The sequence below is a fragment of the Acanthochromis polyacanthus genome, chromosome 20, assembly GCF_021347895.1.
Source record: "Acanthochromis polyacanthus isolate Apoly-LR-REF ecotype Palm Island chromosome 20, KAUST_Apoly_ChrSc, whole genome shotgun sequence".
In the NCBI taxonomy this organism is placed as follows: domain Eukaryota; kingdom Metazoa; phylum Chordata; class Actinopteri; family Pomacentridae; genus Acanthochromis; species Acanthochromis polyacanthus.
In genome coordinates, this window is record NC_067132.1 from 7,706,580 (window position 1) to 7,831,619 (window position 125,040).

General features: G+C 40.8%; 1 protein-coding gene across 1 annotated transcript; it reads left to right on the plus strand.

Moving 5' to 3' along the window:
- The first annotated feature begins 49,566 nt into the window (after positions 1–49,566).
- On the plus strand, positions 49,567–120,270 carry svila (supervillin a). The gene is given in 42 exon segments (XM_051940797.1): positions 49,567–50,109; positions 55,656–55,719; positions 58,355–58,446; positions 60,557–60,620; positions 60,729–60,871; positions 60,956–61,685; positions 71,708–71,791; positions 74,165–75,055; positions 76,428–76,462; positions 78,239–78,303; positions 78,891–79,027; positions 80,275–80,581; positions 81,423–81,488; positions 82,297–82,555; positions 82,558–82,809; positions 86,238–86,418; positions 88,449–88,581; positions 90,868–90,921; positions 92,711–92,791; positions 93,277–93,333; positions 94,467–94,632; positions 96,306–96,389; positions 96,745–96,771; positions 97,146–97,232; positions 97,587–97,764; positions 97,868–98,040; positions 99,018–99,173; positions 102,881–103,017; positions 103,589–103,736; positions 103,816–103,961; positions 104,228–104,403; positions 104,894–105,047; positions 105,182–105,461; positions 106,592–106,746; positions 106,878–106,983; positions 107,452–107,659; positions 107,748–107,881; positions 112,223–112,378; positions 117,217–117,360; positions 117,547–117,668; positions 117,884–118,039; positions 119,355–120,270. Coding segments are annotated over 42 exon segments (6,933 nt in total). The 5' UTR covers positions 49,567–50,051; the 3' UTR covers positions 119,442–120,270.
- The last annotated feature ends 4,770 nt before the right edge of the window (positions 120,271–125,040 follow it).

The following is a 125,040-nucleotide window of genomic DNA, read 5'->3' on the forward strand; positions in this document are numbered from 1 at the left end:
GGAGAAGAGACATCCTGTCTGTGTTCAAATAGGTTCTTTTGATTCAGATTTAAATAACTTTCTTAATCAGTCTCTGTTCAGTTGTCCACTGACTTCTGGTTGATGGCTGTGACTCCTCCCCAGCTGATGCTGTGAGGGATTTTGTTCTGATTTTGTCTGACATACATTCCAGTCTAGTTATGGAAACTCAATGGGATGTTCTTCATGGTATTGTTGAGTTAGTCCTGTCTATCCTGGTGATAACTTGGGGCAGAATACCTTTCATCCTCTCCAGCTATTGGCCTAGGTTGACCAGGTGATGCAGCTGGTAACATCTAAACCAGTTGCATTCACTCAGTAATGACCATGAAATGCAATTGAGACTTCTGAAAGCCAGTTAATGGACCAATTGAGTTTGGATATGCTGTTTACATCTTCATAAATATCAAGCATGATCCTCCATGTTAAAATAGATTACTGTAGTCATTTCTAGAATGAAAAACAACATTCTTCATCAAATCATGATTAGAAATGGCTGCAGATGAAAAAAATAAATAAAACGTCACAGTTCTGAAGTCTTTGAAGTGTCTGAGTAGGTCTGAGGTTACTGTAAGTGTAAATTCCCCCAGTGAGAGATCAGTGAAGTATAATTTATCTTATCTTAATTACTTAGATCTCTTTCCTCTGCTAGCTGTGGAGTTGAAGCACTTCTTTCCACAGCAAGACTTGATCATTAAAAACCATATTGGCAAAGGAAAATACGGATGAGTAGCAAATTGCAGGAAAACTTGAGAACAAAAAACACCCTAAGATAATGTACTGACTGTATGACATTCATTGACTATATTTATATGCTCCTTAGAAAATTAACCCCTTCTGCTTTGGACAACCGATATGCTTTCAGCGTCTGTATTTCAACGCCTTAAAGACAAAGGAAATGATCATACCGCTCTTCAGCCAGTTGTATAAATAGATATGGGTAGATGTAAATGTATAATTGTATATTTATATTATTCCAATGCACAGAATGATGTAGTATCCGAGAAAAGACATATTGCATGCAGCTTGTAAATATTGGTGTAAAGGGGTGGGAGCTTAATAAGTTTTACTTCTCCCCACTCCCTTTCGAGCTTTTTTGTTTTTCTTTTTTGTGTGGGTTTTTTTTTCTTTTTGTATTGACATGTTTGATATGTTTATAAGGTTCAAACAAATTGTATCAAAACATCTTGTCACTTGTGGCGTGGACATGGAGGTGGTGACATCATATAAATATTTAGGTGTCCATCTTGACAATAAATTAGAGTGGTCTAAAAATGCAGACTTCATCTACAAAAAGGGCCAGAGCCAACTTTTTGCCTCAGAAGACTTCGATCTTTAGACATCGTCATTAAGATGCTGCAGATGTTTTATCAGTCTGTGGTAGCAAGTGTCCTGTTTTATGCTGCAGTCTGCTGGGGAGGCAGCATAAAACAGAAGGATGCAAGGCGTCTGAACAAACTGATTAAAAAAGCTGCTCTGTGGTTGGATTCAGATTGAACACATTGGAGGATGAGGTGGAGAGACAGGCACTTAAAAGATGAAGGCCATTCTGACAAACATGGATCATCCTCTTCACATCTGCCTCAATGAACAACAAAACATTGGTGGACGGCTCCTATCCCTGCGCTGCAGGACTGAAAGATTCAGGAAATCTTTCTTGCCATCAGCAATCAGACTGTTTCATTCAAAAGCAAAAAGATGAGACCAGACAATTGAATTTCCCTTCAGGGATCAATAAAGTCATTCTATTCTATTCTATTCTATTCTATTCTATTCTATTCTATTCTATTCTATTCTATTCCTTCTCAGTCCAGTCACAGAAAAGTATTGATAGACTGCCAAGAATCATGCTGAGCACATTCATGCTGCAAAATTGACAAGTCTCTTTGACCCTTATGACCCAGTGGTGTTTCTTTCAGGCCAATCCTCAGGAAAAACCTATATTTAACCTACTTCCAGAAGGGGTCTAAAAGTAGAATAATCATTGTTCTCTGCATCCGTTCGTACACACTATGGGAAATGACTGTGGGATGTAATAAAATGCATGGGCCACTGGACAGAAAAATACAAGCATGTGCATGATGAAATGTCAGTTTGAACTTTTAAAAATCACAGATGTGTCAAATGGAAATCTTCATTGGAGGCAATATCTCAAAATGTCTCTTAATTTTTCAGTGTTGACATGACTGTATATAATGGTGATGTGGGGATGTTTTTCAGATGCCTTTCACTCGGCCTGTCTCTGCTTTATGTGATGGCTGAGAACCTTGTGGTTGCCCTTGCTGTTAAACACATGCCAAACCCATGTGTGCAACATCACAACCTCAAAGCTCTGCTGGATTCACACGTTTCTCATGCACCATCAAACCAGTACTGAAGTGCTGGAGAACCTGGCCTTGTTCAGAGAGCATAACACACTGCTTTTCTGTCAGACTACAGGCTACAGCCAGAGCAACAATACGGATCTGATGATACACTGTCCCAGCATCAAGAATGTGAACTAAATATTCATGGCCTTCATCTTACTCCAAGAAACCATTATAGTACAGCACACACACACACACTCCCTGGTATTACAACTGCACAAAGCACCCCTATTGAGTTGGTGGCCTCTTACAAATATCTTGGCATCACAACTGATGAAAGCCTCTGTTTTAAACCCCAAATCGAAAAGCTTTTAAAGAAATTGAAATTAAAATTGGGTTTCTTTTTCAGGAACAAATCATGTTTTTGTTTCGATGCCAGGGGGCGGCTTGTTGCTGCCACCTTCTTGCCTGTTCTTGATTACGGACAAATTGTTGATATTGCTGATGAATGCCTCCACCCACTTTCTCAAACTGTTGGATGCTGTTTTTCATGGAGCACTTAGATTTATAACAGGCTGTAAACCTCTCACACACCACTGCACTTTGTACTTCTTGGTTAACTGGTCATCATTGTCCAGGGGCAGGTTTCTCCACTGGTATCATTTCTTTTATAAAACTATCTTGGTCTGCTGCCAACATATTTATCCTCCGTCATGTCATGTAAATAGTTCAGCCATAGTCTACGCTCCCAGGACTTCATTACTTTCACCATCCCCTCAGTCTGCACAGAACTTAGCAAAACAGCTTTTTCTTACTCTGCCCCCTCAATGTGGAACTCACTACAGCAGAGCCTGAAAATGTTCCACTAGTCTCTCCTGGAGGAATTCAAACATCTCTTAAATACTATGGTATTATCATCTCGTAGGACTTGTTGTTCTTAATGTTTTAACTTCCTTACTTTATTGCTGTTAATCTTGTGTTTTGTCATAAACCTGTCTGTCTGGAACTCAGTGTTATATTATTATATTATCTAGTACAGGTCCCTTAGTCTTGTTTGTCAGTGACTGTGTTGTTTTGTTATGTTTGTTGGGGACAAGTCTCTCTTGAGAATGAGACCCTGTGTCTCAATGAGATTACTTGTATAAATAGAGGTTAAATTTAAAAAATATCACAAGGGAAAGGGGGAAAAGAAAATTGATCAAAACCTCATATGACTTGGTGTGATAGTGTTTTGTAAAAATGGTTTCAAAGGCTGTTGTAAACTTGCAATGAGAAAGAAGGTGGAAAGATCCAGGAGGGCTGACCACCCTCTATAACAGGAAACTAGAATCAAGCAGCAACCTCTAGGACTAAAAAAATTAAGTGCCAAAAAATGTAGTTCTTCAAATGGCCACTTGAGGCTGGAACCAAACATGAGTCATTCGCCATAGAGCCCCATGTTAAAATGTCCAACTTTACAGCAAAAACAAAGATGTTTACAGCCTGGTAAAAAATACACTTTTGATTTTGGTAGCTAATTTCCCTAGTTGTTAATTACAACTGTTTGAGGAGTTAATTATTATATAACTAATGTTCTAAGTTTCCATTGTGTTCAGCGTTAAAGCCATGCATATGAAAAGAATGGCCTCTTTGGTCCCCAGAGAATGAATCCCCTAACTGTTCATCTACCACCATCATCTGATCAACATTTGAAAAATTTTGCAAACTGAATACTACCTACCTTGGTATTACCTTTAGATGTGCATTTGTTTTTTTTTTCATAAGCCATTGAGGTTCTGTGTCCACCTTCTGACAGGTCAGAGCTGTTTTGACATATCTCTGTTGCATGATACATCACCATGTTACCAGTGTCATTGTAAGAATGTTAGCATTTGGTTCAAAGCTGTGCCTAAGTAGTGGCTGTCCTAAAGCACAGAGCAGTTAAGTTGTTAGCTCCTGCCTACTAGTATAGGTTTAAGCTGTATCAGCCACCTAACGCTGAGTTCAGACTACATGACATCAGTGTGAAAATAGTCTGATATTGAAGGATGTATTTTTGTTGTTATCAAAGACAATTGATCATTGTATCCTGTCTAGTATGTCATAGTTGTCGAAAACCAATGCCACGTCTGGGATATCTTTCACCACAAAGGGTTATCATGTTGGAAATTTTGTTTAATTTCTCTCTGGTTATTTGATAACTTCAACAAGACACATTTTTGGCAAAATCAGGATGCAGGATAGACAACAAGTACTGACCTTTGGTACAACCCATGACTGGATCCACAGGGTTTACTTTCTTTTTAAGGGTTTTCTGAAGAGAAGACATTTTTGTTTCTTGTTTTTTCTTCACCCTCCTTCCTGAATTAATCAACCAGGTTGTGAAAGACAACAGGACTGGACGGTGCCCAATAACAGTCTGGCATGGCCTAATTTGACACCATCTGAGATAAAAACATTGTTTATCCTTAATCTAGTATAACAGAAGACATGTTCCCCTTTCACTTAAAATCTTTATTCAAAGCTATATGTGGCATTTCATGTTGCATTTCATTTTAAAAAAAATACATTCAGCATTCGTCTTAGTTCACCCATGACTGAGACTAATTAAAACAGGCACCACTGTGAGTAGATTTTTTTTTACTCTTTAAATAACAGTGTCTGATGCCTTACGTTCCAATCTGCTCTGACACATGCAGTTTAATATGTTCACTGATGGAAGTGTTCAGCTCACTGGTCTGTACTCAGAGTGAAGTAAGAAATCATCTGATATGAGTAGCAACAGCAAAAGGTCACTTGGCAGTCTGCGATCTGCCTTCTCTGTGTCAGATTTACAACTTTCATGCTGGCATTTATGGAATGTTCTGTTAACAGCATAACTGTCATCCTTCTCAGCATCGTGGAAGGTATTGTGTAGAAGTTCAGCAGCAACAACAACACTGTGTATGAGATTCCTCTTTTGAAAACAAAGGATTCTTTATCTTTCATGGTTACACATGATTGAGAGACTAAGACAAGGAATACATTTGCAACCACAAACTTGAATAATACTGGGATGAAATTTGCAGTGCATGCTATCCACCTACAGGTCCATCCATCCTCCCAGTTAACTCCTACCCTGTGTTTTCCATATGGCTGCTGGAGAGTTACATGTTCACTACCGACTCATTAACTATTCTGACTGCAATTGGGGATCATTTGTTTGCCATTGGCCTGTTTCCCTTAGCAACTTCCCTCGAAACCCGCCACTGTGGAGACTATTCAAAGGAGGCAAAGTGAACAAAGAGCAGAGGTAACAAGTCAGTCAAACAAAGTCACATGGTTGCCTTTCCACTTCAGCAACTCACATCTGATAGAAAACTCTAAACCTCCAAATAACGCATCCTCTCTTTGAGTGACATTTCACAACAAGAACGGCTGATCTATTCACCTCCAGCTTTTTGCATTTTACAAGCCTATTAAGAGAGGGAGTCAGAGATAGGAGTGACTCGAACTGTGGCTGAATTGACTGTTTATCTGGGCTTGCTTTTAATGGACAGGGTATGTGGACTCTGCCATTACAGCATACTGGGAATTGATTGTCCATTACACTGTGGCTGACCCCATATGTCACTCCAGGAAAAACACTGTGAATGTGGTTCTCTCCATGCATGCACATTAGAGATATGACTGCCAAGCTATGGGATACTTAATAGATAAATAAGGAGAAAATGGTACTGGTGACAGCTTCTTTTAAATACACCTGCAGCACAGAAGGCTAACCTACGGTGCACATTGCTGATTGAATATGATGATTGATTATAAAGAGAAAAATAAATGTACAATGTGCAGAGGTCTAGCTGAAACATCCTGAGGTTTGTCTGACCACAAGTGAATACACTGTAGTTGGACAGAAGATTCAGTTCCTTAAACAGGAAAAAGCGGAGTCAAGCCAGACCACAGATGCGTAGCTGAAATCCTCTGGGCATGTACAAACTAAACAACATTTACTGTAACTGCTTTTAACCATTTTCTCACTGTTATGTCAATCTTTCCAATGAACAACATCCATCCATTATCTATACACTGCTTAATCGTCATTAGGGTCGTGGGAGGGCTGGGGTCTATCTATCTAAGGCAGGGCACACCCTGAACAGGCCACCACTCTATCACAGGGCTACACATAGAGACTATGAACAATTTAGACTTTCCAATTGACCTCAGCATGATTTTAGACTGAGGAAGCCGGAGTACCCAGGGAAAATACACTCATGCACAGGAAGCACATGCAAACTCTATGAAGAAAGATCCCAGGAAGTGGGACGCCAACTGTGGATCTTCTAGCTGCAAGGCGAAAGTGCTAACTACCAAGCCAAACTACAGCCAATGAACAACATGCATTTTCATAACCAGGCTCTTCTCTGAAACTCCAGTAAGTATTAAAGTATGTTTTAAGAGATTTAAAGGCAGTAGGTCACTCTCTGGTCATCGGGAAACCCTTAAAATCTCATCTGCGTGTGACAAAATTACATATTTTCTTTCCATGAAAATAATCTCTTCCTGCCTTAAACTGGATTAGATGTAATTCCACTGGTGTTTCCTCTAGAATGTGCAAATCTACAAAATCCCTGTCTCCCTTTCCCCCCACCTCTCTGTGACTTGCCGAATCTCAAGTAAACCAGAGCCTGTGATTGTTTCCATCATCTCTGACTGTCCCTCTGTGCTCTGACATGTGGGTAAATTGATCAGTGTCATTGGTAATGTCAGTGACATTACCAGGACAATGCCCTAACACTAAGGATTTTTGATTGTTGTGGACACTTCTCATTAATAATAACAACAGTAATCTGCTGGATTTCTGGCTCCTTAGATACTGGGCGTGATGAATACTGCTCTGTACATTCCTGCAGCCAACAGCAGAACATTTGGTTAACTTTGCTTGTAGCTGAGACATTTTAGAATTAGCAGTAGCAGCACTAGAAAACAAATAAAGCTGGTGGACTGTCAGGGAGCTGTCTGTTTTGAACGACTAACCTGGAAGAATCATCAGGGAGAGGGCAGGATTACACAAAGTTTTAGCTGGATGACTATCACAATGGCACATAGTACTTTGGTCAAATTGTCACTGACATGTAAAGCTGTGGGAATTTCTAGTAGTGCAGTTTTGAGTTTACTCTTTCAACTTGATAATAACAAACAAACACAACAAAAAATGGTATTCCAACTGGTGTTGCCTTTAAAGTGTTGTTGCCACAGCAGTTGTTAGTGCAGGGGTGTCAAACGTGTGGCCCGTGGCTGAAAATGAGCCCGCCAGAGGGTCCATGTGATGAAAAAAGTCGTTTTGATCATAATGTTAAAGAGTTAAATAAGTTGTTGTTTTTTCTTGTTTTTGTCATTTTGTGTTTCCTTTTTCTTATTTTTGCCATTTTGTGTTTTGCTTTTTTCATTGTTTGTCTATTTTTGTTGTTGTTTTGTTTCTCACTTTTGTCATTTTTTTGTCTTGTTTGTGTCATGTGTAATTTATTGTCTCATTTTTGTCATTTGCCCATTTTTTTGCCACTTTCTAACTTTTTTGTCCAATTTTTTGTCTCTTTTGTTTTGTTTCAGGTTGTTTATCTGATTTTTTTTATTGCTTTGTCTCATTTTGTATTTTTTGTCTTGTTTTTGCTGTTTTTGTTGTTGTTTTTGTCTGATTTAGGTCATTTTGATCATGAAGTTAAATACTACATTGTTCACTTCCAGATGCCTGAGACTAAATGTTGTTAATTTTTTTAAATATATGTTTTTATGCTGTGATTTTATTGGTCCTGCCCACTGAAGATCAAAATGGGCGGAACTAAGGTGAGTTTGACACCCTTGGGTTAGTGCCACTTCCATCCGGCTCTTATTGTGAAACCCCCAACCGGAAGCTTGTCGTGTAGTTGCAGTGAACTTCCAGCTGTGGAGGAGTTGAGCTGCAGGCTGTGTGACTGACAGTCGGTGTGTGTCCGCGGGATATTACAACAGTGTGTTCCCTGCTGATTCAACAGCTTCAGAAACTCCGTGTTTGTTCCTGGACATCGTCGGTAGGTGAATTTCACTGAATGTTTGTGCATGTAAATGAAACTCCATATTGTTGTTCCAACGTGACGAAGGACTTTTATCAACTTAGTTGTTTTTGTAACGGCGTCAAACAGAAAGCAGTTTAAACAGAAGTCTGTTAACACGATAATGTGCAACTTAAAATGCCAGCTGCTAATGTTTCATGTCACTTCGGTGGTGTTTTCTGACGATAATGTGAAAATGTTTTTTTTGAAAGATGTTTTTTAATCACATGAGCCTTCAAAGTCCCGGCGTACATCCAGGTGAACACAAACTCCTCTGGACAGGTGGAGTGTGTTCATTTGAGTAGACACCGTCCACAGCAGCTTTCACGGCTGAAATGTGAAAGGTGGAGTCTGCGTTTAGATAACTTGTGAAACTAGAGACACAAGGACACAATAGACTATTTTAATATCTCTGAAGGGAGGACGCAGTGCCAGATATATATTATGTTACCCTGTACATGACACCCAATACCACAGTAGGGAGCAGGCACTGGTGCTGCTCTGTAGGTAGAGAACGTAATGACAAACTGCGTTCAAACGTTTGGTGATTAAACGTTATCATACCGGTGATCAGCAGAGAATCAGCAAACATCCTGCTGCAATGAATTTCTTTTGTCAAAAACAAACTGCACATTACCATGATTTGCTGCGATGTAAGGCAAACATGTTATTGCATTCAGTATCTCCTACAGCCAGTGGTGAACACGCTAACAGCTTAAATGCACATTTTGTCAAATTATACGTGATTTATACAAACACACACCCACATGCATACACAGTGCACTTTCCAAGTGTTTTTTCCTTTCCTTCTTATTTGGCAGGTAGTCTGGTGCTAGGAATCTGCCAAAATAAATAACCTGCAAGTAATTAGGAACACGACTTCTGTGCTCTTTCTCCGCTCTTGGAAGTGCATAGGGAAGCTAATTAGCAGCCATTCCCCTTCACCAAGCCTAGAAGATGTGAGGTCAGTGAACTCGGAGGGATTGTGACAACACTCAAGTACCTTGTGCTTGATCATTCTAATGGCCACAAAATGGAATCACTTTTTAGACTCAGCATGCCTATTTACTTAAATTTTGCACTTTGCCTTTTTAAATCAAACCTTATCCCTGATTCAGTTCCTTTTGCCAACTGTTCGTACAGTTTCCCCAGGAAAGATCAAATTTAATTTTACGTGCTGAGGATACGGATCCATTAAAAAAAAAAAAAAAAAACTCTCCCGTGTTCTCACCAGTATTAACAGACATGTTTCTTTCTCTTCATGTTGTTGTCTACATTGAGTTATATCAAGTTTTGATCAAAACTTGGCAGTGATTTTGACACTGGCTCAGAAGGTGTAGTTTTAGAAGTTACATACTCGGCTTTTCTTCCTCTGTAAAGGTGATATGGCTAAAAAACTTGACCTTTAAATCCTCATGGTCTAAGCCTGCAGAACAAGGAGCAACATCCGAAAAATGAAAAACGCTGTTCAGTGTCCACTGAGGACAGCATCTGCAGATGTGCTGGTAATAGTAGTGATTAGTGTCAGTCTCCTTTTGGACAGAAATAGCAATGGATGATCCCACTGGAGTGAGATCAAAGTGATGATTAAGTCTCCAACCTGTCTGCTGTTGTAGGACTTTGTAATCATCTGTGGTAATAGCTGTATGATGGCGTTAAGCTGTGGGTAAGCAGTATCTCCACTTCAGTAGAATGCTGTCCAGAAACATCTAGTCTCACTATAAGATGTCAAGTCTTCATATAAATAGTCTAATTCTAGTGCAGGGGTGTCAAACTCATTTTAGTTCTGGTTCCACATTCAGCCCATTTTGGTCTCTAGTGGACCGGACCAGTAAAACACAGAATAATGACCTATAAATAACGACAACTCCAGAGTTTTCTTTTGTTTCGGTGTAAAAAAAAAGTCCATTCTGGGAATGTTCACATTTCAGGAATTACATTTTAAAACATAATGAACAACCGGAAAATTCTTATGAAAAATAAGCTCAATTTCAACAACATTCAACCTCCATTTATTATTTAGACATTATAACTTACAGATCACATGAGGATCTATAAAGACACCAAACAATCATCTGGAACTGAACAATACACAAAACAACAAATAAAGCAAGACACAACATGACAAAAACACAAGAGAGCAAAAAGGAAACACAGAACGACAAAAACATGTTTTGACATATCTCTGTTGCATGATACATCACCATGTTACCAGTGTCATTGTAAGAATGTTAGCATTTGGTTCAAAGCTGTGCCTAAGTAGTGGCTGTCCTAAAGCACAGAGCAGTTAAGTTGTTAGCTCCTGCCTACTAGTATAGGTTTAAGCTGTATCAGCCACCTAACGCTGAGTTCAGACTACATGACATCAGTGTGAAAATAGTCTGATATTGAAGGATGTATTTTTGTTGTTATCAAAGACAATTGATCATTGTATCCTGTCTAGTATGTCATAGTTGTCGAAAACCAATGCCACGTCTGGGATATCTTTCACCACAAAGGGTTATCATGTTGGAAATTTTGTTTAATTTCTCTCTGGTCATTTGGTAACTTCAACAAGACACATTTTTGGCAAAATCAGGATGCAGGATAGACAACAAGTACTGACCTTTGGTACAACCCATGACTGGATCCACAGGGTTTACTTTCTTTTTAAGGGTTTTCTGAAGAGAAGACATTTTTGTTTCTTGTTTTTTCTTCACCCTCCTTCCTGAATTAATCAACCAGGCGGGCGAGCTACGCACTACGCAACCGCGCGCACATTTGTTTTGCTTGTGGAGGAGAGAGCATCAGGGCTCAGCAACTTCCAGAAAAGTTACCAATCCCACGGCTTGTCAGGCCAAGAGACTGCAGGACGTTTTTTGGCTCGGGGTGCTCGCGTCGCTCCCCAACCACGGCCTCCATAGCCCGCCTGGCGGCTTCGTTTAGATGCCGGACCTCTGGAGGAAGATGTTGGGGCGTCTGGGACATACTCTTCATCAGAGGAGTCATGCAATTCTGAACTCTGGATAGAAATAAATAAACAATGTAACACATATACACGCGTAAATGCACTAAGTTTGATAAACAACGTCATCGAGAGGGATACACGAATGTAATCACATATTGAAACTTTACTCGTTCGTCCTAGCAGATTCATGTTATTTTGGTATTAGGACAAGTTAGACTCAATACAGAATTCTAATGTAATTCCTTTATTATTTACTAAATGTACTAAATGTAGAAGAGGGGAAAACAGCAAAACAGGCAAGATGCTGCAGCACTCCGGGCACTCCTCTCATGTACTGCGCGCGTGCACAAATAAAGGTGCGAAATCAGAGGGAGGGAGGGACCACCAGTGTTTTGGGAGACGCTGCGATTCAAACTCCGGACAGCAGCTTTAAGTAAAATGCTACATTGTTCAGTTCCAGATAGCTGTGATTACAGTTTGGAGTTGTGGTTTTCTGATGAAACTCCTCTTTGTTAACCTAAACATTTTCTTTTGTTTTCACTGAATCTGACCAAAACTGTATTAGGATTTCTGAGTCTATCTCTAAAGATATCCCAAGAAGTTATAGTTTATGGCCTAAACCTAACCAAGCAGAGACAAAATATATCTGTGCTAAATGACAGTCCTGTGCTTGAATGTGCTTTATTTTTCGAGATAGGAACAAATGATTTATGTAGCAGTTCATGTTGGAACACTTGACATTTTTTTTAATTACATTTCACATTTTCATTTTACATTTTCAGGTAGCTGATCTTTGTGTTTCAAATGAGCCATATGCTGCTTGTTATACTTTAGCAACCAAATAGTTGTGTTGCTTATCGGCTTGCAGCAGTTACATGTTGGATAGACACTAGATCAGGGGTCGGCAACCTTTAACACTCAAAGAGCCATTTCAACCCGTTTCCCACAGAAAAGAAAACACCGGGAGCCGCAAAATCCTTTTGGCATTTAAAATCAAGACAACACTGCATATATCGCTTTTTTACCTCTATGCCCTTGTTAATCAGTCGTGATTAATTAATTACAAAGCCTCTAATTAGATTCATTTTTTAAATTGTGTCCTACCACTAATATTTATCTTACTTGGTTAATGTCATTTTTGCTCCTGGACCTCATATGTTACATAATGTTAGCTGGAAATCAATATTTTGCGAATGTCTATTTAACTTGTAAAATCTATTTATCTATTTATCTTAAGCTAATAACTTTTCTCCGGTAAGTCGCTGCCCTATTTTCCAAGACGACACTCCTCTGACTCTCTGACCTGCTGCCTGGACATCGAGCGGTGTTCTTGCGAGTAACGTGTATTACCAAGGGCGTCAGTTTGCTTTTAAAAGTGGGGGGGATGGAGACCACAGCACTTTGAGAAAATGTTGAAGAATGGCGGCAAAATGCCACAAGCTGAGTTCGAACTCACAACCACCGCTCCAAAGGCATAGGCTCAACCTGCTGATCTATCGGTACATGCGGGTAGAGGGGTCTGTGGGCCGCTATAGTACTAATTCTCCCGGGTCGAAATTTTGCCCCTGCACGCCTCTGGTCGGAGCTTCCACTTGGCACAGGCACAAATTTAGCATCTGCGTGTTTTTTTTTTTTTTTTTTAACCTCACGAAGGTGTGCTGCATGTCTGTGCAACTCTCGGCCGAGTGCGGATGGTGCGTTCAGGAGCGTCGGAATTTTCTATACTGCTGAAAATAACTGGGTTTACAACGGCTTACATGTGAAGAATTTGAATGTGTTGGAGACAAAATGACCCCTGACAAAAAGTGGGGGGGGGACACGTCCCCACCGTCCCCCCCTAAACTGACGCCTATGTGTATTACCCTATCATGAGTACTTTTGACTCAAAGACAAGACGTGTCTTTCTTGGAGTGGAGCTTTAATATACAGGCTTGCCATTCTTGAGTACAAAACGATGTGAAACTACTGGTGTTGCTTCTCCACCTTCTTTGTGCTCTCATGTCCCAGCCAGGGGAAAACCCCAGCAGCACATCCGGTGGAGTGACACGTCAAAATAAGAGCGGTAATTTCACAATAAAACTCTCTATGTTAAAATGCATTGAAACGCGCCTGAAAGGCAGAACAATTTATTTTCCAAAGTTACAAGGAGCCACAACAGAGGGCTGAAAGAGCCGCATGCGGCTCGGGAGCCGCGGGTTGCCGACCCCTGCACTAGATGTTAATATCAGGGATGTGATTTTTCCGCGAATTCGCGGAATTCCGCTTTTTTCAGGGATGGGAATTTACCGTGGATCCGCGGATTTCATTTATTTGAACGCTGATTTCACAAGTTTGAACACTTTATTGTCGCTGATACTCACGCGCGATGGTAACGACGTTAATGATAGCTTGTTAACGACGATTGTAAACGGCCCAGCGATTGGAAGTCGCTGTGCCGCCGCCGCAACACCCCCCCCCCCCCCATCAACAACTTTCCGCTAAAATCAGAACTTGCTGATCCCATCCCTGTAATATTTAGCAACAACTTTGATCTACATAAGGACTGGTTTGTGTGATGCAACCTGCTTTATTACTACGCCAAGGAACGTGAGTTTTGTAACGATTGGTGTACGTTTGTCGGTCTGTTTGTCTGTTAGCAACATTACTCAAAAATAGACTAACGGATTTGGATAAAATTTTGAGGAAAGGTCAGAAATGACACAATTGATTAGATTTTGACAGTGATGCGGCTTACAGTCTGGATCCACAGATTTGTTAAAGATTTCTATTAGGGGTGTAACGGTACACAAAAATCATGGTTCAGTACATACTTCGGTACGGAAGTCTCGGTTCGGTTCTCAGTTAAGGGGAAAAACGGGGGAAAAAAACCCTGTTGATGTAAGAGCTCATATGACTTTCTGGCTTAAGTGTGGACGAGAAGGAACTTCATAACAGGGCTCTATCACCTAAAATAGGAAATATATTTTAATGTAATTGCTTTTTTTAAAAAAACAATTCCATTTAGTTATGTTCTTGTTTACCAGCATAAATACACTAGTCGGCTAAAACAAATATACACAATATAGTCTTTTATTTATAGCAAAGAGCTCAGTAATAATGTAAAGTTAACGTAAGCTGACCTTCATCATAAGTTCAAAACCTCGGTTCAAAACAACGGAGTATGGCCGTAGATCTGCTGCTATGAAAACACCGATGGACTTGGTTATTGCTTTAGCCCAGTCTGAATTGCTAGGCAGGGTTTGATGAAATGATATTGGGAGCATCGTTTGTACAATTCACTGTTTTTTCCTAGCAGCAGGGATAGTTACACTTGGATGGTGCTTTTTCAAATGTGTGTCCAAGTTTGACATGTTGCTGGATGCATAGTTAAGGACCGCTTCACAGTGTCAACATACAGCTTTCGTCTTGTCCACTTGTTTTTGTCCTTTTTCGTACTTCACTGGGAAACCGAAGTGATCCCAAACGGGTGATTTTAATGACGCCGGAGCGTCTTCCAGCTCTAGCTTCTTGTCGTTGTTGCTAGCATTAGCCATGAAGCGCCGACAGGAGAATAACGATCAGTCACATCCTGTGGTTCCCTGGAAACTCCTACTTGTTTTTAGTTCTGGAATACTGTGTGACTGTGTGAGCCAGAGAAGGTCCATCGCAACTGTGGGCACTACGAAGTTTTATGTTTCGCAATTAAAACAGTTCTGTACATTCTAAATGGTCTTAAAATTTTCGTACCGCGGTACACCGCTGTACCGAACTGAATGGGCCTGTACCGAATGGTTGGGTACAAATACGTGTACCATTACACCCCTAATTTCTATATTATTGTGAGATAGTGACACAGCATCACTGAACTATGAAAACAAGTGAACACTCTCTGCTGATGATCACATGATTGTGATCCTACTGGATTTCACTGCTGCGGACATATCGGGACTTATCCATCAGAAATCATAAATGACTGAGCAGCCTTGGCAGAGTACTGTGCTCTCTGAGTGCTTCTCTTGTGTAGTTATTTGTGGATTATGACTCAGAAAATATTTGCTATTCTAAACTTGAGCTTCCAAACAGCTGGTGCAACTGGCCTTCTACTGTTTCATTGTATGTGAGTGCAACTGTAGTCTGAGTGCATGTTTGTACACTCAGTTACAGTTTCAGTAAAGAGTACTTTTTTATTGAGTATTCCCCACGTCTCCACCTTCTGTGTTTCAGCATGTGAGACTGTCAGCAGAGGTTGGTTACATAAGCCTTTTGGGTGTTACATCATTGTTTTGGGGCCCTGGTCCATAGAGCTGGGGCTGGGACTTCAGATGGGTCTGATGGGTCCACTGTCTCCCACAGACACCTCATCCATCCCCCCTCCACTGGAAGTGATTGGAAGCAGATGCTCATTGAGTCTGTCCTGCTGGGAGATATGGCTCAGTGCTGCTGATGAAATGAGGCTCCACCTGTAACATAGATGGGAGTTTTTTCATGTGTTCTGTGTTTTTGTCAGTGTTTGTTGATCAACTGGGGTGGGCTCGGTTGCCATGACATCAAAGAGAAAACATGCTAAACACAAGTGATTTATAGATCTACAATCCTGAAAACAGCCCCACCTCTTTTGTTCACTGCCAGTAAATCAATCTTCCAAAATCTCATAAATATGCATAAAAACTTTGCAGGTCAGCGTTGGGGTGTCGTTAAAAACGGCGTTGTTTGAAGAACCTAAAGCAAAACCCCCTGAAAGTAAGAATTGAAAGAGTCTTATTGGATGTTTTTGAAATTTGAATTTCTGTAATTTAGAACAGTCAGCACAGGAAAATCAAAACAGCAAGCGTCTGGACCAGCGTGCTTATAAGTGGCTGTGCATCCTGTTGGATTTACATCCATATTATGTTCTAGATCACTTCTTTTTGAAAACAAGTATTTCCCACTCTTTCATCGAAATGATTTTCCAGGACTTTTCCAGTCCTGGAAAACCTGGAAAATGACTGTCCAATTTTCCAGTCATGGAAAATGAGGGAAAAAAAGGTCAAATGTCCTGGAAATGGTTAACTTGTCCTGGAAAAATCTTTATCCTCCCCCTGTCAATGCAAACGGGTTACAAGTTATGCGCATGCATGTCTGTTGTCACCGTATTTTCTGGGCAACATTAAGGCATATAATATATATAAAATAGCGCTTCTCTGCTTCGAGCCAGCGCAGCGCCCCATGTGACACTACCAGCCAATCAAATTTGCATTCCTCTGAGTTGGCTGTAACTTGTGAGAGGAAACACAACTCTGATATCGACATAGCCACGGCTTAACGGGTATGGGCCACGTTTCACTCAGTAGTTCACAGTTGTTTTATTGTCTGATAAAAATAAGGGAATGAAAACAACATTAGGAATTCTGTTGTGTGGGTGGTGTGGGTGTTGCGACACCCGCACTTTTACTGAAACATCATTTCATCCCACTCACTGCCGAGGTGTGTGTGGTGGCGTCCGCATAAACTACAGTGGGTACAGAAAGTATTCAGACCCCTTGAAATTTTTCACTCTGTCATCGCAGCCATTTGCAAAAATCAAAAAAGTTCATTTTATTTCTCATTAATGTACACTCAGCATCCCATCTTGACAGAAAAAAACAGAAATGTAGAAATTTTTGCAAACGTATTAAAAAAGAAAAACTGGCCGTCTAATTCGGATGCCTCCAGGAAGACTTCCTTTGGAGGTTTTCCGAGCACGTCCGCCTGGGAGGAGACCCCGGGGTAGACCCAGAACTCGCTGGAGGGATTATATATCCCCTCTGGCCTGGGAACGCCTCAGGATCCCCCAGGAAGAGCTGGAGGGTGTCGCTGGGGGGAGGGACGTCTGGAACGACCTGCTTCTCCTGCTGCCTCCGCGACCCGGCCCCGGATAAGCAGAAGAAAATGGATGGATGGAAGGATGAATGCGGCCAAGTACAGAGATGTCCTGGAGGAAAACCTCTTCCAAAGTGCTCAGGACCTCAGACTGGGCCGAAGGTTCACCTTTCAACAGGACAATGACCCTAAGCACACAGCTAAAATAACAAAGGAGTGGCTTCAGAACAACTCTGTGACCGTTCTTGACTGGCCCAGCCAGAGCCCTGACCTAAACCCAATTGAGCATCTCTGGAGGGACCTCAAAATGGCTGTCCACCAACGTTCACCATCCAACCTGACAGAACTGGAGAGGATCTGCAAGGAAGAATGGCAGAGGATCCCCAAATCCAGGTGTGGAAAAACTTGTTGCATCATTCCCAAGAAGACTCATGGCTGTACTAGCTGAAAAGGGTGCTTCTACTCAATACTGAGGACAGGGTCTGAATACTTATGACCATGTGATATTTCAGTTTTTCTTTTTTAATAAATTTGCAAAAATTTCTACATTTCTGTTTTTTCTGTCAAGATGGGGTGCTGAGTGTACATTAATGAGAAATAAAATGAACTTTTTTGATTTTGACAAATGGCTGCAATGACACAGAGAGTGAAACATTTCAAGGGGTCTGAATACTTTCCGTACCCACTGTACATCTTCCCACAACAGTTGAGGGTGCAGCTGAGCGTTTCCTGTCTGTAATCAAACTTTCAGTCGATGACGCCGGTCAACACCATAGAATACAGTCTATGGTCAACACAGATAAATTCTCTGTCACGAAAAGTCCGCCTGCGTATGATGGTGACATCATGGTGACATCGCTCACTTCACCTCCTACGTCTCAATCGGTGGTCGAGTTGCAGACACTGGAATGCGAATTTAGCGTGCACACGCTAATAAGCAAGAATCTCCGATTACTACAGAGTAAACAATCAACATGTCAGTCAGCAAACGCAAAACAGAATATCAGAGGGCAGAGGTTCTCAATAAACTAGGTTATAAACAATGGAACAAGGAGAGACCAGGACCAGATGAGCACGAGGGTGAACTGTCCTGGCTACTGTTTACATGTCATTGTGCACATTTTTTCCTCACTGAACCAAACTTTACCCTCTTAAAACTTGATCAGCAAATGAAGCTACATTTGGGCATATTCTGGATATGGCATATTTAGGGCTGTCTTTTGGAACACTAGGTGGCATATTTTTGGGTAATTTGTTTTATAATCTGATCACATTTTTTCAGGTGTATACTGGCATACCAAGAGCACATTTTGGTATTTTTCAGGTTTGTATTAAGGTCACATTTTGGCTTTGTTCTGTCATTTTCTGGGCACATTTTTTTTTTTATAGTTGAAGCACATTGTGACATTTTTGTCCATATTTTTGCATTAAATTGTCCAGTAGACCAGCAGAGCCATATTAGGCTCCATATGGGCTTAAGATGGTGAAGAAAAACACATTATCTTCATGAGAAATGCAAGTGCCAGATGTGCAGAAAATCTGAGTTAAGCAATAAACTGATATGAAACAAAGAAAATTGGTCCTAATATTTTAAAATCAATTGCAACAGAGAAAGTAGGAGAGAAGAGAAAGTAGAGTTTGGAATTACCCAGTTGAACACTGTAACTCCAGTTTGTCATGCTAGTGAACTGTTACGCTTTAATCTGTGGTTGTTTGCATTATTCTATGATACATCTGCCATAATTATTTTTCATAGATAAATTATAGCCATAGATGCACATCAAATGTCTGAGTAATAAATATAGAAACAATCTGGGTAAATGCAAGTTACAGCTGTAGTAAAGAATGAGGGGGACGGGAACGTATTAGTGGAGGATGTGATAACGTGTGTCTGTACCGACTGGAAATGTCCTGGAAAATCATTTCGGGGAAAGAGTGGGAACCCTGCACTAATACGTTCCCGTCCCCCTCATTCTTTACTACAGCTGTAACTTGCATTTACCCAGATTGTTTCTATATTTATTACTCAGACATTTGATGTGCATCTATGGCTATAATTTATCTATGAAAAATAATTATGGCAGATGTATCATAGAATAATGCAAACACAACCACAGATTACAGCGCAAGTTGGTATAGCAGATGTAGGTCATGGGAACAATACTGTATTGTTGCACATCAGTTTACATGCATTTGATATGTGAATAGCTTTTGTAAATGTTGAGTTCGTTCAGATTCAGAATTTCCTGTCTGCACTTTAATTACTTGTGGTAGTTCATCAGGACAGCAATTTTATGCATATTTAGATATTTTGATAAACATTGAAATATGCAGCACCTTTCCACTCGTCTCCATACAGTCAACATTTATCAGTGTTTTATTCATTGATGCCTTTTTGAGACTTCACCAGTGGACTGGTCTGAATTTGTGTTTGTGTTCTGTACTTTCTCTGTCTAAGAGGAACAAGTGAGCATGCAGCACACAGCTTCAATATGAAGTTGAAATCCCCAACACAATGGTGACTGAGTTAATGATTTGTTGTTTCAGGACCAGGTGGCGTCCAGAGGCGAGGACACTGGAGGAAGAAAGCTGAACTGTACTGTCTCAGTCGTCCTCTTGTAAGTACATCAGCTCACAAAAAACAAAATCAACTGACTCTTGTCTGAAGCTTTGTAAATGTTTTATGGAACATTAGGATAATCATATGGTGCAGCCAGACATGGGCTGAGCTTAAGAGGGCCTCTCTCTGTTTGGCTGGTTGACTTGTCGGTGGTAACCATTTGTCAGTGGCATCATGTGCAGCTGTGAGGAGGTGAATCAACAACAGACAGGCTGTGCAGATAATACCAAACTTTACACTCCACACCATGGTAACAGCTAATGTTCAGCTTGTGTGTGTGTTGTTTGTGGTCATGGATTTTATAGTGTCTTATTTTCCAATAGTTTTGGACTCGCTTTATTTAACTTCCAGTTTTTTGTGTGGTTTGGTGTTATTACTTTTGCAAACATTTACTTTACATTATGTCTTCTTTACTATCTTTGTGGGGGTTGTACATTTTTATGACAAAATGAAAGAAGCTGAGATCTTTAAATCTGTTTTAAATAGTTTTATTCAAGTAAATTACACTTTTAGTGTTTTGTAACATATCCAGAACTTTCCTATCCAGAAGTCATTATCTTGCTATATCCTTTTATAAAAACAAACATGGAAGATTTAAAGTTACTGGCTGTTATTCCTACATATGTAGAAGATCTAAAACCTCTGATTACATTTTGTTTAATCCAGTTCAATTTTGTTTATGCAACATAAGCCATCTCTGGGCACTTTGCATTTTAATGTCAAGACCATAAATTATTATATATATCCTCAAGACATGTTTCAGTTCAGTTCAGCTTTATTTATATGTCATCAGTTCACAGTATACAGCATCTCAAGGCCTTTGCATAGTAGGGTGAAGACCTTGCACAAGAAACACTTCCATGTTCAGTGGCTTCCTGAGATTTCCTTTGAGTAGCACTTGGAAAGTTTCATTATGTTGTTGAAAGCTCCATCTGTTTATTTACTGATTTTTGAGCAATGGCCAGAACCAGAACCACCACGTTGTTTCCTTCTGATCTAGCTCTGTATTTATCATACAGATATAAGATTGATATTATTTTCCTAATCAAACTATCAGCAAGAAGTGCCATACGTGCACAAGTCCAAAAATGAACTCTTAGTCTCACCATTGTGATCATGCATGCTTTTCCCATAAGCTGTTTCTAGGTTCTCACCTTGGGGGAGCTGAGTTTAAGGTGATGTCAAGTCTCCTGCTGAAGAGCCCCATATTTCTCTGTTAGCTAAAGGTCTGCTCTGCTTCTCTTTAACAACCTGGAGGAACTGAGCCCAGCACTTTTCATTCCCTCCTCTGTCAGTTTCTTCTCTGCCCACCTTACTCTGCTCCACTAAGTGGAGCTTGGCACACAAACAAACTTTCCCTCCGCAGAGCTGACATTCTTTTTTGTCTTCCTTATGATGCCTGGGTGATGTAACTCACAACAGCCAGTTAAAATTTATAGTGTGGTGTCTCCAGCTGCTGCTGTACCATTGGGATTTTGTGAGATTTGTTGGCGGTAGACTGAGCTTGTATTGTATTTACATGTAATATCAAAACACAAGTAATTATGTGGGCAGTTCTTTCTGATGACACAATATTGTAATATTAATAAGCAATCACTCTAATTGACACTGATGGACAAACCTTCTGCTGTTTGTGTTGAATGTCCTTCTAGATGTTGGGGAGATTAGACCTCAGCAGCTGTTTTATTGACACAATAGGCAGTGTGTTGCCAAGTACATGCACACATACAGAGACTTGAGTGGCCTAACTGAGTCCGTAAGTGAATGGCAGAGTGCACTGAGTGCTTTTCTGGAGACCCTAATGTACTCGGACCGCCGTGTTTATTCCAGCTATATCAGATTATTTATTGTCCTCTTAGTGCTCTCATGGTATACCTCCTCTCAGGACTGTGTGTTCGGCTGACATCTCTTTGGCTCTTCTGTTAGCTTCTGTTGTTTTGTTGTTTGCCATTCTTACAATGAGTTGACTTGTATTTTTTTGAGGGCGTGGGGATGCTAGTACTGATAATGTACACACGTGGACAAAATTGTTGGTACCCCTCAGTTAAAGAAGGAAAAACCCACAATTCTCACTGAAATCACTTGAAACTCACAAAAGTAACAATACATAAAAATTTATTGAAAATTAAATAATCAAAAACAGCCATCACTTTTGAATTGTTGATTAACATAATTATTTAAAAAAACAAACTAATGAAACAGGCCTGGACAAAAATGATGGTACCTCTATAAAAGATTGAAAACTATTTGACCAGAGTGACATGATTAACTCAGGTGTGTCATTTAATTGACATCACAGGTGTTTCCAAACTCATAATCAGTCAGTCTGCCTATTTAAAGGGAGACAAGTAGTCACCCTGCTGTTTGGTGAAAAGGTGTGTACCACACTGAACATAGACAACAGAAAGCGAAGGAGAGAATTGTCCCAGGACATCTGAAAAAAAATTATAGACAAACATCTTAAAGGTAAAGGCTATAAGACCATCTCTAAACAGCTTGAAGTTCCTGTGACAACAGTGGCTCATATTATTCAGAAGTTCAAGACCCACGGGACAGTAGCCAACCTCCCTGGACGTGGCCGCAAGAGGAAAATTGATGACAAATTGAAGAGACGGATCGTTGGAATTGTATCCAAAGAGCCCAGAGCAACCTCCAAAGAAATTAAAGGTGAACTCCAAGGCCAAGGTACATCAGTGTCAGATCGCACCATTCGTCGTCGTTTGAGCCAAAGTGGACTTCATGGGAGACGACCAAGGAGGACACCACTGCTGAAAAAAACTCATAAAAAAGCAAGACTGGAATTTGCAAAAATGCATGTTGACAAGCCACAAAGCTTCTGGGAGAATGTCCTTTGGACAGATGAGACCAAACTGGAGCTTTTTGGTAAGGCACATCAACTCTATGTTCATAGACTCAAAAACCAAGCATAGGAAGAAAAGAACACTGTCCCTACGGTGAAACATGGAGGAGGCTCAGTAATGTTTTGGGGCTGCTTTGCTGCATCTGGCACAGGGTGTCTTGAAAGTGTGCAAGGTACGATGAAATCTGAAGACTATCAAGGCATTCTGGAGAGAAATGTGCTGCCTAGTGTCAGAAAGCTTGGTCTCAGTCGCAGGTCATGGGTCTTCCAACAGGACAACGATCCAAAACACACAGCCAAAAACACCCAAGAATGGCTGAGAGAAAAGCGTTGGACTATTCTAAAGTGGCCTTCTATGAGCCCAGATCTGAATCCCATTGAACATATGTGGAAGGAGCTGAAACATGCCATTTGGAGAAGACACCCATCAAACCTGAGACAACTGGAGCTGTTTGCTCATGAGGAGTGGGCCAAAATACCTGTTGACAGCTGCAGAACGCTCATTGACAAATACAGAAATCGTTTATTTGCAGTGATTGCCTCAAAAGGTTGTGCAACAAAATATTAAGTTATGGGTACCATCATTTTTGTCCAGCCCTATTTCATTAGTTTGTTTTTTTAAAATAATTATGTTAATCAACAATTCAAAAGTGATGGCTGATTTTGATTATTTAATTTTCAATAAATTTTTATTTATTGTTACTTTTGTGAGTTTCAAGTGATTTCAGTGAGAATTGTGGGTTTTTCCTTCTTTAACTGAGGGGTACCAACAATTTTGTCCACGTGTGTATTTAAGGAGACTGATGAACAGAATTTTGAACCACTGTGCATTTGTAGTAAAAAATAATTTTGAAGTACCACTAACTCCAGCACAAAGCTTTGTTGAAATCTATTTAGTTGTATTTTTCATCTGTTTAATTAAAAGAGAACTTTTTAACATCTATCCTTAGGTGTTGATAGGCTATTATTGTGTTTTTTAACCAGTCAGACACTGTAGTGAAACCCCAGAGTGCTGACTACAGATTGAAAGAGGCTGCCAAAATAGTACATTTTAGAATTAATTTATTTTATTTGGAATGTGTTTTAAATACAATAGTGATACCTTTGAATCAAGAAATGCTGACTATGGGATCTTATAACAATAAGGCCAATGATCAGCCGTTCCCCAATTCTTATAAGTAGCTTTACTTCAATTTATGTTGAATTCACACTATTTTGAAGTTGCCATATTTAAAAGTTTTCCTAATTGTGTTCATGTTAACATCCAAGTCAACATTCAAGGCTTATTTCAAAAGAGAATTTGAGTCTATTAACAGTACATTTTGTTATCACTCATATCTGTAATACACATTTGTACATTTTATTAATTTTTACAGTCGCTATAATCGGCGTTTCCCTAAAAACAGTTTATCAGGTGACAGTAAAAGCAGTGTGTCCACAAAAAAGTCTTGTGGAGTTGATTCTAAAGAGAAATATTAGCTAATCTGCAGTTGCCTTCTGTTTCACAGAGCTTTTGCTTCTCATTGTTTAGAAAGGCAAAAGACACAAACTTATCTTTTAAAGCCTGACTCAATACACATCTGAGAGGAGCAGAGTAACAACTACTGACAAGTTTCTTCCAACTTCCTCCTGTATGCTCAAACTATAATTTACTCCTCAGCTCCCATACATACACTGACCCACCTCCAACACAAATACACACTCCATCACCAAATCCACCCACATGGCTCCCTCTTTAAATCAGGAATGTGTGTGTTGTGTGTAGCTGTACATTCTTATTACCAAACAGTTTTTTGACATTTACCTATCAAGCTTTCTTACACGTGTGTTTCTTCTATATCCTGTTTGCCTTGTATATGTTGGTGAGACAACCAGAGTTGGCTCCTGATGAGGCTTGTTGCTCACAGGAGTATGTGAGATTGACCTGACTCATGCTGAAACAGGATACTCACAGTGACAGCATCGGTGAGTCAAATAGTGGTTGCGAATTGGTTGTGCCAGTTGTTTCAATACAAAGATTTTTAAATTGTGGGTTACTCAGTCGTGTCTGAGTGACAGTCTGATGCTGTTAGTCCTGTGCTATGAAGAAAAAAATCCCTACCCATCTGGAGCTCCCCATCATCCAATAAAAATATACGTTTGATGAAGAAAAAAGTAGACTCTGATGTAGCTGAGTGTGTGAGGTCATGGTGTGTGATGTGATCAGGTGTTCCCACCCCCGCGTCCTCATGTCTAGCCCGTTTGAACTGATCAGAAGTGAGTGATGAATCAAAGAGGGAGTCATCAAAAAGTGAGACAATCTGACAGGGTGACTGTGTTGAGCTGGCAGACGTACAGGGACTCTCACCTCCACCTGGTGCTGCTTATCACCGTTCTTGGTCTGCTGCCACTCTGGAGCTTACAACTGGCCTTTTATAGGAAAGCATTTGCGCAGGATGCCTGAGATGGTAGCAGTTGTGGCTGTGTATGTAACCTTGATGCACAATTACAGAGCTGCTCCCTACATCAGCGAAACCTGCTTATTTATTACTAATCTGATGAAGTATTTCCATCTGCTTGTGTCAAACCCTGACTAGGCAGCCAGACAAAAATCATCCTGTTAGCCAAAGAAAGCCCAGTATTGTATGTAAGTATGTGGTGTTTTTTCAGCTGCTGTCTTGTTAATTTTTATTTGTTCTGACTGTCACATCTGCTCACTCTCTTCCTGGTTGTGTCATCCTGGGTTTCTCCTTAGCCTGATTTGACTGAAACCATAAACTGTTCCCCTTGCAAATTTTCTTGTTCAATAGTCAGTTCCCCAAATGCTCTTTAGAGGCTGTTTTCCTCCACATCTGGTTGATATTTGTCATTGAAGTATCCAGTATCAGCTGGTAACTGTTCTCCTCTTACAGTATTATGTTGGAAGTTCCTCCTTGGTTGCAGCAACACAAAGTCTTTAAAGCGTGCAGTGAAATACTACCATCACTGCACAGTTTTCAGGATTAAATTAACGCTGCAATAATCAATATTTTTGCATTCACAGGAGATCAGATGTCTGTATTCCTAGAGACAAAGCCATGGAGAATTGTCCCTTCAAGTTTTATGCCTCTTTATTTATTCTTTTATAGTTTGTTTAGCACACAAACTCAACTAGCAGCTGTTTTGCCTAAAAGCTCAGATATTTCCACTGTTCTCTCTCTGCCTGGCATCAAATAACAGACACTGTTAGTTGAAACAAATATTTAACTGAAGAGGACCTCTCCAGAGATATAAAGGGAGTACAACAACACAACTCTAAATAAAGGCTGATGCTGATACGTCTGCTGAATGTGGAAATAGGCAGCTCTATGCTATACAGCACTGTATAATAGTCATTTTTTAAAATCATATTCATTAAGTAGTCCCAAACAATGAATTCCATTGATCACTATCAAATAAGAAGCACAGGCATTGCCTTTACTGTGTATGGGTTCCTGTATCATCCTTACTGTGCAGTCATCCCCCAAAGGACTATTTGGAGCCAGCCCAACTTTAGGAAATATTATTGTCAAACATGAAATAAGTGACTGGTTTCTTTCACTGTAATGAAATGAAACTGAAAACTTCAAAACTTGAAAGAAACAAAACTGTAAAAGTGGAATTTCAGCTTGGAATTCTAGGATCTTACCAGCAAGTGACAGAATATGTGGGGACCATCTTCAATTAGTTGCCAGTCTTTTCTGCAGTACAGCTCAAATGAGGTTTTGACAGACAATTAAGGCCCTTCCTATCTCTGCTGGGTGACTCGGTCCAGCCCCCCCCACCCATTCATCCTCATTTTTTTCCGTTGGAGCTCATTAGGACAGATTCCCATTTCTGTTCATCACTCTCATAGTGTCCGTTAGTGCTGTCAGACACACTCCAGGTGAAAGTCCCCTGGCTGGGATCCTAGTGACCTACTCCCATATGCCAGGTTCACTCTAACGGCGTCTTAGTTACTGCCTAAACAGGCCAATGCTCGTGTCACCGCCAAACCCACCCAGTGGTTTTGGGGGCTGTGGTTGCTGGTGAGCCGCCAGTAGCTTCCAGTCTGGTCATGTGACTCCTAGTCCTTCCAGTCCTCACCCTCTGGCAGTCTCACTCCTTCTCTGTCTGTTCCTCTAGCCATGTCCCTTCTGTCTCTTTCATCCTTCCTGTTGTGTCTGTGACTTTTGCTGGATAATCTATTCGACAAAGAACAACTGGAAGCAGGGAAACTATGAAAGGTAAACTGTTCATCTTCTCTTTCTCCTTTAGTCCATCATGTAACTTCTCAATCTCAGCCTGTTTTTCCCATTTTGACTCACTTGAGCTATGTGATTGTTCTCATGGTCGGACATATCTGCTCATTAATGTGCTTTGAAAGCTTGTTACCCTGCCAGGAGCCTGGGCGACAGGCTTTGGTGCAAGAGGGGGTCTGGTTAGTGTACTACCAATGTTCCTGCTGTTGAGTAGACATGTAGGTCATGGCAATGTGGGATGATAAAGCTGCCTTTCGGAGAGAAGACTTGGTGGAGGGAGCAGGGGGATTGAACTGTCATTGATGGCTTCTGTCAGTAGAAGGTGCTGGCTATATGACTGCAGCTTCAAGTTGGGGACAAATGCACCATTTATTGTCTTATGTTTACTTTACTACACTATTTTGATTTTGGGCAGTGTGCTTTTATCACGGCAGTTTATTCTCGTCCACTCCCCATTTTGTTGTTACATTTTTTTCCCTCTCTAACCTCTTTATCTCCCCTCTCTGAAGCTCTTATCTGCTCTTTGTCTATTTGTGGCAACTGAATGACATCCTGAAATCTTGTGCTGCAGTATAAGGTGCTCATGGGAGGTTTGCTCTTGTTCACAGGCCCTATATACATTGTATCAGAAATGTAAAGAGGAGTTTGTGCAGTGTTTGTCAGGACTACAAAGCTTTGACCACTCATCTGGGCATTTATCATACAGTTTAGAAGAGGAAACTTTGTTAAAGCTGGACATTAATGAAAGTGAACAAACAGTAGAGTTGAGCTGAGGTTTGAGGGACATTGGACACTTATACTGCATTATACAACACTAAAAATATACAAAAAGTGTTGTCAGTCATCAAATGTACTGTATTCTCGCCAAGCCCAAATTTACAAGGTAGACATTCAAATAAATGTCATTTACAAGTAGTTAAATACTCAAGTTTCTTAAAATGATAAAACACAATTTCCTGAGTGAAAATGAGTTTTGATCAAAATGATCATCCTCCCCTAAGGCTTTCTGTGCAAAACCAGTTATTAAACAATGGCTATTAATGCATGCAAATGTGGTCAGATAAATGTCAATAAAACAGGCAATAAATATTTTTTTTCACTTCATATAACAAGTTTTTTTTTTGGCCCTGTATGCAAATACAAAAATGGAATCCTGTGTCATACATACAGCTGGTTGGGAACATATACTGTCCTCAATACTCTGTCCTTTGTTTGGTTTCAAAAGTATAAAAGTTGCTTCTATGTGAAAATCTCTCACAAATTTGTTGTGCATTGTTTCTATACTGTAGAGCCTGAGATGTGGTACTTTTGCAAGCTGAGCTACTCTTTTGGTTAAGCTGATGGTAAATATTTTGTTTGGGTTTTTGGTATTGTTGATTTTAAAGCTAGTTGGACAAAGCTTGACATTCAACGGCATTTTATTAAACCCTACAGAATCATAATAGGCTGTTTGTTTACCAGATCTCAGTAGTGGAGGTGAAAATCATAGTACAAAGTTATATTAAATTGGAATTATGCTTTAGGATAGAAAATGTAATCGAGTTCAGACAGATGAATTTCCTGGAGGCTACTTTTTGAGCCTCAAGAGTTTCTTTTGGACTTCAGTCTACTGTTGTTATCGAGCTTGGTCTTCAAAATATACTAATTTGATACATAACATAGTGAGATGCATTGCAACAATTGAGACGCATAAAAAAGTAGGGTTTTTTTGTCTCTGTCCAACTTTTTTTTCCCTGTTGTTCCTTCCCCCCATCTGTTATTTCTTTTCACAACACTTTGCAGAGACTTTTATTGTGTTTCAGTTTAATTGGTGCTGGTGGTTCATGCTCAGTGCTCCCTCTGAATGCCATCTCATGCTGCTGGATAGTTTCTGGGCTGAATAAAGTCAACCTGGTAGGTTCGTTTCAGTCTCAGTAGCCATCCACTGCACAGATGTAAGCGCTCTGCAGATTATACAGAGTATTCCTTGAAACCAGAAGTTGCTGAGTATGAGTTTGCCTGCATGGGTGATCCTCATCAAAGCAATGTGGTGATGGAGGGGAGAGGGTTTAATAATACACATATTTCCAGTTTTTCTGCATCCCACGACATTGTTGTGGTTTATCTGCAACTGTTTATGGAAAAACAGGAGTTGAGCTCTTTTGCCCTGAGTTTTCTGTGTTGTGCTGACAGTCCAATGTGGTCAGGGCATGTTAGCAATCAACATTCAACTCTTGCTTAACAAGGGGCTAAATTGGAATCACATTTGCTCTGACATTTCTCTGTCGGCTTTGGAAGACCTAGTGTTTCTTCACTGCTAATTAGCTCTGAAGTGGCTGAACCCCATTGCTTTAAAAGCGTAGTCTAAAATGCAATGCTGCAGAGTCTCAAAGCTTGGCCTGAGCCCAAAGCTACTTTCTGTACCAGCTGGAAGAAATCATGAATCTGCTGGGTGACAAATCAGATGGTGTGATCTCTTGACAAACGAGGTGATGCTAAGAATTAAAAAGCTCACGGTGCTGACCAGAGGCTGGTGAGGCCAGTTTTATGTAGTGGTTGTACCATGATGTCAACAGTAGATGGTGCTGTTTGCTATGAAGCCCCAAACAAAAAAGTCTGTGCTGGAAGTGGTTCTGTAGCTCATTTAAACAAATTTCCTACAGAACCATTTCAGTCAATAAAAATCCTCCACGTATGGTCAAAAATATAACGCACATCTTAAAAACTTGTAGGAAAATGGTGACGTTTGCCAGCCAGATGGAATGTAGTGACTTTTTTTTTCTGGGCAATGTTGCACCCAATTTTTTGATCCAACCAGAGATTGAAATGCAGAATATATCAGCTATTACAGCTTTAATTTGATCCCTCCCCTTATAAATGAGTGTTAAAAAAGTATCTACTTAAAACTCTTGAATTAAGTCTCAAATGTTTTTTCTGAATTGCTGCCCAGAGAACTGTCTAATTTTGGCCTGTAGCTACACCTCAATTTTAATGTTATTTGTGCTTTAGATTTTTATATGTATAACGAAGTACATAAAGTAGGGATTTTACAGTCAACATTTTAAGTATTTTAAGCTACAAAACAGCAAAAATAAATTAGTGTAATGCCATTCCAGGACTGATTCCAGTAATTTACTAAAGAGTCAGAAAATTGTCTAATCATATCTGTATTTTTGTAGTGTGTGTTTTGATCCTTTAATATCTGGCACAGCTTGGACTTATGGTATCAGAAAGAAGCATTTTAACCTCACGAGTGAAACTTCATACCGCATTTTACTTTTTAATGAACGTCATGTCATTATTTGTAGCTTTTGAAGGTACCTTCTTCTTTCATCTTGGCCTTCCACTTCACCCAGTGTGACTGGCTTCATGACCAGCACTCTCATTATTTGATTGATCTGGCCTGACGCTGATGAAGTGGGAAAGCACCGTTCTAAATTTATCATCCACCCACCCCTCGAGTTCATGCTGCAGCGACACAGGCGCCCCTAAAGGAGGCTTGTAGATAGGAAGAGGGTGGGGGGTGGCCGGTGTTTTCGGGCAGGGCCTGTAGACCTGTCAGTCTATCTTTGTGTCCCAGTAGTCCTATCCCACGAGCCCTCAGAGCTCTGACCTTCCGCAGAACTGTAGAACCAGCAAGCTGAAAAACCTGGAAGGATTTCTTACTGTTTCCACCAGAAACATTTCAACCTTAGTAAGACTCAGTGACACTCTGAGAAATTAACTTACAGGTATGTGGCTTCCATTGATAATTGGCTGCATGTTTGGTTATCTGTTAAAGCTGTCAAATGATTTTTGTGACTTTTCTGAATTAGAAAAAAATGTTGATGGTCTTGGGTTGGATATTTTCTTCTTCCTAGTGAGTTAAATATCTTAAATGTTAAGGATTACTCATCTATAATGTACTTTGTAAGTCATCTGTTTGGAGAATAATCCATTCCAGTTTATGCTTATGAGGACTGACAGTCTGATTCATTGAATGTTTTCAATGAGACTTTGAGATAAGTGGTGAATTACAGCAAACTCCCCTTTTGACAGTAACATGACATCACATACATATTTATGTTGAAATTTCAAAGGATTCTGTGGTTTAATCCGTATGTATACGAGTCGTAGAAATGAATAGTCTAAGTGAGACTTGGGTTTCTGGGGCTGCTGAGCTCCTCCATGTGTGATTCATTCAGTGGAGAGTGACTGCTTGGGGAGACTACAGTTGTTCATTGTACTGCACCTGCTCTCGCTCTGTCAGGACACACAGACAGAAATAGCGCTGCCGAGCAGGGCAACACACATACACACACACACACACACACACACACACACACACACACACACACACACACACTGAACATTTAACACAAGTTTATACTTTTAAATAAACCTCGTCTTTAATTATTACTCACAACCAAAAGTCTTAGCACTTTGTTTAAACACACTACAATCAGAACAGATGCTGCAGTTTGGCTGCAGCCTCCAGTTAGTGTGTGAAATGTTAATGTTTTATTTGTTTTTTAGGAAAAGAAACACTGAAGTTGCATGTAATTCAGTTATTGTTTAAATAACTTATGATTTATGCACACACTTCTGTATATATCATTTAATCATGAAGCCCTGAGCAATGGGTTTATTTTTACCCTCTGCTCCAAATATACTCAAGCCCTACTTCAGAGTTACTTAATTGGCTGAGGTCTGATCTGATTTCCGGCTCTGAGTGAGGAGGTGATGTTGTGACTGCCTTCTGTTTCACATCATCAGTGGTTAACTTTGTCACTGTCACTTTTCTCAGCTGTTTGTCAGCGTCTTAGACTCTCTGGGATTTCATTGGCTCAGCTCCAGAGCACCTAATCTCAGAAATGTGTGTGTCAGAGTCGTGATGTATCCATGTTGTGTATGGACAGTTATTTGAGTGACTACAAGTCAGTGTGATATGTTTCCTTTGAGGGAGCTGAGCTCAGTCTCTGAAGGTGTATTCGCCTGTCAAGATGAATAGTAAGCTTTTGTCAGTTTTCCAGGAGCTGCTCTTTCAAAGGACACATTAGGTTTGTATTGGACCTACAGTAGTGTAGCTTTGACATAAAACAGACAACAGAGACAAGTGGTTGAGCCTATTTGTGGATTACTGTCTTACTACTGAAGCGCCATGACTGAAAATGTCTCATACTGCTGTTCAAATCCTTATTGTAGTCTGGACTTCCTCTTGGTAACAGCCAGAGTTCCTCAAACACAGGACTCACAAGTTAAAAAGGACTTACCTGTGGAATCTGCTGCAGAGTTTAGACCATACTTGTGATTCCACCAGATGTGCTGCAGTACAATTTTAGAAACATCCCAGAAGCAGTTCTATACTCTGCTCTGCTAAAAATAGAGCTAATCTGTTTTTGGCTGTACATTTATTACACTACACAGAGCAGATCGAGATAGGTGGACATTAGAACGGCACAGATATCCTGTTGATTTAAAAAACAAAACAAAGAAACACTGCACACTCCTGGTTGTCTATAACATGACTACATCAATGGCGTAACCAGTGATATCAGGCTGGAAGCCAACTGGTCAGGGGGTAAGTATTCCCCTTAAATATAGAAATTAAATGACTATGAAGATGACGAGAACAATCACATCAACACATGATAAGTCTTTTTTTTTCTTACTTGGAGGAAAATTTAGCCAATTATACTTAGCCAACTGCGCACAAAGAGTTTATGAGCTGTACAGCTGGTGCCACATTCTTGACCATTGAGTTAAAATGAGCAACCAGGTGCCCGGACCCATGAGGTCTCCTGAGGGTTCAACATTTGCTTGTCTGAGTTGTGGTAACTTAACTGAAATGCTTAACATATATATATATATATATATTTTTAATTTGAGACATTCACATTTCACTTAGTAAGAGGTCCAAAAAGCTAAAATCCGTTTGTGTTTAAGCTGAATGTATTGAGTTTTGACCCCTTGTAGAGGGATGAGCTGTAAATTGTAAAATGTTTTCCTTACAAATCTCAAGTTGTTAAGACTGACATATTAACAAGTAGTTGTTTGTATACACTATACCAGACACAGAGCAGTATTAGCATTCATTTGGAGTTGTTTATCTCAACCTGATGATTGTGCAGGCAATATACACAAATTTCAGCTCGTTTGATCTCTACTGATTTCTCTAAAGAATATTTGTCTGAACTGCTAAATGTTCACAGACTAATTGCTACGTCAGCTGTTTGTTTGGAAACTGCTAGTGTGCATTGACTTCATCTGAGCATATTAGACAAAGATGCTTGCAGGGAATGTCAGTACCTGCTGTGAGATTGAGTCAAAACATTAAAGTTCAGACTGTGAAACCAAAATAAGGGAGATGTAAGAGACTAAAACGCTCTGTAGGGCAGAGGGGACCTGCATCGTTGGGCTGTGAGTCTCTGTGGGTTCACTTTTACTTAGATTCAGATTCAGACTTTATTTGTCCCCAGGGGGCAATTAAAAGGCACATAGAGCAGTCAGTGCAACAATGATATCATAAGATATAGGGAATAAATATATGTACATAGTAATAATAAGAATAAAAATTAAAAAGAGAGAAATAAGAGAAACACAGCTAAATAACATACTAGTGCAAATATGAATGAAAGTAGGTGCAATATGGCAATGAGGTAGATACATATTGCACAGTACACATAGTAATTTAAGCCACTCTAATTCAAACTGATCAATGCAGCTTTAAATCACATTATCACATACTAACAGACACAGAGCAAATCTGGAACAGAGAACCATACCAGGATAGTAACACTGTTTGGAGCTGTGGGGAAAATTTATTGAAGGTGTGTTGGTCCAGGTGTAGTCGACATCACATGACAACAGGACACATAAACAATACAAAGTAATTAGAAAGGAAGGAAAGATGCAAATGGTTGATGATTAAAACTGTGACAGCACGAGTCACTAAAAACTTATGTCCACTTGGGTTAATGAGCTTCTCGTCTACTGAGACCAAGAAGATCAGCTGAGGTTAAAGTGTACCTGTCTGCAGACTGACATAAACCTGTTCCATGCTTTGCTCAGCAGCCAGAGTCTTGCAGGAGGCTTATTAGTCCTGGTGGTCTCATGTGGTGGGTCTTCAGTGCATATTTCCTCCTCCATGACAGCTTTTCCTTTATTTTAAACCCACTGGCCCTGGGTTTGAAATCTAATTAGTGGTGATTTATGATGAGCCACTAATAGTGTGTGGGACTTTGAGCTGGGGTCTCTGCCCTTGGCATTGACCTCGGGTGTGAGGTTGGACATGAGTTGCTGCAGCTGAGAATGCAGACTGTAAATAGGCACACACATACATTAAAAATGTCTGTCTGTTTAGAGTCTGCGTATACTTGTATAGCACACATACATTTATGTTTTTTTACCCAAAATCTTTTGGTCTTCATCATATTTGTTATTGTCTTTGTACCATTACTAAAATTATGAGCCAAACTGAGTTGTGACAGTGAAAATGTGTCATGTTGAATGCTTTTTGGACCTTCCTTTAGACAGTCCTTTTGCTTTGTTTTGCCTTACGTTTGACTGCTCTTGACATTTTTAGTTTAGACTTCTGATTTTATCTGCAGCTTTGAACTTTGATATTGGTTTTAGTGGATAAAAAAGTAGCCTGAATTAAAGAGCTTAAAGTGAGAATGAAAGTCGTGGATCTAGTTCAGGTAAAAATAAATACATTTGAGGAGAAAGAAGGCCAGTACATTGTTGTGTCATTTCTGGTTGCTAAGATCTGCTCCCTGTAGTCACTCTTATTTTGTTGAGAGTGGCAGATTAAACTTTTATTTTATTCATGTTTTAAAGCCATAACTTTTTGATTTCATACAGAGGTTCAGTAGACAAAAGAAGTTTATTGTTTTTGACTGAAATTCCATAATGTTATAATCTGTGGCCAACAAATAATAATAATAATACATCGAATTTATATAGCACTTTTTTGGTCATTCAAAGACACTTTACAAGATAAACGGACAGACAGATTAAGAGAAGGAAAAAAAAAATTAAGCAAAAGCCAGATCAAACAAGTGTTTTTTTTAGAAGGGTTTTGAAGGTCAGAAGTGAGTCTGAGTTCATGATGGGTGGTGGAAGTGAATTCCAGAGTTGGGGGCAGCGTCTGCGAAGGCTCAGTCCCCCAAAGTCCGGTGCTTGGTACGGATGATGGGCGTCAGGAGGTTTGAGTCTGCAGAGCGAAGGTGACGGGAGGATCGGTGTTGTTGGAGGAGGTCAGAGAGGTAAGGAGGGGCCAGGTTATGGAGGGACTTGTACGTGATGAGGAGGAGTTTGAAATGGATACGGTATTGAACCGGGAGCCAGTGAAGCTATTTGAGGATGGGGGTTATGTGCTCCCTGGAGCGGGTGTGAGTAAGAAGGCGAGCAGCAGAATTCTGGATATATTGTAATTTTTGCAGTTGAGTGGAGGGAAGAGAAGGCTATTGCAGTAGTCAAGTCTGGAGGTAATGAAAGCATGAATGAGTATTTCAGCAGTGGTGAGGGAGAGTGAGGGGCGGAGATGTGCAATGTTGCGGAGGTGAAAGAAAGACGTTTTGGTGACATGCTTGATGTGTGATTGGAAGGAGAGGGTGGGGTCCATGATGACGCCGAGGTTGCGTACAGAGGGGGAGGGGTGACATGATGACCGTCAATTAGGAGTGTGGGTCAGATGATAAGAAGCTCCATTTTGTTGGTGTTAAGTTTTAGAAAGTTGTTGTCCATCCAGGTTTTCATGTGAAATAGGCAGTTGGTTATGGTAGAAAGGATGATGGGGGTGATGGATTTAGAGGAAATGTAAAGTTGGGTATCGTCGGCATAGCACTGAAAATTAAATCCATGGTGATGAATGATTTGACCGAGAGGGAGCAAATAAGTTAATGTTAACCACAAAAGTGTCCTGTAAAAGGGTCTCAATGTGAACTTAATGGAAACCTGGCATATTGTTGAAGATTGAAGCTAAAGCTACGTGTTACAAATTAAAAGGAAAAGATTTTAGAATATGAAAAAGAGTAGGAAAGCACTGCTAACATCCACTGAAACTCTGACAGCGTTGAGATGCTAGTTATGGGCTGTCTTTTTTTTTTTAACATAACCTGTAACTCCACAAGCTAGTGGTGTAGTTAATTGATGTAGTTGTTGGCTGTGGAAGTAATGCTTGTTTACTACTATTGTCAAAGGGCTAGTTAGTGGATTAAAGCGTTGATTTATGTGCTCCAACATGAGCTGCATTTGTTTATTTTCATATTTTTAGTTTTTGCAGTATACCAAAAGAAAAAATGAGGTTATATATATATATATATATATATATATATATATATGTATATATATATATTTTTTTTGTTGTTGTTAAAAATTTAAATCGTTTACAACATTTTTCCTTGCACTTTCAGGTGTTAGCAATACTGGGAAAAATGGTGGTTCTCCATACTATTTATATATATATTTAACTGTTTATATTTTTTGATCTGCTCTCTGTAAAAACAGCCTGTAGCTCAGCTCAGTCCAGCTGAAAAGTCTTTGGTTACAACTGAGTCAGTCATTGCTTCTGTGCACTGATGCATGCAAAGTTTCTTTTTAAAAAAAAAAAAAACCCAAAAGACATAATTTGTTTGATTTGTTTATTGATTATTTTTAGCATACTATTTTTTTTTATCATAAATGTTTTTTTTTCAAGATAGAACATCATTAATACCAGGGCCAGTTCTAAACATAAAAATCCAACAATTCTCACGTTTATTTATTTATTTATTTATTTTACAGTTTCTTGCTATGAATTGAATCATTTTGGCAATTTGTTAAAAATAATATGTCGTTCAAACTTGCTGGTGGGTTTGAGGTTCAGAGGGTTAAACAACATGTCTAAAAGTGGCACATCTACAGTGCCTGCTTATGATTGCTATAATATGACAAGCACTGTTCAGGGGAGTGGCCTACCAAAATAAGGTCAGCGTATGCAAGTGCTCCACTGTGCTGAACTGATCATTCATGCATAAGTACTAGCACCATTGATGATTATTTGGGCCAAGCAGAGCTGCACTATTAAGCTTATAGCTCAGAGCTCCCAGTTGATACTCTGGAAATAGGTGCATCCTGGCAGGCACAGATCATTGTACCTACATTTGGTTCAGTTCACCAATGGCAGTCTCAGCTCTGCTGGCTTACCTCGCACTGTGACAACTCTGGAGGGAAATGAGAGACACAAGGTTTCCACAGTGTTTCTATTTCCCTTCAACTGTTCCCGTCCTTCCAAGATGACAGTTCTTGGGAAAGTGTTTGTGGCACTCCGGGATGGAAATAAATTCCCTGGCATGCTGGATCGATGAAGAAATCTGGTGCTGTAGCTCTTTCTCCTAAGCAGATGTTCCGTGTTTATTACGCTGAAGCACAAACGTGTATTTATTTAACAGCTGAAGGCTCTGTATGTGTGTGTGTGTGCGCTGAGTGGGATATAGATGTTTCCCCAGGGCTCTGTTTGAATCAGATAGTGTAGATGTGTGTGTCAGCATTTCAGGTGCATCACATGCCTTACGAGTAACATCATCAGTGAGGAACAGATGGTGCTATATCAGCCTGCATAATTACACATTTATCAAAATTGCAATTATTGTTAAGGAAAGTGTGCTGTCCACTGTCTTATTTCCTCAAACAATTGTAAAAAATGTAAAAATAAACACATAAAAAGAAAAGAAAAAGTCAGAAAACGTGAGTGAAATGTTTCTGGCATTTTCTTTCTCATTTTTTTGTTATTTGTCTGTTCTTCTTGTTTTGGTGTGGGTTTTTTTTTGTTTTGTTTCCATGGATAATTTGTCAGGAACAGACAACGTGACTTCCCACAGAAACCTTAGTGAAGTATAATAGCAAATAGAAGAAAATAGCAGGTAATATCAGATGTAGATTTTGTTTTCAGCACCATGAAATTACAAAGCAAGATTTCTTCTTGGAGCTGCCATTTTTCACCATTATTCAATATTTAGACAGGAAGAAATCCATCAAAAGGAGGAAATGCCAATTTTTGTGCTAACAGCAGCCTCAGTGGATCAGAATACAGAGAAACAACAGGATTTTCAGAAATAAGGGATTATACCTCAAAAATATGAATTATTGATCTCATTCACAATGTAGCATCCTGTACAAGATGTTTTCATAAAGCTTTTAGGAAATTCAGTTAATTACATTTTTTCTGTGCCGCCTCAAACCTTGTGCAAGTCAGGAGACGACTAATGTAGCTGAAACCCAGGGCCATTTTTACACTGCCTGGCCAAAAAACTAAACAAAACAAAAAAAAATAGCCACCTGGATTTAACTAAGTAAATGGTTAAGAGCCTTCCATTGGATAATTACTGCAGTGATGAATATGTTTCAGCTGACAACAACCTATTTAACCCTAGCTGATGCAGTGATTAGCTTCTCATTTCTTAAACAACCGTGTCTGAAGACGTGGTCCTGTGGTCATGGAAAGGATGTTAATCTGCCTCAAAAGGGTCAAATTATTGGCCTGCATCAAGCAAAGAAAACAACTAAGGAGATTTCTGAAACTACTAAAATCAGGTGAAGAACTGTCCACCGCATTATTAAAACCTGAAGGATAGTGGAGAACCATCATCTTTGACAAACAAATTTGGTCTGATGAATCCAGATTTACCTGTTCGAGTGTGATGGGGGCATCAGGGTAAGAAGAGAAGCGGATGAAGTGATGCACTCGTCATGGCTAGTGTCTACCAGCCTGTGGAGGTTAGGGTTATGATCTGGGGTTGGTCAGGTTCAGCAACATTATGTTCCCAAAGAATGAGGTCAGCTGACTACCTGAATATACTGAATGACCAGGTCTTTCCTAGCCTAGCCACGCTAGACAACCCACAGCAACGAATTTAATTCTCTGCCAGGGTGGGTCTAGTTACCCTCCATAAGGCTCGAGGCTGGATGCTCCAAAAACTGGCCGGACGAATCACCATGAAGTATAGAGTCAGAAGGCGGGCGTAACGAAGTGACGACAGAGGCGCAACGATTCTGACAGAAACAACCGGCGCACAATAAACAGTTATCTTTCGACTCGGCTTTGGCCACAGCCCTTAAAGATTTGAAGCTAAAATTCAACTTGAAAGATAAACAAAGGACGGCACTGAAGTGTTTCATTGAGAAGAAAGACGTATTTGGACTTATGCCAACGGGATATGGCAAATCCTTAGTATACCAGTTGGCTCCGCTGGTTGGGAAGCTAATGGGATTTAGCCACAATCCATCGGTGCTCTAGGAACTACGTCAGCCTATTCGTTGCGTTGATTGGTTGTATACCTACCCAATTGCTTCAGAGGGATTTGATAGACAACCTTTTAGCCCACCTCCCTCCCTGTTGAGCGTGCCTAGACCATTGTGCCTTCAGAACATGGGTCTAGCGTGGCTAGGCTAGGTCTCTCCATCAATGGAGTTTTTCTTCCCTGATGACACGGACAAATTCGGAGATGACGATGTCAGGATTCATGGGGCTCACATTGAGAATGAGTGGATCAGGGAGCATGAGATGGATTGTCCTTCACAGAGTCCAGACCTTAGCCCCATTGAGAATCTTTGGGATGTGCTGGAGAAGACTTTGTGCAGCGGTTCAACTCCCTTCATAAGATCTTGGAGAAAAATTATTTCTGGAAAGTAATAAATGCTGTGACATGCAGAAGCTAATCGAAACGACGCCACAGTGAAAATGTGTTGTTCTCAGAACTAAAGACAGTCCATCAGAATTTCAGAGTGCAGATTTTTTTTTTTGGCTGGGCAGTAGGGGTGTACACAAAAATCACAGTTCGGTACATACTTCGGTACAGAAGACACGGTTCGGTTCTCAGTTAAGAGGAAAAATGAGAAAAAAAAACAAAGCTGATATTGGGGGGGTGTGACTTTCTGGCTTAAGTGTGGATGTGAAGGAACTTCATAACGGGGCTCTATCACCTAAAATAGGAAATATATTTTAATGTAACTGCTTTTTAAAAAAAATGCCATTTAGTTAGGCTCTTGTTTACCAGCATAAACATACTAGTAGGCTAAAAAAAAATACACAATATAGTCACTTATCTATAGTAAAGAGCACAGCAATAATGTAAAGTTAGTGTAAGATGACCTTCATCATAAGTTTAAAACCTCAGTTCTCAACAACAGTTACGCTTGGATGATGCTTTTTCAAATGTGTTTCTAAGTTTGACGTGTTGCTGGATGCGTAGTTGAGGACCGCTTCACAGTGTCAACATACAGTTTTTGTCCTTTTTTGTACTTCACTGGGAAACCTAAGTGATCCCAAACGGGTGATTTTAATGACGCCAGAGCGTCTTCCAGCTCTTGCTTCTTGTCGTTGTTGCTAGCATTAGCCATGAAGCGCCGGCAGGAGAATAACGATCAGTCACATCCTGTGGTTCCCTGGAAATTCCTACTTGTTTTTAGTTTCGCAATATTGTGTGAGCCAGAGGAGGTCCACCGCAACTGTGGGCACTATGAAGTTTTAGGTTTCGCAATTAAAACAATTCTGTACATTGGCCATTCTAAATAGTCTTAAAATTTTCGTACAGTGGTACACCTCTGTACCGAACCGAATGGGCCTGTACTGGACGGTTGGGTATGAATACGTGTACTGTTACACCCCTACCGGGCAGTGTATAAACTCTGTGATAAGCCTCAAGATCCACATCACTGGACCTCTTCACTTGTTGTCAGTGAAATCTACTTAAGACCTCTTATGTGTTTTATTTTGGGAAGGCTAGACTGAGGGGTTTGTGTTTTGTGGGTGTTAATACACTACAATTTCCAGAGAAGGTCATCGTTGTCGTGGCGTATCTATTTGTAGGGGGATTAAAATTTCAAGGACTTGAGGCAATTATGAAAGGAAGTCGATAACGAGGTTTGAAGTTCCGTCCTGGAATGTCTCTTGAAGTTTGAAGTTTATGGCTGACTTCAGAGGCCCTGAAGAGCTCAGGGTGCCAATTAAGGTGCGGATGCATGATGATATTTAAGCTCAACAGCTAACTCTGTTAACACTTACAGTTTGTAGGAGTGCACATTGTCTGGGCAAATATCAAAGAGGCCACCTGTTGAGAACAGGGTTGAAGATAAGATAAGATAATCCTTTGTTACTCCCCACATCAGGGAAAATTTCCATTGTTACAGCAGCAAAAATCGTTCAAAGCAGCACTAACATATGTACAGTAACGATAATAATTATAATAACAATAATACATACAATGTATACAAGAATGAGGAATGAAAAATGGATAAATACTAAACTATACCGAATTACTACACTAACACTATATTACTACACTCAGATGAAATTTAATCAGGTTTGAAAAAGGTTTTTAGTACGGGATAATAAAACAGCAGCAATGTGTACCAGCATTAGACACCTAATTAATAGTAATAGGAAAATCATTTGATAGGATATTTGACAGTTTCACTTAAATGCATTAAGTACAAACTACTATGAAAACGCAAACTGAAAATTCAAAATTCAGTTCATAGAACAAGCTTTAAGTTTGCTCCCTCCCTGGCTCATAAACTGTCTATCATCAACAAGTTAGACATAAAAGCTTTATCAGTCTTTGAGTTTTGTGTCTTCAAGCTTAAATTTTTTTTTTTTTAATTTTTATTACATATACTTCAACTCCAATTGATTTAACAGGATTCAAGTTCAGTGTACATATTTAACAAATCCCAAGCCAAACCTGAGTGTCAGCTCCATATTGAGATCCACAGAGCTGTTTGAAGAGTAAATTCATGCTTAACACACTCTTTGAAAGTTGAAGGGCAAATAGAAGAATCTGTTTGCTTCATAGTGAAATCCCATCATGCCTAGTAAAAAACATCAAACAACATTGCAAATAGAGTTTTAACCTCACCCTCCCTTCCTCTAATTCCCTTTATGTGTGCATATGAATATCTTTACCTTTTATTCTCCAGCCCCCTGTATGAAATTATGGCCTTGCTGCAGTGGTTCGAGCTCTGTTATGTGTCTGCAGAGACAACATGGCCGTGTTCAGTGGAACTCAGCACTGCGCTCTCACCAGACAAAACGGATATCTTTCCTAGGTGATGCTATAAATCTGGACTTTATTTCTTAGGGAGCTGTGACAGAGCCCAGAGCATGAGACAAGTCTTGGAAATGCTCATTTCTCTTCCTGTTTCTCCATGGCCTCTCACGTCTGAAGAATTTTCCAACCGTGAAGGTGATGCAGCCATTAAGCACTTCCCTCCAATGTGGGTGGCATGGATCAGTGGGTAGAGTGGCCAGAGTGGCCGTCTTGTAACTGGAAGGTTGCCAGTTCGATCTTCGGCCCGTCGAGGTGTCCCTGAGCAAGACACCGAACCCCTAATTGCTCCTGGTGGGTCGTGGTTAGCGCCTTGCATGGCAGCTTCCGCGATCAGTGTGTGAATGTGTGTGTGAATGGGTGAAAGTGACGCATCATGTAAAGCGCTTTGGATAAAAGCACTATAAAAATACAACCACTTACCACTAACCAGACCTGTCGGTATGCCTCTGAGCGCTAGAGGTCATTCTAAGTGCCAACTGGACTGTATATTTATCTTATAATGACCCAGTGACTGGCTGCACATGTGAGCTTGTCCAGGCTGAAATAGCATCTACCTTGAATGTTTAGCTGGCTGAACATCTGGGAGGCTGATTAGTGGGGAGGTGTGGCTCTGTTATTGTGATATTAAACACAGGCTGCCTAACACTTGCCGCTGCTACATTTCAGGAATCTGAAGTGTCTGTCTCATAGTGTTTGACATGCTATCTTATCTGCCCAGTACTAATATTGGTTTTATAATCAACATTATAAGCTAGAGACTGTTTATGTGGTGACATTAGTGACACTGATGCATCTCACATCAGCCAGCAATGACTGGTTGGAGATGAAGAGCTGAGCAACCAGAAGAATGATGGCGTCTTTGGCGGATAAGCCTCGGAAGCATCCAAGAAAAGTTTCTGATACTCAAAGTTAAAAAGAAATTAAGAGTTCTGAGCAAAAATTACAGTCTCAAAAAGAAAGCAATCAACTGCGAGACATACTTTATAGACACATTTTATCAATGTTTGTGTAGTTACTCTCACTGGCAGCATGTTGAAGCTAAAGTTCTACACTGATAACACAGACCAAATGAGACTTGCACTGTTTGAAGCACACACAATATCTGCGGCATTTGAATTCAACTTGAAATTTAATCAGGTTTTTTATCAATGGTTCACAGCATTGACAGTTTATTTGCTTTTACTCTCTAAATGTTAGTGCAGTTACTGTAAATGCTTGCACAAAAACGAACAGTTCAGGTGTCTACGTGGCTGAACAGTGAAATTAAAATGCTTTCACAAAGTCATCTTCAAATGCTTTCAGTAATTACACATCAAGTGACATTTCATTAGTTTTTATGGTATCAGCAGACATAGCAATTACACACATCAATCCTTCAGCTGACTGTTCAGTTGCTTTCAGCTCTTACTCCTCAGATTTGATTTAGGTAACTCCAGCACTTTCAAGCAAACTGACAGCTCAACTGACTACAGGGTTCAAACTTCCTTTCACTGGGTACCCAAAAACTGACCCTTCAGCTTACACTCAATTGACAACTTCAACCGAGTCTTCGCTGCAAGCGATTAACATTTTAAGACATTTTAACAAACATTTTACATGGTTTGCATCTGTAAGCATTTTCTAGTTTTAGAATGTCAGAACTCCTGCATTTGTTACAGATTTCTCTCATGTCAGTGTTGAGTTTTTATATCACATGGTCTCCATTTTATTTCAGAGGCCGAGTAAAACAAAAGCCTGGACCAACACTGAATACTTTTATGTTTAAAAGTTTTAAACATCAACAAAAATCGTCGTCAGTTGTCTTCTTTAATAAAAAAAATTGGTACTGTAATATTCTTCAAATCGGGGCTGCACAGTATAGTAGTGGTTAGCACTTTCGCCTTGCAGCAAGAAGATCCCTGGTTCGAGTCCCGGCCTGAGCCTGGGATCTTTCTGTATGGAGTTTGCATGTTCTCCCTGTGCATGCGTGGGTTTTCTCTGGGTACTCCGGCTTCCTCCCACAGTCCAAAAATATGCTGAGGTTAATTGATAACTCTAAAATGCCCGTAGGTGTGAATGTAAGGGTTTTATCGTCTGTATATGTAGCTCTGTGACAGACTAGCGACCTGTCCAGGGTGTCCCCTGCCTTCGACCGAGTCAGCTGGGATAGGCTCCAGCACCCCCCGCGACCCTAGTGAGGATAAAGCGGTGTATAGAGAATGGATGGATGGATATTCGTCTTTACATTCAGTGAATGCCATTTCTTTGAGGTTAATTTTAGATTTTTTGCTTCTGTACATGCTTATTTATAAGCATTCTTCTTTTCTGAGGGTCCTGCATTATTTCCTAAGAAAGTCTGGCCCACCACCACAGAGATTAAGAGAACAAGAGCAGTGTTGCATCACTGATACCTGTAAGTTCTTGCCCATCCTTGGCAGTAAAGATTCATCATTGCTAATAAGAGGGTAGAAACTGCCGGGTGGTTTTGTAGGACTGATGTCATCCTTGAAGAAGATGAGTCAAAGAAACAAACATTACATACAAGTCAGACAGCCAGATGGTGGATTTTGACAGGTAATGCTTGTTTTAGTTTGGCTTTGATTAAAATCATCAGTGATTGTATTTCACGCCGTTAAAGGTTCCTAATAGAAGTAAAGAATTATAGTTTATATAGTTACCATGCCTATAGACTGCTTAAAATACAGTTACATCCCTATTTGTACAGTGACACCATTTTGTTAATTTTGCCTATGTACACTCAACACGATAGATCTGAAATAAAGCAGTCAAGTTGTGATGATAGTGTAGATTTTTCAGCTTTAAATGGTTTGCCAAAAAGAATTGCAGTAATGGTTAAACTGCATTGTCACTCCATTTTTCACAAACTCAAAAATATTTGAAGTTATAGATGTAGAATAAAATTGTACTACATCTACACAGTTCTAAATGTAACGACTACTTTAATATGTGTATGCAAATCCTTTACGTTCAGTCTGAAACCCATCAACTTCACCCAATGCTCAGTTTCCTCCCTAAGATGCTTTGCCAGGCTTTTACTGTAGCTTCCTTGAGTTGGTGCTTTGCTGATTTGTGTGTGTGTGTGTGTGTGTGTTTTTTTATGCCCATAGCTTTGTCTTCAGTGAGAAAGCATGCTCAGCAGGATTGAGTTCAGGTGACTGTCTTGACCATTTATAGCAATTTGATTTTTTTTGTTTATGTTATACCTTTAAAAGCCCTTGGGTTACCTTCAAGATGTGTTTTGGGTTATTGTCCATCTGTGCTATGGAGTCTAGTCCAGTTAGTGTTTTAGCATTTGCTTGATTCTTAGCAGAAGGTGCAGCTGTATACACGTACAATTTACCCTGCTGTTTCTATAAGCACCATATCCTCAATAAATACCCAGTGACCCAGTTCCAGTAACAGCCATGCATGCCCTTTCCATAACACTACCTCCACCAAATTTGACAGATAATGTGATATATTTTCAATCATGAGACATTCTTTGCTTCTCCATACTCGTTTGTTTCCATCATGCTGGTACATGTTCATCTTGGTTTCATCTGTCCAACAACTCTTGTTCCAGAATTGGCCAGAATTTTTTGTCATGAAAATAGTTCACTTCTGGACACAAAACTGCTTATTTGTCAAGTGTTCATGTGCTTTTGAACCAGTGAAAAGGAAGACGTGTTTACAAGAGGTCTGTAATTTCTTAACAGGTAATGCAAATATTTTATTACAACCTTGAGTTATTGCTGAAAGTGTACACCTCAATCTCATCTTGATTACTTCATCACAAATTCATTGTGGTAGTGGGCAGAGACAAAATTATAAAAATTGTGTCACTGTCCAAATACTTATAAATCTGAATGTATCTGATTAGAATAGACACTGAAAAGCTGATATCAACTCTGTTTTCTCCTAAATAGAAACACAAACCGGTAGCTGCCTCCAGGCACATCATGAAAAACCTGATTGAGTAACTTATGGAGGAGTGCAAGTAATGACATGAATCCCAGTACAGCTCCAATAACATATTATGTATTTTGGTCCAACATCTGAACCCTCTAAACTAAACCATGCTCAAGCTTGCCTGCTACACCTCCATCTTTAACTTTAATAAATAGTTAAAATGAACTACATACTGTCAAAATCTCACATCTTAAAAATTGTATGCTTTTTTGCAGTTACCATTACATCCTTTAAGATTTTGGAAGAAAATGAGTACTTGCCTAAGTTGTCCCAATTTTTTTCGCAACTGCTCTACATTCCGGACACGAAGAAAACCTCCTTAACTTGAACACTACCAAAAAAGTCAACGTAAAGCTCAATTTTTCAATTTTTCTAGAAATGTTTTGGATGCAGGTTAGAGGAAAAAGCAAACCTCTCCATGCACAGCTAAATGTCCGAGAGGAAAGTCGATAAACTAACGCACAAACCCACCTATGTGATTTATGGGGGAAAAAAATGTGATTTTGAAATTGCACTTTTTTGTGTATTTTTTTTCTGATTCCCCGCAGTGGCTTTAGCTCCTCGAGCACATCTGATATTCCCTTTTCCTCGCCGTGTCTTCAGGGAAACCTCCCATTTGATCATCTTTGTGAAGATTTCATTTTCCCTCTTCCTCCTCAGCTCTTCCTAGAAATTCTTGGTCCTCTGGTAGCACATTTCCACGACCTGGTGGTGACCATGCAGCAAAATAATTAAATCTCCTAAAATGTGAAATGTTCTCACAAAGTATTAAATTCACATTAAAGCCCTGTAGGCCAATGACTTGTCAGTTTATAAACTCAATAATTTGTTAAACTGACAACTAAACAGAAGTGTCAGTACACAAGTAAGCCAGTGAACAGATGAATTGTAACTTAGGGATAGTTCAAATGTGAAAGTTTTAAACCTGTATCCTGGTCAATGTGTCCTTCACATAGAAATAACCTTATTGCAAACGGGTGTTACTTTTTTGGGTTGAACCACCTTGTAGCTGTTGTGTGAGACATTATGTGTCAGTAAATGGCTCTAAAATGATATGTTCAAGTAACATCACCGTCTAGTGGCTGATGAAATTATAGCAGGAGTAAAGGGAGGGTGGATGGACGTGTCGGCACAACACTGGATTTCAAAAATTAAGACAGTGGTTTGTTTTCCTTAGTGAGCATTCTTTCTTTTAAGGTAGTGTCTACAGATACGGACCCGTACCCGTAGTCTGTGGGCTACGGATACGGCACTTTCCATTTGCCACACAGATATGGACCCGTACGCGAGTCTCACGAGTCAAGAAGCTGCTAACCACTGCAAACTGTTGAAAGGTAAGCAAAGGTTAAGGTTAGGGTTAGTGTTAGGGTTAGGTTTAGGGTCCGTACCTGTAGTACCGATGCTACGGGTCCGTACTGCTAGCGTCTATCGGGAGTCACGTGACCAGATCTCGCGTATCTGATTGGCAAATGGCAAGTGCCGTATCCGTAGTCCACAGGCTACGGGTACGGGTCCGTACCTCTAGCAACAACCTTCTTTTAACCATGACATTAACTTAACTGCATATTGTAATATATGCACCTCAGTATGTTACAGTACATTGGAACGTCAACTATGAATGGCTGCAGTTCATTTAGTTTTGCACACTAAGACACATTTCATGAACCATAATCTTAATCTCAAGATCACTTTAAATGTAACTATGACAACAAACATTCTCTAACCTTTACAAAGTATTTATTTTAACCCACATCATGGTCTTTCGCCAAATTAAGTTGTTTTATACATGTACCTAACAAAATCTTTACTGTGGTGGTGTCACATTAAAAATGGGTTAAAATAGTTAATTTTCAACACTGATTTTTAGTGGTTTATCAGAGGAATATGTCCTTCCAGCCCTTTGAACCTGTCCGGAGTGTCCCCCACATTTTGCCCAAAATCAGCTGGGAAAAGGTTCAGCCCTTTGAGACCCTTCACAGGATAAATCGAGTATAGTTTTTCAGATGTAGCATGAATATCTCCTGCCTCAGTATCTCTTAATTATAAAAAAAACACCAAAATTGTCTCTTGTAGGGCTTGCTGATCATTTTAAATTTTTAATAGTGCAAGTTATGAGTCTAACTGAAATGTCCGTTGATGCGTAAACACTGAAAACGGATGACAGGCCAATTAAAGTTGACGACTTCAATTGCCTCTCTAGCTCACTTCCTTCATCAGGTAAAAATCCACTTATGTGCAGACACAAATTTAAACTACTCCACTTTGTCACCAACTGACAATAGTTATCCATAGATGCTTTTTTATTTTATTATTACACTTCATGAATCATCTGCATTCAGTCTGGCAGTAGTTTGATAAATTACAGGCTGTGAAACTGTTAAGGCTGGTGCTGAAAATAACACTGTTTAGTTATTGCGTGCAGGTATCGCTCTTCCCATCCACTGAGCCCCAGTGTGAATTGGCAGGTTTGTGATGTATGTGTGCATATGCTGAGCCAGATGAGCTCATCTAGGTGAAGGATCCAAACATGCCACTTCTAAAGTTAACACACCCCAGTCAGTCAGTCAGTCGGGCTGCATCTTGACACACCTGTGCAGCCCTTGACAGCAAGGATGGACAGATTTATGAGATTTGGCAAATGCTATGATGCAGTTAATGTGATCTATGTTACTGCTTTTGAAACTATTCCAACAACCTGGGTTCCATTTACAAGAAGTTTAAAGAGCCCCACTGAGATCTTTGTATTCTGAAAAAAGCAGCAGTCTTTTTTCAGTACGTCATGCCACTCTGAAGCCACTGAATTGAGAAACTGACATTTACGGTTGCGTCCATCCTCTAGGTCTGCTTTGTGTTGATGCCTGGTTGGCGGTGACAGCTTTTGCTCCGCTTGTTGAAGAAAGATAAGATACAGCTTATTGTTTTCCCAACAGCATCTGAAAGACAGTGTTGGGCTTTGCGCCAGCCTCACTGCATTACCCTCTCAGTACAATGATAAGCATACCATTGTCACATTGATGTATAGGTAATGCGTGTGTTCAGGTGCATGTGTCTTGTTTTTGGCATTCACTTGTAGATACACATACTCGGAAATGGGTTTACGCAGGCCATGACACGTGAAGAATATTGGTTTATTTGTGCTTTGGGACACACAAATACATTTCATGAGTGTCTTTAAAGGAGAATTGTGAGGGTGTCAATAAATCAGCCTACTTTTCTTCCCCTTGTTCCTTTTGAGCTGTTCTAGGAAGAACCAAACTATTAGCATAATGACACCATTACTCACCAGTACACATAGCGCTGCTCACATTCTGCTTCCGTCATTACTGTTTGCACGCTCCCTCTGGTTTTCTTGTTCGGACTTTGTTTCACTATTTCTTTCTTACTTTCTCCTGCCCTTTCCACCAGCTCTTCCCATCTGCATGCTGTTTCTTTTATTTTGTCCCTGCTGAGAGATGACTGGAATTTCTCATCCGACTGAGAGTCAAAATGAGTCATTTTGTCTCTCTCCTCTTCTTTTCTTGCTCTTTTTATTTCCACTACTGTCCTCCAAACCCTGCACGCTTTCTCTCCCCTTCCTTTTCTGACACTGCACCGGTTTCGTTGGCATCCTACTTATGTGTGTGAGCGAAGAGAAAGCAGTGCTCTCGTGGGACACTCCTAACTGTCTCTCTCTCACACAGTTTTTTTTTTTTTGGCTCTTCTCTCTTCCTGTGAGGCTCATTCTGAAGCTGGAGTAGGAGAGGACACTTTGCTCCAGTCCACAGTAGGGACAGGCCCTAATTTTCTTGCTTTGGCTAATGAGCTTAGCTCGTGCTGAGCAGCTTTTAGCCCTGCAGGTTGTTGTTGTAGTGGGCACTGGTTAGCCCTTAGTGGTTAGCGAGAGGAGCCAGAGCAGAGGACTGGATCTGAGGAGAATCAGAGCAGCAGCCAAAGCTTCACCACTCCCCTGTTTTCCTACCAGGACCACCTCTGCTTGTGCGGGCACTGCGGCTGGGACGTCTCTCTACTCTCTCCCCTCCCTCCTTCCCTCCTCTGCTTCTCTCTAACACTACCTGACTCCCTTCTCTCTCCCTCTCTGTCTGTCCCGGAGCACTGACAAAGTGCTTTTGTAGCTGCATCACCTCTTGGGCAGCTGCATTCTACCTCGTATTTCCATCTCTTTCAATTCTTTTCTATCTTAACTTCTCGCCTGACTTTGTTGCCAAAATGTACCGGAACCCGTGGATTTCGAATTACCTGAGTCACGTCAAGTTTTGCAGCCAAGGTAAGAGCAGTGACTTGAGGCTCTGCAGCTTGGGGCAGAGCTCATATTTGAACCTCTGGCTGAGAGCTTGGGGACAGGTTACACTGATTGTGGGTGTTGGGAATCTGAGCTCTTGGAAGGTGGCAGGCGACAAACTGCAGGCTCCCTTTCTCTTTACTCACTGTCCTGCTTTCCAGCCAGCTGTCCTTGCACTGCAGCTGTAGCCTCCAAGGACACTACGTAGCAGAGATAAGGGACTCTTAACAATGCAGGGGGCTGTTTTAGGAGGAAGCTATTTCTACACTCCGCAGTTGCTTGGGCTCAAATTTGGGAATGTGGTTTTATGGACGTATTCTTCAGCTTTACATGTGCTTGCAAGACTGTGCTCTTGGGCTAGAAATATAGCAAATTAACTGATTTATTAACACTAAGAAACTCTTACCTTAATTTGTTGCCATCTCATTTGTCAGTAGATAAATTGGTGAGTTCAATAACTAAACATCAATGAGCTATAAGTTATGCCAGATAGTCAACTCAAAGTTTTAATGCCAAGACACACCAGCATTTAAAGCTGCTACATTTTCAGTGAAATCAATACAAGTCAGTTTAAGTGCCATGATTGTCCACTGAAGAAGACCATTTGCATGCTGTGATGACAGTGCTAATCTGAGTGCGAAAACTCATCAAAACTGAGAAAGTTATCATGGCTAATTACCTGCAAGTCCATGATATATGAAATTCCTTTTTTTCTTTTCTTTTTTTTGTAGGAGAAGAAAATCATGCTTGACCAAATAGGAATTGCTTGTTGACAGTTCTGTTGATTCAGCTTTGATTTTATCCTGTTGGCTACCAAGCAAAAGAACTTTAAAAGCTATCCTTGTTTGACACTAAGGCATATGTCTTTTAAGAAAGGCTTCAATTGCAACTTGAAAACTGACAATTACAAAATAGAACAAGCTCTAGCATCTTCCCGATTGTTGCCATGAATTTAAGCCTGCTTCTATGCTATTCCATCAATATCAAGCTTCTTAAAACACATTTGCTGGAATATGTGAAAATATTTTTGCTCGCCATTATTTTGGGTGTAACTGGGCCTAATAAGTTACATTCTCTTTGAAAGTAATATTAATATTAACCTTTGCCTACTGTGAGCAAATGACAAGAATTCGGTATCTAACCAGCAAATGGCAGACATTTGGGCATGTCTGCTGTGGTTTTCCCACACTTTTGGCCCTTCATATGGCAAGCAGGGTCAATCCCCACTTAGCTCATTTTAAATAAAAAAACAAAACAACTAATGGCTCTGTCCAGCCACTGACCTTGAATTGTAATATATTGATACATACCGATCTATAAATAACAGCAGCAATCAAGGTTTTTTATGTCCTCATTAATCCTGAATTCTTTTAATTTGTAAGTCATTGAGTGGCAGATGAGGTTCAGTCATTCATGTTCCAAATGCTGGCATGACTTTAGTCTGGGGAAAAAAAAAACAAAAAAAACTCCTGCTGTAATTAATCAGAACAAACATTTCAGAAGTGAGCCGGCATGAGAATGAAAAATTATAAACTCATGTTATTAAAAATTCTTGCCATTACATCTATCACCACCATGGTCGATGTAACAATTTACATTTTGTGTCATCCACCCTACTGTGCACAGCCTTTGTATTTGATGAATGATTATGCACCATTCACTGACCACTGGTCCATGTCTGTGTCTCACTGTTCTCTGTAATATTTTTGAGTGGAAGCTGAGTGTTGAGGTCTGGTTTCTGTATGCTCAACTGGCTGGGAATCTGCAACAGGTGGCCCACAATTCCAGGTTTTATGCAAGCACAGAGACAGGTTTTGGACAAGATGGTTGTGTATTAAAGCTAGTTTGAAAGATTGAGGTCATAGGTGTGTTGAAGTTTCTCTTGCCATCTTTTTCCTGCCCAGAATTGACTTTGTGACTGACCTTGTATAATCGTTGTTACTGTTTTAGACATAATTGGCTTATTGCTACATCCTTTTGTTAAGTCTACTGTTTGTAAGCATGGTTTCACCTAATTACGGATTTTCCATCTGTTTCTTTGAAATGCCTTGCTTCCTAAGCCTCTGTCAGGGACAAGACTTTAGTTGCAACTCGGGTCTCCCTGCAGGCAGAGTAGGTGGGCAGCTGTTAAGTTGGTGGGGGATGTGAAGACTTACACATGCAACGCAGTGTGATGTAATGCACACAGTTAGTGACGCGCTTCCTTTTGGGTTCTCTGTAATCCCAGGAATCGAAGTTAATCCTGTATCTCAATTGGGACATATGTTCACCCCTGATATCTCTTCGGTTTCCATACTGGGTGGTTTTCTGTGTTAAGACATGGAGGAAGCATGTGGCATTTGATTTGACACTTGATCCCCCATATATTTGTCACATATCAAACCTTTGAGGCATGGCTTGAGCCTCAGGTTAGTGTTAAGTTTATTAGAGCAGAACATCTACAAAGTTAGTGTAGCTTCTTCATTGTCGGACAGTTTTCTGCAGTCTTTGTTCTTTACCCCTTTGATAACATCACATGAAAGAGTTTCCTCACTTCAGAACTTGAATGGCACTCCACTGAATCATGAAATGATTTTATCCCCATGTTTAATCAGTGTCAAGCCGCTTTTACAGGCTCATCAACACACGCGGGGCACAGTGCTGAGGAATTCCTGGTACATTCCCTTGCAGCTATAGCAGCCATCGTGTTTCTGTAGATTACAGTGAGCATCAAAGGCGCTGCGACATCTGTGATCATTGTGGAGGTTTTTATGCCTGTGTCTGGAATGACAAGGCGCTTCAAGGTTACCTGAAGGGGGTCGACCCTGATGGCTCACGTTATGACATATAGACTGTATGAAGTGTAAAAAGAGTACAGGTCTGGACTGTCGACAGCTCTATATGTGAGACCCGACAATAACATCAGACAGCTGCCCCCAAGGGAAAATGCTGTTATTTTCACACTAACAGCTAATTATCCTGGCATCTGATTTTGTTTCACACTCTTATTTAAAGGGAAATTCTAGCATTTGTTAACCCAGGCTATATCTTAAACTTTTAACCCTCATAACTGTTTGTAACAGTAACACTTTACTGACCACCTACATTATGAAGATAGAGGCATGCGCTCTGGCTAAAATATCATTTATTGGGGCAAGTTTTCCAAAAAACACAGAAAATGCAGCAAAGTAATCCCAAAGTAATCTTCATATCTTTTCTGGCAAACTGCGTGATAACAATACTTCCTCAATATAAAGAGTAATCCCTTTGACTGTTGTGTTTACTGGACATCCATTACAAACAAGCTGTATTTACAAGAGATATATATTTGAGCGCTACAATAAACAACTCTTCTGATAGTCAAATAATCGATTAATTATTGAAATAAATAATAAAACATTTAGATAATCAAATACACAATTACAGGTACTTAGAAATTACTGGATCTGTTAGCTATTAGCTTGAGGTTGTCTTAGTATGTGTTAACTAACATTAAAGACAGTAGATGCTGATTGGATACTTTTGTAGTACTTATGTATGTGTTTCTGTAAATTGCTTCTGCCACACTACACTCCAGTAAGTAATGCCTGCATGCCAGAGTATTTTAAGTAATTGTGAAAAACACACAAGGATATCCCCAACTAACTGACAATTAAAGTTGTTCGAAACTAATCTAATCATTGATTTTGACAGATTTTTTCATCCATCCATCCATTCTCTATACACCGCTTTATCCTCACTAAGGTCGCAGGGGGGCTGGAGTCTATCCCAGCTGACTCGGTCGAAGGCAGGGGACACCCTGGACAGGTCGCTAGTCTGTCACAGGGCTACATATACAGACAAACAATCACACTCACATTCCCACTGACGGGCAATTTAGAGTAATCAATTAACCTCAGCATATTTTTGGACTGTGAGAGGAAGCCGGAGTACCTGGAGAAAACCCACGCATGCACAGGGAGAACATGCAAACTCCATGCAGAAAGATCCCAGGCCCACCCCGGGATGCAAACTGTGGATCTTCTTGCTGCAAGGCGAAAGTGCTAACCACTACGCCACTGTGCAGCCAGATTTTTTCAGTGCATCCCAAATATATTTGCAGTAAAAGTGAAAATCTTGATGTAAGAATCTACTCCAATGCAAAATTTTGTCGAAATGCTTTTATTTACTTGATCTATTTTTTTCATCCTTATATATATATCTGCTAGAATGGTGTCAACCTAATCTTTGGATCATTGCTAAAAGACAACACAGACATCTTGGATAACCAGGACTATCATTCAAGGCTTGCAAGGAGCGAGCTGTGGTTTCACCAGCCATATTCCACCCAGCTGAAACAATGTATGCCGACCCCCAAACACATCCCAACACACTGACTCTCCAAATAAGCCTTGTTCGTTGTCAAGAGATGTTTTGCTTAAGTAGGAGGGACTTAACGCACCAACCCAAACAATGTTGAAAAAGATGAACAGATCTGGAAGATCTGGGGCAGCACGTTAATTAAGGTTGGGCAGCCACTGGGGAGAAATTGAGAAATTACTGATTTGAGTGGAGCAGGAGGGGAGTTGGGGGAGAAGGTGTCATGCTGCCCGGACGTGAACTTGGAGAGGATGGAAGTGGGACCACATGCTTGTCCCAAAATTGCAAAGCTCTGGCCTCTTGGAGGTTTGAGGTTTGGAGTGAATAACTGAAGGAGGCGCAGACATTCTTTCAGCGATGTTCCCCAGAATTTACATTCCTCACAACACAGTTATGATGCTTGATAATGAGATTTCTCTTGGTAATGAGGCTGTTCTCTGTAGGCAGGTGTCTGTCATGTTTTGCCCTGGTTAACTGACTTTAGCCTTTTTCCCAATAAATACAAGGCTTTAATTAGTGAAGCTCTTGAGTGTTTAATTAGCTTTTATCACATAGCTTCATTACCAGTGTGTAAGATGTGAGGAACTGTAGAGTATGGTTACTCTCCATGCTGTCCTACATCTGTATTCATGGCAGGTATAGAAATGCTACCCAGCGAAAACGATGTGCTTGCTCCTGCTGGCACCGTCCCAGCTGCACTGCAACGCAACCTTGACGTGTGGTGAAACTTAACAGCAGCAGTTTCAGGCAGTGACACAGAGGCAGCCACTCCTCCATCAAATGCTCTGAGCTATGACCTCAGGCATAGTACACAGACTGATACTTAAGCTGGAGACAGCCAGTGTCTGTGGATGTAAAGGCAGTGATGATTTGTGTGTCTGCTGCTGTTTCTGTGGATGGAGGTTTTGTGGTGGTTGGGCAGTGCAAGCCTTTTAACTAACATCAAGATCATTTATTATTTGATGTGATTCAGTGAGGCAGGCAGGTTATTGTTTTCCACATCATTTGTTTTCTCAGTGGAAGTCCACTTAATTAATGTGGTTGTGTGCCAAGGAGCTGCAGAAAAACTGGCTACTTCACCTTAAGATGCCTGTTCACTAGAAGCTACAACTAAAGGTTCTGCTGTTCAAACTGGAATTAATGAATGGAAGGGTGACATGACTAAATGTTACGCTCTTTTCTTCTGCCCACAGGACTTGGGAGTGAGAGCACCATTAAAATAAGCAATCCCAGATTGCTACAGAAGAGAGCACTGAGGTAAGATATGTAAAAACACATAATCACAATCCAGAGTTTCATGCCCTTGGCCTTGAAACGCCATGGCTGCAGACATCATGTTTTCAGGTTTTCTGACCATCTGCTGTTTCATATTCAAAATGTGGTATCTTTTATAGACTTGGAGCGAATTTCTTCAAATGTAGAAGATATTCGCTTGAACTTGAGGACGACTGGATTAGATTTTTATTTTCTCACGTTCATGTCTGAGGAATTTATACATTCATTGTGACAAAATTTTACACAAACATTTCCTAAGATAAAATTCTGACATTATATATACAAAAAGTAAAAGATCAACCTCACTGTGACATCTTATTGTTTTTGCAAAGACACTTTCCTAGTCATTTTTTAACATCCTCACTTTGGAAAAGAAAAAGAGATGGATGTAAAATGCACCTTCACTCTACATTAGTTGTATGTAGGTTGTGTTAGAGGAAACTGACATTAGTCACCCAACCAGGGCGATGGAAATCCAACCTCAGCACAGACATGTAGAGAATTTATTAATGAGTTGTCATATTTTGTAGGACAATGTGCTGTGGTCATGTTCATGGTACAAAGTGCATTTAAAAAATGTTTGATTATTGAAGGTTATGATTCCTATTTCAAATAACTCTTAAGTACGTTTAATATAATTTGTACAATGTTTAACCTTGTTCATTTAATTGTAATCAATGTTGACTGCATTCTTACTTTTCTTGCTTTAAGACTAGCGTAATTGACAGGGAAATTGGTCACTAGGGGCATAACAGTATTGATCACATAAAACAGTTCTGCATATTGGGGTTCAAATTTGACCTATGAATATATCATAAGCATTGCATTACTTCTGAGAAAGTGGACTTCTTCTACATTTTTCTTTTTTACATTGATACCTGAGTGTTTTTTGGCACAGAACAGCAAAGAAATATAAATGAGGTTCAGAAGCAGACAAAAGAGTAAAAAGAGGGTAATTTTTGTTTCTACTCGGAACAATGCTGAAAGTGTGAGACAATTTTGCAAAGATAGACCAATTCTAGTCAGTTTTATTTGAATAGCCCAGTATTGCAGAATACAAATTTGCTTCAAGTTGTTTTACGATCTCTACTGTAAGCAACACCCTCTGTTTGACCGTAGATGTAGATACGGGAAAACTCACCCTCTAAATACCTCAACAGGAACAAAAGGAAGAAAGCTCATGAGGATCAACTGAGGAAGGATCCCTTTTTCAGGACAAACTGACATGCAAATAATTTCCTTTGTATAGAATAAACCAGCATAGTAAGATTGATATGGGCAGTCTTGGGGACAAAATATGCAGATAATGTCAACTCAAGTTATTATTCATTTGACGTGTTAAAAATTGTTGCTTTTAGGACATTTAAGTGAGACTGTGTAACTGTCCCTCATGGATGGCAGCCACTGTCGCCACAAATCGTACTCAACAGATAACAGTACAATAAATGCATAAAAGTAATGTAGAACACGTCGGGAACGTGGTATAATTCAGCAAACTGGTTCAGTAAATTCAGTTACACATTAGCTAACATTACAGCCCTATGGTTGTGGTCCTACCAGACATGGAACGCTATTGCTCCAATACCAGCGTTTCTATTGAACTGAGCAGTGGAGTGCTTTATTGTTCATGAACTCAACTTTTATTTTGTAAGAGAGAGAAAAAAATGTATTTCCTCCTTTAAAAGCTACTCAGACTCCTATTAGCACTGATTGCCTTGTCGGAGATTAACTGTCCTTAGTCAGGTCGGGTGAGACAATGAAAGATAAGCTCACTTTGCTGCTTTGCAGTGTGAAACATCTCTGCAGCAACATTCACAGGATTGGTCAGCATCATGTTGTTGACTGTGTGTCAAATAAACCCCCAGCACTCCACATTAGGACTCTAATCTATAAAGATTCCTTTACGACACTGAGGATGTCAGACTCAGTAACACAGGGCTTGATTCCAAACTGTGTGGGTGTGGCTTTGATTTGAAAATATTTTGCATGTGGGACTCACATGTTGGGAAATATTTTGTCATGAAGACAAATGCTGTTATGATAGAAAAAGATCTACTATATTTGTGTATATCAGTGTGTTCATAACTGTGTGGTTGCTGGAATGGACAAAACCACAAAGTCATGTTTCCTCAGGCCTCGACTCTTTCCTCACATCAGTAATCTACTGCCAGTTCTTTTATAGCTCTATTGCAACTTTGTGGTTTTGAATTAGATCCATAAATTACTTCAATATGTTTCTAAGAGAGAATTTTGCTGTGTATCTGTGAGGCAGAGGGTGTCACGGGGTTAAAAATGTGTCCTTATTTCTAGATAAATATTTGGGGATTGAAAACTTTGCGAATTTTACAGTCTGAAATGCAAATATGTAGTTTAGATGATGAATTGCTTGTTTTTGTAGCCTTATCCAGAATTCGCCAAAGATACTAGATACTTGACCACCATTCAAACCTATTCTGCTTCTAGCAGTCTTTTTAATAATTTGGATGACTGTGTGATCAAATTCAGATTGATTCAGCGAGTCCCTTACTACTGCTTACACTGCTGATCAACAAACACAGCTACTTTCCCACAGCTCACCCATTTCAATAACAGTTGGTATTTTTTCTGCACCCTTCAGCTTCCAGAAAGAATTCTCCTTTGACGAAAAAGACGAACCAGACAAAAGCACCAAGGACATAGATGTTAGTCTCTTGGCTAGTCTCCCAAAAGGTAAGTTAGTAAGTAAGTAAGGGTTATTTTTATTTATTTTTTTTTTACTTCTGCTTGGTGAAAATGACCCTCACAATGTCAACATTCCCAGAGTTTTAGAAACCCCTTATTGTGCAACGGCTGCCTTTTTGCCAGGTGGATTCATGTCAAGATTTGTCTAAAACCAGTTCTTCTACAAACCACAGGCCTCACAACTTGTACAGTATGAACCTCTGTAGTGTCTTATTTTCTCAACAGGCTCCATTTGATCCAAAACATAGGTTCAATAAAGATTTAACGTCCTGCAGAAATTTGTGGTCTGTCAAGTCCCACTGGATGGTGAATATAATGGCTTGTGGAGCTGTTGAGGGCCACTTTTGATTATTTTTTTTTTACAAGCTGTGTCTTAGGTAGTAAGAAAGACTTGTCTTTAGATGTGAAACTATACAATGGACTTACTGCTACAGAGCAAATCAGAAGTAAAGTCAGTCATTAAATTATTTAATTTCCTTGTCAATATGCCGAGATGAACTGACTCTTGCATCTTGTCCAACTTTACAGATGAATAGTGATCCCAATGGTCCACCATGTCTTGCAAAAGCTGTAATATTTAGAAGGCATATTTTTGAATTCAAATGTTTCCTTACACATGTTTGTGCTCAGATTAATGTAGTTTTAACTTTTTTTGTAATATGGGATAATTAGAGTTGGGTTCCAACAGCTGGTTCCATTGTGGAATGCAGATTTATTCAGCTTTGGTCGAGACAGCTGTACCTAACATGGAAGTAGCAGGCTTCTCATTTTTAACCAGTGCCAATTCTGACTTTCTCTGATTGGAATCAGCTGTAACTAAATAACATTAAGGTTGTAGGGAATTTGACATTGTTGTTTGGTCAATGAGGTCCCTAGAAGCTGGTCTTAATGTTTACATTTTTTTTGTAATATTACTACATCAACTGAGAAGTACGCTCAAAGCGATTTGGCAGTACACAATTAATAATTTTGAGTAGTTGATTAAATGTGTATGTATCTTGTGTCATACGATTTATATAATAGACCCTCCAGAAAAACGGAATTATGCGATCGCATGAATTCCCGCATTAATCACCATAATGCCGCTGATTATGCGGGGGTCAATTATTTCCCAAAAGGCCGCGTAATCCCCGCAAAACAGCGCATAATTCCCGCAAGAATCTCACATTTCCACGAAAAAAAAGAGAAATATGCGGGTCCCGCTTGATTTCACAATTTCCGCATAAAATGAGAAAACTATAACCAATAATATAAATGGAGTTGTGAGTGAATTTTTATGTGACGCCCGGCCTGACGTTATCAGTTCGCACATTCACACACACACACACACACACTAGAAGCACGAGCTGATGTTTAGCACGGCGCCAGTGTTGCCAACTTAGTGACTTTCTCGCAAAATCTAGCGACTTTCCAAAGCGTTCTAGCAACTTTTTTTGTCAAAAGCGACGAGCCACAAATCTAGTGACTTTTCTGCCGTTTTGGAGACTGACATGAAAACTCGGATCATTCTGCAGTTACTGTTTTCAACAAGCAGCAGGTGCTGCTGTGAGCTTCTCCCCCTCCCAAAGCACGGGCTGTCAGTCCAGTAACCCCGCAGCAGTCCCAGTGTCTGATTAGAGGACACATCCCTCCGCGGCCAGACGGCAGGTGAATCGCGCATATTTTTGCATATTTCACAACTATTTGCATACTTTGCAACTTTCCGCAATATCCCCGCATAAAATGGCATAAAAACCCCGCATATTTATTCACATAATCAAGGATTTTAGCCTGCATAATCAAGGATTTTTGCCCGTGTTTTTCTCGAGTGTCTAATATAATTTAGGCTAATCAGTTTAATTATTCTGAATTAAGCCCTGCTGTATCAAGGAGCCTGTAGAAAATGGATTGTACTCGGAAAAGTAGGTGAAGCTCATTTATTCATCATGTCATATACGTTTGATCCAATTTCATACTGTTAATCTCAGTGTCAGGATGTTGATCTTATTTGGCCAGAAAATGGCCATGATTGTCTTAAGGAATGTTTTTGCTTTGTCATGTTTGTGTCTTCATTTTTTTTAAAGAGCCAATCTCTATTTTGTTTGTTTTTTTGTTTAAGTGTCTGAATTGAGGAAACGATTTGAAGGTATTACCACAAGTGCAAGTGACTGGGAAATGAACAGGTAACACAATAACGGCACAACTACCCATATCAAAGCTGCAAGCATTTTTAATACTTATGATAGTGATGAGGTGAGCATAACCTTGACTTGCTTCTTGTCCACAACTAGGAAGGAGCGTATCGCCCGACGGTTGGAGGGCATAGAGGGTGAGGTACATCCATCTCTACTGCCTACCTTGGTGGCCAACCGGCTTCTGGAGGAGGACACACCAAGATACACCAGAGCCTCTGACCCCTGTGAGCCCTGTGCTGGTAAGACAAGTTCAGTAACTTGGCAGTTTGGTTCTCTGTCTGTTTGAATGCTTTTTTTTTTTCACTTGCGTATTCTCTCTCAAGTTACAGTCCAGCGGTATGGAATGGAGGGATTTGAAAGCCCAGAAATGCAGCTGAAGGCTCCAGAGCGACAGTCCAGAGCTCGATGCAGGCCTGATCCTCAATCATCCATCCACATGGAACCAGTCCATAGTTCAGGTTCTGTGACCGGTGCCCCAGAGCTGGAGTCCAAAGCTGAACGCATTGCCCGCTATAAGGCAGAGCGGCGCCGGCAGCTGGCTGAACGCTATGGGATCTCTTTGGATCAGGAGCCAGACCTGGACCACACCTCCCGCTACACCCGCAGCCAGAAAGAAACAGAGGGCTCAGAATGGAATGCTAGAGGTGGCTCAGTGGGGGAGGAAGGCAAGGACATCACCCTTAGCGCCTACACCAGCACCTCAGCCACTAGCCCGAGAGCAGGACGCTCTGCTCTATCGTACAGCCACGACGACCCTGGCTATGATGTTGGTCGAACCAGAGTGGACTCATTCTCAGAAAGAGAGAGGCTGATGAACCTGGAGAATCAGCGCAGGGCTGCTTCACACGAGCCTCCATCCTCTTCTTCCTACATGGACGTAACGTCATTGTCCTCCTCTGCCAGGGTGCCTGCTAAGGACTATTCAGTAACAGGAATGCCACCCAGCTCACCCAAGCTGAGCAGACACTCGTCCATCTCCTCACCAAAACATGGGGTGTCTCCTGGTGACCTATTCATTGAGCAGCAGGCCCACAACATCCTCAGCAGACAGGGGTGAGTGGTGCAGGGATGCTTCTTTCATCCCTTTGTTTCCCTTAAAATAATTTTTTTCTCTTGTACTGCTGAATTTTCACGTAGTTTACAGATTAGAACTTTCTGTGGAAATGGCCAGTATTTGCATTTGATATCTCATTAGCAGGCAATTTCTGCCCTAGGGTCTTCAACTTCCCCTCAAATCTGTATACACAGGGTTCAAGCCAGAACACTGCTGTATCATTCCCTGTAAGAGATGGAGTCACTGTGATGCAGTATCCATCTAATCGAGTCTCCCTCCCTCCATTTCTGTCTCTGCCCCTCTTTTCATTCACACATTTTGATAATCTCATAATGTTTCTCAGTGTTGCATCAACATCAGATGTCAGTTTCAGAAATATCGCCCAGCCTTTGAGGACTCCAGTGTTTCCCCTTCTTAAGTTAAATGGAACTTGTGTGTGTTGACTACATTTGAAAAATAAATGTCCCTCAGCATGATAAATGACAATACAGTCTTTGCACACAGAAAAGACAAACTGTCCTTCCGTTTCTGCTCAGAGTTAAATAACCTGCAGCTCTGTAACAATGTAGCTCTGTTCACATGTAGCTTTAGTGGAATCCTGAAGAGCTTTTGTTTGGGTGGCGTCCAGCCCTGATTGTCCTCTTGGTGGAATAGTGTTTCATATCAGTTCAAGCACCCTAAGCATGTTTTGGAACAGACCTGCAGCTGGACAGATTATTGCAAAATGCGCATGTGAGTTGCTTTTTATTCCAGGGTTTTCAGATGAATCTGTTCAGAATAGGAAAGTGGTATACTTTCTAAATTCCCACAGGAGTTTTTACTTGCCGAGCTGTTGCATTTTTGTTAAAGCTGTTGCTTCTCTTAGAAAATATGTTGAGTGATTCACTATTCAGTAATGCTGATCAGGACTTGTAGTGCATCCAAAAAGGACAGTTTTGTCCTGTCCTCATCTATTAAAATGCTCATCCATCCATCCATTTACTACCGCTTATCCAGTGCCGGGTCGCAGAGGCAGCAGGTGAAGCAGGTGAAGCAGGTGAAGCAGGTCATTCCAGACATCCCTCCCCCCAGCGACGCTTTCCAGCTCTTCGTGGGGGATGCCGAGGCGTTCCCAGGCCAGACAAGATATATAATCCCTCCAGCATGTTCTGGGTCTGCCCCGGGGTCTCCTCCCAGGCGGACGTTGTTTGGAAAACCTCCAGAGGAAGTCTCCCTGGAGACATCCAAATTAGATGGCCAAACCACCTCAACTGGCTCTTTCCGACGCGAAGGAGCAGTGGCTCTACTCCGAGCTCCCTCCGGATGTCTGAGCTCCTCACCCTATCTCTAAGGCTGAGCCCAGCCACCCTACCAAGGAAGCTCATTCCAGCCGCTTGTATCCGCGATCTTGTTCTTTCGGTCACTACTCAGAGCTCTTGACCATAGGTGAGGGTTGGAGCATAGATGGACTGGTAAATTGAGAGCTTCGCCTTATGGCTCAGCTCCTTCTTCACCACAACAGTCTGATACAATGCCCTCATTACTGCTAACACTGCACCGATCCGCCTGTCCAACTCACGCTCCATTTTCCCATCACTCGTGAACAAGATCCTGACATACTTGAACTCCTTTGCTTGGGGAAGCACGGCTCACCCCATATTTTGGTTGTACAGGGACCGAATGGCTTGTATCAATGAGCCCGGTGTCCCATACTCCCACAGTGCCTCCCACAAAGCCCCTTGGGGGACACGGTCGTAGGCCTTCTCCAGATCTACAAAACACATGTAGACTGGTAGATCGAACTTCCATGACCCCCTCAGCAGTTCCGCAAGAGTAAAGAGCTTGTCCACTGTTCCACGACTGGGACGGAATCTGCATTGCTCCTCCTGAATCCGAGGTTCGACAAACAGTCGGAGCCTCCCTTCCAACACCCTAGAGTAGACTTTCCCAGGGAGGTTGAGAAATGTGATACCCCTGTAGTTGGAGCACACTCTCCGGTCCCCCTTTTTGAAAATGGGGACCACCACTCCGGTCTGCCACTTCGCAGGTACCGTACCCGTGCCCAAACGACATTGTAGAGACGTGTCAACCAAGACAGTCCAACAATGTCCAGAGCCTTCAGCATCTCAGGGCAGATCTCGTCCACACCTGGCGCCTTGCCACCAAGGAGCTTCTTAACTACCTCGGCGACTTCTGCCACAAATATGGACGAAGATTCCCCCAAGTGTTCATGCTCTGCCTCCTCCACAGAGGACGTGTTTACCGGGTTAAGGAGTTCCTCAAAGTGCTCTTTCCACCGCCCGACAATGTTCTCAGTATGGGTCAACAGTTCTCCGCTCCGACTGTATACAGCCTGAGCAAATCCCTGCCTCCCCTTCCTGAGGCGCTGGATGGTTTGCCAGAACTTCCTTGAGGCCAGCCGAAAGTCCTTCTCCATGGCCTCCCCAAACTCCTCCCACACCAGAGTTTTTGCTTCCGTGACTACCGCAGCCGCCGCCCTTTTGGCCAACCAGTACCCGTCAGCTGCTTCAGGAGACCCCCGAGCACGCCAAGACCGAAAAGCCTCCTTCTTCAGCCTGACGGCTTCCCTCACCGCAGGTGTCCACCAGCAGGTTCTTGGGTTGCCGCGACGACAGGCACCAGTGGCCTTCAGGCCACGGCTCCTAACAGCCGCTTCTGCAATGAGGCTTTGAACATGGACCACTCAGACTCCATGTCCCCAACCTCCCCCGGGATGTAGGAGAAGTCTTCCGGAGGTGGGAGTTGAAAACCCCACTGACAGGGTCCTCCGCCAGATGTTCCCAGTTCACCCGCACTACACGTTTGGGTTTACCAGGTCTGTCCGGCAGTCTTCCCCGCCATCGGATCCAACTCACCACCAGGTGGTGATTAGTTGACAGCTCTGCTCCTCTCTTCACCCGAGTGTCCAAGACATACGGCTGCAGGTCTGATGATGTGACTATGAAGTCGATCATCGACCTTTGACCTAAGGTGCTCTGGTACCAGGTACACTTGTGAGCAACCTTATGCTCGAACATGGTGTTCGTTATGGCCAATCCATGACTAGCACAGAAGTTCAATAACAAGACACCGCTCGGGTTCAGATGGGGCAGGCCGTTCCTCCCAATCACCCCCCTCCAGGTTTCTCCGTCGTTGCCGACATGAGCGTTGAAGTCCCCCAGGGGAACTATGGATTCCCAGGTGGTATCGCTTCCAGGACACCACCCAGAGACTCCAAGAAGCCCAAATACTCCAAACTGCTGTTGGGTGCATAAGCACAAACAACAGTCAAAGTTTTCCCCTCCGCAACCCGAAGTCACAGAGAGGCAACCCTCGTGTTCTCGGGGAGAACTCCAACAAGGCAGTGCTGAGCCGGGGGCTCGTGAGTATCCCCACACCCACCCGGCGCCTCTCACCCTCAGCAACTCCGGAAAAGGAGAGTCCAACCCCTCTCCAGGATTCTGGTTCCAGAACCCTTGCTGTGCGTGGAGGTGAGCCCTAACCTTGCCAGCAAGTTGATTTCTCTCGATATTTGAGAGTTCACAAATCTCTCAAGAAACCATCTTGCTCCGCTCCCGCCTTCACTTTTCGTACAGCACCAAGTTGGTTCGGACCAATCACGCAGCAGTATTCGTGTGTGGGGCGGGATAATGGGCGGGATATCTGGGTGTGACGACAACACCAAGCGCCAGTAGATCAAAACAAACATGGCAACGGAGGACAACGATCGTGTAGATGCTGCTATTAAGTCAGTTTTAGCCGAATCTCCTATCGCTTCTTTGAAGGAAGAACAATGAGAGGCGCTTTGCGCATTTCTGGATGGTAAAGATGTTTGTGCTTTTTTACCTACGGGTTTTGGTAAGAGTTTAATCTACCAATTGGCTCCGCTCGTTGTGAAGATCCTGTGATTGGCTAAAAACAAACCTGTCAGAGGCGGGACATACTGTTGCATTGTCCAATCCGTGCCTCTTTCCTCCGAACGGATTTACATGGAGCGGTCCCAGATTGATATTGTGGAGTACTATCAAGAACGACACAATGATTAATCTGGCTATTGCCAGGTTAGGTGAGCCCAACTATATCTAGCCAGTATCGCTCCACCTCCCACACCAGCTCGGGTTCCTTCCCCGCCAGTGAGATGACATTGCATGTCCCCAGAGCTAGTCTACGCCACCAGGGGGCGGTACGCCGAGACGCCCGCTCCTGCCTACTACCTGGTTGGCATAGCACCTGACCCCAATTTCCTGCCCGGTGGGTGGTGGGCCCACCGGGCGGTGACCCCGTGTTACATTTTCAGGGCTGTGCCCGACCAAGCCCCACGGGGCCCCAAGACTCGGCCGCCAGGTGCTCTTTTACGAGCTCCCTCCCCAGACCTGGCTCCAGAGTCAGGAGCCAGATCTGGGGAGGTCTCCGGACTAGGGTTTCCCTAGTCCGGGCGAGGTAGCGGCTTTCGTTTTGGTAATTGTCATCAGGGTTTTCTGAATGGCTCTTTGTCTGGTCCCTCCCCCAAGACCAATTTGCCTTGGGAGACCCTACCAGGGGCTATTGCCCTGGACAACATATCTCCAAGGATCACAGGGATGCTCAAACCCCTCCACATGATAAGGTGGCGATTCATCAGGGGGCTATTAAAATGTCATTGTTGTTAATCACTACAATACTGTTTTCTCCAGGTTATGATTACCCAAATAGTTATTATCCAAAGTGTTATTTTTTTGTTAATGTTGAAAAAATGTACCCAAAGTCCTCATGTGAAATTTGCTGTAGTGGGGCGTTGAGTAATATTTTGGTATACAGTGGGCTACCCAGAGTATGAATCTGAAGGTAAACCGACCCAGAAAGTTTACAGAATCAAACATTTTATGCAGTTGATCAAACAGTTGGGAGGGGACAGTACGTACATACAGAGAAGAATAGTGGTCAGTTTGCTCATAGTTGCTTATCAATGACAAATGTTGATGGAATCAAGGTGTCTGGTATACAAAAAAAAAATGGTAAGAGAACATTGTGTCTGACAGACAGTTACCAATAATTAAAGGCTATTGAATCATGATAACTCGCAATGGCAGTTGAATAAAGAGTGACAGTAGGGCTAGGAGGTGTCTGTAGCAAAAGGATGTGCTGTTTTCTTCATCATTAACATCCACAACGGTTTCAGTCAATGTTTTGGTTCAATTTAAACCTATCCCACTGCACATGCACCATGGCTAAATTACAAAGGGGACATGTGTTACCAAGCAACAGATCTTCTGGAGCTCCCAAAAACTTCATATTGTAAGTGTGACAGTTACTTTGTGGTAATTTGATGACTTGCACAAACAAAAACACAAATATATATTTAAATGGTAAATGCCCTGTGTATTTATAGTGTATCTCATATGAGCCCTGTTGTGTTGACAGGTCTTTATCAAAATCTAATTTAAGTACCTTTTAATTCCTCAGTAGATGTTCAGATTCACTGGTGTGTATTACAAACAAAGTGTATTAAATTAGTACATTGCAAACTAACCTAACTGGGGCAAGATAGTTTTCCAGCTTAGGAAACTTAATTTTTCTAGGGTCATGGCAATGTGGATTGTGAAATTCACAGGGGTGCATAGTTACTTTTTGCTCCAGGGCCCCCTAATGGGTTCATCCGACCCTGTTGCACACATAGTTTCCTGCTCAATGAGATTATACCGTTTTCACCCAGAGAGTGCATTTTGTTACCTGCCCTCCTTGCATACTGACTTCAATTTAGCCCCAGGGTGGGCCATACACACTGACAAATTTGACAAAATGTCTGTCTATTCCTTTATTCCGTCAGCATAATTTCCTTTTCTTCGCATCTCAGTGCTCAATCTGGGAAGTGCAGTGTAATATCCAAAACTAAAAATAAAAGACTGAAATAGTAATGAGCCTGAATTTTCTTTCAGACCAAATAAATACATTCAAACACTTGTCTTCAGAAAGTAATTTTTTAACTTTCCTCTGTCGAATTGATGGAAACGTAAAGAGAACATGTATATTACCCTAAGCGACTTGCCTTTACAAGTCTCAGTGGTGTTATCCCACACTGATAAATTGGTTTCCGCTGCAGAGGAGAACTATTAAGGAGTGTTTTGGCTCCACTACTGATCATCAGCATGTGTGCCTCTATATATCTCTGTTCTTTAGTTAGATGTAACAACCTGCTGGTCCAGCCCATGATCTTGACTAGACTATAGTCTATACAGTTATTCTGTATATGCAGATGCATTCTTTGACTCTACACTCGACCACACCATCATTCTCTTCATATCTCTGTTCTTGTAGCCTCACCCCTCTCTCTGTCCTCAGTCTCCCTCTTGGGTTTCAAAACTTGGCCGGGGTATATGTGTCTGTGGTGCAGGATGGGTGTTGTGTTACTGAGCAGCTCAGTGCGACTCCACTATCACATCTCGAACCTACAGCTGGGTCTGATTTAAAAAAAAAAAAAAAAAAAAAAAAAAAAAGATCTAAGGAGAAACAAGAAAATAGGAGCGCTTCCCCTCTCCCTCTTTTCAGGCCTCTTTTCAGTGGGTCTAGCATGATTAGTTACATATTAGGACTTGTCGTAAAATGTTGCGAACAAAGGTCACTGTTAAACCATGAGCTCACCTTGAATTTTAAAATTTATTCTTGACCTTTGAAATTGTCTTTTTACTCGGCACAGTTAAACGTAATGTCCCTTAAAAATAGCCTCTCCAAAAGCTGTCAGTCATTAATGTCAAGCTACGTTCTTCACATTGGTCTTGGTGGTGACTGTATGTTTGCGGTGTAGTTACATATTCTGAGGAACAATCACTTTTATAGCTATTTTTTCCTGTTCATGAAGAGAAACATCTTTTATACAAGATCATCAGTCCCTTTAAACAAAAGCTTTCCTTCTCAGATTTATTACTTAATTTTGCCCAAATCCAGGGTTTTTAGGGAAAAAGCTCTGCACCAAGACACCGCCTTTTCTGTGAAATTATTAGTTGTTTTTTTTATTACGAGTGCCTCTGTTCAGACAACAGTTCAATTTAAGTTGTTGACCTTGATGTTTTATTATGGAGTTAGAACAGTCTCATAATTCACAAATGCACACAGAAGAATTCACAAATGTAAACTGCAATCCACAAATGCACACAGAAGAATTCACACATGTGAACTGGGATTCACAAATGTAAACTGCAATCCACAAATAAATTAAGAAAGTTCACAAATGTATTTCTGCATTCACAAACTGCTTTTGTGTGTGAATCTTTTTTGAGACTGCTCTGCCGTCAGCTCGATCCACAAATGCATTTTTTTCAACACGGAAGTTTCTGTAGCCAATCAGATGTCTCCCTCCTTTCAGCCAATCACAAAAACTCACCCCACGTGGGGGTGGGTGTACTGTTCAGCCAATCATATGAACGCGTCCGCACAGTGTTATACTTCACCGTGTCATTGGGCTGAAGAGTAAAGCTGCCCGTCGGAGAGACCATGGCGTCTGATGGGGACAATAGACCCTTTATTTGTTTACAAACATTGTGACGTTTTTTGTGGGCGACGCTTATGTTGGAGGCAAAAGCTGAGCGAGAAGTCAAGCGGGACTGGGAGTATATAGTTTGCGCTGGGAGTTTGCAGCGCAAACTCGAGCATTTTTAACCCGTTAAACTTTAGTGTACCGCCGGCGGTACACTTACTAATTTGCATAGAAATTTAAAGAATGTCCGAAGACTGCAAACGCGAATATATAAACATTATACGCCGATGGAAAGCTTAGATTCTCATGAATCCGCCGGTATAAACCACTTTCAGATGTGATTACCACAGCGGGTAATATAAACACACTTGTCCGACAAACAATTAATATCCATCCATCCTTTCTCTGTACAAATAAAAAAAATATGACGAGAAATACAGGGAATATTGGACGCGCATCGCGAGGTGCATTTCCTTTAAAACGACCGATTCGTGGATTATATACCGACTTCAAGACATGTTTTGGACAAAATAGTTTACTGGCTTGCGTCATCTGGATGTCCAAGGTTGGATTATGGCCGTTTTTTGTGGAATCTTTTTTTGTGTGTGTAATAATGAACCCGGAAATGTGAGTCGCGCTGTGTACGTTAAAGCCATGTATAGAGAACGGATGGATGAATATTTGTTGTTTGTCGGACAAATGTGTTTATATTATCCGCTGTGGTAATCACATCTGAAACTTCACTCTTCAGCCCAATGACACGGTGAAGTATAACGCTGTGCGGACGCGTTCATATGATTGGCTGAACAGTACACCCACCCCCACGTGGGGTGAGTTTTTGTGATTGGCTGAAAGGAGGGAGACATCTGATTGGTTACAGAAACTTCCGTGTTGAAAAAAATGCATTTGTGGATCGAGCTGACGGCAGAGCAGTCTCAAAAAAGATTCACACACAAAAGCAGTTTGTGAATGCAGAAATACATTTGTGAACTTTCTTAATTTATTTGTGGATTGCAGTTTACATTTGTGAACCCCAGTTCACATGTGTGAATTCTTCTGTGTGCATTTGTGGATTGCAGTTTACATTTGTGAGTTCTTCTGTGTGCATTTGTGAATTATGAGACTGTTCTAACTCCATATTTTATAAACAACACAATCATGATATGAAATCACAATGAGCATTTTCACCTTTATTGATGAAACAATCAATAATGAAAATGATCATTAATGGCAGCCCCACATACATTACACACTTATAAGATTGATTTGTACGCATTTACTATTAGAATGGTGAACAGCAAACAAAGGGAGCAAGAGATGTAACACAGCTCTTTAACTGGAAACAGAGTTGAGATGTAGCACATGTTTGTGAGGCTATTGTCGTCCAAAGAAATTCTTGGTTACCTGAAACCATACTCGCTCTTTAATTGGTCACAGTGAGGAAAAATCTCCATGACATCTGTAGATGAACTAAATCAACCAAAGTGCACTGAGTCCTGTTAGTATTGTTAGCACAAATGCTAATATCTGAGGTATATATAGTCATTTGGATTAAGTCGTTTTTTGTTGAAATAACAGATTAACCCACACCTGGCAATATTTACATGATTTCTGAAAACAAAAATATGAAATCATAATCCCGTCACACTAACTATTGAGCTTTATAATAAAGACAAGTCGGCTTACTGTTTTTAAATGATAGGTTATGTTGGTTGTTGAGCTGTGGTATACAAGCTGTTGTTGCAAAGTTTAAATTTGATTGGCAGGGTATATGCAGAGTATAAGTTGTAACTTACTGATTTGAACCAAAATGATAAAACAGATAATACATGTCTCAGACGCATTGGTTACAACTGTTCAGTCGTGCTCCCATCAAATGTGAATTTGTGTCCTGTTGAAATTCTTAATTGGATCCTAAATTCAGACTCTGGCATCACTAAAAAAAGACATTTGGTTCACAAATTGCTTTCTGCCTATTGCCCTTTCTGTATCCATGACTAAAGAGCATTCTCCTAGATTATATTGAACTTAAACCTGTGCCTAAAGAAACAGTTCAGGCTATCTGTCTTTACTCACCATCAGAGAGCCTTCATGACTCATCTGGTTCTGGTAGAGTGAGATGGCATTTCCTCTGAGTATTTGCTTCAGTAGATAAGACTGAAGCAAATAGAGGCCTGACTTCAGTGAGCCTTCTCTCTAGATACAGTGATGCATATTTTTACTATGGATTCTCCACATAACACATTCTTTCTGTGGCCAAATCTAATTTATTCTAAGTACGTTGTGTTTTTGAGGTCATTGTTTCTGATTTAGTGAATATTAAGCAAGAGATTTATTATCCAGTCTTTTTAGTCCCGTCCAGAATCACAGTAACAGTGAAATGTCTCACCAGGGAGTTGAACTTTGTTCTCAGGATCCTGCTGGTGGCCCAACCCATTTTCTCTCTGGTCAAGCTCAATGTGAAGTCAGTGGTGTGTGAAATGTAGTGGTGTATCTGTGTGATCCAAGAAAGGAAATCAGTGCTGAATCTACATTGTTACACACACATCCATCCACTGACTCACGTTTCCTGCTCGGTTTCCATTGGTGCAGTGTGAGGGCAAAACTTAGCACTGATTGGTTCCTCCAGACTGACGCTGAGGGCGACACCCACTCCCTCATCAACTGGCCGTCAAGGTAAACCCAGGCTGGTTGTCTCATCTCAATATCACTTACTGTGTTTCCATTCAGCTGGACTTAACCAAAACCCCTCAACCATTACTAGTAGTGCTTCTTAAACTTTTATGGTGATACTCCATTCTCGCTCTATGGATCCTGGGCTGACTGGAAGAGAGAAATGTTTAAGAATCTCTGCTTTCGCTCTTTGGGAGTGAGCTGACATCATTTTCATCTTCACCGCCCCCAGCTCCAGTCCTCTTGGCTTCGAACCATAACTTCATCTCTCATGTACCTGTTGCTGTGCTCGACTTAATCCCCATGTGAAAACAACTGTTTCATTGACCGTTTTTTTATCAAAACTAAGAAATGCCAGATAAAACACAGGTAGTGATGTTGAAATACTGCATATTTATCTACTAGTTATAATCAGTACCTATGCATATAGGAATTGTGCCTACAGTACGCATACTCCACATTTTCCAAATCTGTGCCAATTTATCTATAGGTGTGGTAGGTGCTATCTAAAATAAGACTGGTTATGTTTTCAAAATTTTCTATTTCAGTGCTTGTGTCAAGCAGTGTTGAAAAGCTTATTGTTCGTTATATATATATATATATATATATATATGAATTATGTTAGTAATTGTTCATCACAAACAGGTGTCAATAAGTGTGCTTTGAAATCATAGAAAACAGATGTGACCCCCGGTACAATAGAGAGTGTTGGGTCACTTAACGTGTTATTATGAAGAGACAGAAAAACCCACCCTCCATGCTCAATGTCATTTAATCCATCTGACGCGAAAAAACAATAATACCAGCATTATTCTTAAATACATTGTAGATATTTGGAACGCATGTTTAAATTAGATTTTTAAAAAATCCAGTAGTTAACAAACTAAAGTGCATTCAGATTTTTTCTTAATTTGTGGTGACACCAGCTGTTTAAGCTCTGTTTTTAGAAGACGCAGTGACCCACTCATTGTAATTAATATACAGTGATAAATGAGAGAAAACTAATTTATTTTATATAAGTATACTCTTTCTGCTTGAAATTCACATCTATTTGTGGGAATAATTTATGGGAACAAATTTTTTTACTTTACCTAAATGCTCAGCCTAATGTGTATTGTATCTGCTTCATCCCAAATGTCACGATAACAAATCAAATGCTAAGGTCTTATATTACATGATGAAAATGTTTCATTGTTCAACATATTTTAAAGTAATTTATTTCAGCCTTCTGCTGAGATAAGTATAATTCATATTTTCTGGATCATGGGTCACCAATCTACTCAGTAGTTCTGAACAACACATACTGAAGAACTCATCCAGGTCAGAACCAAGACTAGGTCACATGATCTACTCAGAATTTACAATTTTTCTGTCCAAGATTTGATCTACTGATAGATGAAATCTGATAACATTACTTCTGAACAACTGGACCCAGTGTTTTAGGGTTTGAAGTATCAAAGTATTCCAGTTACAGGTTCACATATCTCCTGTTTGCAGTGTAAACAGGCATATCTAACAGCTAATTTAGCAAGTCAGTTTATCAGGCAAATTTTCAAAAATGTTTCGAAAAGAACTGAAATGTGATTCATGTATGTGTTTCCTTGTGGGAACTGTGGTTCAAAAACTAAGAATGTCATCCCCAATCGATGTAAAAAAAGAAATAACTGTGGTAGGAGCAGGACCTCATATATATCAATAAACTGGAACATAGAGATTTGCATTAGAGCAAAGTTTTTTCTCTGTCATTAAGACTGTCCTTGAGTTCACAGAGAGTGAAACTCACATAAAATTAGGGGCTTTTCTGCCTGCTCTCTTAATCTCAAAATATTTGAAATTTAGCAAGATTGCCTCAACTTTGCAAATAAAGAGAAAATATAACAAACGGTCTGTGCTCTAAAGGGCCAATTCACAATCAACATAATGGCTTACTTTTAGGGATTAGAATACTCATCCAATCTACTACAACATGCTAAACTATTCAGCTGATCAATCTTGTATGAGGTAGCAACCTGAACAAAGGCACATGGCTGTTAACAAAGTTCTGGTTTAGGAATTGTTTGATCAAATTAGGACAAAACATTTATGTCAACCTTATTTGATATTTAACTATTTTTGGTACTTGATTATAAGGATCACACTATAATTTATCAGAAACTATTGGTTTGGCATGTACCCTAATATCAAACAAGAGAAAAACTCATCTCCTCCCCTTATTCTGAAAAGCATTCGCACAAGGATCCTCGAGGGGAGGACGTGATTGTTGTGTTTGTCTGTGTTATTAGACCGATACCTCAGTCGTCTTTATGAGCTTCTGTGAGACCTCTGCTGTGTATTCAATTATTGTAAATGCTAACCAGTCCTTTGTCTCCCTGAAAGAATCCGAGTTAGGGAGCGGCTTGCCAGAGAGGAGGGCCACCAGAGAATCCCAGACATTGGGAATGTTACAGAAGCCCCAGTGTATCGCAGACAGTTCCAACATCAACCCCAGATCTCTACACGCTACCACACAGATCCACCAGGCCTCCAGCAGTCCTACTCCCACCCCCACCATCATCCCCAAGCTCTGCTCACCCGCTCTGCTTCCCAGGGAGGACAGGAAGTTGGCAGTTACCCCAGTTACCTGTCCATGGCCTCTGGTCCCACATCTAGAGCCGGTCAGCCACCACAACAATTTCAGGCGGAAGAGACTGAGGAGTCCGAGGACATGAAGACAGAGGGCCTTCTGAGAAGCAGAAAAGCAGTCCTGCCCTCAGAGATTCGACGCAGGGAAAGGAGTACCGAGGACCCACGAAGAGGAAGAGGGGAAGAGGACCTAGAGATGTCCAGGGTGCAAACCCTTAGCCAGGCGAGGGAGGCTGAGGCAGAGGACGCTGCAAGAGGAGGATCCAGAGACAAACTCAGGTGCGATGAAGCAGAACACACTTCTCATCCACAGTCTGCAGAAGGTGGACCCAGAGAGAGGGAAAATGCCATCTATATTCACAAAGGGCTGGCTGCAACCCACATCCATCCCAGAGCATCACACACTGGCCCAGGAAGCTCCACATCCAGCACAGCCTTGAACTGCTCGTTGTCAGATGCTAGGAATCCTAGGGGGTCCAATCAGAGGAACCTGCAGCATCAGATTCAAGACCACCGAGAGGTCAGGCAGGGTGAGGGTTTCAGCAATGGAGAGAGTCCCCAGGAAACCCGGGTGTCTGTGGCCCAGCTCAGACATTCCTACATGGAGAGCACAACCACTCCTCCAAACCACCGCAGGAACAAGCTGTAGGTGGCAAAGTAAAACACTGCACTGCTGCTACTCACTGGCTGCCTGCTGTGGAGCTTACATTGATGCTTGTTACCTAACATCAGCTGGTTACTGAGCGACTAACAACCAACTAGTCTGGTGTGACGTTAACATCAAAGCACAGTGATTCTGTTGGAATTTCTAATCTTTAGAAATGACATTCATGCATTAATCACCACTAAGAATCCTACAGTATGATGTCTGTTTTTCTACATTGTTGGCGCCACTGTGACTTGTTTGGTTATTACTTTGGGCCAATGAATGTGTGTCTGCTTTAGCTGTTAATAAATCTGCATGGCCTTGCTGACATACTTGATTTAAAAAAACAGGGCTGTGGTTGAATATTCAACACCTCTGCTTTTAAACAGTTCCATTTTTGCTACTCGTCCCTCTCTATCTCTCCCTCACCCCACTGTATTTCTCTTTCTGTTGGGTTTTTTTTGTCTGTTGATCCCTCTCCTTGGGTGGCTCTTCCAGTGAAGTTGAGGGGGACAGAGCACTCGGGGGCCACGAGGCCCCATGGAGAGGGGAAGGGAACAGGGGGCGCAGGCCCCGACAGTATGTCTTTCCTGGGGAGAGTAGAAAGACCTCAGAGAGGTTTAGGACACAGCCCATCACTTCTGCTGAACGCCAGGAGACTGATAGGTATTGAATGCATGGCTGAGAGTGGGAAAAATGCTGGAAGATGTCCCCATGATCATGCATGTTAATGAAATCATGACACAATGTTTTTTTTTAATACTCAGAAATTCTCAGCAAACTTTGGCAAACTGCCTTGATTAATTATCAAGTGTTTGCTGTTCAGTCTACAATCAATATTTCTACAGCTTGCAGTAAGTCCATAATCAGATCAGTACCATGAGCTGGATCATAGTTTACCACAGGCTAGTAGGAATGACACACTCACATATACAAACACAAACACACTTACCGTCCTTGATTTTGTCCCTCACTTTAACAAAATTAGCAAACAGGGAAGCTTAAAGGCCAAAGGTCCTCTGATTGGGTCTTGGCTGTGGTCAGCACATGTGACCAGATTGAGGAGGCATGAATTGGCCTTTGTGGGTAATCGCTCCCTGAGACCATGGAACTGAACAGACTTCTGTAATGCCGTCTAATTCTCCAGCTTAGTCTGCTTTTCTGTTTTTCTCTTTTTCATTTCTTATCCTAACTCACACCGTCACATTTCCAGCATACTAGAAAAGACTACTTTTCACTGTCTCCTCACCTCCTTTACCACTAGCCTTCTATTCTAACTCCTCACCTCCCTCTGAAATGACTCAATTTGTATTGCTGTATGGGTGCTAGTAGCTTTTATTGATTGTCATTTTTTTCTCTGCACTTTTGAAGGTCCTGTGTGAGTTCAGACTTTGCTGCCACTGAAGGTAAGTAGCTTTTCTTTTTAAGTTAGACTTTTAGAATATAACAGTGAATGAATATTTACCAAAAATTGTCTTGAAAAAGTAGACCTTTTTTCTATCAAGATATAGAAACCGTGCTGTTCATCAATAAAGAATAAAACCAATAAACTGCCGCTGCTTTTCAGTTCTGGTAAAATAATTGGTCAAGCACCGCTAGTGTGGCTCTAGAATGTTTTTGATCATTGACGTTGCTTGTTCGGGACATGCAGTTACTTGCTTATGTAGTGGTTCGATTACACATTTACACCTGTAAAAGTGATACAGTTTTGTGTTGTGGCAGTTGAATCAAATGTACATTGTGTTTCAGTGTCATGGTGTTATTTTGAGTCATGTTAATGCTACCAAAATCAAACCATAACACCGCACAGTTTAGATTCTTCGAAGGGTATGAATGTCATCAAAAACTGACTGAAAGACTCTTAATTTGCAGATACGACCATAGCTCTCTGAGTAAATGAAATTACTCAGTGGGGGTTTTTTTTATCTTTGAGTGGCTGAGTGAATGAGATCATGGCAATATAAAAAACCAACAATTAAGTTTATACTTTAGCTGAGGTTCTTTCCATTTCAGTTAAACTTAATCTTAATCACACATGGAGAATTTCAGTGACTATTATCTGTTATACAGTACTCAATAATTTAACTGTGTGACTATGAAAACAACAGGAGTGTGATAATTATCTGCAGCTCCTCAGTTTTAGCGAGCCACAAATGACTAAAGTGTGGCTTCTCAGTGGCTTCATATCACAGCTCCAGTAATAGACAAGGGTGGAGGCCAAACCTCCTTTTTAAGATTTTATTTTTTTAACGAGAAAGCACGACATTTTGAAGTAGGATTTTACAGAGTCATTAATGTAACTCACAGTAGCATAACAGCACAGCAGCTCATCTGCTTTATATAAACACACTCAGCCTGGAACCTTTTTGTCCAGACAAGAATTATATGGAGCAGAGCTCAGCACAGCAGCTTTAGTCAAAGGGAATAGTTTTTTGGTGATGTCATGTGTCTTGCAGAGAGAAAATGTGTGTGTGCAGCCATGCTTCTCACACCTGTCTAGCTTTTCATAGTCTTCTCAGTGACGCCAGCTGCAGGTTTAGTGGTTTATCTTTGCTCCCAGCTATTTAGCCAGATGGTTTTGGTAGTGTGTAACAGTGAAGGGAAATATAATGATGTTTACCAGAGGATTTTTAAATATATTGCAAGTACAATTAGAAAAGAAAATGTCCTTATGTGGAATATTTCTGAGAAAAAACAATTTTGTTGCACTTCATGGTAGTTTTGAAACTCAACAGCACATTTGCTGTGAAAATAGAAAAATAGTTCTTTAAAAGTAATTTACACTGTAAATATGCAGTGATTGATTTTCAGTATTTTAATTTTCTTGGAAAAAAAAACAAAGGTAGAATAGTTCATCTCACAAAGTCACATTATCTTCTTCTGTTTTACAGTGTCTCACTGACATTCTGTATTTAGCAATTATTACTAAAACTACAATGTTAACACAGACTTAAATACTCCTCCATATTTTTATGGTTACATAGCTCTATCAAACACATTTCCTATATTTACTAACTTGGTATTTTTGCTTAAATTTACTGTAGTTTTTTTGGAGATAATTTTTGACTGACTCCATCAGTAGGCCACCACTCGTTGGGGGCATTTACAATATTTCTGACTGTTCTTTTTACAGACACCCCCAGGTTTTATTGTAACAACTCCCCTTTTTGCCTCTCTTGTAGTTGACGAAGAGAAGCTAGATGAACGGGCCAAACTGAGCGTAGCAGCCAAACGCTCTCTCTTCAGAGTGAGTTTCAGCTTCAGTCTTTTGGCCTTCTCGTTTCTTCAGATTACATGCTGGTTCCAAACACCGAGCTCAGAAAATATGCTTCCCATTAAGGAAGCAAACATTGACCCTATCTGATGTTTGTTTTCTGTCCTCTCATTACTTTGAGGATTTGGAGATGAAAATTTAGATTGCTGGCATGGATCAGACTAGAAGGAGCATTCCACCGGAACAAGCATTTTGATGGAGAACACTTCACATCTGTGAAAGTGACACCAAAAATGTTCTGTAGTCTTAGTATCTTGAGCTCATGTCAATAAATAGTTTAATTTCCAAACAGCTTTGGTAATTGATGTGATCTTAATGTAAACAGTCATCTGTTTTTAATCTTTTAATTAAGGTAATTTGTCAACACGGCTTTTCTCTACATAATCTCCTCTTGCAGCCAACTGAATCAAGTCCACTGTCACTTTGAGGGCTAATTTTCTTTTGTTAAAGTTCCTCATATGTTTCAACAGTGTTTCATTACTCCCAGACTGTCCTACAGGGGTTAAGTTGAGGTGCAGTGCTGTGTTGATTTATTTATATACCCTAATATTCCCATTCAGGAGCTGGAGAAGAGCACTGATGGCGGAGCTCCTAAACCCCGGTCCAGGAATGCAGCCGTGGACAGGAGACTGAGACGGACACAAGACCGATCTAGAACTCAGCCAGTCACCACTGAGGAAGTAGTCATTGCAGCCACGTAAGTATTATTTAGTTTACAGCTAAAGTAAGAACTAGTTTGCCGTATTAGTTTTATTTATTGTCTTGTTAGTCAGCTGAATTCTTGTGTGTATGAAGTATATACCTAGAGCAGCACCTTAGTTCCCATGAAAGACAGTTTGCTTTGTGTACAAATTAGGCAAAGATCAAGTGCTTTAAAGAGCCAGTTCTCCACAATTGCAACAAAATCAACTTCTTTTTTTATTGCGGTGTATAGTCATCCATCAGGTAGTGCAGCTTGCTGGTTTTTGTTTATTTGTATTCCATTATTCAATGCTGTGACCACACCAGATGAAATTCCTTACATTTTCATTATACTGGCGGATTTTGTTAACCTTCTGCATATCTAGATACTGGGGGTAAGTGAGACAATATCAAGAACATCAGTAGCAACCATGGTTCCTTTGTCAAGCTGATGGCTAAATTATAATCTTTAGATTGAAAATTTCATTTCTGTGTGTGTCTGATGTCTGAAATGAAGTTTTCCTTCAGACCATCAACCATCTGTCTAAACACTGATGCTTTGAGTATCCCTCCACATGCCTCAACTTTAAGTACCCTTTCTTTTGTTCACTTGTGAGTCATCTGTTTCCTTTCTTCTACCACCTGTATGTGTGTGCGTCTGTGTGTGGGACTTGTCTTTGACCACTGAAGTGTTCCGTCTCACGTGCCACAAACAGTGACCGTTCACACTGCTGTAACTCGTGTCCATAGCCCCAACCTAGTTTGCAGTACTTCCCTGCCATACAGGTATACGGCATGCTTGTGGATACAGATGCTCACTTTGACCTGCAGTGTCTGACTAACATGTTTGATCTGTACAGTGCTGCTGACTCAACACGACAAAATTTCTCTTTAGCGTTGTGCTCTCCCAGTTGGGATTTAACCTATAGGATGCAGTTGATGGTAGTGCAAAGTCCTAATGCACAATGCTTTTTTGAAATTTGGTGCCCTCCTGTGTGATGACAGAAAACTACACGATTGAATTATTGAATGGCACAGAAGTCGAAAGGTGTTTTATTTAATATGCTTTTGTTTGGTGGGAATGACTCACCCTGCATGTGTAGCAAACCTTTCTAACAATATGTTTTTTTACTGTATTTGTTAGATGCACACAGACCTACAAGGAAGCATGCCACTTGCTGGCTTGTAAGAGCTCCTTCCATGCTAACCAGAATTCACCCTTTCTCCTACGTCTTTGGTTTTTGGGTGTCATCCTCCCCTCAGCCTGCAGGCATCCTCACAACAGAACACTGCTGCCCGGGAGCAGGTACGGGAGGCCCGTCCAACACCGGATACCCAGGAGGTCCAGGGCTCCAGGCAGGTGTTGGCAATGGCGGAAAAAGTTGAGAAGCAGAGTCAGGGTCAAGAGGAACCTGACCTCTGTACCCTCAGCCTGGCAGAAAAGATGGCACTCTTCAACCGGCTGGCTCAGCCTCCTACCAGGGTCACTCGCACAAGAGGCGACACACGGCAACGCAGGGCCAACGCTCGCTACCAGACACAGCCCATTACACTGGGAGATATGGAACAGGTAGGGGAGGAGAAGGATCATTTTCTGTTGGAAAATTTCTGTGTTTCCACCTGTAGGTCTGTTGTCCACAAAAAAGAATCAAAACTTCAGAAAAAATCTGACTGTGTACCTTCATAGCTATGATCATGAGTTTATGTACTTCATTTACAAGGTTTACAAAAATATCCCCTCAGCACTTCATACACCTGAAAATATACTGTTTAAAGAAAATATTGGTTCAAGAATTGTCAAATTATGTTAAATTGATGGAGCAGTAAAAGAGAAATAAAAAGTGAGTAATTAATTTAAAAGGAATCAATTAAATTTTTTAAATAAGAAAAAAAGTAAAATTCAAGCAGCACTTCAAATTAATATTGAAGAGGATTAATCCTAACACAGTCTTTTAACTGTAGATGGAGGGAGAAGATCTGACAGTGAAGGCTCAACTGTTCCACTGTCTGAGAGCACCAATACAAAAAGCTCAGTCATCTTATGACGAAAAACATAGAGTGAAATGATCTTAATGGGGAAGTGAACTGAAATTAAGAAAGACCAGCACAAAGAGGTTATGTGCAATCTTCTTTGTGACAGTGAGGATTCTAAGTGCTGTAAAGAGATGGAGGTATGGAAGGTTGACTCCCACAGATAAATTTATTCTATCACATACCAAATGTGGGGAAACACTGTAATAAAGTATATGTACTTTATTACATATCACATGTTATGACATGATATTCTAAATATATATTATGTATAATAATTAGCTGAAGAGGTTTTGGTAGTTGGGGTAAAACCTGCTTCTGCTATTAAAATAGAAAATACATGAAATAAGTGTTGTAGCATGTGCGTGTTTCTGCTCCAGGAGCTCTCAGACATAGACATCAGGGATGAACAGGATCTGTGTGACAGCCCAGTAGAACTCCTGCAAGTAAGGCTCCTCTGAATCGCCACCATGCATTTTGCCTGTGACACTGGAAGCAGACACAGCTAGACTACTCTTCTGAGAAATGACCATACATTTCTGTGAACACATGCTGTGTGGCATCCCGTTAATGGCTCATCTCCATGTTGGTGTGATTTCATTATGAATGTACATTGCATGGCCCAGCTTCCGATAAAGGTCCGACTCGGTGGTTATCATCCCCACTATTTCAATAAAAAGGCTGTGATGTGTGAACGGATGATGCTATCAGCCATAATAAGGCCGAGGAGAGGAGAGCAGAAGCAGCTCAACTCCTGCTCATCACTACACGGACCAAGAGCAGCTATTTGTCATCAGCTCGTTAGAAACTGGCAGCAGGGAGAGAACACGAGAGAAATTTGAAGCAAAATGAAAAAGAAGTTAAAGGATTTTATTTAGAAAAAGTATTTTGCACAAGTTTTTTTTCCAACAGTTTTGCCTTTCCATGGATGTTTACTGCTGCTTCTCATTTGTTACTCAACAAAAATGCCAGGTTAGTTCAATTGTTTTTTTGTCAAGTAACAATTATAAGCGCTGGAAAGTGTGTCTTCTGGCTGCAGCTGGGTACATTGTGCGTAGGAGGACAGCTGGCATGGCTTTGTGATGTGGGCTGCAACTGACCGGCAAGATAGGCTGCCCTTTGATGCTCAGGAAGGGCAGTGAGTCAGGCAGGCTGTGATGAGTCTGCACTTTGCCCTAGCTATTTCTAAAGCTCTGTTGCAAACTGACCCACTTCTTTGTTTATCTGCATCTCTTTTTACCTCCGGCTACATAGCTTCAAAATGGTGCAGGCTCTTATTTTGGACCCCTTTCCTCTTCATCATCCTCATCTACCCTCAAAGCAGGAGGCACCGTCTCCACTGACCATGCTGGAGACATCCACATCACCAGAGCACACGTGGAGTCAATCCCTCCCAGCTCTGACAGGTCTTTGCCTCCTCGCCACACAGACAGTCTGGCCTGGAGGTCCCAGGACACCTCGGACCACCACAGGTACCAAGTCTTGTCCCAAGGAGAAGACAGAGCTGATCTGGGAGGGGGAAGAGGAGGCTGCCCTCTCCAGAGGGAGTGGTCAGGCAGGTTGCTCTGCCCCATCCTCAGACTGGAAGAGAGAGGAGGGGAGCTGAGGAGGTGGGGGGGCAGCAACAGGGACTGTCTAGAGGGAGGGAAGAGGCAGCAGTGCAGAGCTCAGAGAGCCACATGCTGCTGGAGAGGCAGGAGCAGAGGGCGTATCTGAAGGAGGAAGGATTCTACTCAGACATCCAGAGGAGCAGGACCGTCACTGGAGGTAAGAACAGCAGAGAGGAACTCAAAAGTATCTGTTTGATCTTGAGCTTTTTATTGTCTGCTTTCTTTTTTTAAATCGTAGACCTGCTTCTGCATTGCTGAGATTAGTGCTGTTTTTCTGTTCTTTTTGTCTGTTTTTACTTGTTCACAGTGCACTGAGTTTATACCATCAACCTTTGCAAAAACTGATAGTTTATTCAAAATATTACACATTGACACCAAGAAACCTGTGCAGTCAGTGTTGAAATTTTGTGTCAGTTTGCAGTTGGATATTATTATGAAAAATATTTTGTTGAGTATTAAATTTGTTTTAGTGAAAAATACGATAGAAATTGTACTGGATAGGTGAATGAAGAAGGCGATGATTTTATAAAAGTGCAAGAGTATTTTTTTCTGTGTGCTAAGTAGAAAATGTTAGCATTCTATCATGCTAAACTAAAATGGTTCTGTCCGTCTGTATATACATGCATACAGTCCTGGAGAAAAAAAATTAGACCAACCTTGTTTTCTTCAGGTTCTTCTTCATTTCAATGTACCGCTCAAGGTGTATTACCCAAAGAATACAAATGAACATGACAAAAAATGCAGCTGATTCCATCATACTTTATGTCCTATTTGACATACTTAAGCTTAATTGTATTTCCAGAGTATATGAGGCCATTTTATGTTGTAAGCAGCACTGCACATGCAAAGGCCTAGAGTGGTTTCCTGCTTACATTCAAGCCGTAGCACAACTTAGAAGTTGTCTGCTCTCACATAATGCCAAAAACAAAAGAATTATATGAAGCCACAAAAGCAGCTGTCTTGACATTGCAGGAAATTGGCATCAGTGAGAGATAGGTAGCCAAAAAACTGAAGATCTCCAAGACAGCCGTTCATTACATCAAGAAAAAACAACTCCAACATGGTTCTACCAAATTGCTAGCTGATCGCGGCAGGAAGCGTCTTTCTACCCACCTGAGGATGTAACTCATCAGTTCCTGTGTCAGGAGTCATCATCAGACATCCAGGGACCTTAAAATTGAGTGGACACTGTGGAAAAATGGGACTTGTTCGACAGGGACAGTTGGAAAGTGACTTGTTGAAGCTGGTCTGAAGTCACACAGGGCAGGACATGGCCCTTCATCAAGGAAAGGCAGAGGAAAGCCCGGTTACTCTTTACTGGGATCACAAGAATTGGACTGTTGATGATTGGGCTAAGGTTCTCTTCAGGGATGAATCCAATTTTCACTTGATGCTCACTCCAGCCAACTTACTGGTTAGGAGGAAGCCTGGAGAAGCTACAAACCAGACTGTCTGCCCCTACAGTAAACATGGGGGTGGATCAGTGACCATCTGGGGTTGTTTCAGTCTGGGTGGAACAGGGACAATGAACCAGGTCATGTTTGGGGCTACTCTATAAAACAGTCTTTTTCCATCAGCTGGAAAACTCTTTCCTGCCTCCAATAACTGGATTTTCCAACAAGACAATGTCCGTTGCCACAAGGCAGAGCCAGTTAAAGCCTGGATGGAGAACCAGAACATTGGAACCATGCCTTGGCCTGCTCAATCACCAGATCTAAATCCAATTGAAAACCTGTGGAATATCATCAATTGCAAAATGGGTACCACAAGCCCAAAAACAAAGTAAATTTCTTTGAGTCTATGCAACAGGAATGGGCTGACAGCAGAGCAATATCAGAAGCTGGTGGAGAGCATGCCAAGACACATGGCTGCAGTCATCAGAAACAATGCTTATGGCTCAGTACTAACTCCTGTGTGGATCATGTGACTAAAACAGGCAGAAAAGAAAACATGGAATCCTAAAAGCTGTTTTTGGCAGTATAATGCCATAGCTATCGATGGAAGAAGTGAAATGATTTTGGTTATTATCAAGAAAACCATGGAAAATGTCTGATATCAGCTCTTAATGAAACTCTTAAGAGCTATTTTTGTTGTTATCATTATATTTGTCCAAAGAAATGTACCTTTAGTTGTAGCATGCATGAAAAGGAACAAGAAATGTATGAAAGTAAGAGTGGTCTAATCAGTTTTTTCGTGATTGTATATCCATGTGCTGTGCTAATGTTAGCTTGTCAACCAGGTAAATTATTATTGTTAACATGGTAAACAATAGTTTTACACCTGCGTAACATATCCTGTTGGCATTGTCATAACGTTGTCATGTTAGCATACAGAGTCAGGTTTTTGGCACATTTTTGGCTCATCTCCATGTTGGTGTGACACAAGGTTTGTGAAATGTAATTCTAAGACTGTTTTTTTATTTATGTTGTTTTAACTGTATGCTAACCTTAATCAACAAGGTTAACATGCAAACATGCTAAACTAAGAAGGTGAAATTAGTAAACATTATCCATGAAACATCACCATGTTAGCATTGTGATTATGAATATGTTGGTATTCTAATGTTATCACACAAGAATAGTGCAATATTTTTTTCTGCTTTAGTCACAATATGCAACACTGCTGATTCATTTGAGGATTTACCAGCATTTCTTCTGTTCTTGCTGAAAAGAAGATTGAAATGGACTTTAAATATTCAAAGAGCAAATTGTACAACTACATAGATACCATTGTCTGTCTGTCAACCATTTCTTTTCCAACCACATTTCCTGTGTTTGTGTGTGCGAATTGTAAAATGTTACGTTCAGATTATGATTTGAGGTTTCCTTTATGTCTGAACAACAGTAGCGCTGACCCAAAGAGTTTGATTCTCTGCATCAGTGTACAGAACATCAAAATCAGTCTGATGGACAAAGTAGGTTTTTGTAGTTGTAAACAGGGAAACAAAGTAGTTCTTTGACAAGAAAACTCCTGTGCTTATACACCATGGGTTATTTGATTACGGCTGTGGAAGAGACATTTAAAACCATGAAAAACATCTGTGCTGCTTTTCTCAGGAGAATGAAAGCCTCTTGGTAAGCATGAAAGATGTTCGCTCCCACACTGATTTGTGCTGCTGAGTCTGCACTGTGAGAGCAATTACTGTACTTTATGCAAAGCTCTGTAGTCATGGAATGTCTGCAGTATTGTGCTATTTAGAAGGAAACTGAATAAATTAATTTTCCCAAAGCAGACAAGAAAATGAAGTTCATTTGCAAAAGCAGGTAACTCCATTTTCGGAAAACTCATTTTTTTATTGTTTACTTGAGATAATAATAATAATAATAATAATAATAATAACACTAATAATTTATTTTTTCTCTGTCATGTATTTTTCTACTGAGTCAAATCCACTCAACTTCAGTTTGATATTATCTCAAGTAAACAATAAAAAAAAGTTTTCTGAAAATTTATCAAAACAGAGTTATCTGTTTTTGCAAATGAACTCTTCAAATCTGCTACAGAAGCCTTGTTATCATGTATGTACTTGATGTCAAGTTATGGATTTTACTGAGTCTGTGTGTGCTTGTCTGCTCACGCTCACAGAGCCAGTAGAGTCTGCGTTAACATACAGAGGAGCAGCTGGTTCACCCGGGAGTGTTTGTCAACCTCCAGTGGGGGACACATATACAACTGGCAGTGGACTCGCAGACGGCCTGATTCAGCTTGAGCAGGGGGATGAGCTGAGTGACATGATGTCGACCCGACAAATGTCCATCAAAGAGAGGTGAGCTTCATGATGTGACAGGCTGTTGATTTTGGGGATGTAGTTTATATCCAAGATGCTTTTTACGGTGTCACAGAGTGAGTTAGTGGGATATTGTTTATCTTTTTTTAGCCACTGTTGTTGCACTGCTGATAGGCTTGATGGGATGAAGAGTGGAATATTAACAGAAGCAATATGTTGGATGTTAACTAAACAGATTAGATATTTTTTTTTCATATTTAAGCTCTTGAATGTAACTAAGCTTGATGTGGCATTTATCATAACAAAGCATGCTTTCTGCTGGAGTAAAACACATCACCGCTGATTCAGAATAAGTCTACATCTGTTGATGTAAATCTCATGAAATGACCAAAACAAAAACAGTCTTGTTAATTTCCAGTTTCTTCATCCTGACTGTGGCACTCAACCACAGGTTGCTACTGCAGATGTAAATAAGATGCCCTTCAAGCTATCCATAGTTGTTATAATAATGAATTCCTTTTCAGATTCACTTATTCATCAGGTATTTTTTATAAAAAGCTCAGTGTCAGATTCCAAACAACTCGTTACATAAGTCCAGTTATGTCACATTGTGTTAACTGGCCTAGTCTGCTGGTTTGACTGCTACACACAGGACAACACACTCGCTCTCTAAATTGATTGATGACATAATGAGTTTCATGGAGACTGCTGTTAAAGGTTGCATGTGTTGTGAGCTCCACACTCCTGATTTCTGTCACATCTCACACACTCTTTGCATTGCTCCCACTTTCAAAGCATTTTACTGGTGGCAGCATCCGTATCCCAGATACAGCTGGCGACATGTATTGAGTGTAACTTTCATCCTGTTTTGGGGGTAGTTGTAGAGTCCCATAGGACAGAACAGGACGTGTCCTCAATGGGTGACAGAGGGGGGGGTTGTGAGAGGGGCAAGGGGCACTGCCAACACCCTGACCCCTCCCCTATGGGCCTGTCTGCTCCCAGCTCAGAGATGAGAGCTCAATAATAGAACCTCTGTTGCTGTTCACTTTATTGTTCATGATTTTGTAATCGTTCTGTGCATTTTATGTAATCCCAAAGTTCAAGTACTGATATGCTTGTTTTACCCACTGGCCTTACTGTTCTGACTATTAAAATGAAATTTAGGTCAAATAAATCCGAACACCTTTTCTGTTACTTTAATTTCTTGTTTAAAGTGAACCCTGTTAAATATTCTCTCAACTCCTGTTACACGGACTGACTTCTCTAAGTGACGTTTATGTCTAACTGTACTGGTCATTGCTGTGTTTGTCCCTGATCTAGAACTGTGTGCTGTTTTCAACTGTGGCTGGCAAATGACACGTTGGTTGTTTCTCATTAGTGTCTGCTACCTTTTTTGGCATAAATGCAAGTACAAGGCATGTGGGAATTGTTTCTGCTGGCACAAGTTCTGTGACAATTTAAGTTAAAAGTAAGGTTGAAGTTTTACTGATTACCTTCAGTAATCTTGTGCAGAGTCTGTCTGTCTGTACATTTCAGTATCTGTGTTGGATGCCAGTATGGATTCTGTATGTGTAAGTCAGGTTCCTCATTTGTCACTGCCTTAAAGTCCTATTTAACACAGACTATAGCTATAGACTGCAAAGGTATATTTAGGGAAATACACTGATGTGCTTTTTGCCAAAAGATAGCAAGAACACAACGAGTCTGTAGTCGCTGCTTACCTGGCAGCCTCACAATAGTAGCATGATTCCAAAAATTACAATTCTGAAACTTGATTTCTGGTATGGAAACAGTAAATATTCCCACTAGATATGGAAACATTCACACTTTATTAGTGCTATGTAGCCAGAGTGACATTACTAAACATGTTTTTGTTAAGGTTTGCTGTGCACCTCTTCCTGTCTGACACACGTCAAGTTGTAGGTTTTGAATGTTTGCTGTCGTTGCAAAAACTCAACAAAATCATAAATTTTGAGGATTTTTTCATACCTTATACACTTTTTGGTTTAAAGTGATGTTCAGTCTTGTCTAACGTCACCTCTGATGCTTCCTCGCTCTGTCCCCCTCAGAGTCGCCCTACTAAAGAAGAGCGGCGAGGAGGACTGGAAGAACAGGATCAATAAGAAGCAGGATGTGGTGAAGGTTGCCGTGGGTGAGCAGCATGCTCAGCTCTGGGAGGTGGAGCAGAGCTTCAAGAAGAAGGTAACCACCTGACGTGAACATATATCTCTACTGTCATGTCTTTCGCACACTTCTGACTGTATGCTGTGTTCACGTCATGTTAAAGGGGTAGTAGCATCCCATTTGAATGACTCTCTCCTTATGAAAGGCATCAAATCTGTGATTCAAATTACATTTGTTACACCTTCAAAACAAATTCAAATACCCATGAGACTAGAGAGCAGAACTAATACAGTGATGGCAACATACCAACAAAACTACAGTGAATTGATTTGTTCCACGTCGCCACATTACAACAATGAGCATTTCCTGGATCTGGCTCTGAAACCAGACTGTTTGTTAACAAAGTTTTGAAGATGTTGTTGCTCTTCTAGAGTCAAACAAATATCAGTGACCACCATAAATAGTCACTTTTGCAGATAAGTCTTGTAAACGCACATGGAAACAATTTTGGATATCTCTAAACAGAGAGGCTGTGTATTGTCCATGTCTATTTGTCTCTTTCTTCTGTCCCGTCTCAAACATCTGTTGTGTGTTTTTGTTCTTGAACTGTATCAAAAGAGAATCTGTAGTCTTGACAGAAGACAAAGTACTGTAGTATCTGGATCAGTTGCACAATATTTAATGGTGCATGTTGTTTTCCTTTCATTGATCTAGAAGTCTGTGGTTGCCAATGTTAAAATGTAGTCATTTAATGAAATTGAGAAATAATCTTTATTATGTACAATAAGAAAAAATTCTAATACAATTTTTATGTTTAAAAATACTTAATAGTTAAATTAGAATAAAAAGTAAATAAAATTTCCAAATTTAAATTTTTATCTATGAAGAAACAGATGTTTGATCTATGAAAAATGTAATTTTATGTTCAACTAAACATGAAAGTCCAGTTTGCAATTTTCAACTTTAGGTTGTATATTTTTTGAGTTAAATTCTAGTGTAGCAACAATAAACAAATAAATATGTGAAACCTTGCTGTGTCAGGCCTTTACTGTACAATATACTAAAATATATCATGGTATACTAAAATACTTAAAATATTACTTTCATCAGACATCATCCTTTCATTTCATTTCAGTATTTTCAATCTCAAGTTTCGTGTGTGACAGTTTCTTTTGTTTCTAGATTGTGTGGTTGTCACAGCTGTTTTGATCAGTGATTGTAAAGAATAGAATATATCAAGCTAAACTTGGAACCCTAATTTTTCCTAAATTACACAAATACTGAAATGTGAAGTATTTTTCCCTCAGAGAAAAGGCCATTACTGTATGCATGCTTATTTAAAACTGTTTGACTAGCTGACAAGCAAAAGTGACAGTACTGACTAGCTGTCCTGTGAAATGTAGCCTCTATCTTTTGTCCTACCTGGCTTCAACCTTTATTTCCACTCTTCTGCATGCTACATTTAACCTTTCATTTTTTTGTTAATGTCTGTTTGCATGTCATCACCCTATTTTTTTAAACTAATAAACCGAATTTCATCCACTGTATGTTGACTGTGTTTCTGTGTTGGCATCCTCAGTGTGTTTTCAAAGGGAGGCTTAGGATGGGCACCTCTCTGTTTGGACATATCCTCTACAGCTGCCATGCCACAGCTATTTTATTTTGTTTGTTTTTGTTTCCAACTGCTTATCATGGGTTGTTCAGCTTGACTTGACAGTGTTGCCCGCACATATTCAGATTTTTGGTTTTCAGTTCATTTAAGGTCGAATAGAGCTCAGCCATGAAAGCTCTGATTTCTGTGTGTAGGATCAGACAGGCTGGGTTTGAAGAGGCCTTTTCAGGCTATTTTTCAAACAAAAGGCGTAATGTTTTACTCCAATCAGGAGAGTCATTTGATTTTTAATCAGCTTCTTGTGATAGCTAAATAGAGGTCAAGGGGAAGGGAAATTAGTGTTGTTCATCTTGTTGTCATCCTCCTATTCTTCAGAGGCAGAGGACATGATCTAGCAGGTTTCCTGTTTTAGATCCAAGAAGAGCAAAACTTACAATGAGGTAGAAAACTGAGCAGAGTCAGGCAAATACCAACAGCAGAGCAGAATAGAGACTTGTATTGTTTCAACCACAGATGAATGTCACTTTTGATGGAAATGTCATTTGTGTTGCTCTACACACTCTGTAGACTAGACTTGGCATTTGCCTAAGGATCAATTTAACTAATTTTTCACAGTAGACTAGAAAATGTTTAGTTAAGATTCACAAGGATTTGAAAAAGTTATTTGGCACATCCATAAAATACATGGAGGGGTGTCAGAGCCTTCAAAAAATATCCCTTTTCTTCGGCTTCTTGCCTTCCTCTTCCTATAGGATGATGAAGCAGTGATGATGATCGATGAGTTTGCTGTGTCCGACCAGCTCTGGGTAAGGCCAGTGTGATTAGCCTGAATCTCACACACATACACACATACACATGCTGCAGTGGTATTTATCAAGCATTTAAATAGTATTAATGATCTGAATTTTACATCCCTAACCTAACTTCATTATCTGGCTGCTAACTTGCTAGTTTGATAAATACAGCCTGGATGTCACACAAATCCAAGTAGCTGCTTGTGTGTGTGACCATGTGTTTGTATTGGTGGTGGCTGCTCTGTGTGGGTGTGTTCCTTTTTTACATTTGTGTTGACAGTTTCATACTCATGATTTGTATTCATCCTGCCACTGCTTGTTGGTTTTCAGACATAAAATTGTCAAGGATTTCTTGTCCTGTCTCACCCACTGTAGTCTATTTTGAATGTGTTCACATTTGTTTTAACATTTGCTTTTCTCTAATTGGCTTGCATTAATAGATATAGACCAAAGTTGGTCTGTTGTCGCTGTTCTAAATCTCAGGAGTCAGAGTTATTGTTTATATTTAATCCAAACAGTTTGGCACACTTCTCAGCTCTTCCTGTTTCCTCTCCATTGCAGTTGTTCCGGTGTGTAGTAGACCATGTTGTGTTTGTGTTACTGCAGGAAATTAGTGACATTAAGTTTACATTAACAAAAAATATTACACATGAGGACATTTTAGGGCTGATTACAGTGCATGGTTTGATGTTTTAGGCAACAAAAAACAAATAAATCAAAGCTACGCCGTTGCCCATTTTTGCATCAAAAATAGTATATTTTGTGAAAGGGGGCACTCATAGTGAGAAATCCAGTGAGAATAACCAGTCAAATCCGCAGTTTCCCTTTGCTAAATCCATAAATACCTGCAGAGCGCAAAAAAATAAAGAAAATGAGCAGTTGGGGATAAAAGCTGTCATCAAAAATTTACAAGACAGAGCCAGTCAAAAATGAAAGACTTGTCTGATTTCAGTGTGGCTGCTATCACTGTCAAAGCAGTGACTTTGTGCAATGATACACCTTTCTCAGTGCTCCTGCAACACTATGAGCACTCGAGTGCGGTTCTCTAAGCATGCAATGGTCTCCTGAACTGTATCAAAACCATCAGAACCTTCAGCTTCAATTTGATTTTGGGGAAAAAGAATTTGCTAGGAGCTAAATCTAATAAGTACCGACTGCTCAAGAGCAGCGATTATGTTGTGGCCAGAAAATTTGTGTATGGTAATTCACACACTATGACCGGGTACACGGCAAAATTGAAGCTCTTGCATGCTGTGATCCCACAGCTCAGGGTTTTTATCCCAAATGTTCTCCCTCAAGACACCTCAGGATTTCACAGTAGAACTTGTGTTGACAGTTCAGGCACTTTCTTGGTGCACTCATGGCTTGACACTCATTTTCATCTAGCCATAGACCCACCACCTCTCATCACCAGTGGTGATCCTGTACATGAAGGTTGGATCATCCTGGCACTAACAAGTAGATTTTGCTTTGTGCTTTAATTTCAGTTCCATTGCAAAATCGCAAATGTGCACCTTCCAATGGTCATAGAAAATCTTCCAATGCTGATAGCGTATTGTTACTCAGAATCCAGATTTATAACAGATGCTACTTTCACATAATGCACTGTTCGTGTGTGTGTTTTGTGTGTTTTCACATTGTAGTTTCACACTGACTGCAGAGTATCCTGATAAGTTTTAGTATGAAAAATTGTTTCCCGTGACCTCTGAATTTCTAAAATCCTGGAGACATCCCTGCAGCTGCTATTTTGATAACCTCTGTATCTGTGTGTGTATATGTCCTCTTTCTGTGACTTCTGTAGGAGCCAGTCTTTGCTGCTACTTTCTCTCCTCCTCCTGACCCTCCTTTCCATTCTTCTTCCCCTGATGAGACAGCTAGCCAGGTAGGAAGTTGCACCAGCTGCTTGCTACCTGCATTGTTTGTGCACATCCTACTTTATGAAACTAACTGAAGTGCATTCAAACACCTCACGCTTTATTACTTAACTTTGCAGAGACTGTGCATTAGTTAGCCTCTTAAATGCACCATTGACAGTAAAAACAATCCTCAGTAAAACTTTTGCAGTAAAATGTGCCGCTCACTGTCAAGATTTTCCGCTTCCATTGCTGCAACCTCACTGACACATCTAGAATTGGCATCAGCACATTATGATCACTAGTACTGTGTTGTCCTTCACCGTCCCCCTGCTAATGTTTTATACAAATATTGTTTCCAGTTCCAAACTTTCAGTAGTGTAAGGCCTGCATGGCAGCCTCCTGCAGCTTCTCATGCTTGTGCAGAACTTGGATATTTTCTATCATCTTTCCACCCTGATCACTTAATCCTCATCCTTTCTTACCTTCCTCATCCATCCCTCTGGTTATGAAGGCCACCAGATCTCCCAGACCCACGCAGGTGGATGAAAGACACCCCTGGAGACGGAAGGTGACCCTGTTAATACAGTATCTAGCCAATCCCACCCCTACCACTCCTTTGTGCCAGCCTTTTCACACTCACTCCACAGTTGAGGTTTCAGTCAGAATCCACACTAAATGAGTTGCAACTGGTAACTAGAAGAATTTGTATGCTATTTTTTGTATTGTTTTTTTAATGTAGCATCATGAATGTCTATAAAATCTTCATGTTTTTTTAAGCTTTCATTTAACCAACAGTTGGTCCCGTTGAGATACAATTACCTCTATTTTAAGGGAACCCTGGCCAAGAGAGCAGCCTGAGAAACACAAAAATTGCAACAATTAATAACAAACAACACCAACTCACACAACAAAATAAATGAAATACATGCCAGACAAAAGCACAGGATTAATAATTTACATTAAAACAAGTGTGACAAGTAGCTGCTGCAAATATTTCATAAGATTTTTAAAAGTTCCAATGGGAATGAGTTCTTTTTACATTCAGTGTGTTCTGCAGTGAATTGCTGGCAGCAGGTGCAGAGTTCTTAAAACGGTGTTTCCCAAATTCAAAATGAAGCTTGGGCATGTTTAATAAGTACAAATCATCGGAACATAAACAGTAATTGCTGTGGGTTTTAGAAATGCATGACATCTGCTATCAGTCATCTCATTCTTTAATAGTCTTTGGATATTGGTGAAGGAATTATGTGCAATGTGAAACAAGGAATAATGTGCTTAATGTGTATTAGTTACCTTCTTTTGGTGTCTTTGTTTTTGCTTGATTTCTTTGGTTTGTGAATGTGAAATATTCAACATTTAGAACAATGGCTTTTATAAACATCATTGTGTAATGTAAGATGCACTTCTGGTTCCATTTTAATGGAGGAATTTTACTGGCAAAATACTTCCAGTGCAGCTATGATGGAGTTTGATTGCTAATGTGATTTCAGCTGTCTACCACAATAATGTAACAAAAAGCACAAACTCTTTTCAAGTGGAATCTGAATATAACTGGGAACAAGATATGTATTCATCACCAGTTCACAAAATGCAACAGACATTACCAATTACGGATTTATTAAAAATACCAGAAGATGGATTCCTTTAACTTGTTAGAAGTATTGTGTGCTGCTGACAGAAACTTCTCTTCTCTGTGCTCAGAGAATAGCGGAGTCTGAGATGGAGTGCCAGAGGATAGAGGCTCACATGTCTATCCAGGAGAGGAAGCAGCTGATAGTGGCCCAGGAGGAGGCCTGGAAGAGCAAAGGCCATGGAGCTGCCAATGACTCCACCCAGTTCACCGTGGCTGCACGCATGGTGAAGAAAGGTCAGAGGGCAAACAAAACACGCATACTTCCTTCTGTCTTCTGTCTTAGAAACATGCGCACATGTGCTGAAATGCACTCTGTCATTACAAAGGACAACTAACTCCACGGTTTAGTCTTAGTTCTCTGCCCTTAATCCCTCAAAGCCCCTTTCTCAGTTAGCAGTTTGGGGGAAAAAATGACTCCTTTTCCCACCCTCAGGCCAGAGTAGCTGCTTTGAGGCTGCTGCTCAGGCAGAAAATGATCTAATGGTTAGAATTTTTCTCCCATTAGCTCTAACCTCAGCCTTAGGGGGCTATTGATGGAAGGCTTCATTAGTGTTTTGGAGGAGTTGGTGGTTTTATTCATTTTACAGTTAATGGAGAGTGATATAGGAAGGAATCATGTCAGAAACAACCGCTAGCTTTTCATGCACTAGACTAGACAGTGCCCCTTTAGCTCTGGCTGCCTTTTGATGTAAGCACTGGTCCTCTAAATTGTTTACCACTTCTTGGCTCCAAATTTGAAAACTTGACTAGTCCTCTATATCATCCCTTAGCTGTGTAGCATTTGACACTCGTTAAAACACCCACACCTGTTGTCTGTGAAAGCCCACAAACTGACGTCAAGTCAATCACTTGCCTAAGTCCCAGCACTGATTAGAAAATTAGTAGAAGGCAGCACAACAACAAAAAATGGTAAACCAGCAAAAATATGTAAAACAAACAAGCTCATGCTGTTCATATCTGTTCAGGGATTCAGTGAAATATTAGTGAGTATAATCTACATTATACATAAATCTTTGAAAAAAATTCTCTCTGTCAGGTGCACCTTCTGTCCTTCCCTTACTGAAACGTTGACCTAGTGGCTATGAGTGACAACAGCCATGTGATAAATATTCAGGGGCGTTATGACCAAACAGCATGCTTTGCTTGCACAGTAAAATGTCTGTAGTATGTACTCTTCCCAGAATGGTAGCTCCTTTAGGAAACTGGGGACATGCTAAATCCATCCATCCATTCTCTATATACCACTTTATCCTCACTAGGGTCACAGGGGGGCTGGAGCCTATCCCAGCTGACTCGGGCGAAGGCAGGGGACACAGACAAACAGTCACTCTCGCATTCACACCTACGGGCAATTAAGAGTAACCAATTAACCTCAGCATATTTTTGGACTGTGGGAGGAAGCCGGAGTACCCGGAGAAAACCCACGCATGCACAGGGAGAACATACAAACTCCATGCAGAAAGATCCCGGGCCCAGGCCGGGATTTGAACCGGGGATCGTCTTGCTGCAAGGCGAAAGTGTTGTGCAGCCCCATGCTAAATCCAGTGTTTCCTAATTTTTGTAAAATAAAAATCAACAAAATTAGACTTTTTTATGATTTTTGACTTTTTATGATTGTGTCGTTTCCGTTGAGATATATTATTTCATATTACAGAGAAGAGCCCACAGTGAGTTTTAAAAGAGACAGGAAAAAAAACACCCAGCAGCTGTTCAGAGTTCAGAGGGTTAATTATGTTCCAGGTGCCTCTATTGTTTTATTGGATTGACCTGAACCAGTGTTCTGCTGAAGTCACAGTATTATGCCATAACCTGTGAAATTTCATTTTGGGGGGAAAAATGGTGTTATTGTACTTTTCATAAATTGTAACTGTGTCATTAAACGTATACATCTATTTGTTTTCCTGTAGGACTGGCAGCCCCCTCTGCCCTCCAGTCTCCAGTGCTGTCCAAACCCAAGAACACCATCCTTGCCATCTCCAAACCACAAGAAGGTTAGTTTCCCTTTTCTTCTATGTGTATTTGATATTTTTTTGCTCACTTCTGTGCCCTCTGGTTACCTGTTTTGTCACATTGCTATCATGAGTTTCTAACTGCTGCTCCAAAATGATTTTAACTTAATGGCATCACTTTACATCCTCAACTATCAACAGACACACACTTTTCAAAACACACATTTTCAGTTAATAAGAATTGTCATGTTGAACTCAGATGATCCCCTATTTAATGTGATTTTCTGATTCTAAGCCATGTTACTAATTAGATTTAATTTGACATTTTCAAAGTTTTTTTTGGTGGGATCTCATTTTGACATTGCATAACTGGTTGTCTTTGCCTCTCTTTCAAAAGACATGGAGGAGATTTCTGATACTGAAGGTTTATTCTCTCTCTTTTTTGCTTTGCTATTCATCACTTTCATCAAAACCACAAATATCACGAACACTAATGTGGTTGATGTTGCTGTGAGACTTCTATTAGGTTGTAAAGCCTGATAGAATGTTCATCTGGATGTATATGCATGATTCTGAAGTGCAGAGGAAGTTAGATTCAGTAGCTGTTATCTGTGAAATGCTTGTGGTATTTTTAGTTTAACATCATTGTGACTGCAACTCTTCATCATGCTCAGTCATTGTTCAAAGTCAACAACAGCATCATGGTGACAAGTGTGAGTCAATCGACAACATAACCTCAGACCATCTGCCTAGCAGTGTAAACTTGTGGCTCCAACAGTCGTGTGCTTGTGTGTGCAGAGATTAAGGCTGTACCAGATCTGAACCTGGAGTCGGACCAGAAGTTGGATAAACTGGAGTCATTCCTTGGAAAGATAAACAGTAAAGGTGAGTCATGCGCATCATGTTGTCTACAAATTCAGCTTGGCATTGCTCTTAGTTGCCGAAAGAGGAATCAAGCCTCAAAATTAGTGTAACATTTGTTTCAGTATGCAACTCTGTGTTAACAGCACAACCATGGCTACAAGGTTTTGCCTTTTTTTGCCAACTTGCCTTTCAACTTGTTCCCTGAATCTGAATGAATCAGTATATTGTCTCATGGTAACAACAAGAATATTTTTTGGGAGATGGGAGGTTTGACAAAAGTGCAATCACAAGTTTTGTTTTGGATATTTGGAGCCAGATAAAACAACAACAAACCAAAATATATTTGTGTATATGCTATGTTTTGCCAATCCTCAGTGCCTGGACTTCCAGAAGCAACCATCACAGTGACTGAGAAGAAGGTAAAGGAAGTGATGACCCTCGAAGATGAAACTTTTTCCAAGTTCTACCGCCAAGTGGAAGAACTTCCTTCCATCACAAACAAGGTGGAAATAAACGACGACTTTGATGCCATTTTCGGCCCTCAGGAGCCAAAGTAAGCTCTCACTGCCAGACGTTCTTTTAAGTAATATCCCAGGCTAACATCTGTGTGATTCTTTCCTGTTAACCATGACTCTTCACCTCTGACCTCCCTGCAGACTGACTTCAGAGATGGTACAGCACAAGCGAGCGGTGCGTCCGGCACGTAACGTCCAGTCATCCAGAAACCCTCTGAAGATGTTGGCTGCCAGGGAGGATATCAGACACGAGTACACAGAACAGAGGCTCAACATTGGTCTGTTGGAGAGCAAAAGGATGAAGGCTGAGAAGAGTGAGTGAGGATAGATGAGGAGATGGAGAATGCATAAAACGGAGGGACAATACATGTGACAGGCTTATTTGTTAAACTCAACTAGTTTCTTGTGCAACATCTGCAGAATACAACTCTGAACACAAATTTTTATAGAAACTATATAAAATATTTTACAGTCTCCCTGACCAGTCTCTTGAATTTTGTCCAATTTGAGGAAGTAATATCAACTTGTTCTCATTTGGCAATGTTCTCATTTTTGACAATTACATGGAAATTGCACGATTTAAATAAACCAAAGTATATGTTTGTCTGATTTCCTTTTTCATATTTTATTGCCAGCTGTGCTGTGAAAATTTTCTGAACTCAGAAAATGCATCAGATGACAAACACATCTCCTTGCTTCCCTCCTTTTGATGTTGCAGTTAAATTGTGTAATCATGTCTGGTGTAATAATGTCCTCTTGTTTCTAATATTGACAGAATTATGTATTGACCTACTGTTATTGTTTAAAATTTTCCCTGCAAAATGATCACAGCAGAGCGTCAATCTCAGATGCAAAATTAAATACACTGATATTACAAACCCTCCAAAATATCTCTCCTCTCTTATTGCTTTAAAATGACCCATGCAAGCTACTTTGGGACTTGAACTGACCTACATTCTGGGTCTTTTTCCTGTAATTGTGCAGAGCAGTCCTCAGAAGGACAGTGTTGTTTTTGAACATGTGCTCTGCAGCTTGTTTTGAATGTGACGTCAGAGAACCCACAGTCAGTGTCCTGTAACTTCCTCCTTTCCTTCCTCTGACAGCAATAATACTACTTTAACTGTCCTGCACTCAGTGCTATTGTATAGACCTTCAGTGTCATGCCTGAATGGCAAAGTTCGTCTGGCTATTGTCTCTTTGCTGTATATCTTTAGTAAATGTAGTGTTTAAATTTGTGTTTTTTTCTTTCTGTGTCCTGTCTGTTGTCTGTGCTCTGCTCTGTCCACCGCAGTGAATATGAACTCTGGTTTCTCTGAAGTAGCTCTAGCTGGTCTGGCAAGCAAGGAGAACTTCAGCAATGTCAGCCTGCGCAGTGTCAGCATCTCTGAGCAGATGTCCAATAACAGCGCTGTGCCTTACAAGAAACTCATGCTCCTGCAAGTCAAAGGTCAGTTGAACTTTTAAAAGCTGGCAGACACATTTTTCGCTGTTGTTTGCACTATAATCGCAATAATACATGTACCACATAAAAAACTTTGTGTGGATAGTTCATATTAGGTTTACTATAACAAGTGCAGTTACTGATGGTTAATAAGACCAACAGTGGTCATCCTGTCCGTGTTTCTTCAGGCCTGTCTTTTCAAAATTGTATTGAGTAAAATGCTAATGAGCAGTGATTCCCTACTGATTTAGATCCAGGTTCACATTTTTAGGTAACCCATTCAGTTTTATTTCCATCCATGGATTCCATGAATCAGTGGGTTTTAGGCCAACACACTGCTTTGGTGCCGTATGTATGTGTGTATGTACAGTTGTGTTCAAAATAATAGCAGTTCATTATGACTAACCAGATTAATCATGGTTTTTGGCTGAAATTTTATTATTAGATGGCAAATAATTTACTCGTAGGTGTTGTTGAGTCACAGAAACCAGCAGACCTAACATTCATGACATGCATGCTCCTGAGTTTGTGTAATTGAATAAATAATTGAAAGGGGCGTGTTCAAAATAATAACAGTCTAGAGTCCAATCAGTGAGCTCATTCGTTATGTGACGAAACAGGTGTGATACAGGTGGCCCTTATTTAAGGATGAAGCCAGCACACGTTGACCATGCAATTCTCTGTGAAAACCAAAGATGGGTCGTTCCAGACATTGTACAGAAGAGCAGTGTACTCTACTTAAAAAGTTAATTAAAGAGGGGAAAACATACAAAGAAGTGCAGAAAATCATAGGCTGCTCAGCTAAAATGATCTCCAATGCTTTGAAATGGAAAGCAAAACCAGAGAGACGTGGAAGAAAACGGAAGACTACAGTTCGGATGGATCGATCAATAGCCAGAATAGCAAAGACTCAGCCAATGATCAGCTCCAGGGAGATCAAAGACAGTCTGGAGTTACCTGTGAGTACTGTGACAATTAGAAGACACTAGTGTGAGGCCAGTCTATGGGCAAGAAGCCCCCGCAAAGTCCCACTGTTAAAAAAAGACGTGCTGAAGAGGATACAATTTGCCAAAGAGCATATGACCTGGCCTAAAGAGAAATGGAGAAATATTTGTGGACTGATGAGAGTAAAATTGTTCTCTTTGGGTCCAAGGTCTGCAGAGTCTTTGTCAGGTGACCCCCAAACACAGAATTCAAGCCACAGTACACCCTGAAGACCGTGAAGCATGGTGGTGCAAGCCTCACGATATGGGGCTGTTTCTCTTACTATGGTGTTGGGCCCATTTATGGCATACCAGGAATCATGGATCAGTTTGCTTATATCACAATACTTGAAGAGGTCATGCTGCCTTATGCTGAAGAGGAAATGCCCTTAAAATGGGTGTTTCAACAAGACAACGACCCTAAACACACCAGCAAGCGTGCAACATCTTGGTTCCAGACCAACAAAGTTAAGGTTATGGAGTGGCCAGCCCAATCCCCGGACCTTAATCCAATCGAAAACTTGTGGGGTGACATCAAAAGTGCTGTTTCTGAGGCAAAACCAAGAAATGCAGAGGAACTGTGGAAGGTTGTTGAGTCATCCTGGGCCGGAATACCAGTTGACAGATGCCAGAAGTTGGTTGATTCCATGCCTCACAGATGTGAAGAAGTTCTCAAAAACCGTGGCTATACAACAAAATATTAGTTTATTTATTCACAGGAATGCCAAATCAAACTGTTTTTTTAAGTTTGAAATGAACAGTGCAGATGCTATTTTTTTGAACGGGCAAAAATATTTGTTCCTGTAATTTTCTGCAAATGATTTAAAATATTGAGAAATTTCTCATCATGTTTTAATGAAAAATGTAAAGTGCATTGTTCTCAGTTCATAAAATAAAAAACTTTGCATTTTCCAAGCAGGATTTTGATCTCTACTCACATTTTGAAGAACACTGCTATTATTTTGAACACATCTGTATATATGTAGAGAGATTTCATCAATTGTTGTTTAATGCTAAAGCCAGCATGCTGATGTTTGCCAGGTGGAGATGTCAACATTATGATAAAATGGGAATGTTTGGCATCTTTGTTTAGTGTGTTGTACGGTAAAATCTGCAAATTACCATAGCATAATCTACAGTAGAAGATGGAGGTAATGTTACTAGTTTTGAGATTTAACCCTCCTCAAATGAATGTGGCCTATGTACCAAACATCTGATTTTTGTAATCTTTTAGCCCTATAAGGTACAGTCAATTCCAGCCATTTTCAGTACAAAAAATCGCTAATATTTTATTTGTAAATAAAAATATGACGAGAAATACAGGGAATATTGGACGCGCATCGCGAGGTGCATTTCCTCGAAAACGAACTATTTGTGGAGTATATACCGACTTCAAGACATGTTTTGGACAAAATATTTTACTGGCTTGTTTCGTCTGGATGTCCAAGGTTGGATTATGGCTGTTTTTTGTGGAATATTTTCATCTGTGTGTAATAATGAACCCACAAATGTGAGTCGCGCTGTGTGCGTTAAAGCCGTGTATAGAGAACGGATGGATGGATATTCGTTGTTTGTCGGACAAATGTGTTCATATTACCCGCTGTGGTAATCACATCTGAAAGTGGTTTATACCGGCGGATTCATGAGAATCTAAGCTTTCCATCGGTGTATAATGTTTCTATCATCGAGTTGGCAGTGTCGTTCTATTTCGAAAAATGCTTATGCAGATATCAAAACGGCCCGCCTGCAGGCCGCTGAACCGCAACGGGTTAAACTGGCTTATTTGCAGTCTACACGATTCAGCCACAACATAAAACCACTGACTGCTGATGTGATCTCATCATCTCATTACAATGCGGCCTTCTGTGGGGAAACCTTGGGTCCTGGCGTGTACGTGGATGTTACTTTTATCTCCCAGTATCACCCACCTCAGTTCTGTTGCAGACCAGCAGACACCCGGACAATAGTAGCCTTCTCCTGCAGAACAGTGCTCCTGCCACACTGCAAAAATGACTCAGGAATGACTTGAAGAACACAACAAAGAGCTTAAGAATGACAATTTTTATTGGCATGAGGGAATCCTATACAGTATTAGCCAGGTAGTTTTGATTTTGTGGCTATGTGCAATGCACAGTCAGTGTGACAGAGTCTTTAGCCACTGTTATGTTTAGCTATTAAAGAGGATGGAAAAACAAATAGCTACTGATTTACACAAAGCTGTGGAGGATGCCGCTTCAAGGGTGTGCTTTCAAGAGGATATCTAAAATCGGAGACGAGAGTCTATTTTGGTGTCTTTGCACCTCCTCCACATGTCTGCCGGTGACAGCTGTGGCTCTAAATCATTCTCCACAGGTCACCTCACACTATCCTTGGCTGATCTGCACCTCCAAACATTACTGTCTGTAATCCACTGCAAATCCACTTCACTGGGGATACCATTTTGTTGGGAAGTTAGCTGTCCCAACTAACCTTCAGGGTTGCTGGTTTTTAATAAATCAAAGGGATCCTAAATTATTTGGACATCTAAATACACTCACGTTTGTATTAAGACCCATATATGCCCTCCTGTGTGCCTTAGCTGGAGACTGAGTTTTTAGTACAAAGCATAGGTAAGTAGATGCCTGTACAGGGTCACATGGTGGCGATGCTGCTAATGCAATAATTCATCATGCTGACAGTGATAATCATAGTGGTCACTAATAAGCCACCTGTCCGTTTGTGTGAAACCAGGCAGACGGCACGTCCAGACCAGGTTGGTGGAACCCAGAGCATCGTCACTGAACAGTGGTGATTGTTTCCTGCTCATCACACCACACAACTGTTTCATCTGGACTGGGGAGTTTGCTAACATCATTGAGAAGAGCAAGGTGGGAAACAAGTTAAAGCACCACTAAATAAGGCCAAAGATTAGTAAAGCACTTGTTTTTGGTTAACTCGCGTTTGAATGCAAGAGATTTGTTCTGAGCTGTACGTTTTCATCTACAGCCCTCAGATTCATGTAAACAGAGGCAGGTTAAGGGTGCTGCTGCTGAATATAGGACAGGCTTACATCCAAAGCTTGTAGATGTAAACAGACTGTGAAGAGGAACCAGCGGTGGCACAATTCAGGAAGAAATGTGCGCGTGTGTATGTGGTGTAATGACCTTTGATTGGCTGAACGAAGCGGTGACCTCATTTTGGCAGAAAGGAAGGCTCCAAGCCAACTTTATTTATGAAGTTGTTATAGTTCATTCAAAAGTTGCTGACAAAATTTCAAAGTTTATAGACTTTCCTTTGTGTCTTAAAGAGAAATTAACACAAAAAGAATATCTAAGTTTATTTGACATCAATTTACATCACTTGAATGCTTCATGTTTTTCCAAATATTAAAAACTTTAGCCATGTAGGGAGAACTATATTCCACATGACTTGTAATAGATTTTCTCTTTCTTTTTTCAGGCTTCGGAGCTAGCTAATTTCATACAGAGCAAAAGAGATTTGGGTTGCCGAGCTAATTATGTCCAAGTCATTGAGGAGGGCATCAACACACACAGCCATGCTGTCAAGGAGTTCTGGAAGAATCTAGGAGGGCAGTCAAGTCATCAGTGTAAGACTTCTGACAACCTTGACGAAGGAGTTCCTGAAGCAGTGAAGTGCAAGCTAAAGCCCTTACTTTCTTTCTGTAGCTGCAGGAACACCAGACGAAGATGAGTTGTATGAGAGTGCCATTGTAGAGACAAACTGCATTTACCGGCTCATGGATGACAAACTGGTCCCAGATGATGATTTTTGGGCCAAGATGCCCCGCTGCTCCCTGCTCAACCCCAAAGAGGTTTGACAACCTAAGTTAACGTGTTTCTCCCTTCAGTGACATATCTAAACTTTTCAGACATTTAAAAAATGTATCATGAACTTGTAAAACTGTAAATCAGTCACAACGCCAACATAGTTTTTAACCTGTCAAAAGTATGTGTAGTATGTGTATTTTGAAATGACTTTGGCTCCCCTGAGTGGTAGTTTAAAAAGGATATCGTGGCAGACAACAGTGCATGGTATTGAGAAAAGATCTCTCTCTCCCTCTGTGGGTTTTCTGTGCAGGTTTTGGTTTTTGACTTTGGCAGTGAGATGTACATTTGGCATGGGAAGGAAGTAACTCTAGCACAGAGGAAAGTGGCCTTTCAGCTGGCTAAGCACCTGTGGAACGGCACCTTCGACTATACAAACTGTGACATCAACCCGCTGGACCCGGGAGAGTGCAACCCACTCATACCGAAGTATGGAAACATGCTCCTGCTCAAACACACAATTATATGTTTTACTTATACAGTAGGTCATCATATACACAGTGTGTATTCACACAATGTTCTTCCTCATTTCAAAGTCAAAAAATGACCACCTGCTATAAAAGGGGTTATTTGGACACAAATTTGTATTAAATTTTAAAATATCCAATGAAAAATCCTGCTGTGACAGAGATTTCAGTGGCCACAGCATCATACAGTCTGTAAGTCTTTCAGTTTTTTTTATTTGCACATTTTGTTTCATTCTGTTTTCAGTTTTTTATCAAATTATCATTTCTAATATTGAATACCCTTGGAAGAAGAAATAGAATGTAATTAGGCTGAATTTGGTGTTCCAGTCTTGCTTGATACTCTAAATATTGTAAATAATGCCACTATTAGGACAACAGTGTGTTGACAGCATCTTAACTGACTGAAGGACTGTTTTTGTATCCCTTACATACTGTATCCTCTTCACTTGTAGAAAAGGCCAGGGCCGACCTGACTGGGCAGTGTTTGGCAGACTAACTCAACACAATGAGACCACGCTATTCAAAGAGAAGTTCATGGACTGGAGCGACTCCAGGAAAACACCCAGTCCCACAAAAAACTCCAGTGATCACATCACTGATCAAAAGGTGTCAAAAAAGTTTTAATACATCAAAGTACTCATACTGTCATTAATGTGAAAGTTGTAAACAGTATCAGATGCAAATTCTGTCCTCTCTGCCATTATTCGTATTTCTTTCTTCCACTTGCATCCTCACCCCAGGAGCAGCACATTTCCGATCAGCCTCGTGCGTATGACGCCTCCCTGATGCTGCCCCTTCATCAGGCACCCGTCTGCACCATCCTTGACGGGTTCAATGTAGGTCGGGGCTATGGCCTGGTGGAGGCAGAGGAGTGGCGGAGCTACAAGATCAGCACTCTGGTGGTGGAGGTGTGGCATATCCTGGAGTTCGACTACAGCCGCCTGCCTCGTCAGAGCATCGGCCAGTTCCACGAGGGTGACACCTACGTGGTGAAATGGAAATACATGGTCAGCACTGCCGGTTAGTGCTGAGATCATGTATTATATTCCCATGTAACATGGTCGTATAATCTAAACTTTAAAGAAGTTTTTTTGAGGAGCAGTTAGGTAGAAAAATATAATGTGATTTATTTTTTAAGTGTTTCAATAAATAGTTTTAAATAATGTTAAACAGTGGGAAAAGCTTTTTTGTGCTTTAAGTATCTTGACAATAGTGCTCTGCCAACAAATTTCAGGATAGTGGAAAAATACAAGTTAGGAATTGTGCAAGGCTGCACAGCAAGTGAACTGTGATGTTTGAACTGAATGCACAGTTAAAAAGATCATTTGCAGTGTGCTAAATCCACAGCACCAGATGATGCTTAGACTGTATGTGGGTTACAGTAGATCTAGGCTAATTCAGCTACATAACGTATCCTTATCTGAAATACGTTTGAGTCCCTCTGAATACATCAACACGGATCCACTACAGTTGCATAGACACAGCCAAACATCTAAAGATCCATCCATCCTCTATACACCGCTTTATCCTCAATAGGGTCGCTGGAGCCTATCTCAGCTGACTTGGGCAATGGCAGGGGACACCCTGGACAGGTCACCAGTCTGTCACAGGACTACATATACAGACAGACAATTACACTCACACCTACGGGAAATTTAGAGTAACCAATTAACCTCAGCATGTGTTTGGACTGTGGGAGGAAGCCGGAGTACCCAGAGAAAACCCCCGCATGCACAGGGAGAACATGCAAACTCCATGCAGAAAGATCCCAGGCCAACCCTGGGATTTGAACCGGGGATCTTCTTACTGCAAGGTGAACGTGGTAACCACTAGACCACTGTGCAGCCCACATCTAAAGATGTAGTTTGAAAAGAATAGAGAAAGGGGAAAAGCCAATATTCCCTGTGAGAAATACAGACAAACTGTAACTGAACAGATCTTCCTTACTGAACTTATGCATAGCCTCATCAGTATTAAAAAAGAGTAAAACATAGTAAATGTTGTCTTCATGGACTCAAAGAGCACTACATCCCTGCAGCTTCCATCACTTCGTGCTCACAGCAGAACTTTACAAAAAGTCAGCATGTTGTAGTTTTCCAGAACCGTGTTCTGGCACTCAGTTTTGTCTCTCTTACAATCTCTGCCACCAGTTGGGAAGAGACAGAACCCAGAGCAGCTGAAGACAGCAGGAGCTGGGAAGGAGAAGTGCTGCTACTTCTTCTGGCAGGGCCGCAACTCCACCGTCAGTGAGAAAGGAACGTCAGCGCTCATGACGGTGGAGCTGGACGAGGAGCGGGGAGCACAGGTACACAAAAAGGATAGTGTCTGATAAAACAAGGTTGTCATGAGTACAAGTCTGTTTTCTGTGACTGTATTTGTCCCCAGTGGAATTTTGTGTGAGCTTTTCTTTTGCTGTTTCACTTCATCTTCCTGCAGGTTCAGGTTCAACAGGGTAAGGAGCCTCCGTGCTTCCTGCAGTGCTTCAAAGGAGGGATGGTTGTCCACTCAGGAAAGAGAGAAGAGGAGGAGGAAAACTCACAGAGTAAGGCCACGTCACTGCTTTAAGACAATTAACAGTCTGTAAAACATACATTTTGCTTGCTGGTGCTATTCCATTACTTTCTGTACAGTATTCATTTGCAAACAGTCTGTTTCAAGGTCCATATTTTCTACGCTAATACTCTGACAGTTCGAACTCAGTGACACTTGGAGGGGCTTCTTAGACTTGCATTTACAGCAGTGACTGTGTCTGTCGCAGCCATGTGAATTCTTCATTTCCATAAAAGGAGTGAGTCATCTGAGAACTGCATTGTGGATTAGAGAACAATTCTTGTTCAGAATAGAAACCAACCTGAGGGATAAACACTCACACTGAAGTTTGCTGGAGCTCTGTATTTTCCCTTTTCTTCTTCTGCAGTTAAACTGAGCATAACTCTCGAACGACACTGCCGGTAAAAAAGTAAAACTTTTACCCGTCTCCTTCATCTCTCTCTGCTCCTCTTCATCTCAGATGATTGGCGTCTTTACTGTGTGCGTGGAGAGGTGGAGGTGGAGGGCCACTTGCTGGAGGTGGCATGTCACTGCAGCAGTCTGCGCTCCAGAGTCTCCATGGTGCTGCTGAGTGTTAGCCAGGCCCTCATCTACCTGTGGCATGGTTGCAAGTCCCAGATACACACACAGGAGGTGGCCCGCACTGCCGCAAATAACATCAAACAACAGTAAGTGGAAACTGTTTATCCTAAAAGGAAGATTCAGGAATTAGGAGTTGAATTGAACCTGCATGTGACATCTTCTGCTTTTTTGCAGTTGTCCTCTGGAAACAGGCCTCCACAGCAGCAGCAAGGTGTCTATCTGGGAATGTGATGAGGGGACAGAGCCCACAGGATTCTGGGAAGCCCTCGGGAGGAGGGACAGGAAAGCGTACGACTGCATGTTGCAAGGTAGGGCAATTAAAACCTAAAGGTCATGACTCCTTAGTTACCTACAAAACATTACTAATAGATTTATTAAGATCATCTGGCAACATGAGTTTTAAGGAGTACAGCATCCTGCATCACATTTAGCTCTTTACCAAAAAAGAAACTAAACCTTTTAATTCGTTTACAAAATGCTGCGTTTTTGTTTTGAAAGTGCTGTTGTAACAGAGTATGCTGTTCATGGAGTTTTTGAGCAGAAGATCAATCTAATATTTGTCTCCACTAAACTAGTAAATATCATGTTTAATGAGAACTCTCCTGTGAAAGGCTTCTATAGATGTAAGATAAACCTGTTGCAAATCCCCTTTTTTTTCCCCACACATTTACAGTCTTATTATGGCTCATGTCTACTCTGTTTTTGTTTCTTTGAAGTATTTTCACCACTGAAGTCAAAATAGTCTGACTAATTTCATCGGGGAAAAGTCATAAACCTGATTAAGAAAGAAGTGACACCTAACTAAATCCATATTATGTAGTGAGCCGATGATAAAAGACTTAGAACAAGTTGGAGCAGTCAGCACATGTCTTTTCTCTCTTTTGTCTTTTTTTTCTGTACTTTTATTGCCTCCTACAAATTCTCATTTGTTGAGTGTAATGTGTAATATTCTTGTTACTGTTTATGTACGAAGGTTTCATTGTTTGATTATGGTGTTTTTGCCATGAGTTTAGATTCTAGTTTTTATCTAAGCTTACCAACACATTTCTCCTGTTGGCTAAATTTGTACACCAACAACATTTTATTTTGCAGTTTTTGTTATAGCAATGTCCATATTGATACCAGCTCCCCCTAGTACCTCAATGTTCAAACTCCTCACAGAAAGGCAGAGTATCTTTATTTGGATTCCTCCAGCAGCTTTAAAAGCTGTAGCTTTAAACTCCTCAGTGCACCGCCACGCTGCCTCCTCTTTTCTGCTCCTCCTCTACTTCTTCACCACATTCCTCAGGACCTTCTCCAGTGAGCAGCGATCTTTTTCCACCACATTTTTTTGCCACAGCTTCATGAGTCCCTGTGGAGGGCCAGTTTCTGAAGGATGGCCTGTCCATGAGGCCTGTACAGATGCATGTTTCTTATTTAGCACTTTAGTGTGTAAACACAAGACTGAACAAAGAGGAGGCACAAACCAGAAAGCAGCAAGTCTGACCTCAGTGAGCTACAGTGATAACTGACCTGACTTCAGCAGCAGCATCCAGAGACATCTTACTGACAGCAGTCAGGAAGCACTGGGTGAAGCTCTGCCCTGCTGTCAAGACTTTAGCCACTCCCAGTCTGTCAGCCAGCAGGTGGAGCAGGTGAGCAATGCTGGCTCTTTCTGCAGTGCTCAGGTGGCTGACGAAGGACAAACACAACCAAATTCACTGTGATGATGGTTTGACATCTTTTGATTGTTGGTGCTACTACACTTGTTGATAAATCATGATCCTCCACTGTGCTCTTACCTCAGCACTGTATTCAGCAGAACAGGCAGCACTTGACCAGGGCTGCAATTCTGCACCAGAGCCTCCAAGGCCTCACTGGCCTGCTGCTGAACAAAAGCATTTCCACACACCTGTGCAATTTTCAGCAGCAGAGCCTGACCTATCCTCTGTGCCTCAGAGTCCATGCCCTTCTATAGGTGGACATAAAGAGAACGGACGGTGTCCATGGCTGCACAAGCCACTGAGGGGCGTAGGTTTTTAACCTAGAGACCAAGAATGAACAGCAGTCAGTAATCATACTTGTAACACGATGGATTGATGTGCCGTGGACTCTTACAGACACATGTGGACAAAGACGAGCAGCAGGAAAAGAGAGACAGAGTGGAAAATGTTTTCAGTACCTCTTCTATCACAACCAGACAGACTTTCATGCAGTTTTGGCATTAGTGTGTCTGGATGGTGTTGCGCCAGAGCTGGGATTCATCGCAGCCCTTTAACCTTCGTCATCCTGTGTTGGAAAAAAACAGTTACTCGTGTCCGACACTTTGAAGCTCCAGCATGTTCAGTCTCCATTACTGAGCTGTGTAAAGTAGCTGCTGACAGTTTGTCAAGTCACTGGACCAATTAAAGAACCAAACTCAGATTAGAGCTCTTTGACAATAAACTGCAGAGTTACCCTGTAGTTTCTTGACTTTTTCTCTGATCGCCTCCATATGATGTTGAGTCGTCAGGAGTCTGTATCCACCGGCTACTTCTTAGTCTGTTTAAATTAAGCCAATTATGCATTTTGTTTGTTTACATCTGAGAATGGACAAAGTGCTGAATGGACAAAGAATAAAACAGTACAAACTAAAAGAAAAAGAAATGTATGTTTGTCATTAAGTCAACTGACATTTTCGTGACATGCAATATGATCACTGGTATCAAAACTGTAAAAGTGTCTGTCTTGCACAGTGAAGACTTTTAGTTTCTGTACTGTAAGTACATATACATCGGTAATTGTAGTTAAAGCAAGAATTTGAAGGCATTAATCAAGATGTAGTAAGGTTTTTCAACTGGTATTTCGACTTGTCCTAAAATAATCCCATCAACAATAAGGACTTAAATCTGGTTAGAAAATACATTTAGGTCGTTTGAGACTCAGTTGTAGCCTTAAATGTCTTCAGTTGTGTTGTTCTGACTTTGTTTGTTTAATGATGAACTGACCTGGTCCTGTGAGCTTCGTCGTCATCACAAGGAGACGGTTTACTCTTCTTTTGGGTAGAGGAGCTGATGGTGGTGGGGGAGGGGATGGGGTTTAGAGGAGCGAGATGTTCTTCAGCTCACAGGGAGGGTGAGCATCCACCATGCTGAGGGTGTCCTCAGAGCCCACAGAAGCTGATGGGCTGGAGATCTGGTCTCTGCCTGCATTCAGCTGGTACCCCTCCCCGTACAGGGTTTCTGGACTCCTCTGGTATCTCTGCATCTCCTCTGTGTCCTCCTTAATCAAATTAGAAGGACTGACCGATGAAGCGGGTATCATCCTCCTTCGTTGGAGCGGTGATGCAGGCCTGCATCTGAGAGCATCTGGGGGCGGAGAGGAAGAGAGGGGGTCCTGCTGGCTGCAGAGTCCCAGCCTCCGCAGCACAGAGTTGGTTCGTGCTAACTCTGCAGCACGCAGCCTCTTTGTTTGAAGGAGGAGGGCCTCCTTCTTAGCCTCATCGAAGTCCGCAATTCTGGACAGGCTATTGACACCAGGACACTCTGTACTCTGTGATTTAAAAAAAAAAAAAAAAAAAAGATTAATTTCAAGTGTGAACTTAATTGAGTTTAAATATTATGACAGGATTTTGCTACTGGTTTGACTTGAGCTTGTTCAACAAGTTGAATTCTCAGCTTTAAGGGCAAATGTTACACTGTCACACTCGTTCCAGCACAACACAGTTGAAATGCTTATTATAGGATGTAAGAATTCCTGAATTAATTCAATATTTTAGTTGTACTTGAAAGCTCAGATGAAGGCTGGATAATGGAAGGAATCAAAATCAGAAAAATAAACTGCATTTCTTCAATCTCAGTCATCTTTCGACAGAGGCTGCTTCTGACTGCTTCTATCTGCTTTTTCTAATTCAATATGAACTTCACATTTTTATTGCTGTTGGGTTTACTTACACACACACACTCTCTCTCTCTCTCTCTCTCTCTCTCTCTCTCTCTCTCTCTCTCTCTCTCTCTCTCTCTCTCTCTCTCTCTCTCTCTCTCTCTACATCCCATTATCTTTTTTCTTCTTGTTGTTTTTTGTGAGTTACAGTTATTAATACATTCATTGCAAAAGATTTATATACTAGTTTAGTCCAGTGGTGTCCAACCTAAGGCTTCGACCCCATCAAAGGTCAACAGACTGATGTTATGGGTTGGGAGAATTTTATATATATATATATATATATATATATATATATGGCGTTTTCTGTAATCTTTCCAGTATTTTTGAAATATTGGATTATTTTATCATTTGGGGGCCTGAGCAGTTATTTAAGCAAAACCACTGGAACTCTGTAGATAGGAAATGGAAACAAATCAGATCATGAAAACCTAAAGCCGGCCAAAAGGAGAGATTTGGATAAGACTGATTTAATTATCAGCAATGCATTGTAATCTGTCAATTTATCATGTGGCATTTTATGGAAAGTGTTATTCTGTCGAGTAACTAGTAAACTGTAACTGTCAAGCAAATGTAGTGCAGTACTGTAGTACTTTAAATGTTATGTAGTACAACTGTAAGGTAGGATTTGAGTACAAGGATCCCCAAATTGTACAGTAAAGTAGAACACAACCTTTGTAAGATGCACCACTGCAGACTGTGAATGGGATGATTTTTACCAGTGTCTTTATTTAAACTTTGATCCTCAGATCCCGGCAGGTTTAACTTCACACCTCGTCTGTACCAGCTGAGCAGCAGCTCAGGAGAGTTTGTAGCTGTGGAGTTTCTCTACCCAGCCAGAGACCCCAAGCAGATCAACTCTATGCCTTTTCTTCAGGAGGACCTGTATGCAGCTTCCCAGCCCGGTAAACATACACATCTGACTAGTCATTGTCTTTGTGCATTTTCTTACTGTGGCAACAGTAATGAGTGAGGAATATATGTCCTAAAGTTTGGTAAAGTTGGCCCTCTGGCAGGACAAAATATGAACCCTTCTGTAAACTGTATTTGTTTGAACTCTCACTGCTTAGTGGTGCTAGATCAAAAGACTGACATATCTTCTTAAATGTGAGCTAAAATTTCACAGGTACAGTGTCTCTCTCTCTCTCTCTATATATATATATATATATATATATATATATATATATATATATAAATATTGTCTATGTATAAAAAAATATTCCCCACACTTGGAAATTTTCCCTTTTTATTGTTTTCTTCATTAATCCTACACAATAATCTTGATGACTTTAATTTCCTCCGCTCTGGTATCAACCAAAGCAGCAGCTCAGCTTCTTACTGGGTTTAACAGGTGACATCACATCACCCCACTTCACGCCACTGACTCTCTGTATGTTTTAGAATTGATGTTGAGATTTTATCGATTACTTTTACAGTTAGTAAGGTTCTGGCCCTTAGTTATTTAACAGAAATGCTGAGCCTGTATGAGCCTGTTCGCAGCCTTAGATTCTCAGATGAAGCCCTTGCGAGTGTTTAAAAGTTGAGGCTGAAATTTAAGGTTGACAAAGCTTTTGCAGTCGGAGCCAATCAGCTTTGGAACAACCTGCCCGACAAGATGAGGCTCTCTGACCCAGTGTCTTTGTTTAAGTCACTTCTTTAAACCTATTTTTGCAGACTTGCATTTATGTAATGGCTATTTTATTTGTTTGTTTGTTTTTTTGTTTTATTCTCCTTTACCATTTATTTATTTATTCTTTTGTTTGTTCATTCATATGTCTGTATGTGTATCATACTAGCTTGTGCTCAAGCTAGTGACAAGAAGAAAGGAGGAGGGTCTGGTTTTATTTGTTAACCAGAGATGGTGTAACTCCTCACATATAACTGTTAAGGAGGAATTGTGTTGTCCAGATATTGAACTGTTGGCAGTTTCCCTTCGGCCATACTATGTTCCAAGGGAGTTCAGTCACATCATAACAATACTTGTATACAGCCCACCCGAGGCAACTGACTTGGTTCCGTGTGATGTTTTGCATGATACTGTTGCTAGGATACAGACTCAACATCCTGAGACACTTGTAATAATATCAGGAGATTTCAGTCATATCAGCATCTCCTCTCACCTGATTGGATTTACACAGTTTAACTGCCCTACCAGAGAAAATAGAACCCTGGACCGGCTGTTTGCCAATGTGAAAAAAGCTTACAGAGCTACTGCCTTACCACCACTGGGCAGGTCAGATCATAACTTGGTTTATCTGCAGACCTGTTACAAACCTTGTGTGCTGAGACAGCCTGCAACTAAAGTCAAAATCAGAAGATTAACTCCTCAAGCTAGTGAAGCTCTAAGGGACTGCTTTGAATAAACAGACTGGAGTGTGCTTCTGGAAACAGATGAGGACAGCATGAACATTGACAGACAGGTTGATTGTTTTACTGAATACATCAACTTCTGTAGAGACACAGTCATACCTGCAAAGACTGTTCACTGTTTCCCCAATAACAAACCATGGATCACAAGCAACATAAAGGCAATCCTAAACTAGAAAAAAAAAGCTTTTAAAGACGGTGACAAAGAACGGCTCAAAGAACTGCAACATGAGTTGCAGTGGAGACTGAAGATGTCAAAGCTAGAATATAAAAAGAAGATGGAGCAATTTTCAACACACAGCAACATCCGTGATGTGTGGAGAGGAATCAATACCATCTCTGGACACAACAATAAAAAGAGGAGGGAGCCAATAGTTGTAGAAAGAGCTGATGAACTCAACTTGTTCTTCAACAGATTTGACACTGTGGACACACCTACTTCCACTGCTATTCCTCCTTTCTCTCCTCACCATATGGAAATCCCCACTATAGCTTCTCCTTCTCCATCTCCTACACGTCTCCACAGCTGCAGCCACTTCCGTTCCAGCACCTGTATCCTTCTCTGTCACAGAGACAGGGGTGATGTTGGAGCTTCAGAGACTTTGCTCTGGGAAGGCACCTGGCCCAGATGGTGTATGTCCAAGACTGCTTAAAGACTGTGCTGCACAACTGTGTCAACCTCTCCACAGGATCTTCAACCTGAGTCTACAGCTGGGGCGGGTGCCTGCTCTATGGAAAAGATCTTGTATTGTACCGGTACCAAAAATCAAATGTCCGGCTGAACTAAATGACTACAGACCTATTGCTCTGACATCACACATCATGAAAACTCTGGAGCGGCTGGTTTTACGTCTCCTGAGGCTTGAGGTCAAAGACAAACTCGAGTCCTTGCAGTTTGCATACAAAGAACACATTGGAGTGGATGATGTCATTCTCTTCATGCTTCACTGTGCCCTGTCTCATCTGGAGGAACCTGGAGTTTATGTGAGAATCATGTTCTTTGATTTTTCAAATGCATTCAACTCCATCCAACCCACCATCCTCAAAGACAAGCTCACAGAGATGGGAGTGGATCCTTCCTGTGTTTCATGGATCATAGATTACCTGACAGGAAGGCCACAGTTTGTCAGGCTGGGGAACTGTGTTTCTGGGACATTAATGAGTAGTACTGGGGCTCCACAAGGAACAGTTCTGGCTCCATTCGTGTTCACTCTGTATACATCTGACTTCAAATACAGCACTGAGTCCTGCCACATTCAGGAATACTCTGATGACACTGCTATCGTATCAGAAATGGACATGAAGCTGAATACAGAGATCTGATAAGTGCCTTCACTGACTGGAGTCACAAAAACTGTCTGCTCCTCAGCGCCTCAAAGACAAAGGAAATGATCATAGATTTCCACAGATCCAAACCCCCTCTTCAGCCAGTGAACACTTGTGGCGTGGACATCGAGGTGGTGACATCATATAAATATTTAGGTGTCCATCTTGACAAGAAATTAGACTGGTCTAAAAATGTAGACTTCATCTACAAAAAGGGCCAGAGCCGACTTTATTGCCTCAGAAGACTTCAATCACTAGACATCGTCATTAAGATGCTGCAGATGTTTTATCAGTCTGTGGTAGCAAGTGTCCTGTTTTATGCTGCAGTCTGCTGGGGAGGCAGTATAAAGAACAAGGACGCAAGGCGTCTGAACAAACTGATTAAAAAAGCTGCTCTGTGGTTGGAATCAGATTGAACACATTGGAGGATGAGGTGGAGAGACAGGCACTTAGAAAGATGGAGGCCATTCTGACAAACATGGATCATCCACTTCACATCTGCCTCAATGAACAACAAAACATTGGTGGACGGCTCCTATCCCTGCGCTGCAGGACTGAAAGATTCAGGAAATCTTTCTTACCATCAGCATTCAGAATATTTAATTCAAAAGTAAACAGATGAGACCAGACAATTGAATTTCCCTTCAGGGATTAATAAAGTCATTGTGTTGTATTATAAGTCCTCAGTAGTGGATTTGTAGTGGGATTGCAATCATGTGATCGTCAACAGGCAGCTGACATCATGTTCACTTGTCATAGTTACTGTGACGCTATCTTGCAGTGATACAGAAATCTTTAACAAATCCATGGATCCAGACTATAAACCGCATCACTGCCAAAATCTAATCACTTGGTCCTTGTGTCTTTTCTGATCTTTCCTGAAAATTTCTTCCAATTTCATTAGTCTGTTTTTGAGTAATGTTGATAACAGACCTTGGCAGAGTAATAAATTATGTCATTGCTATTCTTTTTTTATATTGTTATTTAATTAACATTATGTTGAAGGAAACTGCTGATGTGTGACAAGTCTCTTTTTTTTGTTAATTTTTGTCTAAATGCCACATTAAACTGACCTCTTTCAACATTAGAAATCTTTCACATTTTAAAATCAGTGTAGTCTGAAAACGTCCAAAGGGGTTGAATAGTTTTTCTCACACTGTGTCAGTATAATGTTGTCCTAGCAACCCAGTGCAATTTGGAGCTACAGGCAATTTAGAAGCCAAGAACACTGAACAAAAGCACTTTAAGCAGTGCTTTAATGTTTGCACACTCGGCTGGGCTCAGACAACCTTGAACGTGCACACTGCCAGGATCTGATCCAGTCAGAACAGAGGACTGTTGTTGTGTCTGCAGCACAAATCTTTTCATCTCATTCCTGAGTGACCTGAGGTTAGCATGAGGTGACATTCTAAATATGTATATTTGAAGTCTATTTATTGTAGCCATTTTATTTGTTCAGTTCTTTTGCACACTGTTGACTAATACACAAACATTTATGCCTGGAAATTTTATCTAGATTGAACTTACCAGTTACGTCCAAAGTCCAGCAACTGTGTATGTTGTGGACTTGTGTGACTTTTGGAGAATCACCGTCTGTAGAGAGGGACTTCAGAAAAGGTTTGAACAGTTCTAGAGCTAAATGTTGCCTCAGCTTTTTTAGCAGGTAAAAATTGACACAAAGTTTTCTTCAAGATAATCTTTATCATCTTGGTGTGGAACCAAAAGGGACGACTTTCTCTGATTATTATGGAGACCGTTAACATGGTTGGCTGTTGAAAAATGTATTTTAATTTCAAGCAGAAGCTCCCTCAAACTATTCAAATAAGTCCAGTGTTACTTTAGTGCAAGTTTCTATCGTGAATCATAACCAGCAGGCTGAGAGAGATCATTTCTGTCTGATCACTAGTAGCTCATTCTGTTTTGCAGTAATCTTAAGAACTACAAGTAGATGTGAACTTGTAAACCTTATATGGGAGTCCACTTTCTGCAGAAGCTGTTCTCTTTCTCCAAATCCAGTGTCATTATTTTGCTTTTTCTCCTGAATGATCAGCCCTGTTCCTGGTGGACAACCACCATGAGGTGTACCTGTGGCAGGGCTGGTGGCCTCAGGACAGTGAAAGCACCGGCTCGGCTCGAATCCGCTGGGACTCAGATAGGAAGTGTGCCATGGAGACAGTGCTGCAGTACTGCAGAGGTACTCCTCTTTGTTCTTTACCATTACAAAACACATACAACAATGTTCTCTGTTACCACTGCTAAGTTGTGGTTTGTTTCTTGAAGAGAGTCTTCAGAAATAAAGTTCAAAACTAGTGTAACAATCTAAAAAAAAAAAGGCAATTTAAACTGCTGTTCTGAGATGGTTTTGTTTTTATTTTTCCAGAAAAGAATGAGAAGAAGCCTCCCAAATCGTATCTGATCCATGCAGGTCTAGAACCACTCACCTTCACCAATATGTTTCCCAGCTGGGAGCACAGAGAGGACATCGCTGAGATTACTGAGAGGGTGTGTGGCTCAAATCATATGATCTGAGTTCTCCCAGCTCCACAATCTCATAGAAATCTGTATTGCTCTCTATCTGCACAAGGCTGTCAGGTTTCACTCACACTCTGTACTAAAACACAAATACGTAGACGTGCATTCAGGTTGCTTAGCTGGAAGCTTTTTTCAGCTCTTTGTTTTCGCATTCAAAAACAAATTGTGCGTGTCTGTGTTCTCAGGAGGCAGAAGTGTGTAGTCAGATTATCCTGGTGGAGGACGTGTTGGCCCGGCTGTGTAAGAACACATACCCCCTGGCAGACCTTCTAGCCCGGCCGCTGCCTGAAGGAGTGGATCCTCTTCGCCTGGAAGTCTACCTGTCAGATGACGACTTTGAGGTAAGATCCTGCAGATTCTCCGATGTTACTGTAAAGCTCTTTGGTTTCCTTTAGCATTGATAAATGACACAGACATACATGACAGAAACAAATATACTGACCCAGAAGAGAAAACACTTTGCTGATATATTAGAAAAACATTTCCAAATAGTTTGACAATGATATATGATTTTAACTCTCCACCTTAATGTAATTTCTGTCAAAAAATTGAAAATCCAATGATTCTTACTGTTTTTGTAGTTTCTGGCTCTTTTAAATAGTATGTCTTTTAGAGTTCAGAAAGTTAAAGTTGACTCACCAGTTGCTCAATTTATTGCTTGTAGAGATGAACCAGCAGAGAATTACACTTATAATCATTTTAGTGTTTTTGAATTTATTGTTTTGGTTCCATGACCTGCAAATTTGCCCTCAAAAGGGCAAAAGCATGAAGCAGTGTTTGTTACACTTTATTAGTCTGTCTCTTCCCTATCTCAGGCTTTCAGTCCACTGATAATCATAATGACAGGCATATAGTTCCTTATTCTGCAAGTTTCAGCACTTTTACAAGGAAATAGCCAGGAACTGTAGTTTTTTAAATGTTTCTCAGACAGGACTGAGGAGGATCAGCAGACATTTGTTGTATTTCTGCCAGCAGGGTATGTGAGAGTGCAAATAAAGTGCAGTGTGTTTACTTAGACTGTGATAATGAAGGAACATGTCACCTTGTACAGCAGCGTGACTCACTGCTGTGTTTTCATTAAATATCTGCTGCAGATTTGTCCTGACTTCTCTACTATTATGTATTGATAGCTCAGAGTTTTAGTTTCTTCTTCTTGTTCAATCCTCATTTCCTTTTGTCTCTCTGTGATGTCCACATATGTGTCATTAATCACATCATCTCTCCATCGTCTTGTCTCTGTGAACTCGTCTGTGTCATTCCTCCCACCCTGCAGGGTGTAGGGGCTTTTGGGCAGGTGAGTCGTCTGACTTGAGCATGGAGGACCCAGAGGCTGCATATACTCCTTGTTCGACTTTCTCACCTAAAATCTGTTTTCTTTCACTTTCTAACCATTTTTTTCTAATCTAACATCTCTTATTTGTTCAGCATGCTGACCTGTAATCCACAAGTGTGTGAACTGAATCCTGAAGATTTGAGCACTTTGTCAACCGGAGAACAAGTCTTTGTGTTTTTAATCTCACTGATGCATGAGTGTGTTCCCAGGTTGCTCAGTCCTCAGTCAGGCTGTGGGTTTGATTGACTAGTTTGAAATTGTATAAGCAGACTATCATGTGACTTGTGCTTGATGTTGATTGTGTTGTACGGCTGCTCCCACAGAAAGCCCTGCAGATGAGCAGAGAGGAGTACGGTGGTTTGCCCAGCTGGAAGCAAGTGAACTTGAAGAAAGCTAAAGGACTTTTCTAAACAGTTGAAACGGAGAACTACTGGAGTCATCAGAAAAAAACACCACCAGGATGTTGTTTAGACAGGAGTTGCTCCTCCTGAGTTTAGTGGGGAGTTAATGATGGACAAGAGGGGCTCTGGAGGTGTAGGACAGAGGTGTACCAGCTTCTTGTGATGCACATTTCCCTCACATCTGCACTCTGTGTTGGTATTTTGGTTGTAATAAAAAGGAGGCAAATGTCGGAGGTTGTGCCTCTGAGTTAAATTCACTCTTTAATGTATGTACATATGTACGATATGCAAGATAGCCAGTGTCCTTATGCTGTCAGCCTTAAAGTCATCCATAGGACTCAGGTCTGTCAGCCTGTTGGGCAAACTCCACATCAAACTCTCTGCTATATGTGTATGTTTGTCTGTGCATAATAAATAATTTATATTTATATCAAATCTATATAGGAATTTTAAAAAAACTTCTCAGATATTCAAAAGATAATGAAATAAAGTGTGTAATTATTGTCACAGAGATTTGTGTCATACATTGATAAATACTGGATGTTGCAAAACTTCTGCTGTACAGATCACTGTTTGCCATTTACAAATGAATCGAAGCAGCTTTTTCTTTTTTCTGAATGTGTTTAGTCATTATTGTTTCAGGATGTCAGATAGGAACAACAGAGGCGTTGACTAAAGGCAGAGTGATGATGACTGGATGTCTCTGATTTTGAAATCCTTCAGTGTATAGTGCCTTGCTCTGTGTACAGTTTATATACAGATCCTAGTCTGCATTTTGAAGACTTTTTGTGATATGAAGAACTATTGTAGAAATAAACTTTGAAAGTTTGCTATCAGAGCACTGACTCGTTTATACAGTGTTGTGGTAAATCAATGGAATGAATTGTTGTAATGTGAATGCAATGTGAATCCTCTTTTTCTGAACCAGTAGGGGGCAGTGTAACACCAGGATCTACCAGCCCACAAACTGCTTGTTATTTCTGATTCCTCTGTTGATATCACTGACACTGAGCAGTGTTTGCATCATTACTGTTCTGTTGTGGCCTCATTCCTTCTTATGGCAAACTGATAAGTACTGCCTGAACAGACTTTCTAGAAGACCTGGGTGACTGACTTGTACAAATGAAACAGAAAAACAGATTTTTGGCTGAAGTTCCAAGTTGCCTTTTTTGTTTTTAAGAGATCACAAACCAAACAAGTTGGAAACCACTGCGGCATCTCAGGTTGATGTCAGCTGCCACCTCTGGACTGACTTCTCATATGAAGAGAAGCAAAGATGTTACTGTTAACATTAAAGATGATCCCGCTCTGTTTGAGTGTGCCAGGGAGTCAACATCAAGACCCGAAAGTGAAATGTCTAAATTCAGCCAGCATTCGTTAGATAATTTACACCTGAGCTGTTCCTGCTGTCATATGGGAAAATGTCTACAGAACCCTTGGAGAACAGTAAAAACATTCTTCAAGCAACAAAATCAGGACAGAGGAGAGATTTATTCATCATTTGATCAAGTATATCAGTCAGATACACAATATAAAGATCTTTGACGTGGAGTTCAGTTCACAAATGCTGTTTTTGAGACACTTGAACATTTTTTAATTTCGTTGTGCTTTAGGTTTTTACTTGACTTTTTCAGGGTGGAATGTTGCACTTTTTACTCTGCCAAAATTCTTTGGCAGTGTTAGTTACTATACGGGGCTTTTCAAACAAAATACTGGATGTAGATATGACACGAAATTTAAGATGTACCTGTAATCAAACAATGATTGTTTGTCTGTATATGTAGCCCTGCAACAGACTGGCGACCTGTCCAGGGTGTCCCCTGCCTTCACCCATGTCGGCTGGGATAGACTCCAGCACCCCCCCCCCGTGACCCTAGTGAGGATAAAGCGGTGTATAGAGAATGGATGGATGTAATCAAACAGAACATTAACAGTTAAAAACTTACACAACCTCATCTAGCTACACTAACAAGCTACTTTAACACATATAGATACATTACCATTCAAAAGTTTGGGGTCACCCAGACAATTTCATGTTTTCTATGAAAACTCACGCTTTTATTCATTAGAACACAGGAGTGATGGTTGCTGGAAATGTTCCTCTGTACCCCTATGTTGATATTCCATTAAAAATCAGCTCGTTCCAGCTAGAATAGTCAATTACCACATTAACAATGTCTAGACTGGATTTCTGATTAATGTTATGGTCATTTAAAAAAACTGCTTTTCTTTCATAAATGCAGGCATTTCTAAGTGACCCCAATCTTCTGAATGGTAGTGCACATGAAGACTCATAACTCTGCTAAACTTATGTTGTAGTAGACTAACAAAATAAGGTTGTTTTTTTATCATTTGAAAAACTGTAATCCATAAGAGACACGTGGAAAAGAAATCCTAAAAAAAATCTAGTAATAGTAGTTAAAATTGATAAGGTTGTCCTGTATATTGAGTCACTAAAAACACAAGACTGATTTTATTGTCATGTGTAAATTTCCAGAGACTTGGGCATTTACACTACCAGTCAAAAGTTTGGACACATCTTCTCATTTCATGCTTTGTCTTTATTTTCATGACTATTTACATTTTAGATTCTCCCTGAAGGCATCGGAATTATGAATGAACAAATATGGAATTATGTAGTAAATGTAAAAGTGTGAAATAAGTCCAGAAAAAATGATTTTTCAACAGGACAGTGACCCTAAACACACCTCCAGGCTGTGCAAGGATTATTTGACCAAGAAGGAGAGTGATGGAGTGCTGCTTAGGTCAGACGACCTCCACAGTCACCTTATTTCACACTTTTTTGTTTGCTACATAATTACATCTGTGTTCATTCATAGTTCTGATTCCTTCAGTCAGAATCTACAATATAAATAGTTATGAAAATAAAGAAAAAAAACATTAAATGAGAAGGTGTGTCCAACGTTTGATTGATAGTGGTTTGCCACAGCTGGACACTGAGAATGGTCTTTTTCTATTCAAAATGGTCATAAAGACTAATCATCCATAAGAAAAAAATGTCTATTTCTTCAGTACTTTTTGCATTATTAGTCTCCATCTTAAAATCAAAGTGTCTGAAAAACAGAAGATTATTTCCATCATAAACACGTGAAATAAAGTCTAACCTTGAGTAGATCTCATGCTGTGGTGTGTGGTCTGCTTATTTCAGCTAAAGAGCCTCAGGTGGTACAGAGGCTCCATCCAACTCTCAAAGTGACTGTCCAGGTCCACACTGGACAGGAGACACAAGAGAGACACCGCGAGCAAAAGGACCTGAGGCACGTGGCTGCGCTCCACATTATATAAATCCACACCACTTTTTATGGGCTCCATCAGGGTAGAGATCTAAATCTGGGTTAACAAGCAGAGCTTACCGCTAAGAGCCCAGGGCACCAGAAAAGAGAGAAAAAAGTCTTCTGTCTGAAATTCATTTCCCATAAATCATCTGGGCTCTGAGTCTTTGAAGTGGCTTTCTTAGACTTTGGACAGGAAGTGTTGGGCTCAGATATTTTCCAACCCAAAGAGGGGAGGAGAGAGGAGAGGAGAGGAAGAGGAGAAGAGGAGAGGAAAGGAAAGGAAAGGAAGAGAGAAAAGGAGAGGAGAGGAACACATCTGCATTGTGACGCTCAGAGCAAGTGATAATCCACACATAAATAGAAACTCTGAACAAAACCGAAGCGCAGCATGCAGAGGAATATGTGCTAAGCCTGGTTTGGACTCTCATTGTTCACTGCTTGTCATCTTGTGTGGATTGAGGAGAGGGGAGGGGAGGAGTGCTGTTGAGCCGGCACGCCGCCAAATGCAAATATTGTGGAATAAATGGTGCTAAAGCTCAACTGTGCCACTTTGCACCTAAGCCTGTGTTGAATTAACACTGTTATCATAAACAAAACATTATGTTAGTGTGGCAGTGGGCTGAGCGTCGACAGATGGTTAAGAGCATTAGGGAGATACCTGCCAAAGGGTGCTTTTCACCCCATGTTTGGCCTATTAGAATTCACAGGCGAGCCATGGCTGCAAAAGCGCCCATGGCATATGGCCCAGTAAATATTGACTGATATTTTAATTACCTTTTGCATAATCTAATAATTAATCACAAACATTACAGTTTCACCTTTACCCAGCGCCGCTTCAGAGGCGCACAGCGTCCAAATCACTTTCAGGATGAAGAGCTGTCACATAATAATCAAAGATGGGATGTGTTTGTCCAGCTTTCAGGCATTTCAACAATGTAGAGGACAGCAGAAGTGCTGTGGAAGAAGGCAGAAAACAAGAAACATGTTTTCCAGCTCAAAATATTGCAGTTTTTACTCATAATTAAAAGGCAATGCTTACACATCTGAACACATATTTGCAGATTTTGCACATATTGACAACTATGATGGCTGACATAGATTATGATGGAGGTTCATTACTCTGCACATATTTGCTAATAATATTTCCACACAGTAATGCCTCCATACAAGCTGGAGGACCCAGAGGTCAGAGACACACATACTCTCTGTGATTTCTCTGTTCTAACTTGATTTAATGTGCTCGAAAGCCTCTAAAGTCACTACAGGGTGGTTTACTGTCCTGAAAGTCACACATAATAGTTTACAAGGGGATTTTCAAGCTCCTCTGTTCGAGTAATAAAATTTCTCACAGGAAATTGACGGCAGAATGGGAACAATTTTCTACAGCAGAATATAACAGCATAAACTAATATAAGACAGAACATTTAGCCAATCAGGAGAGAGCATCTAGAATGCTTTGAGGATTGACATTACATTGTGTCTTTGCAGCACATCTCCTGTAGATCTCAGTAGAACGGCAGCGTGTGAAGCTATTGTACAGGTGTGAGAGTCATGGTGATTTACATTCATGTCTCTGCGTCCTGTAAAGGGAATGTATGAAAAGAAAAGCTGGTTGCAGCTCAGCAACACAAAACTGGGCTTTGAGTCAAAAAACGGTCTTGGAGATACAACAAACACCTGGCAGAGTGCGCAGCAGCAACATACTGTACATCCCACTGTCTTCTGTAGACTCTGAGGGGTGGTGGGCTGCACTGAGTGGGTGTGGAGGAGAGGGTGGTTGGATACACACCGTGTCGCCACATCAAACTCCTCGCAGGGCAGAGGAGTTCAGAGGAGGCCTGTGTAACAGAATAATCCAGCACAGGCTCCAGCATCCAACAACTTAGCATGCAAGAGAGGGTGAGCAGATGAAAAACAGCGAGAAGCACGCAGCGCCTTGCCAACCTCTTCGGAAAAGGCAGCAGCTTCTTCTCTCTCTTGTTGCTGTTTCTGGGCAGGCAGTTAAAACATTGAGCAACACTCCAGCAACAGTTGGATGGACAGAACCCTGCTGTGTATATTGTTCTACTGTGATTGCATGAAATTCCCCTCTAATTGCTCGTTGCTTCACACAGGCCAACGGCTGATATTGAGACCATCTGAGAGCTTTCAGAGTGAATGTGTGTGTGTGTGCGTGTGTGTGTGTGTGTGTGCAGAGTTGGAGGACGGCCTGGAAAATGAGGCGGTGAGGTCTGACAGTTTGGACGGCTGATTGTAGCTTTCACCTGCGACTTCATGTAGGTAACTGAATGTATGACAGGATCTATAAAACT